Source organism: Nelumbo nucifera, chromosome 2 (genome assembly GCF_055504915.1).
Source record: "Nelumbo nucifera cultivar China Antique chromosome 2, China Antique-T2T, whole genome shotgun sequence".
Classification (NCBI taxonomy): domain Eukaryota; kingdom Viridiplantae; phylum Streptophyta; class Magnoliopsida; order Proteales; family Nelumbonaceae; genus Nelumbo; species Nelumbo nucifera.
Genome location: NC_142650.1, coordinates 66737178 through 66881356, shown reverse-complemented (window position 1 = coordinate 66881356; position 144179 = coordinate 66737178). Strand labels below are relative to the sequence as shown.

Sequence of the window (144179 nt, the reverse complement as noted above, 5' to 3'; positions counted from 1 at the left end):
TCGAAGGGGTGGCCGCCTGAGTGGGCTGGGGCTCGGACACTAGAAGCCCTACCTTGGTATTCCTCGACCAAGTCAATTACGGGAGAATGCTCGAGGACAGTGGTGTCAACGTTGGATGTGGTGGCGACCTCATGGAGACGGACCTTCTTGGAGGCCTTCCTCTTCGTCCCCCTCTTCATGCTTTCAAAGAGCTCGGCAGCAAGGATATCAACCATGGCTCCTACAAAAGGTAACGAACAGATTAGTCGCAAGATTAAGACAAGCTGCGAAGAAGAAGATAAGTGTTTGCACTGATGTGATGACCTACCCGGAGGACTCAGCCCGGCTTTTATAAGCTTTTCTTCGGACAAGAAATCCTTCAGCTACAAGTTAAGATCGACCCAAGATCGGATCATTGCTGAAGTTTCACTATTCAACTGGACTCTGGGTTAGTCATGGTCGTTCTCCAATTCGTCGGGAATGGCCACCCCCCAGCTACGGAGACTACAAAGTACTGCCTTTTCCAAACCGGCACTTTATTCGGGAAGCCATGAAAGACATTGTACCCAGGTTGGGGAGAGATGTAATAGTTGTGCTTCTCATCCTTAAGGACGCAGGTCTAGTTCTTTTTGATGGCACAGAGCGAGCTAAACACATCGAGAGTTAGGGGTCTATTGTACTCAAGGAATAGGGAGATGATGCCAACGATAGATCGGATGGAGTTTCGGGTGAAACTAGCCTATGGTGACATTGAAGAACTTAAGGACATCGACGATAAAAGGGTGAAGTGGAAAACGGAGTCCAGCTACGAGCTGCTCCTCGTGGTCCTCAGGGGTATTGGCCTAAGGGGATGTTGTACATGTGGTCCTCAGGGAACCTATAGAGGGAGGCTAAGGACTGCAGACGTTTAGCCATCATAGTGGAAAGACCGAAGCAACCTAGCTTCCGGCTAAGGCACGAGATGGATGACCCTTGTTTGGACACCCCACAATTTTGCCTCAACGCGTCCGCCATATCCGAAGTCCGGACCCTCAAATGAAGCATTTGCCCTGGTAGGACCGAACTCCTCAGCGGACTCTTCACTCTTGTCAAAAAGACTATCTGCACTAACGCTAGACATATCGAACTAGAGGAAAAAGACAAGAAGTGGAAACAAAGAAAGACGAACTCACCAAGAAGATCGAAGGAAGTGGAATGACCTCAGATGCAAAGGCAACTAACACCGACCTGGAAGACTGAAGTGCGACCTCAATAACTCGAGCACGCAATATGTGGCAAGAAAATTGGGCCCCTCTGGCCCTTATTTATAGCCACTATGACCGGGATTCAACGGTCGAGATCTACACGATCCGATAGCTCCCATGAAAACTGGTTGCATGCCACCCAAGATCGAAATTGGTTGAGCACATGATTTGACGTCTGCGGCGTTTATAAATAGTGTGGCATCTGCACGTACCTAGTACGCGATCTGGGGTAATCCCTGGTCGAGCCAAATGGGTCATGAAGGTCCGACTGAAGAACCGCCCTCCAAACCACCTAGAAGTCATGCCAAATCCACCTAGACTTGCCAGGTCAAGACCCCTAGCACAGGGAGTGAGGGGCATTTGATGAAGGGTGATTTGGCCCAACCTAATAACTAAATGACACAGGGATGCGGCCAACCAACCAAACGACAATTCAGCATGTGGTGCCACGTCAGAAAATCGCGGGACCTCGGGTGCTCAGTCACTTCGGAGCCAAAGCACCTCGGTACCCACCTACACCGAGGTGCCACATAACCGAACCTAGAAAGTCACCAGTTGTCTCCAAACTTATCGGGATCACGCCACGTAACTATAGGCCCTATCCCTGCCCCGCTCGAATCGGAGGGAAACGGTAAGTCTTATTAACTAGTACATTATCCTCCTTCCGAAGTGGAACGGATCCCTACATCATGGGCTAGGGATTCTGGGAGCGTTTCACGAGACCCACGACAGCCCAGCTATATAAGGGCGTCAACCCCCAAGACTTAGTACACGCGATTACTTGCTCACTAGCATTCGAGCATTCAAGCTTTCAGCTCGCAACCAGAATACAATTCTGAATTAAGCATCGGAGCGACCTTGCCAGGTTAGCCACCCCGGATTTTCGGATCCTGTCTTGCAGCTTGGTCCAATTTACTACGCGACTAGTGTCCAGATAATCTTCCAACTAGAAGCTTCCAGATCGCACACTATTAGAACTAGAGAGCTTTTGCGAGACAAACTTTGGCGCAAATGAGCTAGCATTCCTTTCTTCTTGTGATAATAGGATATCTATTCAAGGAAGGTTATGGTACATAGTTTAGGTTAGGTTGCGAGAGAAAAATAGGAATATCAATGTAAAGTGATGATCTTGATACATATGTACAAAAGTTCAAGTATTGGAGTCTAGTCCCAATAATTGTATTCCCTTTCATATTAAGATGACTTGGGTTCCCCTTTAGCATCATCATCAACAATAAGGTTTAGGTTAGTATCAATAGGGAGTTGGTTTTTCATCTTGATCCAATTCACTTGGATCAGTTGAAAGCAAATTGATGGCTTTCATGGTGTCAGCAAAAGAAGTGGGAATACATGGTTGAGCTAATTAATGGTCAAAGTGTCTCTGTGTTATTATAGGAAAAGAGAGCATCCATTAATTCAAAGGAGAATAAAGTATACAATAAGATGATGAAGAAAAGATGGTTCAGAATATAGAGATGCTCATAATAGAACAAGCAAACTTAGAGATTCCGTGAATAATGATGTTGTAATGCCTTCTAGTGCAAGAAGTTACACATCGAAATGGAAGAGATCAAGCTTTTGCAGTCACCAACAATTGTACTAATATCGCCAAGGTGGAGTGGTATTATATTACCCGACCCACTAACAAAGCTTAATAAGAGATAACAGTCGCTCTCCATTAATAGTCCGTTCGGTTAGAATTGGAATGGGAATTGGAATAGTCTATTCCCATAGTTTGGTTGGTTCAGACAAGAATAAGAATGAAAATTGAAATAAGTAAGAATAGGATTTCATTTCCAATAGAAAAATAGGGAATGACCTTTCTCTCGGGGAATGTTATTCCAGCAAGAATGGAAATGAGATTCCTATTCTAACACATCAATTGAGAAGCATGATAAGCAAATAAACTTTCATCAAATACCACGTGCCTAGACTTGTATACACGACCAGTTGAAAGGTAAAGGGCATAGGGAAGAGACAATTTGATAATGCCATTAGGCCCATTACCATCCAACACTACTTTTAGAAATTCGATCTTATAAAACTCTCTCCCTCACCTTCACATTGAAAAACTTTATTTTTTTTCTTCATACCGATTCTCAATCATTTTTTTTTTTATTTTTGAAACAGGAAGAAAAATTCAGATTTCTCTGCTATTACAAAGATACAAGTAAAATGAAAAACAATCATCATCAACAAAATTAACATATATAAGACTTAATTAAATCCCAATAGGAAAGTAATAGAGGCGGGTCCTGACAAGTCACAACTTGGATCCCCACCAAACAGACCTCTGGGAAGAGGATCTCTGTTCACAACCAACTAGCAGGGACCCTTTACAACCACCCTAAGCAAATCAAGAGTGTCACCATAGACTCAACGTTTGAGAGCGGCTTCCGTTACGGTAAACCTGTGCCTACATCATTCCAACAGCTTTTTGCAATCTTGCATTATGAAAACCAGAAAACAAATTAACCCCCCACCCCTAAAGCGTCGCTCATTTCTTTGAATGCAACCCAACACCAAAGGTGCAAGAACATGCCATAAACCCTAACCAACCATTTCATTTATTTGTTAGAAACAAGAACGTTGTCAACAGTTCAAGCTCTGATGGCTACAGCCACCAACCTTGTTTGGATTTGCCAAAGCCACTTAGCCCACAGTTCAAGCTCTGATGGCTCCACGGTCTAACCTTCTAGCAAGCTCTCCAGTGAAACACTCACGAAGCACCACTGGCCATCACACCCTGACCTTCGACGACAATTGTGTTTGAACTTTGAACCCCTAATCCCTAGCGCAACCTGCAGCGCTGTTCCCATTTAATTTGTGTCCTATAAAATTGAGAACATCCTCTATTGCATTTAACTCAACCTGTATGGTTTGTATCACTTCATACATTATGCATTGACTACGTACGGCTACTACAAATATCCTGAGACAAAACTATGCACTTTGGTAAAAATACCCATGTCTATGTTAGGAGACCGGCTTCGGTTAGTGCAAGTCTGTGCTCACACAATTCAAACAGTCTCTTGCAATCTTGCATTGGAAATATCTTCCTATAAAATAAAGTATATAAGTACGGAAATATTCTTAATGCAAGGCTGTTCAAACGATCATTGCACTGACTGAAGCTGAACTTTCATGTTAGTCTCCTCCTGACCTTCTCACACCAAATCCCTTATGCTTTCATGAGCAAAAAGGGGGAATAAGAATTATTAGGAAAACCCTATATGTCACATAAGTAATTAACCGAAACCCAAGGGAGGTATAAGTAGACTGTTCAATTGCACACTCTAGCTAGGCCAGTTGAAGTATAAAGAAAAAAGAAAAGAATGTTTACACATGATGTTCCAAGAAAAGAATGCAAAACCTTTTTAAAGACAGAGGGAGGATGCATGTGAGACCTATTGATCATATCAAGGAGAGCTTGCATATAGGGATGAATATTATAAAGGAGCCTTGATTATTTTTAAGGCTTGTATTGTATATATTCTAAAGTCTAAGTATAATATTTCCTATATAGGGAGAGAGATAATTGAGTAACAAGTGGTGTCTTGATCGAGTATATATACATATAAGATATAACAACTGGTTGCAGAAACTGAATTTTGGATCATCAGAGATTTGGGGCACAAGCAGGAAAAAAAAAATTGTATAACACAGTCAAAAATTTTTAGGGATGGACTGAACTATAAAAAACCCCAAAATTTTATACATTTCTCCCCACTCTATTTTTATTTTTTTTTTCTTTCTCTCTCTCTATATATCTATTTGTGCCACTCAAAAGGGTTGCCTGAATTTGCTTTTGCATATTTTATTCATTAAATATGACATTAATGAAATAAACTGTTAAACGCATGTATTTTATTTTTTTTTTTCAAAATTTTTGAATTGAATTGATGGTTTCCAACCGATCATTTTCATATTAAAAAAATATATATGGAAGGTACGGAATTGAAAATGCCCAAAGCGCACGTCTAATTATGTAAAGGAAGGGCTGAAGGACAAGATCGTATTGTGGGTATTGGTTGTTTGACCAAAAAGAATTTATACTCGTAGACTTGCAAAGTAGTGATTTAGACCAGCTAACAAATTAATGTAGAGTAGTAGGGTAGGGTCAGTGATCAAAAGTGACATAAAAGGTTTATTCCACTAAAGCAACAAGCCATTGCCTAACGTGACAAAAGATTGAATTCCCACTTTATTTGCTTCATTCCTCACCGTTGTGCTCCTCTTAACTATTATTATTTTTGTTTATCTTGAATTGAGTGGGAGCTTTAGCCTTTTGTTTGTCATTTAAAATGTTTTCCTTTGCTTTTTTTTTAACAGAAATAAGATTTGGCGTGTCAAATATTATCAAATTGTCTTTCATCCAAAGGAACATTAGTTTAAAATAATAAGGAATATTGTAGAAAGAGTGATCAAAACTTAGAGGAGGAAATCAAAAGAAAATGCGATGGATAAATTATTTTATACTCATCTCTTTTCCTGAAAAGAATGCATGATGATTTATTGTAAACTTGTAATACGTATCACCTGTCACAAGTGAAAGACGGAGGATGCCTTGGAATTGAATGGGTACCACCTATTACTAGCGGGGGAACGTCAGCCAGGTTAGTTGGGTTGCTTTGGGTCTGGTAGAAGTTCAAGGGGTCAGGGTTATGATTGAAAAGTATTCCCCCTTAGGTTGGGTTGAATTTGAGTCGAGGTGGTGAATGAGTAGCAGATGAATTTGTATAAGATCTGCACACAGAAAGTGAGTTCTGAAAGCAAGTAAGCCAAGAAAAACAGGAGAGTTAGAAACTTAAAATGCCAAAGAGAGTTGAGAATGTAAAGAAAATATTACCTTTACCTTTGGGTGGAGTGCAGTAAAATACTCGTTGGAATTGTGTTGTTCTGATCCTCCCTTGAGGGATACATGTCATAATATCCCAAGGTCATCCTCAAACAAGGTTCCAAGGTCGAGCCTGGCATGGTGGGTGTTCACCGTGTGTCCTCGCCTCATCTGGGAATTGGTCAGATGGTTGAGGAGGTTGAGGACTTCATTCCTTTAGCCAACGTCTAGGTAGATGGTCAGATGGAAGAGGAGGTTGAGGAGGCCTTGGTTTGGATCAAGCCAAATATAGGGATGCCCCATGTTCTTTGTCCAAGACATACATGTCTAAGATTAGGGAATAGTACCTACTCTTTCCAATGTATGAGCTCTAGTGCCCAAGGAAGGGAGAGCGAGCTCTCCTAGGTGGAGTCTATGTGTATCAGGATAGCCTTGGGATTGGCCTTAGGTTTTCCCTAGGTGAGGGGTTAGTTGTCATGTTGAACTACCATAATGTGTTGCCTGCTCAATTCGTTCCCAACTCTTTTTGATATGTGTTTGGGCTATTTGCTTTGTGACCCTCCAAAATCTTCTGATGGTTGTTCTTTCTTTCCATACCCTTATTTTCCTAAAAAGACACAAGCAAAGGAAGTATTACTTTTTCCTGGTCCTTCCAAACTCAAAGGTGATTTATGGAACCCCTCCTCATTACATGGCTAGAAAGGAAGGTTCTTCTTTGTTACTTGTAAGGATGGGTGACCCCTTGAATCTATGCTTGGTGTTTCGAGGACCAAGGTGAAGGTATCAAATGTTAAGTCTTTGTTTGAGGTAGAGAAGTATGCCTTGAAAAAGATGGGTGAGCTCGAGATTGATGTCAAGGAGTATACTTCTAAGGCCTTTCTAATCCGTGTTGAGTGGAAGGTTTGAGAGAACAATGTCGAAGGAGTGACTGAGAAGCTAGATCAAGGCATTTTATCCTTGAGATTGCCATGGAGATGAGTTTGTAGACTTTTGGGGCGACCAAAAATGCGACCATTAAGCTACTCATGCAAGTAAGTTCTTGTCCTTGAATGTGATACCTCACTTCCTTAACTTCCCTTTGGCTCGCTAGGGCCTCCTTGATATCAATGTACTTTTGGGTACGGGAGAGGAGTTCTTGCATGTTGCAAGGAGCTTTCTTCTCCAATGAGAAACTAAAGTCCAAGTGTAGGTAGGTAAGGCACGGTTAGAGAATGGTCTCTTTGAAAGACAGAGAAAGGCCTATGAGTAGGGGAATGTGATCTCTGGATTAAGGATGTAAAAAAAAATGAGGGAATTTGAGAGAGAGAATACTCAGGGGTGCTGGGTGACAAATGCTGAGGATTGGATGATTTTCAATACGGAGAGGACCTTTATTTATGGGAGAGGTCCCGAGATCCTAAAAGGTAGGAGATAAGAATATTTGCAATGTATTGGGAAAGGAAATATTGGATCTACTGTCAATTATTAAGTGTGCTACTGGGGCTTCGCCATGTGTCTCATGAGGATCTTCTTGGGGATCGGCTTTCCTTTAACCCAAAATCCCTCATTACTCACGTGTGCTATTTCCTTTCGTGCACTTTATTTTAATCGTCACATTAACCCTACGTGGTGTCTAGCAACGTCTTTTGCCTTGCCATGGGCTCGGCCCGAGTTTCTCTCGGTTTGGTTTGCCGTGGGTTTATAAGTCGTTGGTTTATCGTAAACTTTGGTGGACATGGGTTTATCATACACACGAGTAGACTTGAGGCCCTTGGACAGGTTCGATCGAGGATTTCTTTGGTTCGGGTGCCGAGTAGGCCCGGTGGACCGTGGGTTTATCGCGATTTTGTAATATGCGTTGTGAGTTCATCGTAGGGTTGATAGTATGTTGCAGGTTCATCGCAGTATGAGGATTGATTGTGGGTCGTTCGCACACAAATTTGCGGTGCTAATCTTGATGTTTGATGTTCTTTGAGGGTTTGAATGAGCACTATGTACCTACACCAAGCTCCTTACTTTGTGCATTAGCACAACTATAGCTATTGATCGGTCCATGTTCTATACCTAGATTGACTTAAAATTAAACTTCAATAAGTATTCTTAGAAGGACTTGCCCTTCCTCTATCTCAGTTGCATAAGGTTGGTAACAATCTTCCAATGACGTCAGTTGCTAACGAATTGTATAGAAATGAGATCTTTAAATTGGCTCCATGTGTTGATGGAGCAAGAGGGTAGTGTGGAATAGCATTGTTATGCAACACCCTCGAGTGTAGAGACGGATACCCTACACATAAGGGTTTCCAAGGCTCCATTCAGCAACATAAGGACTTTGAAGCCCTCAAGGTGGTGAATAAAGTCACTAGTACTATTGTACTTTTCGAATTGCAATGGCTTAAAACCAATAGGAGTGCATCCATGATTGCTATCTTACTTCTCAAATTGTAGTGGCTTGAAACCAAAAGGAGGAGTGCATCTATGATTGCTTTTGTGAATATGGGATCCATAGTGGTATGGTCCCTATTGATTGATGCTTAGCAATCGAGATAACTTTCAAGTTGTCTAGTCATTTGTGTATGTATTTGGCTATCGATGTTCTCTCCCCTCTTGATTTTGGGTAAGAATTGTGCCTATCCCTAACCAAGTTGAATTCCACATGAGACTGGTGTGGCTAATTTAATGTTTTAGACACAAATTTCATGTTTTTTTTTTTATTTATACAAAATATGGAGATAAATTACAAAAAGAACAAATATGTAATAAAGAAAATACATGGGAATTGAACTCTCTTTGATATCTGCTTGATGACATGAGAAACCTCTGATTAAAGGTCGAATTCAGTGAAAACAAGGGTTATTGGCATGTTTTTCATACTTCTTAAAGTGTTGATGTAGATTTCCTTAAGTTTTGTACTTCTGAATAGTTGATGTAGATTTCTAAAAAGGGCATTTTTTTAGTGGCTTGATCTTCTTGGAAAAACTTAAATCCAAGTGTGTTGTAGATAATAAAGAAGCTTTTCCCTTATTTCTTCACTCTTGATCTTGAAGTTGTTGGAGTTTGCAAGAGTTTGTGGTTGCTTAAAATCCTCAAATGTTGGTGTGTGGGAGCTTCTTGCAATTAGGAGTGTCAATTGGACTGGATTTAGTCTAATCTAATGGGACCATACATGCACCATTATGTTGGAGTTAATGGTCTTACCAATGGGACCACCCTATTATAATAGGACATGGGCCATATTGGACTTAGTACACTTAAATACTTGGGCCACTAAGTCATATTTATGTAGACTTGGGCCTTGGGCCCATGGAGGCCCATATTAACTTGTGAAGGCTATCATGTAATTTAAGCCCATTTATTTGACTTAAAAATTCACATGTCTATAGTTGAATGTGGAGTATGGAGTTGTTAGGGCTGAGCCCGGTGTGGCAAACTCTGTTTAGTGTTCACCAAGTGTCCTCACCTTTTCCAAGGTTTACAGTATGCACCATTGTTCGCCTTCACAGTAAGTGGGAATGAGCCATATCGTTGTTCTCCATGTCATCTGAGTTTGGGATGCATGGCAATTCCCAGCCCAGTCATTTTTGTCATTCCTCATCATTAATCCATGTGATGGCTCGACCGGGCCCAATTATGACCTATCTGTATGTATATTTATATATATATATATATATGTGCAGAGAAATGTTTGTGTAATGTATATATGCAATTATGCATCTAGAAAATCATATATCAGTATATATGTACCTACAAATTTTTAAGTTCGAAGGAAAAAAAATTCCAGTATCATATTCTTTTTTTCTGTATTTAGAATGATACTCTTAATGCATCATAATTTTGTCCTCATGACATAATAAAGCTAAAGCCAATTGACTTATACTTTTAATAAACTTAAAGTTTGAGAAATAAGAATAATTTATCAAAATGAAATTAAAAAATTGGGTGAACCGGATCTCAACCCAATCTAAAGTCATCAGATTGAGTTAGGGTTACAGTTGGGGGTTCAACATCTCAGGTTGGGTTAAGGTTAATCTCTATCTGACCTAATCTAGCCCGATTTACACCCTTACCTTAGTATTCCAAATCCTTCCAAGGGCATGATGGCATGTGCATGCAAGAGAGATAGACGAGTAGATGGACTAAATTCTGAAGTATAAACTTGGAAAGAAATGAGTCTTTTATTTTTCCTTTTTCTTTTTCTTGTTCTTCTATATGATCGAAGAAGCATAAACTAATACATAAAAGTAGAATATCCAGGTTTGTACATATATATGAACCTAGCTAGCCTGTGCCTATACACCAGATCTGCTGACACCACCCGTAGTTTTTTTTTGCACTTATTGGCTCTCAGTGCAGTGTTATCCCATTTGATCACATTCTCTACTTGAACTATTTCATGAAGCAAGAGGGAAATTTAAAAAAAAAAAAAAAAGAAAGAAAGAAAGAAAACGATATTCTCATGAGTATCTATTTGCCTTACTAAAAATCAATTATATATGCTAATTAATACCTTTGGAATGCCAAAGTGGTAGCTTCTTTTGAGACTTGAATCCATAACCCAGACAAAATATTCAAAGGATTGAATGTAATAACAAAGACTTATAGATTTTGGTAGGCGAAGTTGATGAAGTAGATTCATTGAATTGAGCTTGGTTACAAGTAGATAAATATGCTAGCAGGTGTTTGTTTGTTGCTGAGCTGCAATTAATTAATGAGAGAGAGAGAATATGATGATGTCTCAACGCTGACCCACTCAATTGGGCTGAGGGTTAGATATATATACCTCTCTCAATTATCCAATAATCCCTTCTAGATAGTCAGAGATTTGGAAAACAAAGAGCCTGTTGACTATAATTTTTTCCTCTATTAGAATAAGTCCATATGGCTGGCGTCAGGTTGTCTCTGTATACACCACAATCCCTAAGATTAATGTCAAAACCAACGCTTTCAATGCATAATTTACTCCATGGAACAGTCGATTACCCTCTCTTTCCATATGTTTCAACCCATCACTTTCATACCAAAAATGACAGTGGCATAATGCCCCAAGCAATTCATTCTATTATTCAATAGATCACACCTCTTTCTTACTCTTAGGGTCCATTTAAAGGGGGCTGAATTGAATGATTTATTTCATTGAATAGACTGTATATCAAGAACAATCTGAAGGAAATGGCTAAATAGGATTCATGTAACCAACCCCAATATTCCTTAATGAGATGATGAATATTGAATACATCAAGGAAGTTGTGAAAATTCCTTAATGACTGAAGTAGTGAAGCTGAAGTTGGGTTAATCGCTATGGTCTTGAATGTTTTATTATTTAATTCTTATATCTACTAAAAGTAACCAAGCAATAAGTCATTCAGTTCAGCCATTTGAGCTGTTACCAAAAGCCCCCATAATTCCATGACGAACTGTCCTCTTTTATGATATGAGAATTATGGTCTAGAGTAGCTCGTGTTAGTGTGAGACACAATTTCTATTGCATTGCTATTCTATGAGGGATCATTTAGGCTCAGTTTGTGTGTAGTGTTAATTTCATTTTCACTGATTTTAAATGCATGGAAGTGTAAATTTTGGTTTAGTTTTGCTTTAAACTTGTCTTTCGTCATATTTATTTGTAAGAAATACAATAGAAGGTAAAATGGCATGCATGGTTCTTAACTTACATGAAATATAATGGAAATTGGAGTTCTTTTATCTTTGAAAGTGAGGTAGGAAGTGAGATGTGGTCCCCACTTTATAAGAGGCAGAATTACAGTAGGAAAAAGGTGGCCCAAATTTTGCATACAATTTTGGGATGCAAATTTACACTGCCAGTAAGTGCAATAAATAAAACTGAAAAATTTTGTATCTATTAAGAGTGCAAAATTGGTTACAAACAAATGGGTGCCAAACTGAACTGAGTGCAAAATATTATGCAGTTTAGATTTGCGTTGCAAACAAATAAAGATTTAGCGTTATTATTGACTTTTCTACATCTATGACGTGTCAACATTTGTGCATCTCTCTTTTTAACTTTGATGGGTTGGCATAATTGATATAGTTTGTTGATGTTGATAATTTTGTGCAAATGTTGTTCTAAGAATCAATTTTTAACATCGCTAATTTATTGATTCGTAATCCTTTACAGAAGAGGTGAAGAACAAATCAAGGTTTTAAAAATCAACCCGAAAATGGAACAGCTTTGACCACTACTTTTTAGGTCAACAGTTTGATTGTCTAGGTCAAATAGTTCAAACATTAAAACAGTATATCTTATATCATATCCTTCGGATTGGAATATTAGGGTAAAATGGATATAAAAATTATGAAAATGAGAATGAGGAGAGGGCTCTGTCCGCTCAAAGAAGAAAAAGAAAGAAGGTTGAGAGAAGGAAAAATGGGAAAAGAACAAGAACAAGAACAAGAAGAAAGGAGGAAAAAGTAGAGGTGTGAGTGACCTATAGCGGTGATAATGACGGCGATGAATCTCTTGATCCGATCTGTCATTTCATCTCTAAGATCTCTCTCTCTCCGATCTGAGAAATCTGAGATCGATCTTGTTTCTCTCTATTTTAAATAAGGTATATTAGACTACAAATCATTGTCCAAGTCGAACAGTTCAGTAGTCAAACCTTTTGGATCAATGGTTTGTTGGACAATTCAATGGTTTTTAGCAAAATAATGGTTCAACACTAAAACAGAACTGATACCTTGAATGTTTTCAGGCCGAACAGTCCGACCATCCGGGTCAATTAAAACCATGGAAACACTCGTAAGAAAACATATGGGAATAATATATAAATAGTATTTGTTTATAATCCTCATTGTTCTCTTTTCATGCCATAGAGTTTGGGTCAATGTGAAGGATTTGCCCCTGCGGCCCTAAACCCAGGGTCAATTGAAGGCACTAAAGTGATCCGATTCTCTCATAAAATTTGTACTTGGGGTATTCTGACACTTTGAATCCACTCATATAGTTTAGTTATATATCAAATCCTACATGAGAAACTTAGGCTCCGTTTGGTTTGTGTGAAGATTTGGGTGGGATGGGAAAAGATGGGATGGGATGGAATGGGAAAGTGTAAAAGTGTACACTTCCATTGTTTGGTTTTATATATGGGAAAACAATGGGAAAAGCATTGTTCATCATCTCCTACCTTCGGACAATGCCGCCAAAGATAGTAGTTCAGACTAACAGGTAGCACTATTCATCATCTCCCTCCATCCTCTTCTCCGATTGTTAGTCCTCTGTCGAACGTCTCTGTTGGCGGCGAGGGAAGAAGTACACCAGAATACCAGAGCCATTGGTGAAACAGCGAGAGAGAGGCTTGAACTAGCTGCAGCAGTTTGTTAGTCCTCTGTTGAACGTCTTTGCCACTACAACTAGCTGCAGTAGCGAGAGAGAGGCTTGAAGTGCGGTCTAAAAAATCCAATCTCACCACCCTCCGTCGGACTCTGTGTTTGCTGCCAAGTTGAAGACAATGAAAACCTCCCTTTAGCACAATCCCTCTTTCTCTCTCTAATCGTCTCTTCTCTCGCCTGAACTGAGAGACCCTAGCCTTACTTGAGAGTCTCTCTCTGCTCCCAGCACAACCTTTCAAAGGGAAACCACCGAAGCCCTCCCCCTCTTATGCTCTCTCTGGACTTTCTCCCTTTCTATCTCAGTCTCTCGATACTCTCTCTCTCTCTCTCTCATATTTTCTCCCTCTCTTTCTCAGTTTTCTCTCTCCTCAGTTCAATGGTAACAGTGCTTTCTTAACCTTTTCCACTAGGGTCACACGGTTTTATTGTGACCCCAAATCCATAATTTTGGGATCTGATATACCACATTTTTCTCATCCCATCCCTCTGATTCCCTCAAACCAAATAAGAGAAAAGGGAATATTTTTAGAATATTCCCTTTTTCTCATCCCCATCCCACAAACCAGAGCCTTATGGTTCAAACCTTTAATAGGTCAGTTTAATGATTTTTTGAATCCGATTTGACTTTTTTTCGTACAGTCTTTTCACTTTATGGCCCAGGTACAATCTGACAAAGTTTAATGGATTTTCAAAGGGAGAATGATGGTTCGGCCTAGGGGAATGTGTAGACCCAAAGTACTGTTGGGGTAGGTGCTAGCTGTTGGTGCTTAGAGTGTGGGTTGTTGACATTTTGAATGCTTATAACTCTGTAGTGGAAATCAGAAATCTGCATTGGGCCTATCTGTACTTTTTTTATTTTCTTCAAATTGATTTGAGCATTGATTTTGTTAGTTAACCATTTAAGAATGATTTTCTTAGTGGTTAACATATAACTGTATATTACATTATTATTTCTTGATTGCCTTTTAGATGTATTTTAAAGCCATTTGTGTAAATCATAATTTTGGATCTCACTAGGGTGTCCATTGACACTAAAACATTGCATTTGGTCACCCTTAGAAGTATAGTTGGACCCTCACTTTGAAAGGCAACCAACTTAGAAAGAAACCTTTGGTATATATACTCCATTGAGATATATGGGAAATCCTACACAATTAATGTTTCCACCATATTTTTAGGTCACATTTTTATGAAAGTATATATATATATATTAGTAAGTGTTCACGTGGTAATTCTAGATGATGATAATGATAGTAACAATGTATCCAAAAAACTCTATAAATGTCTTTTTTCTTGTTTTTATATTTTTTTAATATTAATCGGATGTAGATTGTAAAGTCCAAATTTAATTACATAAACACCTCATCCAAATATGTCATAATTGGATCAAATTGTTATGTTTCAAGTATCATTAACATACCAACCTGCTTAACTAGGTTCTTCTTTTTGTAATGTTTTACCTTTTTGGTGTTTCTATTTTTTTCTGTTTTTTTGTTCATTTACCAAATAAATGTAATATTTAAATAGAGGTAATTGAATGAGGTGAAAAGTAGTAGTTCAATTTACAATTTAAACCTCACAATTAAATAGAGACTAAACTCAAAAATGAATATTTTAGTCAAAATAAAGCTCTACATTCTTATTCATCTTTTTTAAGTAGAATAAATATAGAATTATAGATGTGTTCAATTTTTCTATAATTTTTTTAAATTTATGTTTGTAAAAATAATTTTGATATGTCAAACTTACTTTTTGTTTAATATGATATTATACATGTGACTAAATGTTTTCCTTTGCAAAATTTATGTATTTTTTATTTTTGTATTTTTATCATTTATTTATTTATGACATTAAATGTTAACACATTTGATCCAAAAACTAAATTGATCTTTGCTAAACAGTAAAATAATTTTTATTTTTGGTCAGTTATTATCAATAACTCTCTAATTTTTTTCTACATTTTTGTAATTCTAGGAAGAGTTACACAAGATGGGGGGTAGAAACACCCCACAAATCAAAACAACAAATATAACCTAAAGATCTAAGGAAGAAAGAACCAACAAGAACATTTTTGTGTACAATTTAGCCAGCCAATCTGTAGCTTTATTTCCTTCTTGAAAGGTATGACGATACTCCACTTGCTATTCAATCCTCGATCTCAATGACCTGTAGTCCTCTATGATAGTCTTCAATCTCCATGGAGAATCCACACGGTTGTTTAAGCTATCAATTACAAGTTTTGAGTCACCTTGGATATAATATGTTTGTTGGAAAAGTTGAAGCCACATTGTGGGCTTCCCATGCAGCCCAGGCCTCAACTACATTAATAGAACTAAAACCAATTTTGTATTGCCTTGGCATGCAGGATTTGGCCAAAGTGATCTCTAGCAACACAGGCTACAGTGCTGACTTTTCACCTTAATCTCATTCATGTCCGAGTTGATCCATTTCACAGGAATACTAACTTTATCATTGAGACAATCGAAATTGGAATCCACACGGGATCTAATTTCCAAAAAGGCATTCTCATTGTGGTTTTTCCATAAATGCCACAACAAGGTGAACTTTTCCTTTTTTAGAGGATCACATGTACCTACACCACCCATCTCCACCACTCCACAATCGAGCCATTAGAATTGGTCCGAAGATTTAAACGATCGTTAGTGGTCAGCCAAACCTGTTTTGATAGGGACAGTTTATAAAGGTATGATCAATATCTTCCTCTTTGCCACAAACACCACATTCTAGCCCCATCAATGTTAAAACCCTTAGAAATCAATAGTTTCTTAGAAGGCAATTTCTTGATCAATAGGAAGTACTTGAAGACTTTGTCTATCCCATTCGGGGCCAAAGAATGATCAATGTGCATTAAACTAACTTCATTATAGACTGATTTAATAGAGAAAATCCCCTTAGGATTGGGCCTCCAAATGAGTTTATCCTCTTGATCTCTCGAAGGGATGAAAATGGTCTTAATTTTTTCCCTAGTTGTGGGAGTAACCAAGTTAATAGTATCACCAACCTTGAGCTCAAACTTACTAATCAAACTATTGTCAACTATCTTGCTCAAAGGCTTTTCACCAACCAAATTATCGAGCTAGAAATTGGTTGAGCTTCCATTACCAATCATCCAACCCGCACCTCTTTTGATTAAATCCCTCGTCGACATAATTTCTTTCCAAGCCCAAGAGTGGCCCTTCTTTGAACTAACCTCCCAAAGATTTGAATTTCTTAGATATTTTTTTGTCACAACTTGAACCCAAAGATTATATTTTTCATTCAAAATTTTCCATTCCATCTAGCTTTGCAAGGCAAGCCTCATTTGTCTGCTCGAGATTTTTAATACCAAGAAACCCCCCCCCCCCCCAATGTTTGGGGGAACAAACCCATTTCCAATTGACTAAGTGAATAGATTTTCTCCCTACCATTTGACTGCAAGAACTCCCTCTGTTTCTTGTCAAGATCTTCAACCACCCCTTTCGGGATTTTGAAAAACCTCATTATGTACTAAGGGATCATATTAGTAGATGCCTTAAAGAGAATTCCTCTTCCAGCCCGCAAATTTGTTATCAACACTCTTATTTAAGAATTTTAAAGTTTCCTTGCCAAATTTGTTATTGGAGACTGGGGCTCTCAAGTACATACAACTCTTACTTCCAAAAGGGATCTTAGAATTTTGGCCAAGATTCTCTGGTGCCCCGGGTGTAAATTTTTTGAGAATAAAATATTTGAATTATAAAAATTAGGAGATTGTCCTGATGCTTTGGCGAATTTATCTAGTATGTACTTAATCTTTAAACAAGAAGGAATATTTGTTTTTGCAAAAATAATACAATCGTCTGCAAACTGTAGAATTGGGATGATAGGATCATTTCTAGAAGCCTTACACCCAATCAGACTATTAGGACTAGAGGCTTCTCTAGTTATGTTTTTTATGAGAGCTTCAGCATAGAAAACAAATAAAAAGGGAGAAAGGGGCTCCCTTTTGTCTAATACCCAGGGTTGGGAAAATCTCTCGCGAAGGAATACCATTTACTAGAATTTGAAAGGAAACTGACTTAATGCACTCCATAACCTAGTCCACCCATTTACTATGAAAGCCAAACATGCGTAGGACCTTTTCAATGAAAGCCCATTCAATTCTATCGTAGGCTTTCTCCATATCAATTTTGCAAGCCATAATACTTGAGTTTCCTTTCTTCCTTATAATGTGCATTATCTCTCTCATAAGCAACAAAGACATTATCATTGATTTGTCTTCCTAGCACAAAGGCACTTTGGAATTGAGAAACAATCTCTCCTATGAACGGTTTTATCTTGTTAACTAGAATCTTAGATTTTATTTTATAAATAACATTGCATAAACTAATTGGTCTAAAACTGTATACTGAATCCGGGTTTTGACTCTTGGGAATAAGAGTAAGATACATTTAACTTAGAATTTTGTTCATTCTTCGAGAGTGGAAGAAGACCTTAACCACACACTACAGATGGTATGACTTATCTAGCCAACAGATTAACCATTATAATGCCACAATAGTATATTCATTTGGGATTTGGATTCAAAACCCAAACAAAGATTGAAGTAGATTCATTTAATTAAGCACTAGTCTTGGTTTTTTGATGGACTGCATTGCAATATTGACAATAAAGAAATCAGTTGTAACTGCATGAATACAAAGTCAAGGCGCATGCGTAGTGAGTTTGAGGCACCGCTGATTACAGATTTTTGTCGATTAGTTCATCATTCCAGACAGTCAGGAGGGTTGGAGAACAATCAAGGAAACAAGCCCCCGAACTGAGCATCTTAAATGTGCTTAATGAATGTATTACCTATCTAATCATGAATTGAGGCTCATTTGTATTTTCTAGATAGATGTAGCCAATGGCAAATGGCAGATCTAGGACCTTTGATCAGTGGGGGTACATGTCTGGTCTCACTTCTGAGGCCTTTTAAAACCATGACATGAAAGAAATACCTCATTTAGGAAGTCAAATTTTATTTGGTCCCCTATTATTGAATGTGGACAATTGTATAAAAAGAATATAAATTTCTTCATAAACATAAAGCATTTTCAAATCTCAGTGGAGGCATTTGCTCACACTTACTTCTACATAGATCTGCCACTGGATGCAGTCAGCTTGAAGGCTAAGAATAGAAAATAAGGGGTTGATGTGGATTGAACTTTAAATTTCCCCAGAAATAAACTATAATTTGTTGACCATGTTGATCATAGCTGTTGGAATGTTAGAATAATATGGGCTCACATCGTCAACATCCGCGAATGAGAGAACACCACATCACTAATGCTTAGTTTGGAAGGAGTACAAATAAAATATGTACAATACAAATACATACAGAATAATACAAAATACAAGGTTTTTCACTCTACATATTTGTATTTGTACTCCTTCCAAATTATGCTTAATGAGTTTTAAGACAAACGGAGTCTAAACTTAACAGAATCTGGACTCCAAGGGCTTTAAAATTTGTTAAAAGGTAAAAACATTTTCTCTCTCAACTTGCAGTTCTGGGAGCGGACAAGGAATATGTCAAGTACATTGGGATGATATGCATTGGAGGCTTTAATAGGCTTTTATGGTTATCCGGATAGAAGTCGTAGGAGGGACTCATGGAATCTTCTTCATGCTATCTGTGCTTCTTCTATGTTGCCATGGTGTTGCATTGGAGACTTTAATGACATGCTTTCTCCTGAGGATAAGCGGGGCAGATTGGATTATCCTCAATGGCTTTTGTCTGGGTTTCGTGAGACTATTTCAGATTGTCACCTTCACGAGATTTCTATTATTGGCTCTTGCTTCACATGAGAGAGAGGTAGAGGGACTGAGGCATGGGTCCAGGAAAGAATTGATAAGGCTTTTGCTTCAGGAGAGTGGTTGGGGTTATTTCCGGACGCAAAGCTTCGAAATTTGGTTGCTCCTGTTTCGGACCATAATTCAATCCTATTAGAAACAGTGATTGTTTCTCGTGTTCATCGACAGTTGCGCTTTCGCTTTGAAAATTGGTGGTTACAGGAGCTAGGTACGGTGGAGGATGCGTGGAGTTTGTCAAGGATGGGTGATGTTTCTTCTTGTTTGGATCAGTGTGGCAAAGCTCTTACTAAATGGGGTTCGGGTCTGAATCAGAAATTCACCAGGGATATTGCTCAATGTAAAGCAGTTATTGAGAGGCTCAGAGACAGCAGTATTCCTTCAGATATTGAGACTGTTAAAGAAAAGAAAATTGAACTTTTAAAGCTTTTAGGGCAGGAGGAAGATTATTGGTGTCAGCGTAGCAAGAGTTTTTGGCTTCGCGATGGTGATGCCAATACTAAATATTTTCACACGGCAGCATCCACGAGGAAAATGACCACTAGAATTTCGAGATTGATGGATGATGAGGGTAATTGGCATGATGATCCGAGTAGTCTTTGTCAAGTGGTCCAGGATTATTTTCGTAAGTTATTTTCCTTGTCTCCTAGTCATGCTATTGATGGTTTCGATTTTGTTGATTGTAAAGTTTCAGACTCAGACAATGAGAAGTTTCTATCTCCATTTTCTTTTGAGGAGTTTAAGGAAGCTGTTTTCCAAATGCATTCGGACAAGTCCCCAGGTCTGGATGGCCTAAATCCAGCTTTCTATCAGAAATTCTGGCCCTTAATTGGTAAAGATATTTTTCAAGCTGTTGTGTCTTAGCTTTCCAGAGAAGAGTTTCCAACTTCACTAAATGACACTACTATAGTGCTTATTCCGAAGTGTGAGTCCCCGAAAACTATGAAAGATTTGAGACCTATTTCTCTTTGTAATGTGCTATACAAGATCGTCTCAAAAGTGCTTGCTAATCGTCTTAAGGTTCTTCTTCCTAACATTATTTCGAATGCTCAATCTACTTTCGTGCCTGGGAGAGCCATCACTAATAATGTCTTGGTAGCTTTTGAGCTTATTCATTTTATGAGGAGGAAGCAGAAGGGTAAGGTGGGCGAGGTTGCTCTCAAAATAGACATTAGCAGGGCTTATGACTGGGTGGACTGGCAGTTTCTCAAGCTTATGATGCAAAAATTGGGTTTTTTTGACAAATGGATTAGGTTGATCATGCTTTGTGTCACTACAGTTTCCTATTCTGTGGCTTTTAATGGCATGGAGGTTGGGCCTATTATTCCTGGTAGAGGTCTTCGCCAAGGTGACCCGCTTTCCCCTTATTTATTTATTTTATGTGCTGAAGGCTTATTTGCTTTGATGTATAAAGCTGGAAAAGAGGTATGATTTCTGGCTGTCATATTTTGTCAGGGTGCGCCTAGTGTTTCTCACTTTTTGTTTGCAGATGATAGTTTTTTCTTCTTCAAGGCAGAGGAAAGGGAATGTAATGCCATGAAGAATATCCTAAAAGTCTATGAAGAAGCATCGGGACAAGCAATCAATTTTTAGAAGTCGGGTGTGTTTTTTAGCTCAAATGTGCCTCAGGATGTGAAGGCTAGAGTGACTAGCATGTTTGGGGTTGTTAATCCTATTAACACAGAGAGGTACTTAGGCTTGCCTTCTCTGATAGGTAGGAAGAAGAAGGAAGTCTTCAGATTTATCAGGGGTCGTCTATGGCAGAGATTGCAAGGTTGGAAGAGTAAGCTTTTGCCTCGTACGGGTAAGGAGATTTTAATTAAATTTGTGGCTCAAGCTGTCCCCTTCTACTGCATGAATACCTTTATGATTCCTGTCTCTCTTAGCAAAGAGTTGGAGAGAATGATGAACTCATTTTGGTGGGGTAATTCCAACTCTAATGGCGGGGGCATTAAATGGCTTAGATGGGAGAAGCTTTGTGTAAGGAAAGAAGAGGGTGGTATGGGGTTTAGAGATATGCAAGCTTTCAACTTAGCAATGATTGCGAAGCAAAGTTGGAATATCCTTTCCAACCCATATGCTCTTGTTTGTCGTGTTTTCAAGGCTAAATACTTCCCCAGGGGGGATTTTCTAGTAGCCCAATGTGGGCATAATCCAAGTTATACTTGGAAAAGCATCTGGCATTCTCGCATTGTTTTGGAGAAGGGTTGTAGGTGGAGAATTGGGAATGAGCAGCATATCCGTGTATGGGATGATCCGTGGCTTAAGGAGATGGGCAATTTTAAGGTTGATTCGCGTAGAGTTGAGGGGCTTGAAGATATTGTGGTTTCAGACTTATGGATTCCAGGCCACAAGGAACGGGATGTCGAAATGATTCATGAGCTTTTCGGCCCAAGGGATTCTAGTGCAATTTTGAATATTCCCTTGTCTTATGTCAAGAGGACTGGCTAATTTGGCATTTCTCACCAAATGGGGTATATTCAGTAAAGTCAGGATATATTACAACGAATCTTAATACCACTACCTCTCAAGCTGTTATTTCGGGTGGATGGGATAAGTTGTGGAAGCTTCCTATTCCACCTAAGGTGAAGAGCTCTGTTTGGCGGGTTTGTAGGGAGTGTTTGCCCTGTAAAGACTAGCTTGCTAGGCGTGGCATCCAGTTAGATACTTTCTGTCATCTCTGTAATACTAACGTTGAAAGTCTGAGCCATGTCTTGTTATCATATCCATATGCTCAAGCTTGTTGGTCTAAGGCTGGCATCAGCGTAAATGTGTCAAATCACGCCTTTTTTGTTGATTGTCTTCTTGAGTTTTTAGCAAAAACTGATTATGACAAGTCTGGACGTGCTTGCATGGTTTTGTGGAGCATCTGGTCTCAACGTAACTCCAAACTATGGAGAAATAATTTTAAGTTGTCTGATCATGCTATTGCTGGGAGTTTGCAGTTTCTCCATAATTGGAAGCAAGCTCAAATATAGAAGCGGTTGGGCATGGTTATTAATCTTAACCACCAAGGTGACGGTAATTGGCGTGCTCCCCCTCCTGGTTCCTTCAAGTGAAATGTTGATGCTGCCTCTTTCACAAGCAGTAACCTCACTGGGTTTGGGATAGTTATACGTGATGAGCTTTGTGCTTTCGTGAAAGGTTACACGTCCACAGTTCTTAGCCTATTCATCTCAAAAGAAGGGGAATTAATGGCCCTTATAGCAGCAATTAAATGGGTGACCAGCATGGATATCCAGAATGTGGTATTTGAAACTGATGCCCTAGTGGTATGGAAAGCCCTCCGTGCTCCAGCTTCGGACCTGTCCGAATTTGGCTCCCTCGTTCATGAGTGTTCCTCGTTGTTACAGCAAGGTGTAAATTTCTCGGTGGCTTGTGTCAAAAGGCAAGCTAACACCGTGGCCCATAGCTTAGCTAGGGCTTCTTGTCATTTCGTTAATCCTTGTATCTAGCATAAGCCTCCAGCGTTTGTGGAGGACTTGCTTGTTTGTGATATTTCTGGTTGATTAATGCATTGCAGATTATTCTCAAAAAAAAAAAAACTCTTGTTATCAAATTTAGAAACAGCTAGCACTCGCAGGGCACATAAACCCCGGCCTGTTATTTCTAAATCAAAACCTTGCCATCAAGCCCATATTAAAGGACACTACCCAAAGTTAGATTTGGAGCATAGCCCAGTAACCACACTGTGAAATAAAGATCAAAATCATCATACTTAATAGCCAGATGGGATTCCCAACTCCACATCCAAAATGGAAATTCGGATCACTTTGTAATTAATGTTCAGATCATCTGGAAGGAGAATTTGCCACTTCAACTTAGGGCCCATTTGGTTTGTAGTCAGAATCGGAATCGGAATCAAAATCTTCTAGAATCGGAATCAGAATGATCCATTCCCATAGTTTGTTTGGTCAGACAGGATGGTCATTCCCTCAAATGGTCAAATGGGGTAATGTCATTCCAGAAGGAATGGAAATGGGATTCTGATTCCACCCAACCAAACAGTTGAAATCGGTATAGCCCATTCTAATTCCGATTCCAGACCCTTATTCCTGCAAACCAAACAGACCCTTATTGTTCATTGCCAAGTTATTCTTGCTTTATCCAAACATGTGGCAACACCAGATGGTGTAATTCAAAATTGTAAGTGAGAGGTCATCCTTGAACTGAAATTGATTTTAAAACTTTGCACTAAGACTTTTATTCTCAACAGAATCTTAACTTAGCAGAATTAGTCCAAGGGCCACTGATGGTGACTCTTGAAACCAATTTGAAACTTAGATTTATAAAGGAAAAACCTACATTCGAAAGTTGAACCTGACTATGAAAGAGACAAACCATAATTGAAAACAACCCTCAAATTACAAATCAAAAACACAAGCTCAGTTTGAAATTTGAATTAAATTGGAAAAATGCCAGAGTAAGGTGGGTCACTTATGATCTTTGAATGTATAAGTGGACTACTACTGATGATGCATGATCAGGCAGTTACCTGCTGACTAATGACTTAGATGCCAAGCTGGACAATTCCTCACTGGAAGGTCATTTGGATGTCGAGTTGTATAATGATGAGCTAAAATATAACTCGGATGCCAAGCTAAGTATTGGCAGGCTATGTAGTCTCCTAAGGGCAACCTACAGGGGAACAGTATTAAAGTGTTCGGGTTTCTTTACCCGAGGTGGGCACCCTGATGCTTAAGTCAGTGAGTTAGAAATTTTAGAGAGAGAGAGAGAGCTAGAATGCTAGATAACCAGAGTATTCGCGCGTACCTTCTCTCAAGAAAGTGATGCCTTTATATAGGTGCAAGGAACTGGAAGCCCCTCGTAAAGGATCTGAGATTCCCGGGGAGCCACTCCCGCTAAGTTCGGAGAGTATATCTCAGTCAGTTACTTGATCTACGCAATTGGCTAAGGTCCGTTCGATTAACTCTAATGTGGGCAATGCGAGCAGGTGAGCTTAATGGTCGAGTGTTGTTATCCCAAAGAATTCGGTCTCGATAACAGGTTTAAGGAATAAGTCGGCGAGCATGTCTCGTAGGCCACTACGTGTACCCTAGTTAGCTCGGCAAGTTCCCGAAAGAGGTCGCTCTTTATAACGAGGTCCCTTAGGTCAACCAAGCCAAGGTACTATAGGTCGGCCCTGGATGATAGTCCCTGGATGATGTGTTGTTAACCGCTCTACTGAGGTGATTTAATTACTTGGTGCTAAAATATCGTCTAGCTGTTCATGGATGCCACGTGTCGTGATATCATTCAGAGGACTAAATGACTCCTCATCAACTACAAAAAAATACTCCATAGAAGTTCGGCTCAAAAGACATTATCACATTAAGCAGCTCATAAGCGGCTTTGACCCTACCCAAATGAAGCTCATGAAAAAAAAAAGAGGGAAATCATGGTCTGGCACCTGAATTGAATCTAAATGGCATAATCTGAAAATTGGGTTTGGATTGGTTACACCAACTCTAGCATAATGAATTGCAAAGGATTTAAATGCTCAATGACATAAAATCTGATCCAAAATGATCCTTAGAGTCTCAAAGGTAAAAGCATTCTGAACACAGGGTTCATCCCAAAGCCGAAGGGCTCTAAACATTGGTGCCATGCAGTTAAAATCTTAACTTGAATGACAGAACAAAAGTAAGAGCCTAAGACAAAGCTGAATCGGCAATTAGAGCACGGAGAAGAGAGATCTTTTGTGAGGAAGCAAACTTATACCTGCTTTCCTGGTTTCTTAAGGCGGGAAAGTTCACTCCAACCCAAAGAAGAGAAAAAAAGAAACAGGAGAGAGAGAGAGAGAGAATGTCGGCGAGGCAACCAGTGACAGTGGACGGTGGTGGGTTGTGAGAGGGAGAGCAGAAGCAGGGAGAAAGCAAGAGAAAGAGAGAGGAATAGGATCAAAAAGGGGATTTGGTGGGTTTTACCTTTTAACAAGTTTTGAAGCCTTTGAAGTGAGAGTGGATCTGCTCCTCACACTAACCTTACAGCATGTCCGAGTCCCACATCGGTAACATCTCCCATATTTGTATGTTATTATTCATGGGAAAATGTTCTCATTACACGGTGGAATATGATTGTGAGGTTGGTGTGAAGACTGCTATGTGAAAAGCATATCCCAATTCATCCAAACCCATTTTAGTCAGGACTCCATTAGTCTTAAAACCCATAAGCGCGACGTGGTGTTCTCTCAGCAGACGATGTGATGAGCTCGAACAATATGGTTGCATTGTCTGTCGCTCTCTCAGTGACGGACTCCGGTATGGTTTGGACTACAAATCTGGTGATACATTATTAACGGATCACATCAAATTTTGTAAGGGCCAAATCCCAATTCCCCTGTAAAACCATGCCTCTTTTTTAATATTCTTTATTACCTTAGTATTAGTTGTGCAATTACACAAGTGTTCTGTAATTCACATATTGGTCTTCTAAGTTATATATCTCTGGAATAAAACATTAGTTAAAAAACAAGAACTTTACAAGAAGTAGTGGACAATCAAAAAAGCTTGGTTTATTGTGATAATGGATGTGAAACAAACTGACCATGAAGCTTGGTTTCTATGTATTACAAAATATTGCAAAATACAATACACATTAGAAGAGGATTTATGAGTAATTTCAATTGTCTTTTTATTACATTGGCATTTCTAAATTAAAGCTAATAATATTTTTATTTATTAATTAATTTTCTTTAGCTCTTCTATTTACAACTTTTAAATAGTTTTGTCTCTTTTATTCATTTGTGTTTATGTTACATAAGCACTAGTAATTTCATTTTTTAATAATTCTTACATTTTTCTTATTTGTATCCACATTTATTTCTTTATTACATTTGAGGATAGATGGCACCTCGTCATGTATTGAACAGGCGTCTATGCTTGAATGAAGAGGGTTCGACTATGATATAGAAAATATATGATATCCGAAAAATAATTGAACAATAAATCAGAATTATAAATGTGATAGTGAATATAGTGTTATTTATCAGAATTCATGGGTTGGTTTTGATTGGTCAAAATTCTTTCTATACTATATCTTTTTCGCATCATAGATTATTAGATTTTCCCATTTATATTATTCATGTTCGTCAAAGACTTGAATTAATTTATTGATGTATTATTTTTTCCTTTTCGATTGGGATTTATTCAAGTTTTTTTTTTAACATAACATGTGTATCATGTATTTCAAAACCATACCAGACCGGAAAAACCGGGAACCGGTCACCTGACTGGTTCCGTTTTCCCCCAAAACCGTTGATTTTGGTCAGCAAACCGCTAAACCGACCAGTTAATCGTTCGAACGGTTTTGACCGTTTTTCAATCTTTTTTAATTTTTTTTATTTTTTGTCAGAATGGACCAACCATTCGGATCGAACGGCCGGATCGTTCAAACCGATAATCGGACCCCTGACCGGTTCAATCACCGGTTTAGTTTTAAAAACCATGATGTGTATCTTAATTTTTCAATCACTTTTAAAAGTGTGTTGTGATATACCTCTTAAAATTGTCTCTTCAATACTCCTTTAGTCATTTGGTACTTTTTATCATGGTTTTTAAAAATGAACCGGTCAGGGGTCCAGTTACTGGTCGGACCCGAATGGCCGGCCCATTCTGACAAAAAATTAAAAAAAACTGGAAAATGGTCAAAACAATTCGAATGGTTAGAACGATTAACTAGCCGATTCAACTATTTGCTGACCAAAATCAACAGTTTTGAGAGAAAATAAAACCGGTCAGGTGACCGATTCCCGATTTTTCCGATCCGGTCCGGTTTTGAAAACCATGCTTTTTATGCATAATTTTCTTGATGGGACAGTTGATGACTCTCTCTTTCCACATGTTTGAACTTATCACTTTCACACTTAGGGTGGTGGCATGGTGCCCCTCAATAGATCAAAAGCCTGATTTATTCAACTCATAAGAACTGTTTGATAACACTTGAAGCGGACTTATTTATTTGTTTTTTAGCCAATAGGCTATCAAGAAAATCCATAATGGAATAGCAAAATACCATACATAGTTAGCCAATCCCATATATATATATATATGATGATCTTTGGGTTCAAAACCATTTATTGACAAGCCGTCAGATATGACTTCTTCTAATTATAATGTTGAAGTTGCTGCCCTAAAACCAAGAAATTAAGCTGAAAGCAGCCGTTGCTGCACGAGAAGAATGTCAAAGCGCATGCTAAGGCCAGAGTGAGACTCTGTGCGTCAATCTCTCCCCAATTTCTGGCTGATTGTGACCATCCTTCTTGCAGCCCAAGAATATATAATTCATGGCAAAACCCCCTCACCCAATTAGGCTGTGTTTGCTTTGAAGGAAAATATAAGGAAGATAAACGTAGGAAACTTTTATAAATCTCGTATGGATTTTCCAATGTTTCCTTTACTTTTCTTACTTTTTTTTTTTTCTTCGAATCAAACATCCTTCTTGCTAAAAGCAGGCATTCACATTTGGGATTACAGATAGTCCTGAATTAAGCATCTTAAATGTGTTTAATGAATGTATCATCAAGTTATTGATATGATTAGGGTCAAAGGGCATATGCAATCAGCCGGCTTAAATTTTAGAATTATAGGTTGTATTGTCAATGTTGATTTGATCATAGTAGGGATAAATCGCTGATGAGTCACATCAATCTGAGACCCCACTAAGTAGGTATTTGGCACTGAAGCGTCTCATTTCACAAGCTTGCCACATTAGGAAAAACAAAAATGCTAAATGTTGTGTCTGCCTTAAAGGTAAAGGTAAGGAAAGGAGGTGCTTCTTGAATGTTAAAATTGACAATTCGGAGATATTTTGAATCACTAAGGTGATGTAGCACATTGGAATTTGAAAAGTTGATATCCTTTTTGAGATGTCATATAGTTGTCATTATAAGTATATTTATCATAACTAGCCAAAACACTTCAAACACCTAATCAGTCTGTTTCTCAACCAAATGCGATTTTTGCATTTCTCAAAATTATAAGTGCCAAACACTAAGTGGGTTTTTGGCACCGGTGCCTTTTACAAGCGTTTCATTTCTGCTGATGTGTCATGCACACCATATCAGCAAATAAATGGAATCGGCAAGAAAATCGCATTTGGAAAAGCTGACTACTTTTTTGAGATGTCACAGATTTGTCATTATAAAAGTTAAATCATTTTAAATGTCCAATCAGCTTACATCCCATTTTTATGTTTTTCAAAAAAAACAGGTAAAATGAAACACTTGTGAATCTGAGCCCACTTCTAAAATAGAACACTTATGAAACACACCAGTGCCAAACACCCACTAAGATGGCAAGCCTCCAATCTATTACTTGCTTTGTGTAAAGGGTTACACCAGTGCCAAACACCCACTAAGATAGCATGGGACGGGCTACCCCCATTGTTTAGCCCCTTGAAATGAAAAAAGAAAAAAGAAAAGAATAAAAAAAAAAAATTGAAAGCTTGGTTCATTGTGACAATGGATGTCAAAGAGCCTGCCATCATTTCAAGGCCAAATTAATTTTGCCTTTTTATTGCATCGGTAGTGCGAAAAGGTAATAATATTTTGGGTAAATTACAGATTATTACCGTATACTTTAGGGATAATGATAATTATCCCTCTGAACTTTTATTTGTGACAAAGCCTCCCTCTTTGTTAAGTTGAATGATGGAAAAAAAAATTAAGTTATCAAAATACCCACTCAAAAAAATTTTATAAAATGGAAATTGCAACAAGAAAGCAAGAAATTTCTATGAAAATCTAGAATTGTAACAAACACAATATGCAATTGACTGAGAATTCTTGGAAAAAAGGGGTGTTTGGGGATTAGAAAAGTTTAAACAGCTGCATGAGAATCTTTGTCAAAGTTAACTGATGGAATGCTAATCGAGGGGGTCTTTGTTGCAAATGAAAGTTCACGGGGTAATTGCCACTACCCCAAGTACAAGGTAGTAATCTATATTTACCCTAATATTTTTATTGTTAATTAATTTTCTTTACTTTTTGCATTTACATCTTTTATCTTTTATTTATTTGTGCTTATACCACATAGGCACTAATTTGGTTCATACTTCTTTCTTATATTTACCCACATTTATTTCTCTATGACATTTAAGCATGGAACCTTAAGTAATGAACAGTTGTCTCTGCTTGAATGAAGAACATCGTGATGGTCAGTTCTGAGAAACAATGGATCTCATCCAAGGTGTGTATTTTTTTATCTATGTAGACATTATTTATATTCATCAAAGACTCAAATTTAGTTTATTAATGTACTTTTAGGATTATTCCAAGTTTCTTGGCATAACATGTGTATCTTAATTTTTTTCATTACGTCAATATGTTTATTCTAATACATCTCTTAAAATTGTCTTTTCAATATATGTTCTTCATGTTCCTAATTAATGCAATACAATATTAATTCCAATACGACAATTGATGATTCTTTCTTTCCACATGTTTGAACCCATCACTTCCACACTTTAGAAGGTGGTGGCCTAGAGGAGCACCAACCAACGCATTCTATTACTCAATAGGTCAAAAGCCTAATTTATTCAACTCAGGCGTTGTTGTTATCAAAGGGCCTCATGATCCCTTGACAAAATAGACTGTCTTCTTTTACCAAAACTCAAGCTGAAATTTCGGAATTTTTTTAACATTTCCTTAAAATTTCATGTAATTTGGAAAAGAAGGCTACGTACATATAAAAGGAAAATAAAGTATATTAAGGTTGCATTTGACATTCCTTATTTTAAGGACTTATCTCATTTTTATAGTTAAAATATCCCTATGAACATTGAGTTTTTAACAGAAAAAAATGCAATAAGTCCTTAAAATTAGGAATGCAAATGCACCCTAAGTTATCTTAGATTTCTCCATAAGAATCTTTGGAAAATAGGGTGATCCGCTAACTTCACTGCTCCCCAGTGCAATTCAGCATTATACCCCTCTTATTAGAGCCTTGATGAGATGATAATAATAGTCCGTTGCTGTCAATTTTAAGTATCATCCACGTCTTGCTTTGGTCTCTTTGCTGGTTTTAAAAACTTTTTGTTTTTTCATGCCTAAATGCAATATAACTGTTCAGTCACGGATCTAAGTGAAGGGCTTCAACTAGGGGTGTGTTCTGTAATGTGGATGAGAAATTGGTGGGCATGTGGACTGATCCACACCACACCTTGTATCAGGGACCAATCCTCACCACGCCACACCACAGTCCATAATTGTTCTGAACTATGGATAGATTATGTGGATCAAACCAGTCCACACCCACAGTGGCATTCTATAAATGTGGTTATGTATCTCATATACATTTTATGGGAGATCTACACAGTCGATCATAAATGTCTATTCTTTACATTTTATATGGTAAATAAATTGAAAAAAAAATGCATCAATATGTAAACAACAATTGCATTTTTTAAATAATTAAAAATATTATTTTAAATATTAAAAAATAAAAAATAATATTTTAAATATAAAAAATATTACAAAATTAATATTTAAATAATGAGAAAAGAATTTGGAAGGAGAACCATCGGACTTGTGAAAGAATAACATTAAAATATTATATTATTGATAAAATATTAAAAATTTAAAATTTAAAATTTTAAAATTATTAAAATATTAAATAAAATGAGAGTAATTGGACCAATATAACATAAGTGCATTACACTGAAACCTTCCCACAAACTGTCCACGCCATAGTATGGACTATTTACGAGAAAATACTATAGACAATAAATTGAGGTGTGATTCATCCTTGTCTATGCTATTTTGTGGACGGGGTCATAAAGATCATGAATCTTAAGTGCTTCTAAAAGAACGAGGGCTTTACTTTTAACAGCTAAGGAGGGATTGAGATTTATTGAACGAGCAATTACGAACGATCCATGATGGTCGCTGATAATCAATCCTGCACCCACACCTGATCTAGAAAATGATCCATCAAAGTTGAGTTTCAACCAATTTATATGGGGGTTCATCCACTTATCATTAACAGATTCAAAAGGATGAGTGATGGGTAGTGTCCAATATTGGTTTAGAGCATCAACCATTGCATTTACCCTCCCAATTAAACAGAAATTTCATTAATAATTCGCTTAATATCCAAAACGTCATTATCCAAGACAAGACAACAGGCTTTCCAAAGCATCCACATAATAATGGCACATCGAGCAAAGATAGGAACATGATCTTTGGAACCGGGATCATAAATGTAGCCCAAGAACTAAATTAGAGTATATCAATAACATCATATTGTATAAGGTTAATACACGGAAGGTGTTCAAATATTTTAACCTTTAAACCCTATCAATGAGTTACGAGATTTAAGGAAGTATAAAAAAAAAATGAAATATTTTTTTATCCTTTCATCTTTAATTACAGACATGCATGACACTAATTGATAATAAAGGGCCTATTTTAGACAATTCAATAGGTTATCTAGAAGGAAAAATACCCCCATAAATAAAGGAAAAGGAGTCGCTATTAACTTTTTCTCTCAAATAGATCTGTCAAATAGATTAGGTCTAGGTCCAAAAGAGTCCAACATTACCCACACTCATTATGATATGCCATTCATAGCACTCTCCAAAAACAGCACATGCTGTTTTTTTACAAACAGCCAAAAGTTTTTTCCGGATTACATAATCCTGGATAATACACATTGCAGGTTTAGATGTATTTTTAGATAATACAATTGCAGGCTTAAGTGTATTCAGGGGTGGATTCGAGCTGAGCCGAGTCAAATAGTACGCCGAGCTCGAGCTCGAGTTTGGTTCGAGTCAAAAGTTCAGAAACTCGAGCTTGGCTTGTTTAATAATTGAACCACTGAATGGGGCTCAAGCTCGAGCTTAGCTAAAACCGAGCCCAGCCGAACTCGAGAAGCTCGTGAAAAGCTTAGCTCATTGCCACCCCTAGGTGTATTTTTGGATAATCCTTTTGTGGATCAGTAACAAAATGGCACATAACTTTTTAAATGTGTTAACAGCCCATATATAGATCTGGATCAAATATTTGTCCCTGATATGAAGTAATTTGAAAGAATCTAGGAATTGCTCTAATAAGTGATAAAATAAGAGAAATTGATCTAAAATCTATAGGAAGAAGTTAACTGTCACTCTGTTGAAAATCAAAAGAGACTACAAGGGATGAGACAGACAAAAAAGGACATGAGTTCAAGTAATAAGAAATTATTTAAGCGCTCGTAACTGTAGTTAAAATGGCAGTGAACAAAATAGAATTGTGAAAACCGACCAATCGAGGGATAGCTCGGTGGTATGTTAACTGCTTCGCTCCAGCAATGACGCAAAATCGATTTCCGCAACTACCGTTTGGAGATGGGCAGTTATTAGTGGTGCGTGGCACCAATACCTAAAAAACAGAAATGTGAAAACGTGAATTCGCATAGCTGATCCCATATAATGATGTTGACAATGACGACAACCGGTCTCAGTAAGAGAACCACCATGGTCGTCCTATTGTACATTGGCTGTTTGAATTACTACCGTATCTAAGCTGTGGCACCTCAATTTTCTAACCACATGATGCATTGACCTCCCTGATCAGGCCCAAAAAGTTTCGAGGGATATGCACATAAACCTAGATTTTGCAAACCGATAATAAGACAGGTTCATCTTCAACCAAAGCTTAGACAGATCTTTGCTTATATATAAACAGTTAATGTCTTTACACTATAGAAACAAGAATCCGTCATGAACATGTCGCTTTTCCTTCTTCACTAAAAAGGAAAACAGAAGACAAAAAGACAAAATACAGGTCCAAGAAATTCTGATGGCCAAATACTTGTGCATATGATATAAAATAGATTACAATTTTCATTTTGTTGTCATCGTCTTCTGAGCAGGAACCAGGTTGTGAACACTCTCAAGAAGAAATATTCTCCAGCAACTGAATTACTTTTGCTCGTTCAGTTATGTAATTATAAACCTATAACACAGTACAGCATTGGTTGGTCTTCTTTGCTTGCTTGTAAAACATCTGTTCCAACATTTAACACCCAGAATATTTAGGTTAGCATGGAAGTCTTATACACACTACTAGATCTACAATATGTGCATGGCAATATGCAAAATGCAATATATTTGCTATACAATTCTTTACTATATTAATTAAAAACATTGATCAGTTACTGCCAAAAAAATGCTCGCTTATACAAGTTTATAAACATTGTTAACAGGCATCTCCACCCCAATTGACCACCTTAACCACGCAAGCTTTGCAATTCAAAAATATAAGACATCCTTAAGTGGTTATGTAAGACGATTGATTTGAGACACAGACAAGCATCAATGGTTAAACCATTGATTATCATCCACAGTATCTATAATCAATGCACTCAATGGAGTTGATTGGTAACACGATAGATTGACAGATTGCCAAAGGAAGAGTTATGGAAGAGAATTCAAATTTGATGATGTTTAATATTCCTTTGTCTATTAATCTACATTTCTTCTTCAACTGTTTTCATTTTTCCCAGATCAGGGGGTGGGAGTGGGTACTTGGAGATTGGCCAATTTGGATAACAAGAACCTTATACATTCAAGAAAGCACTCGTAGCTGTCTAGGAAAGGAATTCATAAGAATAGTTTTCTATAAATAGATAATCTAAATTCCAGAGATATTCATAATCTAGCTCCTGAAGATTTTCCTAGTTTTTGGATTTGTTCTTTGCAATGCCGAGTATTAAGTAATTAATTAACGTCAAGTGGAGGATCTTGTATAATCTTCCATTTATTCATCCCACATCAGGAAGGCAAGCATAATCCATGAGTTCAGTTGTGAACTACACTAATTGACACGAGAATACACTAATTGTCAGATGGTGTAAAATTGTGGGTGGTTGGATTGGGGATTACCATATTACCTCAATGACATCAAGGAAATCATGAAAGCCAGAAATGTCCAAATAAGATGAATCCTAATAGGACTGAATCCTACAGCAAGTACACTGCCCAGGTTGGAAATTGAGGGGGCCTTTTGCATGGTAACAACTTCTTACCTGGGTGGTTTTTTAACTGAAGCATTAAAATGGTTGTCCCTGCTATGCACTTACCAGACCAGATATCCTTTTAGGACTAATTCATACTCATTAGAAATTAATGAGTGGCTTATACTACTCAAAATAAATTTATATATATATATGGGCTTAAGATGAAGATTGATTATTGTAGTCTAGAACATATGCCATTATGACTGAAGAAATATCAGTTTAAATTTATAGTGATTTGTAGTCAAGTGCAACAGAAACAGACAAGGATCACCATTTTGAACAACACTATTGTGGATAAAACACCTTCATTTAGCTAATACATTTTATCCTTCTTTTTACGAAATAGAAAAACACATGATAGACCAGTAACGTTGATAATAGTAGCAGCACAACTTTAAATTGGGCGTACTGATTGATATGCCCTTATTGAAACCATGATTTCAATGTTACTGGTGTGGAAATGAGTATCAACTCATTTCTGGGGAATCATGGATCACAGTTTTGAACAACACTATTGTGGACACAACACCTTCACTTAGCTAATGCCCTTTATCATCCTTTGTTTCAAAGAGAGAACACATGATAGACCAGTAAGTCAATAATAGTAGCAGAACAACTTTAAATTGGGTATACCGTATGTACGCATTGATACGCCCTTATTGAAACCATGACTCCAGTATTACTGGTGTTGAAATGAGTATACTAGCAGGCAACCAAAAAAACAAGGAAGTTTCCAATTTTAAAGTTTAAACATTTCCCTGCTTCTGAATTAAAGGAAAAAGAAAGAAATCATGTGACTAAAAACACAAATATATGTAAATGTGGGCAGGGATAGGCTTCAATGTGTATATATACATAAAACATAAATGTATTAACAAATGTATGGTGGTGGAACACATAACTAGATAAATGCAATCTAAGTGGTACCTGTGATGCTGCACTCAGATCTGAACTCTTCTCAACTAAACTGTCCAGCCTTTCACCTCGTTCAAGCACACTGTCAATGGTTTTATGCTGTATCAACAGAAAAAAGATAAGATCAATAAAATATGAGGAAAGACATACCAGCAGAAGAATCATATATTAACTGTTGCATCAAAAGAAAATCCAAACAAAATATATCTTATCAATTTTGTTTTAAAATATTGGCTAGAGAGAAGATTTGACCTGGAGGAAATAAAGGAAGCAGTGTTTTCAATGGATAGAGTCAAAGCACCAGGTCCAAATGGGTTTACAATGGCTTTTTATTGATGTTGGGAATTGGGACATTCTAAAAGAAGATATACCAAGGATTTTTAATGAATTTTTTGGGAGAGGGACAATAATTCCAGGAGTGAATTCCACTTTCATTGCTTTGGTCCCAAAATAATTGGATGCAAATCACCCAAGAAAGTTTAGACCCATCAACTTCGATAACAACTTGTATAAAATTATTGCAAAAGTGCTTGCTCGGAGTATTAGATCTATGCTTCCTTCTATTATCTCCCCAAATCAAGGGGCATATGTTAAGAATAGGCAATTGATAATATTTTAATCGCTAATGAGAATGTGGAAGAGCAAAATAACTGGAAAAAAAGGATCTAGCATGTAAGCTTGATCTAGAGAAGGCCTATGACTTGGTTGATGGGACATTCTTAATGGAAATGATGAGAAACTATGGGTTTGGAGATAAGTGGTGCAAATGGGTTTGAGGATGTATTAGAACTTCCCACTACTCAATTTTAGTGAACGGGGTCGTAGTGGATTACTTTCCAGCTATCAGAGGAATTACACAAGAAGACCCTCTCTCCCCTTTACTTTAGTGCTGATGTCTTAGGGATATAAATCCATACAGCAGATTCGAGAGGGCTGGCAAGAGGATGGAGAGTGGGAAGGGATGGAGTGTCTATTAACCATCTTAGTTTGCTGATGATACAATCTTATCCTGTGAGGGAGATGACCCCAGATGGGTGAGAAATCTGAAGTTGGTGGTTCAACTCTTTGAGCAAATGTCAAGTTTAAAAATTAATTTAATAAGAGTTGTATAGTGGGGGTCAACATGGATGAAAGGGTCAACTTGTGTAACTATTTTGGGATGTGAAGTTTCCCAATGGCCAATGAATTACTTGGGCCTTCCCTTGGGAGATAGCCCGAGAAATGAAAGTTATTGTAACCCTGTAGTGACAGATTTACAAAGAGATTAGCTTATTGCAAGAGGAATTATTTATCTTTGGGTGGCAGAATTACATTAATCAAGTCAACTTTGGCCAACCTGCCTGTTCACCTTTTATCGGTGTAAATTCCGACAGGGGTTTGCAGAAGCTTGAAGAAACTAATTAGAGATTCTTTTGTGGGAATTAGGGGAGGAAAGAAAGGTTCATAGGGTTAGTTGGAAGTTGTGGTAAAAGTAGGAGTTTTGGTGGCTTAGGAATATGGCTCTGTAAGGGAAATGGTTGTGGAGACTTCCAGTGGAGAGGGATAAACTATGGGCTAAGGTGATTTTAAGCATTCCAGCTGAGAGCTGGGATGCGGAAATATTGGCTCAAGCTACTAGTGCTTCTCCTAGGAAGTCTATACATTCCATTCTACATTCATTCCCTCCCTTTTCCAGGTATAATCTTTGCTTTGGAAGTCTAGCAAAGCTCTGGGAACATGTTTGCGTGGGGAGTTCGCCACTAAAAGACCAATTCCCTTCTCTATGCTTGTTTTTTTCAAAGCCTTAGCTCAACCTTCTGATAGTCTTGGGCAACCCTTTCCGAATTTGGGGTAAACCGATTCCTCCAAGGACTAAGGCTTTCTATTGGGAAGGATTAACACCTGTGATATACTTGAAAGAAAAAAGCATTTTGGTGCTTATCCCCTAATTGGTGCATTCTTTGTAAAGCTGATGTTGAGTCTTGCTATCATTTACTAATCTCCTACCCCTTTGTTTCTTCTATTTGGGATTGATTTCTCTCTTTGTTTGGTTGTAGGTGAACTCCACCAATTGTGCAAAGCCTTTTTTGACTCTTTTGATCATAGCTGGACAAAGAAGTGGGGAAGAGTGTTATGGAGATGCACAAGAGCTGTGATTTGTTGGACAGTATGAGAGGAAAGGAAACATATGGCTTCCTTTGCTGGGTGAAACCGATGGCTTTATTTGAAGATATTCCTACAACGGATTTGCTATATAACTGGAAGGAAGTGGCATCCTCAGCCCCTAGTAAAAATGTTCCCCATCCTTTGTGGCATCCTCAGCCCCTAGTAAAAGTATTGGAGGAGTTTTTAAGAATGAGGAAGCTCAGGTTATTGCTATATTTTCAGGCCAAATTGGGGAAGGGGAACTCACTCAAGCTAAAATTATGGCTGTTTTAAAAGGTGCAAAAAGGGATAAGTAGCTAAACATTAATAGATTGGTCATTGAAGGAGATTCAAAATTGGTAATAGGTAGGTAGGCTAGAAAAGGAGGATGATGGCATGTGGAGTTACATTAGTAGTCGTACAAGACTACAAATATCTCTTAGGTTTTGAACAGAAAATAAAGAAAGGAAAAGAGAAGAGGAGAAGAAAAAGAAGAGAGATGAAGAGGGAGAACTCATGGAGAGGTTTTAGAAAGAAGAGAGTGGTTGGTGTTGCTGAAACAGCCGCCCCACTCCTTAATTTATATACATAGTTTCCTAATTGTAAAATAACTCAATGCTTACATGGCAAGATAAGATAAGATTAAAATTAAAACTAATCCAAGATAAGATAGAATAAAAAGAAACTAATCCTACTAGGAAAGCTGATTAAATCTAAGTACATCCAAGGTGTCACACATATACTAATGTGGGGTCCACAGTTTCCTATACTCCCCCTCAAGTTGGGAGTAGATATTTGTCATTCCCAACTTGCATAGGTCTTCTTCTAATTTCTTTCTTGAGACAACCTTGGTGAGAAGGCCTGCAAGCTGGCATGTCAGAGGCAATGTAGGGAAGGCATACTTCTTGAGATGTAACCCTTTCTCTGATAAAATGCCGATCCACTTCAATATGCTTAGTTCTGTCGTGTTGTACTGGATTATGTGCTATATTAATGGCAGCTTGATTATTACAGTACAACATTAGGGGTTTCTCATAAACAATACCCAATTCCTCAAGTAATGATCTCAACCATAGAATCTCAGCCACACCATTTGCCATGGATCTATATTCAGCTTTAGCACTGGAACGAGGAACAACACTTTGTTTCTTACTCTTCCAAGAGACCAAATTACCTCCTACAAAGGCGCAATATCCAGAGGTAGATCTTCGATCATCAACACACCCAGCCCAATCAGCATCTGTGTAGACTTCTATCTTCATGTGGCCATTTTTCTTGAACAAAAAGCCTCTGCTTGGAAACCTCTTCAAATATGCTAATATCCTTTCAACCGCAAGGAGGTGAGTAGTTCTAGGAGAGTGCATATACTGACTAACTACATTGACTGCATAACTAATGTCAGGTCGTGTGAGGCAAAGATAGAGAAGTTTTCCAAATAACTGCTAGAACATAGCTTTATCTTCAATAGGCTCTCCACCTTCTACACTAATCCTGTGATTCTGCTCAATAGGTGTGCCTGCAGGCTTAACTCCCAACTTTCTTGTTTCTTCTAGCAAATCAAGGACATACTTTCGTTGAGAGACAAAAATCCCATGCTTGGATCTAGCTACCTCAATGCCCAAGAAGTATCGTAATTCCCCCAAATCTTTTACTTCAAATTCTTGATGGAGGAGTTGCTTAAGAGACTCAGTTTCACTAGTATCACTCCCCGTTACTACAATATCATCCACATACATAGCAAGCAAGGTTACGGAAGAATCCATTCTCTTAATAAACAAGGTGTGGTTTAACTGGGTCTCCACATATCTGAACCTATCAAGGGCTCGTCTGAATCTGTCAAACCAAGCTCTAGGGACTGTTTTAGTCCATATAAAGCTTTGTTCAATCGACAAACCTTTCCTGTCTCCGTGCTATACTATCCTGGAGGCAACAACATGTAAACTTCTTCCTGCAAATCTCCATTGAGAAAGGCATTTTTGACATCCATCTGATACAATGGCCAAGAGTAATTAGCTACAAGAGATAATAGGACTCTGATAGTGGTCATCTTTGCTACTAGTGCAAAAGTCTCTAAGTAGTCAATACCATATGTCTGAGTGAATCCTTTTGCAACTAATCGGGCTTTATACCTTTCAATAGAACCATCAGCATTATGTTTCACAGTGAATACCCATACATCCAACTGGTTTCTTTCCTTTGGGCTGATCAACTATCTCCCAGGAATTGTTTCTGACGAGGGCATCCATTTCTACTTTTATTGCATCTTTCCATTCTGGTATCTCCAATGCTTCCTGTATTGTTCTAGGAATGGGAATATCAACAATGGATGCGAAAAAAGACTCGTAGGAGGGAGACAAATGACCATAGGATAAAAACTAAGAAATGCAATGAGCTATGGTGCAACAGTGTTTGCCTTTTCGGACTGCTAAGGGGAGATCAAGGTCACCAAATGAAGGTGAAGGTTCCATGGTTGGATGTCTCTCAACTGTGGTACCTGGATTTGGATCTGTAGGAGGAACTGGGGCTACTGATACCTGGATCTGGATCTACAGGAGGAACTGGGGCTACTGTGGTACCTAGATCTGGTTCTACAGAGGGGACTGGGACTGGCCTGCATTGCTGATGTCCGAAATCAACCTATCTCCAACGTTTGTGATAGACTCTCACATCCTTGCACCTTTGACATCCTTCCCCATTACATCCTTCTTCACTTAATGGGATTGGTAAAGGAACTTCTGATGAGCTACTCCTACCTTCACTATTCTCTCCCTGAGGAGAAACCCTTGGATAATAGGGTTTATCCTCAAAGAAAGTGACATCCATTAAGACAAATCTTTTTCTAGAAGTGGGTTCATAACAACAATATCCCTTTTGAATTTGGGCATATCCAAGGAAAATGCATTTGGAGGCCTTAGGATCAAATTTGGAACGATGAGGGCCAAGGATTTGAACGAAGCAAGTGCACCCAAAGGTTTTGAGGGGAATGGTAAACAATTCTTTATCAGGGTATAAAAGGGTGAATGGAGTTTTCATGTCAAGAACCCGTAAGGGAATCCGGTTGATAAGATAAACTGCTATAAGAATGGCATCCCCTCAGAAACATATAAGCACATTTGAGGTAAACATAATGCCTCTGGCTACCTCCAATATGTGTCTATTCTTTCTTTCAGTAACCCCATTCTATTGTGGTGTATGTGGGCAGGTACTCTAATGGATAATCCCATGATCAAGCATGTAGGAGGCTAATGGGTTTGAAAAATATTCTTTTACATTATCATATCTAAAAATTTTAATTTTGACCCCAAATTGGGTTAAAATCATTTGATGAAAGATCCAGGTTAATGTTGGAACCTCATCTCAAGAACGTATAAGGTAAACCCAAGAAAATCGAGTATAATCATCAACAAATAATAGGAAATATCTATACCCCCCCATGGCAGTGGTATAATAGGGTCCCCAAACATCAGTACGCACGATTTCAAAAGGAATACTGATTTTGTTTTTACTTAATGAATAGGTAGTCCTGCTTGCAAGCTCACAACTTTCACATTTCAAACTTGTCATCTGAACAGATTCGAATATACTAGGAAACAAACTTTTCAAAGCCTGAAAGGATAAATGGCCCATCCTATTATGCCAAAGCATCACCTGATCAACAGACTGAGAAACAAAGGATTTCTTAGTTTCGCTATGCTCCTGATGAGCACTTCCTCCAAGTAAGTAGATTCCATTTGTCTCACTGCCAGTCCCAATCACCTTTTTTGTTTCCAAATCCTTAAAAACACATCAATCAGGAAAAAAAGGTTACTAAACAATTCTGTTCTTTTGTAATGCTACTAACTGAGAGCAAGTTAGTATTAAGCTTAGGAACATTCAGGACGGAGGATAGGGAAATTGCATCAGACAACTTGATGTCTCCTTTGCCAGAAATAGGAACAAGGGATCCATCAACAATGGATACTTTGCCTTTACTAGAAGATAAATGACAGGTAGAGAAAAATGATGGCAAGCCAATCATATGGTCAGATGGTCCTGAATCTATTATCCAAGAATGTTCTGTATTACCTAGAGCTGAAGCATGCTAAGCTGGGGCCCGATTACCAGATTGAGAAAATGATGAGGTTGAAGGAGCTGATGATGGTTGAGGAGATGATACTGAGTAACTGACTTCGCTTTTCAATTGTGTTAGAGCAACTCGAACAGCAGATAGGGTGTCTAGAGAAGTGCCTCTTTAGGCCGTTGAGGCTGCACTATCAGTGTTGACAGCAATATTCGCATTCCCCTTTTTGTTTCTAAGTTTTGCTGGAACTAGATGTGGATGCAGCTTCCAACAAGTGTCTTTAGTGTGTTTAGGTTTTTGCAATGTTCACAAACTAGGTCCTTTTTAGCCTCTTTCTTCAAATCCCTTTCCTTTTCTCCCCAGGGCTTGGATTTAACTACTACCAGGGCAGATTCGAAAGGTTGTTGTTGTAACATAACCTTTCTCCTAGTTTCTTCACTTTGCACTAGGGAATAGGCTTGAGACAGAGTCACACTTTCTCTTGTCAATAGTTGTCGTCTTACAATATCATACTCAGAATTTAGGCCAGCTAGGAACTCAAATACTCTATTAGTTTCAACTTGCTTTCTATAAGTCTGTGCATCTTTCTAACTCTCCCATTCAATTGTCTCAAGGTGGTCAATCTCATGCCACAGAGATTTTAGGGTTGAAAAATAAACTGAGACCTGTTTCTCTCCTTGTTTGAGATTTTTAACCTCACATTTCAGCTCATAAGCCCTAGCAACATTAAGGGGTTGAGAGTAGGTTTTTTCACAACATCCCATATTTCTTTAGTTATTTTTGCCCATAAGTAATTTTGGCTGATGTGTGGCTGCATGGAGTTGCACAGCCATGTCATCACCAAATAATTTTCCTGAATCCACTTAGCATAAGTCGGATCCTCCTTAGTTGGTTCCTTCACATCTCCCAACAAATAGTTCTGCTTTCCTCTTCCCCCAATGGCCATCATGACTGATTGGGCCCACTCTAAGTAGTTTGAACCATCAAACTTTACAGTTGTAATCTGTAAGGTATTTTCAGTCATGCCACCTGAACCATTCCCAAAAACACCCTCTCCTTGGCTCTTAAACTCCATTCTTAGAAGTTAATTAAAGGGCACTTCCTAATTACTGTACCAATCAGCCTACTAGGTCTGTAACTAGTAGTGGGACTAGATGAAGAATTCTGATTCAGTAAAAGAAACCTCTCTAATTACTGTAACAGTCAACCTACTGGGTCTTGAGACTGATAACAGTAAAAAAAAAAACTGATTCAGCTGTAACGGTCCTGTTGAAACAGCTCTACTGGGTCTTCCAGAGAGTAAAGAATAACTTTAAATCGAGGGAGACAAATCTGATTACCTCCCTGAAATAATAGCAGTCCTGAATCTCAAGGGTTTTCTCTTAAACCCCAAAAGAAATTTAGAAAGGAGAAAATTTTCTAACCGTACCTCTTAGATCAAGTCATTCTTGCTGCCGATCTTAAGAAATATTGAAATCTCACTAAAGAATTCTGAAACACTGTTTTTTTATCAAAGAACTTCTGAAATTCTGATCGTCTCTTCTAGTCTTGAAAGGCTGATCTCGAACCAAAATTCCTCTGAAATTCTGATAGCCGCCTCCTGTCTTGATCAAAGAACTGATCTTGATCCTCTTATCTTTCTCTGATTCTTCCTGGTTATCAAGGATCGATCCAATCTTTGGACTGCTGCTGTAGATAACCTCCAAGAATCAGCTGAAGAACTGATCTTTCTATTCTTCCAGCCCTAGGAAATTCTCATGTGGTCGGCTGGATCAAACTCACATGAGAAGCCCCAGATCTGGCTCTGATACCAAGTAGTCGTACAAGACTACAAACATCTCTTAGATTTTGAACAGAAAATAAAGAAAGGAAGAGAGAAGAGAAGAGAAGAAGAAAAAGAAGAGAGATGAAGAGGGAGAACTCATGGAGAGGTTTTAGAAAGAAGAGAGCGGTTGGTGTTGTTGAAACAGCCGCCCCACTCCTTAATTTGTATACATAGTTTCCTGATTGTAAAATAACTCAATGCTTACATGGCAAGATAAGATTAGATTAAAATTAAAACTAATCATAGATAAGATAGAATAAAAAGAAACTAATCCTACTAGGAAAGCTGATTAAATCTAAGTACATCCCAGGGTGTCACACGAATAGTAATGTGGGGTCCACAGTTTCCTACAACATTAATGAAAGAATAATTGTCACGTGGATGATTCACGTTATGGAAATGAGACTGCAGTGGATCAAAAGGTGTGCCAACTCCTTTACAGTGGATGATGACATGTGGAGTTACATTAATGTAAGAAGGATTGTTAAGTGGATGACTCAGGGTATGGAAGTGAGACTGCAGCGGGTCAAAAGGTGTGTTAACTCCTTTACAGATGCACTTGCCAAACAAGGGGAGGGAAGGAATCAAATGTTATCAAATGTTTGGGCTTTGTTGTAATTTTATTGCCTTTTTGGGGAGAGCTAAGAGATTTTGCCTCCCCCCACTTCTGTACCTGTTTCTTCTTTCTTTTTCTTAATAAATTGGTTCTGTTACTTATCAAAAAACAAGTTGCCTTTCAATATTAATTATAGTTCATGCAAAGTACACATGCAATCTTCTATTGTTTGCAAATATCTACAATGCTTAGAGGGTGATTCCCATATTCACAGCACATGATTTTTTTATAGGATAAAAAGGAAATTTCATTAAACTGAAAAAAGCACGTTTCAAAATGCTAGTTGTCTAGTTGACAAACCAACTACATATCAGAAATTACACTGTAAAAGAATCAGAATTATAAGGATTCTGTTCCAAAGTGCTCCAAAAATTCTCTAACAGAACAGCCATATTCACTTGGTTGAACTATGGAAGACTGAGGACCCAAGCTGATATTGTGTTGCCCACTCCTGCAATCAAATTTTCAATATTCTTTGCCTTATCTTCAAATACCCTTCTATTTCTCTCTTTCCAGATGGTCCAGCAAACTGCAAATGGAATACAGCTCCACAGGATTTTGGGTTTCTAGCTTCCTCTGATTTTCGGCCACTTGGAAAATAGCTCTGCCGGGGCCAAGGGTTGATAAGCAATCTCTCCAAACAGATATAAGAAAATTTTCCACATAAAGTTTGATACATTACATGAGAAGAATAAATGGACAGTTTCTTCTTCCTGACTACACATATAGCAGCAATTTGCTAGCTGAAAGCCTCTGGATTTCAAGTGATCACAAGTTACAATGCTGTCATGTGCCACCAGCCAAGCAAAAGCTTCTACCCTTGGGGGCACTGGGTTGCCCCATATTCCTTTTATCTTGTCTGAATCTCCACCATCTCTCAGTAAAGCCATGTAAAAGGATTTAACTGAGAATCATCCTTCTCTACAGTCTTTCCACCACAGCCCATCTGCTGTAGCTCTGGAAATATTTGCCTCTTCCAACTTTTTCCAATAAAAGAATACACTCTTCCACTTCTTGGTCCAATAAAGGTCTTCTGAACTTCAGATTCCAAATCACTATCTCTCCCCTCCACTCATAGCACTTCTCAATAGACACCTCTTGGTCTGTCAGATTGTAGAGTCTAGGACACACCTCACAAAGTTTTCCCACCCCCAGCCATCTCTGCCCTCCACTCATAGCACTGCTCAATAGACATCTGTTGGTCTGTCAGATTGTAGAGCCTAGGACACACCTCACAAAGGTTTCCCACCCCCAGCTACTCATCTTCCCAAAACCTTACCCTAAGACCTTCCCCCACTTTAAACATAACTTCTGAAATCTTGATTGAATCTCATAATTCCTTGCCACACACTCCATAGGAACTTCTTACCTCTCTTGACTCCCACCCAAACCTCACCACACCATATTTTCCAGCCACCACCCTCCTCCATAATGCCTCCCTCTCTCCCTCTTTCCCAAATCCCCATAACCATTTCACTAAAAGTGATTTGTTAATTAGTCTTACCCTTCTCAGTCCTAATCCTCCCCCCCCCCTGATCTACATACATTCTCCTACTTGACCAGGTGAAACTTTTCGTCCCCACCCCACCCCCTCCTATAGGAAGTCCCTCTGAATTTTATCAACTGCAGAAGCCACTTCTTTGGGAACTTTTAAAAAGGAAAGATAGTATGATGGTGGACTAGACAGAGCACTCTTCATGAGTGCGATTCTTCCACCCAACGACAGATACTTGGCTTTCCATCTATCTAGCCTCCTCTCCACCCTTTCTATTAAAGGCCTCCATATGTTAATTGGTGTTGTCTTTGATCCCACCGGTAGCCCAAAATATGTGAAGGTAGCTCCCCTACCTTAAATTCCAGCACCTCTGCTAACTGTCTCACTTCCTCGACACTTGTGTCCCCAACTCCCATCAGTGAACTCTTTTCAAAATTCACCTTTAGACCAGTTAGCATCTCGAAGTTGACTAAAATAGCTCTAAGGTTCAGAACTTGATTTGCTGAAGCATCTAGGAAAATTAGTGTATCATCAGCATATTGTAGGTGAGAGATACACGGGCCTTCATTTCCAACTTTGAAGCCTTCTATTCACCCCCTCTGCACACCTTTTCTTCATGATCAGGTTTGGTGCTTCCAAGACTAAGACAAACAATAGAGGGGAAAGAGGGTCCCCTTGCCTCAGCCCTCTAGATGCTTGGAAAAATTCTGATGATACTCCATTGATTAACAAAGAGAAGGAGGCTGATGAAATGGACCCATATACCCAGCCCCTCCAAACCTCCCCAAACCCCATCAACCTTTTTACAAACCAAACCTGGTCTTCCACTTCTTAACCTTGAATCTATACATTCACTAACCACCAACACCCCATCCAGGATTTGTCTTCCTTGACTTCCTTCTACAAACACCATCTGTGTCTCCGCTATCACCTACTGAACCACTCTCCTCAGCCTTCCTGCCAACACGTTTGCCAAAAGCTTGTAAGGGCTGTGCTTATCAGATTAATTGGTATGAAGTCTTTTATGTTCACTGCCCCACTTTTCTTCTATATTAGTGAGATGAAAGTAGCATTTTCCCTCCTATCTAGAGTTCTGAATTCCAAAAACTCCTTGAACATCTGCATAAAGTCCTCTTGTAAGAAATACCAGCAGCTTTTAATGAAATTAAAGTTAAAACCATCAGGCCCTAGTGCTTCGTCACCATTGATTTTTTTCAAAACCTCCTTTACCTCTCCAACTTCAAGATCCCATTCTAGCCAAACTACTTCACTGTTACTTAACCTATTTGGTTCCAATTCTCCCAGAGACGCCCAGCTCCAATCTCTCCCCGTGTACAGCTGCTTGTAATGAGAAACCACTTCATCTTGAATCCCCCCCATGTGTCTATCACCTCCTCCTCCACTTGGATCCTTGTGATCAGATTTCTCCTTCTCCCATTTGCAAAAGCATGGAAGAAAGAGGTATTCTTGTCTCCCTCTTTCAGCCATATGGCCCTAGATTTTTGTCTCCACCTGACTTCCTCCCTCAACATTAGGTCCTCTAGCTCGGAATCCAACACCACCATCTCATTTTGTGTCTCTCTCTTGAATTCTCCTTCCTTTCTTACCCTTTCTAACCTGGCCAGCTTCTCCTAAATCTCTTTTTCTCTACCCTCTTCCCCTCCAAATGCTTCTTTCCTTCTCCCCCTCAACTCTTGCTTAATGGCTTGCAATTTTTTCATCACTTTTAAATCTGCTGGTCTTTCCACTTACTTTCTACCCATTCCACTAAGTTTGGTTGGAGTAGCCATACATTCTTGAATCTGAAAGATTCAAGGCTTATAACAGCAGCAAACTTTCGCAGAAGGATTGCTTTATGGTCTGATAACTGTATTGTCATTGGTTCTTCGACCACTTCCCCTACATAGTCTGAATCTCCTGAAAACAAGAATCTGTCCAGCCTTCTGAGGATGGCTGGAATTTGGCCATTCGACCAGGTAAACTTCCCACCTACCATTGGTGGATCTATCAACTCATTACTAGTTATAAAATCTTCAAACCTCCTCATGCCTACAGAAACTCTTCTATCCCTCCCCCCCCCCCCCCATTTCATTTCTTCTTCTTAGTACATTGAAATCCCCACCCACACACCAATGTCCATCCCACTTCTGTCTCAACCCTCATAGTTCCTCCCAAAACTCCTCCCTCTCCCCCTCCTCATTTAGCCCACAAACGTTTGTTAAACCCCATCTCCAATCACCATTTACTTCTTGTAAGCACACGGAGACTGAGAACACTCCAATGTTCTCCTCAACCTTTTTGAAGACCCCTGGATTCCATATAATTACAGCTCCCCCTGACAGCCCCAAAGCTTTAAGCTCCACCCAGTCTCCTTCCTCTTCACCCCAAATTTCATTTTATAAACAACAAGCAGTTGCTCAGAGAAGTTTTAGGTCAGGCCCACACTTTCTGAGTTAGGGGTTGTTGCATTCATGTCATATGGTGATGATAACTGAGTTGATCATCATCATCATCTAAGCCTTGTCCCAAGTCCCAACTATATCGGGTTGGCTACATGAATTCTATTTCACCATACTGTTCTGTTCAGTGTCATATCCAATATGGGTGCTTAAATCATTTCTTATTACTTCCACCCAAGTCTTTTTCCAGCCTGCCCCTAGCTTTTCCAGCCCCTTCAACTTGTAATAAATCACTTTTTCTAACAGGGGTTGTAGATGGTCATCTATGCATGCGACCAAACCATTTCAATCTACTTTCTCTCATTTTATCACTTATTGGAGATACTCTTAGGTTCTTTTGTATGACTTCATTTCTAACTCTGTCCTTTCTAATTTTGTTAAAATTTTGTAACGAAAAACATGTAGATTAGATGTACTGATAAAAAATATCAATTTTAGATGTAAAAATTAACTAAATAATTTATTTAGCACACCAATAGATTTGTAGCTTGATGGTATATTGTCTTGGCTTTCAAAGGGATAACATAGATTCAAAACTTCATGTTGGGTTTTTGTTACTAAAAAAAATCCACATTTGATTTGTTAGAGTTCAGACAGTTTACTAAAAATGACCAGATTTTACCATACCACCTGGGTCAAAAGCAATTTATCCAACTATTCAGAAATACAAAAACTATGGTTTCCAGAACCCAGAAAACCTTTTGGGTTGCATTCCTAACAGAGATCACTATCCAATCCAATCTTGATCTGACAATATTGGTACTAAATACAACCTATAGTAGTGGGTAGAACTAGGTCAGATGGTCAATCTGACAAGATTGGAAAGCCCCAAGATACTGATGGGGATTATCTTCTAGTTCGGATTTTTAAAAATTCAGGCAAACTGTTCTCAAACAAATAATGAAAAATATATGAAAATAGTTGTATGCATATCAATATGTGAAAAAAAGCTTATAAGGCATACTTGGTAATAAAATGATGAAACAGATTTGGCATATTGTTTACCATCAAATCCATAATTAAAAACTCACAAGAATGATCTTAGTTTCATCCAACTCCCTCTGGATTTTCAGCAATTTATCAGCTTCTGCAGGGTCCTGAAGAAAATAATAAAACACATCCAGGTTATTTTCAGTGAAAAACTTCAAAATCATATGGTACATAAGCTTCACCCACAACAGAGTAGAATGTTAAAAGAGGAAATGGACAATGGCATTCTATCTTCTAATTTAATTATGAATCAGGATGCAGAGGGGTACCTGAAATTTGGTTAGAGCTTCATTCAAATAGGACCATGGTTGGGTGGAATCTGACTGTACAGTCCTCCAAGATTCTCCAAAGTTCTTCTGGTATTCATCCACTACCTGGGTACCATTAATTTTAGTTTAATTCTTTATTTACCCTTCCAAGCAAAGAAGCAGATATTAAATTTTATGCACCATCTCATATCAGCACCTTAGGAAGAATATACACTTTACATGTACCAACTCTTTAAGCACAAGGTATCATGAAAAATTGACAGACTCATAGTAAGTCAGTAGGCTACAATAAATCACCTCTTAAGTTATGCAAAAATGATATCCTCAATACAATGAAGTGATAAGAAGCATAGGTAAAGTCCTACTAAAATAGAATAGAACCCACCCAGCCAATTCATGAGATTTAGCCTTCAAATTTATCCCAATGAAAACAAGACAAAAGACAGAAAATTCAAAACTACATGCATTACATGCATTTGAGAGGATGTAAATGTTCAAGTGGGATCTCAGGGGCAATTTACAGTTAGAAACTTGATATTAGAGCTGGAAACAGGCTTCCATTGCTTCAAAGCTTTTGGGGCTCTCTAGCTCCATTCAACGGGGGCTTCTTCTTTTGAAGGTTGATACAGTGATTTATTATATATCACCTTGCATGGTGGCAGAAGAATAAAAATGGTTGCCCTATGTTAAGGGATGTAAAGAAAATAGTTATCACCTACTCATTCATTGCAGGACTGCATATTATAGAATAATTTCTTTTTGGATATGTAGGATCCCACCCTCAAACACAGGAGATCTTGGTAGTATGGCAAGTTACTTCTATCACATCCTTCTGTATGTCTTCCATCACTTGAAGAACTAGATATATTGTGAAATAGAAGGCATTGGTTGAGAGTGTAGAAAGTCAGATTTGAAATCAAAATGGTAGGTGGTCCCAGTTGCTAAGGCTCAGTTTGGGAGGAGTACAAATACAAATATTTACAGTGCAAAACCTTGTTTATTGTATTTGTAAACCTTGTTTTGCACAGTACATATTTGTATTTGTAGTCTTCCCAAACTGAGCCTAAAGAAATATTTCCATGTCTCAGTCTCAAACCATGACAAAAACAGGCCAGCCACAATCTGTTTTCTTTTTCTTCTTAATTGTTCACTTCAGTGCCATCAATATGGCAACTAATGATGAAGTTTAGCATCTCCTCTCCTTATTAAGAACAATAATTTTCCACTCCTCTGAAGAGACCTAAACATTGCAAGGCTTGGCCATCAGGAAAATCAAAGTGACCAATGGCTAGAAATGTTAATATGCTGTGTGAGTCATAGAAGCACCATTGAGAAAGCAGATAATTGGCTTATCAAAAGGAAAAACAGAATGAAGACAATTAGAAAATTGAAGTGCTAAGAGACCCTTCTTTTGCACAATGAAGGCAAATTTAATCTTCTCCTTGCAATGTAAAGTTGTAAACACCAATCATCAAAAGGAACAGCTCCAAAGGTTGCCAGCCAATATCAGAGTCAAGCATCTCCAACGAAAACCAAACTTCATGAGAGCAAATGAGCAAAGTATATGGCTATTTCTGCCTTGGCTTCTTTGTGCAAAACTTTAACAGCTCAAGATCTAGCAGACTAGTAGTTGCAAAAGACGGCTGAAGTTGAACTCACAAAACATAATAGATAACACAGATGAACATGTATAGAAAACTTCTCTATGATTTTAGTACGCAAAACTAAGCAAACAACCCCAAATAAATTTACCAATGTAGAAAAGATACCATTCCTGCTCATACCTCTTCCATTGAATCCTTTATCAAACTCCTCAAACATGAGCAAAACCAAGGAGTGCATCTCAAATGACATCTGCAATAAATTTAACCTTGGAAGTTCCTATGGATATGAAAATCGAATGGCTGGATGCAGTACCAGATATGATATTTACACTATTGAAGTATCTGACATGATATGGCACCTTTGTACATGCATCCAGTTATCATAGGGAAGTTCCCAATATAGAATTCGCATTGTTCATGTCTCACAAAATTCAAAGGACTCATCTCTTTTGGGTTTTTTTTTTTGATAAACGACTCTTCTCTTTTGTTTCTCATACTAAGTCCAACAATAACATTCAGAAACACCATATCATTAATCCACCAATATTAAGACTACAAGAGCAATAGTCTTTCCTCCTTCAGGCCATTCTATATAAGCATCTTTCTTTTCCTTTATTTTGCTTCTTTAAATTAGTGATAATTCTGTATAAGCCTATGGACTGGGTTTAGATTGCTCCCCATATTGTGGTCTCATTTTATAGTCCTGTTAAAACACCATATAATCCCCCACAAGAAACTTATTCAAGTTGCATCCTCTTGGCAAGTTTGACACGTTATGGTAAGAGGGAGGACATATTAAAGGACCTGCTCTATTTTTACTATTTGCAGCTTATGGAAAGAGTGCAGCTAAGTATCACTCAGAGGAGAAATAGCCATTGGAATCGGTAATCTGCAAAATGAGCAAAATAGAGAGCTAATTGGTTTTCTAGAGTTTCCACTATAGAATATTGCTAGAGTTTCGATTTTTATCACTTCAGGAAACAGATGCTGCTTCTTATGCTTGACTTTCTATTCTGAGTGGTCTATAAATAGCCATTGGGGCTTCTATGCTTGACTTTCTACTGATCTATGAAGAGTTGGACATGTATGTACTGCACATGGTGTTATCAAAGTGTCAACTAGTCAATCAACTAGCCAGTTGAGAACCATATTGACTGCATCACTAACTAGTCAATGAATAACCATGATGCAACCACCGAGGAAGACCTATCAACTAAGTCAACTAATAGCCAGTTTGCCAAGTTGACCACAAACTTATTTTAAAGTTTTCTTTCATCATGCATCATCAAACATGATTGGGTACAATATATAAAATTGAAACAAGAAATAAAATAAAAGAGAAATAGTGAAGGATTTCTTTTAGGCCTTCCTCCAATTGGTAGTATTATGGTAGACAGCTGCCATAAACTATAGGACCACATTAGATGGTCAATGTTGTTTTTGATCTCAGACCATCCAACTTTCCTTTTTATATTTGCAAAGCAGAGGCTTCCATGTGGTCCCACCTATCTGAAGTATTGCATACTTCCAGTCTTTATTAACTAATATCTGATATTGTACCATTCTATCAAATTTAGACATATCACTTTGTGCCACATTGACAACACTGAATGTGTGTTGTTTTCTATCATTAACCATGAAAAGATACACACAGGAAGTCATTGCCTTATTTTTCATTTGGCAACATGTAAGCTCATAATGCATTGCTGGTCCTAGCTATCAGGGGTCTTGGGACAGGTCGACTAGATACAACCTAACATTTGGAAATTATGGTAAGTAACCACTCTCAGACTCAATCCCACATTCTCGTTCTTGTATTAACTTGTAATCACCCACTCATTTAAACAAGAAAAAGAAATGCTTCCATAGAACAATTTCCCCTAGATTCCTCATATTTAGCCAATTGATGAAGTCACTGGTATCACTCTCCTTTTTTTTCAAACAATAATCACTCTCCTTTAGTATTGCATAGATTTACAAATCATCATTAATGCCAGTTAAAATACCACATTGGTACTATGGTACCACTGCCGAATAAATACTTAAGCCAACAAGCAATAGCACCAAAATCTACGAGTAACTCTGACTGAAAATATGGGGAACCATTTGAAGAGAACAATTCTATTGGGATAAACCACCCATGCCTATATTCAGAGTAAGGGAAACCCTAAAAGGTTGCCCAGATTCCTAATGGGAGCACAGCCATGAAGGGACCGGACCAAAAAGAAGGGGTGGTCTCCCAAGCATAGCTCTTTTTTATAGTAAATATAAAATAAATTTATTAAAGGGAAAAATCCAGGTGTATACAAACTCAACTGATAAGGCATCACCGAGAGAAATCATGCTATCCACTTCACTCCACTTACTAACAACACCCTAATACCCAGTTACCCACAACCAAAAATAAGTGACCTATCTTTCCTATGACCTAAGTCCTTCCCCAATCTACCAACAGAAATTTCATAACAACACCCCAAGCTGGATTGCTCATCAACCCATCTTTTTGTCAGATAATGTTATCTTCCAATAGCACCAAGATAAATGAACAAATGCACCTAAGCACCCCTATCCTCTCTTGGTTCTCCTCTGTCTTCAGCTGGTGATGATTTTTTTTATATTTTATTTAAAAAGAGAAGGGATTACATCGAGATTTATAATACAATCCATCCCAATAGGGACGCAAGGTGCGATCCCAACCTACAACAACCTAAATTACAACTGAGCCAAAAAGAGTTCAGACTTATGCACCTCCCAAAGGAAGTCTCTCATCAACTTTTCTAATTTTTGAACTTCCTTCCTAGGAATCCTAAAAACCGACAAGTAGTAGACTGGCAAATTTGCTAGAGTGGACTTTAACAAAGTAATTCTACCTCCTAAAGAAATATAATTTCTCTTCCAAGCTGCCAATCTCTTGGTACACCTCTCCACTGCTGGGTTCCAGAACCTAGTTTCTATTGGATTATCTCCTAAAGGCAAACCAAGATACTTCAAAGGCCAGCACTCAATAGCACAACCTAGAGACTATACTACTGCATTCAGTTCCTTCTACCTCAAGTTTATCCCCACCGACGGCCCTTCTCAAAATTAATCTTCAGCTTGGAGATATATTCAAACAACTTTATCACCTCCATTAAGTGTTTTGCTTTCATAGGATCATGATCACCACCCTCACAGAAAATGATTGTATCATCCACAAATTGTGAGTCACTACCGTGTTATTCCAACCAACAGAAAATGATTCCATTGCCTGGAAAAACCCTCCTTGCTAACACTCCCAACCAATGTTTCAGATTTAGACCATCATGGACCCGGATGGTCAGGCCATTCAACCTGGAAACCAGGCAAAAGCCTAGTTCTATTTACCCTGCAACCCCTTATTTTAAGGAAAATGTGTAATTGGTCAGTAAACAATCAACCCGATCATTTGAACCGAACAACAGATTACAAGCTAATGGTAAAAACATATATTTAAATTAAATTATAGCAAAATAAAAATGAAAGTTGAACTTATGTCCCATAAAACCATTACCCAATGTCGATCACAACAATCTAGGGTCTTGGGGAGTGATATAGGACAGGGTAGGGGTCCTACTAATTTAGGATCTATGGAGTAAATGAGGATTGTGGGTGATTAGAGATGAAGAATATGAATGGAAAAGTAGAATGCTTGCTATCAGGGTAAACAGCAATGAGATAGGTCATTTAGAAGAAGAAATAGATGAAAGAGACGGGAAAAAAGAAAACTCTTCTATCATTCATCAAAAAAAAATAGAAAACTCTTCTGGCAACAACCAGAATTCACTGAACCAATCTCCATTTCTTCAAATCAACCCTCCTCTTTTTGCAATTACAATGACTCTTTTTATAGGCTTAATACATGAGCTCAGATGACCCTTTACAGACTCCAATTTGGATAGGAAACAGACCCAAAACAACTTCTAATTGTTTTAGAGTCAAGACAAATCAATAGATGACCCGTAACACTCAAATGAGGGCTCTAATTACTAAAATAACTCTGATAACACTTTCCAAATCCTATTTTGACTAACTAAATTTAAAGACACCAGAAATTATTAAAAATAGTAATTCGTGAGTTTACTAAAAATAGAAATTACAAGAATTACTATATCTAGCAAGTCCAAGAGTTACCATAAATAATAATTTCAAAATAAAAATCTAAAAAAAAAACAGAACCATGTTCTGAAGACACCAACATCTAGAAAATAAATAAATAAAATGAAACAATACCAATATCCTATAGCCCAAAAATTCTGAAGTTGGTATAGGAATTGGAAAATTGGTTTGTTTCCCCATGAATTCTTTGCTTGCTTTTTCATTTGCATCATTCTGATTCTTCCCTGGTTCAAAAAAACTTGTCCTTGTGTTTTGAAGTGGCAGAGGATCAATATTTGTTCTAAGTCACGAATTAGATATTGGGAACAAAAGGGATAAAAAAAATCAGCAACACCAAAACTTGGATCCTTATCTTCAAAAATTACCATCTGAGCATGCTGAATCTTTTCTTCGAACACATTGTGAACATCATTGGCATCTTCTTGTTAAACATCCAAATTTAGCTCTTGATCTACAATAAGCTTTTTCCCTATACCTAGTTGTCCTTTCCCATCAACATTTTCCTGAGTAGCAGTCTTTGAAGTAGGAATATCAAGAGCAATTTCGAGTTGAAACTGTTGTTGCATAGTCGGTGTAAATTGTAATAGAGGGCAGAATGGGAACAATGAACTGAGAGTTCGATGCCAAAGAAATAGGCTGATATACTCCATTAGATGTAGCATTTGAAAAAAAACATTAACCAATAATAATACCTTTTTCCAATCAAAAAAATAATAATACTCTTTTTTATCAATGCCAACAATAATAATACCCTTTTTTTAAAGTCAACTCGATCACGAAGCTGATCCTTCTCTTCTTCATAGTTATGAATCCAAATCATTAAGTTTGGCATTAACTTCTTCCATTGTAGGGTCCATCATGTTTACCTCTAAATATGGCTTTGAACCTGTTGATATGGATCTAATATCTTGGGATTTGGCTCTGATACCAAACTGATGTAGGATGGGGTAGGGATCCTATGATTTAGGATCTAGTGTTGTGGGCCCTATGGAGTGGAGGCTCACGGGTGATTAGAAATGAAGAATATGAATGGAGAAGCAAGTATAATGCTTGCTGTTGGGGTAAACAGCAATGAGATAGGTCACTTAGAAGAAGAAACAGACAAGAGAAGGGGGGATCATAAAGACACTCCAAATTGGACTAGCAAACTGACCCAAAACAACTTCTAATTGTTTGAGAACTAAGATAAATTAATAGATGACCCATAAAGACCCTCCAACGAGGACTCTAATTACTAAAACAACTCTAATAACATTTTCTTAATCATCATCACTCATGCCTTATCCCAACTATGGGGTTGGCTACATTAATCATGTTTCACCGATCTTCTCTATTTAAAATCATATCCATGGTTAAATTATTAGTTCTTAAATCACTTCTTACTACTTCTACTCATATCCTTTTTTGGTCTACCCCTAGCTCTTCTAGCCCCTTCCACTTGTAACAAATCACTTCTTCTAATTGGAGTTGTTGGTGGTCTTCTATGCATGTAACCAAACCATCTTAGCCTACTCTCTCTCTCTCTCATTTTATCACTTATTAGAGCTACCCCTAGACTTCTATGGATGGCTTCATTCCTATCCTATCCTTTCTAGTTTTCCACTCATCCATCTTAACATTCACATGTCTGCCACACCCATTTTCTGAACATGTTGTTTCTTAAATGCCCAACACTTCGCTCCATACATCATAGCTGGCCTTACAATTGTTTCATAGAATTTTCCTTCTAATCTAAGTAATATTCTCCTTATCATACAAAAGTCCAAATGCACCCCTTCATTTTGCCCAACCTGCTCTAATTCTTTGGGTGACATCTTCCTCAGTCTCTCCCTTGTTATGAATTATTGAACCAAGGTGCCAGAAATGGACACACTGAGTTATCTCTTGGTTTCCAATCCTAAGTGTAACCTGATTTACACTCCAATTATTACTAAATTTGCATGTCATAAACTCTGTTTTGATCTTATTTTAAATCCTTTTGTTTCAAACACAACTGTCCATAAGCTCAATTTTGCATTTAATCCTTCATTAATTTCATCAATTAAAATAATGTTATCCGCGTACAACACACACCATTGAACTTCTTCTTGAATATGTTTAGTCAATTCATCTGTGATCAGTGCAAATAGATAAGGGTTAAGTGCTGAACCTTGGTGAAGACTCATCATAATTGTAAAATCTTAAGTCTTTCTCACTGATGTTCTAATAGTGGTTGTTGCACCCTCATACATATCCTTAATTAGGTCTATATACCTATTTTGAACCCCTTTCTTTTCCAAGATCCACCATATTATCTCTCTAGGAAATCTATCATAAGCCTTTTCTAGAGCAATGAACACCATATGAAAATCCTTCTTCTTCTCTCTAAACTTTTCTATCAATCATCTCAAAAGAAATATAACTCCCATGGTTAATCTCCCTGACATAAAGCCAAATTGGTTCTTTAATACACTTGTTTCAAGTCGCAATCTTTGTTCAATTATTCTCTCCTAGAGTTTCATAGCGTGGCTCATGAGTTTAATCCCTCAATAGTTATTACAACTTTGTATATCACCTTTGTTCTTAAATATAGACACCCTCTTTTTCTTTTACTATCTTATTAAATACCTTAGTTAGCCATAACAAGCCTACCTTTCCACACTTCTACTGGAATCCCATCAAGTCCTAATGCTTTTCCCTTCATCTTATTAGTGCCTATTTTACTTCAGTAGGTCTAACTCTAAGAAGGTATGTATTATTTTTAACACTATTAGTATTGCTAGCTCCTCCTCCATTAGCACCCTCTCCCTATTGTTCATTTAATAGTTTTTCAAAATAGTTTTCCATCTTTATTTGATTTTCTCATCTTTTATCAAGACTCTTTGATATTCATCTTTAATGCACCTAACATGGTTTAAATCTCTGTCACTCCTTCCTCTCAACTTTTGCTAGTTTATACTTTTCTTTTTCTCCCTCTTTAGTGTGTAATTTATGGTACCTACTAACTTAATTTAAAGACACCAGAAATTACTAAAAATGGTAATCCATGAGTTTACTAAAAATTGTAATTGTGAGAATTACCATAAATAGTAAGTCCAAGAGTTACCATAAATAGTAATTTTGAAATAAAAATCTAAAAAAAAGAACCATGTCCTTAAGACACCAACAACTAGAAAATAATAAAAAAAACAAAACAATACTAATATCCTATTCCCATAACCTAAAGATTATGAAGATGGTATAAGAATTTGAAATTGGTACGTTTAACCATGAATTCTTTACTTGCTTTTGCATCTGCATCAAAGGGGTATATTGGGTACAGTCCTAACCTTTGGCATTTGTACACTAAGTGGCCACCCTCAAACTCGAGCCCATGTTCTCATGCTCAAAATTCTGAGATTTTACCATTACACAAAGTAATGGCCCCTTATCCCTAAAAGCAATAAACATTTTATCCATCAAGAGTTTGAATCTTCATTGAGTGACTAGGTCTTCCTCTTCGAGAATGATCATGAAGACTGCACAACAAGTCTTGATCAGAACATCGGCTTGTCCTTCGAGTTTAATAATGTCAAATTGGAAACAAGAAACCTTCTTTGAGTCTTCTTCTTGTGGGATTTAATGGTGACCAAAGACTTCACGACAACCAAAAACAATAAACCTTAGTTTTGTCCTTCAAGTCTTCTTCTTGTGGGCTTTAACAGCAACCAAAGACTTCATACCAAAAATAATAAACACTGGTGGCTTTAATGGCAACCAACGACTTCACGGCCGCCAAGATTTCCTCCCCTTCTCTGGTGCCATTTGAGTTAAGTTCAATTTGGGAATTAAGTTTTTTTCAAGATCAAACTAAGTAATAAAGGATTGTTTGTTTGTTTACATTGATGCTGTTTGAATTAAGTCTCTTCTCTAATACCATTCGAGTTCACAAATAGGAATTAAAGTTGTTTGATTGTTCTCTCTGATTAATGTTATTGAGAATTGATTTGTCTACTCACAATCTACTTCTGTAGTTCTATTGCTCAGCTCTCTATAAGATATCTTCTTCTCTAGTTCCTCTTCAATTATCTGTGTACTAGTTCTCACTTTCTAGATTCCAGTTACATTAAGTTTCTTCGACCCATGACATTGCTCCCAACTCTAAAAACTCAGCTACCTCCTTTATGAAACCAACCTTGCCAAATGTTTGATTCCCCTGTAAAGTTGTTCCTTCCCTTGTTTCATCCTTGCCTTCAAAGTCCCTATCCTCTATGCTTTCAATCTCTCTTTCTATTACTGTCTCCCTCAGTTTCCTACAGTCAGACCTGTCAATTGCACCGCTGTTCATTGTGCCTTCATTGCCATATCTGGGCATTCCTTAACAGTTGAGCATCTTTTCTTCCTCACCTCTGTTCTTGTTATTTTGTAATTTGTAATGACCCATATCCATTCTCTTGTATTTCCTCCTTTGATTCAATCTTTATCTACCTAAGTGTCAAATTGGCACCATCAAACACCTCTAAACTCATGCTTTATCCTTCTCAGTCCCCAAGATAATGTAGTGATCACCAACTACCATCCCTTCTTCTTTGACCTAGTAGTAGTTAGGGCAAAATGTTTTCTGGCTCTTGTATTTTTACTTCACCCTAATCTCTCTTTCTTCCTATGACTTTTAAAGTTTGTCCTTTTACCCCTGCTTCTTAAAACCTTCAACATTCAAGTCCCTTGCCCTGCCTTTAAAGGAATCTTGCTTGTATCTTCCATCTCAACCAGTGTTCCAAGACTCAGACTGAACAGTTAGACTGAAAGACCTGGGAACTAGAGGTCATTGTGATTATTTAATACCCCAGATTTCCAGATTTCTCAAAAGCGGTCAAATTTATCAAAACCCAGTGGAACCGTTGAAAACCAGCTAGGTTTCAATGGCCTTACGACCCAGTTGGTTTTCATAACCCGCTTGGGTCACTCAAACACTATAAACTTTAAAAATGTCAATAGGAAGATTTGAATTTGAGACCTCTTAGTTATGTGTGTCATATGCTATCATTAATCCATCATGTTTTTGTGTTCATTTTGGTTTTCATAACCCTGGTCACTTGTATGAGTTGTATCAAAAAACAACAACTTAACCATCTATGCACCACTTATAGATGTGATATAAATTAGAAAATCTATTATATATGTTATTTATTTGACTCGGCAGTCAAACTGTTTAACTGTGACCCGGCAAGAATTCCGGTGTGTGTGGTCCAAGTCTTATAACACTGGTCTCAACTAAAATTCTTGCCATATCCACCTTATCCGGTTATCCCACATCCTATTTCTACCATTAAACTTCAAAAATTTGCCATAACAATTACCAATTGCTGTGAAAGTTGCAGGCACCAAGCATGAAGTGGGTGCCATCTGCTAAGACTCTCATTCCCCGTTGGCTCTTTAGTGCCCCTGCTAATGGGTGTCATCTTCTAAGGCTCAACTCAATTCCAGCATGCTCTCCTGCTCTCTTAGGATGCTGGTTTCTCATGAAACATAAAGAAAAACAATATCCATTTAATTTTCACACCCCTAACAACTTTTTTTCTGATCAATAATCCCCAACAACTTTCCTTTAGCCCACTAACGTGCTGCCCAAATCTCCATAATTTCAGTGTTGGAGTTTGCTCCCACAAATCTACCCACTAGACTAGCATCCAGCAGGTTCAGCCTTTCAACATCTCTCATTGTAAAATGCTTTCTACCTTAAATAAGTTTTCTCTTTATGCAATAAACTACATATTAATAGTAACACTATGGCTAATTATTTGACATTCAATCACAATGCACCTATGCACAGAAGAATTATTTATCTGAGAGCAAGATCTATATGCCACAAATGATAATACAAAAGAAGCGCAGAGCCACATTATCCTATTCCATGTGAGCTAGAGAATTTCAGAGAAATTATCATTTAGCATGCACTCTTTCTTAAACTCCACTCTACGCAATCTCAAGCATGCACAATTTTGGCATAAGGAATTGCAGAAGTTTTTAAAAACAAAGAAAAATTAAAGCTATAGGAATGCTTATGGTTTACAGAACCAAGCATTCAAGACCCCAGGTTATATATCAATAAGTTTACAAGCTAAATTAGCAGGCACTTTGAAGATCTGAAAACCAATACAGCACACATGAATGAATGGCTAGAAGAAAGACTCACAAATGATTATATTGACATAAAAGAGAAAAATGAAGGATTTGTTCAAAAAGACAAATTTTTCTCAAAGAAAATGTCAAGGTTTTATTAGCAATGGAAGAGGAGCATGGGTTTACCTTGTTAAGAACAGAGAACGCACTGCGCACGGGATAGTGGTCATCCATAAAACCCACTGCACAGAGACCATTCCTGTTGTATGCATGCACCTTGTATTCTAAAAACACAAACACATAGAAAGAATATAATTTCTCAGAACAGTTTCCACCCTCCAAATCTTCCCTACTAGAAAATACAAATTGCGCCAAAAAAAGCGCAACAAATATCAATTGTCCAGCGTACAGGTCAAAAAACCTAACGCTAGATTTCGATTTTGCAATAACCAACTCGGTTTTCTTGGCATAGAAAAACATTCATGAACAGAACAATAACAATATTTAAAAAAGCTCAATTTATGCTTTCGCAAATATAAGCAAGGCAAAAGAAATCAATACATTCAATTTTCCGCCTTCAGGAAACCTTTTTCTCAACATCCAACAGGTCATCCATAGAAGATGCAATTAGACAAAAACTGAGATTAAAATCTAAAAACAGAAAACAAAAACGGAAATGACCGATAAGATAAAAGGGGACCTTCGTGCTGAACAGATTGGCGTTGGCCCGGCGGGGTACGTTTGGCGACGGTGCGACCGACAAAGACGATGAATTCTTTGACTGACGACCTCTGAAAGTACCCGAACTGGCTGACGTCAGAGGCATTGGCGAGGATAACCGGATCTGATTCTTCAGAGCTGCATTTCAGAACCAGAAGAGACGTGATCTTCATTTTTCTTCCCTACAAATCGGAATTCGTTCGTGGTTCCTCCAAAACTGGAAAAAGCTTCTCCGGTCGTTTCTTGATCGCTTCGCGGGTCGCTGAGCAGCCGAAAAAGGAAACAATTGGAAGCCCCGCCGATCACATACTTATTGGGTTAGGGAACTACGGTAGGCCCATGTCATAATGTAGCCTCATATCAAACGGATCTCAACCGTCCAATTTCAGGGCCCGGACCCATAATCTCAGAGTCAGTGGTAGACCCTCCTCTCTCCCTTCGGGGCGCCAAGCCCTTGAAAAGTTGAAATATGTTGAGCCTTTGACAGAATGTTTTATCCGTTTCCGTTCCCAACTTCCCATCGCTTGACGGCATTGGCGGGGACGGAAGCGGATCGGGTTTTAAACCAGACCCAGAAAATAGCGTCCATGTTAAGCAGGTTCATTTCACCGACACACGTACAGAGATTCTGCTCTTCAATCAGCGCACGTCACAACTACATCTCGCGTATTTATCACCGGGGTGGCCACGAGCTCAGTCTAAACCAAGTTTCGAGTCGAATTGAAGCCTAATATATGGGTTTGTTTGCTAATCGAGTCGAGCTCGAGCTTAATACAGTTCGGTTCGTGAGGCTCGTGAACCCAGTCAAATATATGTATATAGGGTGTCACCTCAGCTCGTCTATTGAAGGAGACTTCGACTTGACACCTCGACTACTGAGAGAGACCTTAGTTTGGCACATCAGCAATTAAGGAAAACTTTGATTACTAGAGAGGCCTACAATTAGAGGCAGTTGAGCTCGAACTTCCAAGATTTTGACTCGAACCGAGCTTGAGCTCAAGTCTCTAGTTCGAATCGAGCTCAAGCCTAATAATTTATGACCGAACGGAACTCAAATAACCAGATATTCCACTTGTCTCCGCTTCGCTTGAATCCACCCCTATTTGTTATATTATTCATGAGAAATGTTACCAACATGGTTTCCCAAAATCGGATTTTTCATAAAAATCGTTGATTTTGGTCAACAAACCGCTAACCCAAGCAGTTAATCATTCGAACTGTTTGAAGGGTTTTGCCCAATTTTCATTTTTAAAACATTTTTTGTGAGAACAGGCCGATCATTCGATTCAAACAGTTGAACCATTCAACCCAGTAATCAGACCCCTAACCGGTTCGATCTCCAAATTGATTTTAAAAACCTTGGTTCCCATTACAGGCGATGTGCCTATGAGATTGCTGTGAGGTGCGCTGAGTGGGGAGCTTGTACAAAGGTTCTGGGCCGATTTTGATTGACCGTGGGTCCATTGCCAACAAAAAATCATCTCCCCATTGGATTTTTTTTTTTTTTTGGGGGGGGGGGTAATAAATCCCCACATGGGATCTATAACTTAATTCCTTATGGACAATTAATTTCAACCATCCAAATAACTTAAACTTATTAAGATTTAATGACCTTCTTAAACTCTCACTTCGAAAGAGATTTTCATTCAATTTTTTAACTTTCTAAATTATCTTTTTCTTATTTAGTTTAACAGAGTATGATTCAAAATATTAAAGTCCTTTTTTAATTGCTCTAATAGATCCTTGCAGATTTTTTGGTTGTATTCAATATTCATATAAAATGGTTGAGGTTTCTTTTGATAGATATAAATTTAAGGTTTTGTTTGGTTTTTCTTGGCTTATTGGAACAAGTGGATAATTTTTATATTTTAAGATGAAGAGAGGTATTTATGTCAATTAAATAAAACAATAATTTAAATAAACTTTTTTTTCTATGTTAGTGAAGTGATTCTTGTTATTTTAGTTAGTTTTCCTTTGGAGAAAATAGATGTATTTTTTGACCAATTAGGGTTTAAGAGAAAAGGATGAGGAAGTCATCTAACTTAACAGCCAAGGGGGTATTTGTCTCGATGTAAGTTCAGGGAGCTCTTTATCATAAATGAAAGTTCAAGGAGTAATTGCCACTAACCCCATAATACAAGGAGTTTGTGATTTACTCTTTTTATATTATAGATTACAAAGGATATTAAGGGCCCGTTTGGAATGGCTTCTGCATTTTAGAGGAGTTGCAAAGAAAAAGCTGCCTAGGTTGAGCAAGCATGGTCCGATCATTGTTTTAAAAGGCTTAAGCCATTGAGGCATGAGGTGTATGCCTTGAGGCAAGGCACACAGATTTTGCCTCGAGGCTTAAGCCTCATAATTTGGTTTGAGGCTTACGCCTCAAGCTTCAAGGTGAGGCATAACACGAGGCATAAAAAGGTGTAAGCCTCAAGTATCAACATTTGTATAGTTCAAACTTCAAAATATATGGAAGAAACACTTCAATATTTCTAGGCCGAATAAAAATAGTCAAAATTAAATGAAAAAACCAATAGGGTAAATCAAGTTCTATTAAGGGTTAATGCAAATAAGGGGTTAATCAAATTATTAGCTTCTCTTGGATAGTGGGATCTTTTTTTCTTATCATTCTAATCTAACATCCCAAGATTGTTGTTTTTCTCAAATTTCTCCCAATGGATTTACTTTCTCTTTATTGAAATTTTTATGCATAATTTAAGGCCATGCTTGGTTCACTGCTCTAGGCCTAATTCTTTTAATTCTTGTTCATTCTAGGCAATAATGAATAACATTAGAGTGTTCAGCTACAAAATTCTTGCCATGGGCCACATTCTTTTTAGAATGAAAAATCAACCCCATAGCACAAAAATTTAGTAGTTTGCAACATGAAAAATAATCATGCCCCATCTTGCTCATTTTCATTCTTTGTGGAAACTCTACCTACAAAACTGTTTCCATAGATGTTTATTTTTGTGAAAGCACTTTTACAAAAGTACTTTTATGACCACTTTAATAAAAACACTTACGAAAAGCACTTTTATAAAACTACTTTACTAAAGCACTTTTATAAAAGCATTTTATAGAGTACTTTTACGAAAGTATTTTTACAAAACATCTATGCCAACTAGTAAACATTGATTGTTGGAGACCTAGCTAGGCTAGCGGCTTATGAATACCGACACAATTTTTTTTTGAAGTATGAAAATGAGCAACATAGGACACTTGTTAGTCTGAAAATAATTCATTTTTAGGAAAAAAGTATTTGGTTCATAGCAGTATTTTTTATTTTTTCATTCTACCTATTTTTACCCATTCTTGTCCATTTTAGAATTTCATCTTAGGTAGGAGCGAGAAAGAATGAGAATTTAACCAAACATGGCCTAAATATAAGTTATTTATTTTTCTTCCAACTATTAGATGACCATAAATCTAATATCCATTATAAGGATGTTTCTTCATATGAATAATTTCATAAGATTGCATTTTGAAACATGAAGTGTAAAATGTTTATAATTGTTAGCTGATTAATTATTATTTTATTTAATAAACAAAAATTAAAAACTTATTGCTTATAAACATCTAATAGCAGGGAAGCCCTTACTTCGCAGGGGCAAAATTTAAAAATGCCATTTGGAGATGCAATTTTTGTATGCCTATTTGGAGATACAATAATAAATTAAGTTATATTTTTTAAAATAAAATAACTATAACTACATTATTATGAATAATAAACAACCAGGTAGAACCAATCTTAAACCAATTATTTAATTGGGATCAAATCATATACCTAATTATATTGAAAACAATAGTCAAAATAATACTAATTTATTTTTATGTTAATAAGTTAGACATTTTTAACTAATATTATCTTATTTATTATTTATCAAATTCACTATTTCAACCATGAAACATGATAAAAAAATACAACAAATATAAAAAATTATATATTTCATAAAATGTTTGGTTCCAGACCTAAATCAATTATAGACAAGTAAGATTTAAATCAATCCAATAATTAATCAAGACAAAATCATGGAACTAAAAATTTTTATAATTATGTTCAGTCAATTTAGCTCCATCAGGATAGACTCAACCCTTCAGCCCTATTTTTCTTAAATAAAATAAATAATAAATAAAAGTTTATTGGGATGGAACTGGTATAGGCTATCTCAAACCCGATCCGACTCGTTGACAACACTAAATAATGGGCTCAAGGGGAGAGAATAATTTGTTAGTAAATTATTTATAATTAGTAAAATAAATGAATAAATGTTTATTGAAATCTATCTCTTAATGTCACATCTCTTTTATTCTACCAATTTATTTTATTAAAATAAATAATTTATTTAATTTTATTAATTAAATAAATGCTTAGATGATGATAATAATAATAATAATAATAATAATAATAATAATAATAATAATAATAATAATAATAAATGAATAAATAAATAAAAGTTGAGATAGAGAATAAGAGAGAGAGAGTTGAGAAAAAAGAGGAATGGCATTTTATTAATAGAATGTCATAATCGTAAATAATTGTATGGGCCATTACAAGAAAATTGACCTTTGGCAAATGGCACTTCATTACAGTTGAAAATGATTGTTGCCAATGGATAAAATTCAATTGGCAGCAAACCTTAATTTGCTAATTGAATATCCAACTGTTACTATATCATTGAATTGGTAATTACAATGAATCACTTGTTTGTAATTCTTGCTTTTAAACGTTGCTATTTACTAATATCATCGAATCTTTAGCTACAACCATTGAAGGTTGTAGTCACAAACATATTTAATACATCAACAAATAGAATGAAGAACAAAAATTCATTTTAATGAAATTAAATCAATTCTATGATAACCTACTGTAAGAGGATGTGAGTGACTGATAACCTACTCTGAGAAAAGTCCACCACACCGATGATGCCGATGCTGACAATCAATGCTGGTGATTAGCAATTGGACGCCAGTAAGCCTTAGTTCCAATGTTGGTGATAGGTCCAATTGATTAATTGTTGACATAGTCAGTAAGCCCGAACTAAGACCAAAAGGGTATTTTCAACCATAAAAGGATAGTTTGGGAATTATGGAAAAAGTATCAATCATGTGGCGTCACATGCAAACGGGACCCGACAGTTGAGTAACGATAGAGGAGGAGTTGAACAATTGTCAGAAAACTTAAAGGTATCACAAGATAATAGCTAAATAGTAGGGGTACCGCATGTCATTAGGCCAAACAGTGGGGGTGTTTAAGAGATTTACCCTAAATTAAATCTTGATATTTTTCTTAAAAAACATAATTAGAACTCTCCTTTTCCCGCCACTAGGCCACCACATTTTATACTTTTCCCTCCAATGAAACTCATGCGCTAATCCCAAGTTCCCAATTCTCCCTCCATCTCTCTTTCGACTCTTCATCTTCGACTTAGAATTAGAACACCATCACCGAGTTCGACTTTGCGGTGGAACACCGTCTTCGACTGAAGTTATTCATTAGAAGTCAGCATAGGTTAGAACTCTCTCACTCTCAGAGTTCGTTTCCGATTCCATAGATTTAGGTTGTAAATGTCTCAATTTGTCACCATTAGAATTTTTGTTCTCTTATTCTCTGAATGATAGGTCGAGTAAGATAAGGGCGTTGTGGTCGAACAAGTCAAATAGGGTGAAAAGATTAAGGTAAAATTTGTATATCCATATCTTTCTCTCTTGCTATATTTAACATTGTAGATGTTTTTTTTTTTTCTTTTTTTTTCTTTTCAGAAAGACAGGATCGGACTTGGACGTTCTTCAGGCTATAAGCTTTGAGTGGCAGAATATATGATCACAAAAGATATTCAATCTTAGGTTAGTCTATGTATTTGAAGTTCGTAGAAGTTAGAAATCCCTCATCGTGGTTTCCCCCTTTTCTCTGGTTTTCTAAACAAAATTTAATTCTTGTGAAAAAAAGAAAAAATCTAGCTTCTTTGAGTAGATCATGTTTGACTTTAATCATCACATTTTCTTTTATGAATCGTTACTTTAATCATCACATTTTCTTTTATGAATCGTTACTTTAATCATCACATTTTCTTTTATGAATCGTTACTTTAATCATCACTTGATTATTTCTTTTACACAAAAATCTTACATTGTTGCACAGTAACCTTCAAATCAGGATATCTTTTATGAGTTTAAACAAAACCTTACAATGGATTGTTGAGTTAGATTGAAATATGAATTCAATAAATAGAAAACCTAGGTTATAACTTGGTAAAATTGCTTGGAATTTCGACCGTTTTGTTTTTGCATGTAGTGCAATTAAAAATCTAAAATATAAGCTATTAAATTCCAAAATTCATAAAGCTAAATAAACGAAATTAAATTTATCCACCTGGATTTCACTGTCAAGTATGAGTTCTACTTCAGCGCTAGAACGACTATCACTCCCTTGTTTCTCCGAAAAGCCCAAAAGAAAAATATAAACAAGCATGCTTTTCAAAGTTTTATTTTGGTTAATGATAACAAATTAAGAGACCAAAAATTCAGTACCTTATGCTCAGAAGAGCAATTTATGGCTCCCATTTCTGAAAATGCATCTTTGAAATCCCTGAAATTTATCATCAAATTAAATCGGCATTCCCATTGACAAAATGGGAATTCAATTCATTTTCAGTTGAAATCTGATCAGATTGAGTGTATGATCCCGAAATAGAACCATTCTTAGTAAACATACTATCCCCAAGCAGAAGTCCATTGTCAAAATCAGCTGCCATCAAGCATCATTCAGAAAAAGGTAATAAATCAGAGAAGGTTCACAACCTTCACTTCTCCTTTCCTTAGCAAGTCCAATGCTAGAACAAATAGAAAACCTCATCAATAAATAAGACTCCTAGGACAAGCTCTGCCACTCCTTCATCAATATAGCGGTTCACAACCTGCCATAAAGCATCAACAACTCCTCAACTAAGCTTAATCCATATGAATTTGGGAATCTCCAAATTACTTTATCTTGAAATTAAAAAGAATAGACAATGGTCAGTCATTAGATAAAAGGTCATAAGACAAAACCTTGTTTATCTCTTGTCATAGTTTATCAGTTATCTCAGTCTTCCTAGGTTTCATCATCTGGGCCATTAGGGATAGTATATCTTGTCCTCCTTGTGGTCGAGCATTTGCAGCATCCAAATCATGTAATGTTACATCCTGATATGGGGAATTTTTTCTTTTCCCAACTCAGTTAGATATAACCACCCCAACTTAGTAATTGGTTGTTCTAGCTATGGTTCTATGCAACTTAATATTATCGGCATTTTAAGGAATAATATCTGTATTCTTTAAAAATGTATTTGCATTTAAGGAGGAAAGTAGGTTTTTCACTACCCTTGGATATGCAGGTAATTATGTGTCCTAAAATATTTTCTTCAAGGAAGTTTATCTTGTTTGTGTGTTCTCTTTTGTAGGCTAATTCACATTACTTTTAGGGTAGGACCTAATTCCAGGGCACATAGTCATCTGGAATAGTCTTCTTTTGGAGGCAGGGGTAGGACCTAATTCCAGGGTCTTGTTAAAACTGTACTATACAATTGTATCATTCTTTCTTTGTATGATCAACACAGAGTTATTTTGTTGCTGATAAAATCATAAAATGAGGTTGCCAAATACCTTTTTTATAATGAATAAAATTCATGGTGGCCACTCCACCACCGAGAGTAAGTTTTGGGGTTTATAAGAAAAAGGTTGCCAAATACCCAAATCTCATAGCAAGTGGGAAAACAATGTAGTTTTTCTCATGCACATACCATCTAACATGCTATATGTGCTTGACATGATCTAAATATAATAGTTAGAAATTATTGTGATTAAATTGCTTAATATTTTTTCAATATTTTTTTTTTGTGATATATAGCTTCACTTAAACCTTCTTCTTTGTGTGCACACATGCAGTGCAATGAGACTTTTCCATATTAAATTCTTTTTGGTTTAGGTTTTATGGAACTTTTATTTTGACCTTGGTTAATTATTGGCTGATTGTGTTCTTTAATATCTATACTGTAGGAGCTTTGAGCGTACCAAGCTGATATTGCAACAGTCTTGAGAAATGGTGAGTGGACATTTTCACAATTTTTTTCTGTGCATAATATGATTATTTAATACATGAAGATTATTATGATTATGTTTTATTTTCCCCCAACTGGTAACAGATCAGCAAGAAATTTTTTTAGATAGGAAAATAATGTCTAACATAAACCTCTTTCTCAAGGGATAAAAAAATGAGCCAATAAGCCCTTCTGACCAATATCCCAATGTCTTGCCAGTGGGTCTACCTTGTCAATTGCTGATATTCTAACTGAAGGTAAAAGATCTGTTTAGTGAATCTCAAATATTTACGACTTGGGGTTCTCAAGCTACCCTTAGATGTCATTAAGCTATATGCAGCATTAAGAGTCTCTCACACCACTGGTTATGCATTAACTTCAACAGAAACCTTGAAACCTTTCTAGTAGTTCCATTCTCCAATTGTGGAGGCCACTAGAGGTCCCCCATAATGACACTTAAACACTAATAGGTGGAACTTGACAGTTGACACATAGTAGGTTCTAAGAAAAGCCAATTTCAATATACAACCATGAAAATATGTTTTTTTCATAAGGAACATTGACTTGAATATTATTAAATATGAATATATATACATATTATATATATATATATTCGATTGGTTATAACCATGAAAATGTTTCCTACCATTTTTAAAACTTCAAGCTCTGATGCAGAAGTAAGAAAGGAATGAACCTACAGGATCTGGTTTCTCATTTGAACCTTGTCCACACTCTGACTTCCTTTCAGTGGAGATCCATTCTTCTTTTAGGGGATACCAATGAAGCAACAATAACTACTACTCATAAGTATCTCTCTCCTTCGCTGACTTAATTGGCCTTCACAGTATTTCCATATTATCAGTCACAACTTAAAAAGTGAAAAGCGTTGTCATCAATGAGAAATAAATCTGTCAATGATCACTTGTATCTAATTATACATTGTTTTTTGTTTTTTTGTTTTTTATAAGTAAAAGGAAAACGAAAATTACAAACTGAGAAAGTGTTAAGGAGACACCAAGAATCAACTCAAATGTCAGCAAAAACAAAAAGAAAACTAATCATCACCAATATTGTCCAAATTACAACTTTGTTATCTAACAGTTACCATAGACTGGCCCCAAGGTCTTCTTTCTTGACTTGTACAAATTCAGGCATCACCAAAACCCAAACTGCAACAGATTTACTAACAGTTGCCCACCAACCTATCCAATCTCCATTCCTTTTCTTCAAAGAGTTCTATTTCTCTCCTACCAAATATTCCGGAATATGGTAAACGGTAGGTAGCTCCAAAATACCTTTGGCATTTAATAACCTCAGAGACTTGGCCATGTAGAGAAAATCTCTGTTGGTGACCTTGGCTGGAAATTCCTGACCACAACAATCTTTAGTTCAGATTGACATGAGCTATAAGCTGATCAGTAGAAGCCAAAAGTTGGATTCACTCATCCACTCAATGCATTTCACTCCCTAGTGATAAGCCCAGATTGAAGTGGGCGCTTTAAGTCTGAAATATGCCACAGATTTGAACAGTAGTAATTGAACTAGTTCAATATCTCTATTATTGTTCTAAGCTTGAAATCTGGTGCATCATGAACAGTAGGGCATTCACATGGGCTGATAGAAATTTGTGTTTATGTGCATTAATTCTCCATGCATATACATTAAGTAGAAGTAGTTGAATTCATAGAAGCACTCCATGTACGCAAGTATATGCCTAGTGTCTTTCATTTAACCAAGGTTTTGTTTTTTCTATAATTCGATCGCTTTGTAGTTGTTGCAGTTGCTAACCTGGGTCTAAGAGGAGTTGCAATGCTTAAATCAAGAGCTACAGTTGATACATGCTTCTCAAGGGTATAAGAAATGCTTGCTTGAGGGACCCAACTATCAGTGTGCACATCGTCTGGTGAGCAAGAGACTATTCGTGTTTCTGTGTGTGTGTGTGTGTTTGAATGAGAGAGAGAGAGAAGGTTCTTAGTTGTTGATAATTTCTATGAATTCCATGTAGGGCGTACACAATTTAGGTTGGTGTGCATCTACATAAAGAACAATAAGCTCATCCTTAGACTGGAAAAGAAATGCCTAGGAGGATTTCTAACAACTTCTAAGGAGTGTAAGATCTCTTCACCTTTATAGCATGTTTATATGTACGTAATTTGTGTCTCATAGAATGCAATTTACTGTAGAATTGGTGTCTTCTTTTAGGTTAATTTATTATTTGATTTGTTTAGTTTTCTGCTCCATCCAATGTTGTTCTTATTATTCAACTCAATTCTACTTGGGTTTTCACAATCATTTACTTAATTTTCTCAGACAAGATTATCAATGTGATTGAAGAAAGAAAGGAAGTTCAAGGTTTCTACTAGCTAAGACTTAACACCAAGTGGAGGTAATATCGATCTGTTGTTCGAAGATGAGTAGCAATGTAATGTTTGGCAATCAACTACCTTGCACCTGTTGCATAACCAACAATGCCATTCGTGATCAATCCCATCAAAGAATGAGATCTGTCTTTTCACTGTTATATATAAATAACATAGATTTGATTTGCATTGGAGAAGTAAAGACCCTTCCTCACAAAATGTGAGTTATGAATAGAAGTGCATGTATGTAAGATATGAAGATGAAGACATCTATGGACATATATATGATTATAAAAGTATTCAACTGATTAAAACATTTCAGATTGAGAGGGCAATACAGGGAGAGAACTGTAGACTTTATGCAATGAATGCATTGCCTTGCTTTTACTAGTCTTCTCTTGGATACTTGGGTGGATACATTAGACCAAATTTCTATGTGTTAATTGTATTATTTATGATAGCAATTTGGAAGTTGTAATATATTTTTAACATATTTGTGTATAAATACAGTTGGGATGTTATTCAATAACAATTTACAAATATTTATGAGAAACATTTATTCAATTGTGGTCACTTTACAATTGGCAAAAATTGACTTGATTGCTGTGTATGGAACCTAAGGTAACAAGTGCTTGATTGTTGTTAATTCAACCACAATTCATAAAAATTGTTGCCATAAATATTTATAAGAAACAATTGTTTAGTTGTTGCTAATGTACAATTGGCAACAATTAACTTAATCCTTGTATAAGGAACTTGGGGCAACAATTGTTTGATTGTTGCCCATTCAGCAACAATTTATACAAGTTGTCTAAGATGATTGTTAGATACAATTATTCAACTGTTACAAATTTACAATTAGCAACAGCTAACATAATTATTAGGGATGGTACCATTAGGCAACAAGTAATCGGTTGTTGTTAAAAAATTATATAAGTAACAATTGTTATAGATTGTTGCTAAAACAATTTGTTTGACGACAATTTCAAATGGTTGTTGCAAAACATTATTTTTGCCAGCAATTGGATCGATTGTTGTAAAAAAACATATTTCACAACACTTGGTTGTTGCAAAACACTTTTAACAACGACTTCACTAGCAATAGTTCGTTCAATTGTAAGTAAAACATTTGGCAACAATTTTTTCTATATTGGAAACAATATTTGGATCATTGCCAAAGGTCAATTTTCTTTTAGAAGGTAACAATTAAATCCTTAGCTATAATTATGAACCAAATTATTGTTGTCCCATAGATGGCATGTAAGCACCATCTACATATAGCAAATATTCAAGAGGCATTTTAGGAAATTTGCTTTGTATGGATGGTTTCAGAGGGGGTCTTGTAGGGGTTATAATGAATGTATTTTTTCAATTAGCTAAATTGGGTAAAGGAGAGACTAGCTGATGTGGATGCGTTTGTTGGGAGGAAATATCGCCGCTGGCAGCAGCACTAGTTTGGTGCTCCCTTCTTATCCAATCGGTAGCAGCAGTAAATTGGGATTTTTATCTTATCTAATTCTAGCTAGTTACATCTCATTTTATCTTATTTGTTCTCAGTAAGGATTAGTAGTGTTAAGATGTGTCGAATAGGGGTAGTTTAGTCTTCTTCTGTTTATTAAGTATCTTGCTTATGTGACTGTGTTATTAGAGTTACTCTGCCCCACACTTAAGTAAGGGCATTTCTGTCTTTGTAAACATGATTAGAAGCTAATATAGATTAAGGGGGTCGATTGAATGGGTTAACCATCAGATTTTCAACTGACCCCTCTTCTTCTCTTCCTCTTCTTCTTCTTCTTCTTCTTCTTCTCCTCTTCCTGTTCGGACTCCTGTAGCAGTAGTCGAAATATGGTATCAAAGCAAGGTTCCTGATCTAAGTTAGTTGGTAAAGCACCTCAGTGTTGTTCGTGACTCTTCACTTTCGTTTCTGGTCAGTCGATGGAGAGGACTGGTTCGCCCTAGGTCAGAAACATTACAGCTTGTCTCTCTGCTGCGCATAACTCTCTTCAACAAGGAAAGTAACTTCAGCAGTGAATGGTTGATTGATATTCTCAAAGGAAGGTCGGTTCTCTCTTCTTCTAGTGTTACTTATATTTCTGGGTAGAAACCCTACAAGAAGCTGTTAGTATTGAGTAGAACCTAGAGAACTAGGTTCATTGTTGCCCTAGGTAGGGCTGTGTGTGCAGTAGCCGAATGGTGTAGGGCTGCTGTGAGTTGTTGAGTGGCTGTGTGTGCAGTAGCCGAATGGTGTAGGGCTGCTGTAAGTTGTTGAATAGCTGTGTGTGCAGTAGCCGAATGGTGTTAGGGCTGCTGTAAGTGGCTGAGTGGTGTAAGGTAGAATGCAGTGAACTTGCCGAACTCCTTGTGGTTGTGTAATGCCCTCTTAAGTGTGTTGAACAAGTCTGAACTGGGTGTAGTCGATTTGGCTGTGTTGTGGTGCTTGAGTGGTTGTAAGAGGGCCTCTACTTGTGATTAATGAATGGTAAACTGATTCTTATGTGGGACGTAAGTGTGTGAAGTCAGCAATAGTGTGAATAAGAACAAGTGTGTGCTTCCACTGTGGTGTTTAGAGACTGCAATAGGTGCTGAAATATCAAACTGTGAACAACATCAATCAGCTTGTAGCTGAGAAGTAAAGTTAGAGACAACTGTGAAAGAGTACAATGGCAGCAATAGGAGATGGCTACAATGATCAGAAACCTAGTGTAGTAATTTCCTCTGACTACTTAGGGGTACAAATGACCTCAATTAAGCTAAATGGAGAGAACTATGTTCCATGGGCTAAATCAGTGGAAGTTTTTCTCAAGGCAAAGAAGAAAGTAAAGCATGTAAGAGATGAGAAGCCATCGGTTGACTCTCCAGGATTTGATGATCGGGAACAAGAAGATGCTCAAATCATGACTTGGTTGTGGAATAGTATGGAACCCAAAATCAGTGCCAACTTCATGTTCCTTGATACGGCTAAGGATATATGGGAGCATGCTAAGAAGCTATATTCTGGACAAGACAACACAACAAGAGTATATCAGCTGTATCAGGAGTACTTTGATCTACAATAAGGAACCAAAACACTAGAAGAGTACTATGCCTGCATGAAGAATATAAGGAATGAACTCAATGTCTATCATCCCCTTACTTCAGATATTCAAGTTCAGCAATAGCAAAAGGAGCAATTTGATGTTACAAGATTTTTAGTGGGACTGAAGTCAGAATATGAACCAATTAGAGCTCAAATATTGGGGGGCTCTACCCTTCCCTCACTTGAGGAAGTATTCTCAAGACTTCGTAGAATTTCTTTGGGCCAGACAGAGAACCCCACACAGTATGATAGATCAGCACTTGTGACAGCTAGAGGTGGTGGACATAGTACAAGAGGGGGAGGTCATTCCAGAGGGGGCCGTGGCAATTCCATGATTGGTCAGGGTGGCCGTGATTCAGGGGGAGGCCGTGGTAGAGGAAAAAATAATTCTACAAGGAAATGTATTCATTGTGGTAGGGATGGACACACAGTGAATTTCTGTTATGACCTACATGACCCTCCCTCTAAATGGGCTAATCATGCTGTAGCAGGCGAGGTTGTTATTAGTGACAGTAAACTGGCAGACCGAACACCTCCCACATCTACATCTACTTCTGGGAGGGAGATGGTGAGTGTTCCGCGTGATGAGTATGAACGGTTCCTTCAAACTACTTCACAACATACCACTGCCACATATGCCCAATCAGGTATTGCTTGCATGTCATCTAAAACTCCTTCCTAGATTATTGACTCTGGAGCCTCAGATCATATGACCGGGACTCCAGGTGTGTTCTCTTATCTTTCTGAAACCTCCACATCACAAACTGTTACACTTGCCAATGGGTCATCATCTCCCATTTGTGGTATTGGTAATGTTGACTTGGTTTCTGTCCCCTTATCATCTGTTTTATATGTACCTAAGTTTTCATTTAATCTTATGTCTGTTAGTAAAATAACCAAAGCTCTTAACTGTTCTGTTGCCTTCTTTCCTTCCACTTGTGTTTTTCAGGATCTCAAGACGGGGAAGAAGATTGGTGGGGGGCATGAAGCTGGTGGATTGTATTACCTTGACGGCGGTGGATCTTCAATTGCACTTCAGACCTCCCTTACTCCTCTACAATGGCATTGTCGACTGGGACATCCATCTCTCAAGGTTCTCAAGATGTTGGTTCCATCATTGAGTCAGTTGTCAGTTTTACAATGTGAGTCATGTCAGTTTGGTAAACACCGTCGTGTGTCCTTTAGTCCGAGAGTTGAGAGTCGCATGTTGAGTCCTTTTTCTTTGGTTCATTCAGATGTTTGGGGTCCAATCAAAATTGAGTCTTACAATGGGTACAAGTATTTTGTCTCCTTTATTGATGATTGTTCAAGAATGACATGGATTTACTTAATGACAGAAAAAGTGAATTATTTTCCATTTTTCAAAAATTTCATGCTGAAATACGTACACAATTTGGTGTTTCAATCAAAGTTCTCCGTTCAGATAATGGTCGTGAATATTTTCTTACTGCATTTCAACAGTATTTAGAACAGCATGGCATTATTCATCAGACATCATGTGCTTTCACCCCTCAACAAAATGGGGTGGCTGAACGGAAGAATCGTCATCTTCTTGAAATTGCTCGGTCTATGCTTCACCACATGAATGTTCCTAAACGGTTTTGGAGTGATGCTGTACTCACTGCATGTTTTCTCATTAATCGGATACCCTCTTTTATTCTTCATGGTCGGTCACCCTTCTCCATCTTGTTTCCCACTTTATCTCCGTTTCCATTAACTCCTCGTGTCTTTGGTTGTGTGTGCTTTGTTCATAATCTGAGTCCTGGAATAGACAAGCTAGATGCACGCTCAATTAAATGTGTCTTCCTTGGCTACTCTTGGACTCAAAAAGGGTACAAGTGTTATAATCCCATTGCCCGAAAGTGCTATGTCTGCCCTGATGTCACCTTTTTTGAGTCTGTTCCCTTCTTCTCCCGTCCTGAAGCACCCTTGTCCTCACCCTTACCTCCTCTTCCTCTTCCTGTCAGTGATTCAGTTCCAGAGGCTGTTGTTGGAGTAGACTCATCTCCTCATCCAGTGCAGGTCACCACTGAACGACCACCGATTCGACAAGTGTATACACGTCGAACGACACCGGCCCCTCCTACTTCTACCTCGTCTGCGGATCCTCTCATGGCTCCTATTGCTGAACATTCAGATCTTGACCTACCCATTGCCTTAAGGAAAGGTAGACGTAGTTCTACACTCCATCCCATTTCCAATTTTGTTTCATTATCTCGTCTTTCTACCTCACATCGCCAGTTTGTTTCACTTTTGTCTTCTATTTCCATACCTAACAATGTTCAAGAAGCTCTTAGTTCACCTGGATGGCGGCGGGCAATGGAGGAGGAACTTTCTGCTCTTCAACATACTCAAACGTGGGAACTCACTACTCTCCCACTTGGGAAGCATGCTGTGGGCTGTAAATGGGTGTATACTGTGAAATACTTGCCAGATGGTAGTGTGGAGCGTCTGAAGGCCAGACTTGTTGCTAAAGGTTACTCACAGTCGTATGGTGTGGACTATATGGAGACATTCTCTCCGGTGGCTAAAATTGGTTCCGTTCGTGTTCTAATTTCTTTGGCAGTTATGTATGATTGGCCTCTCCTTCAACTTGACATAAAGAATGCCTTCCTTCATGGTGATCTAGAGGAGGAGGTATATATGGAGCAACCACCTGGGTTTGTTGCTCAGGGGGAGGGTGGTAAGGTGTGCAAGCTGAAGAAAGCAATTTATGGGTTGAAGCAATCTCCACGTGCTTGGTTTGGGAAGTTCAGTGAAGTGGTGAAGAGTTTTGGAATGAAGCAATGCCAGGTTGATCACTCCGTGTTCAGCTATGACTCAGAAGCTGGGAAGATTTTATTAGTGGTGTATGTGGATGATATTGTCATCACTGGTAGTGATAAATTGGGGATTGGCAAACTAAAGGCATTTCTGCAAAATCATTTTCAAACAAAGGACCTTGGAACATTAAAGTATTTCTTGGGAATTGAGGTTGCCAGGTTAAAACAAGGTGTGAATCTGTGTCAAAGGAAATACGTCCTTGATCTATTGGAAGAAACAGGACTGTTAGGTGCAAAACCGGCTGAGACCCCTATGGAACCAAATGTTAAGTTGAGCAGTGATACAGGAGAAGTATTTGCAGATCCTGGAAGGTATAGACAACTAGTGGGAAAGCTGAACTATCTGACTATCACGAGACCCGACATCTCCTTTGCAGTCAGTGTGGTGAGCCAATTCATGCAGAAACCTCGTATACCTCACTGGGATGCAGTCCTTAGAATTGTGAGGTATCTGAAAGGAGCTCCAGGCCGTGGGCTATTGTATAAACCAGGAGGAAAACTTGAAGTAGTTGGGTATACAGATGCAGACTGGGCAGGCTCAGTGAGTGACAGAAGATCTACTACAGGCTATTGCACATTTCTGGGAGGAAACCTTGTGACATGGAAGAGTAAAAAGCAGACGGTTGTAGCCAGAAGCAGTGCTGAAACCGAATATAGGGCCATGGCTCACACTACCTGTGAATTAGTGTGGCTGAGGAATCTTCTACAAGAAATTGGGTTTCACATGGATAAACCTATGAAATTGTACTGTGACAACCAAGCTGCACTCCATATCTCTTCCAATCCTGTCTTTCATGAGAGAACAAAGCACATAGAGGTTGATTGCCACTTTGTGAGAGAGAAGGTTCTTGCCGGAGAGATAAATACAGAACATGTGAGTTCCAATGACCAGTGGGCAGACTTGTTTACAAAAGCTCTAAGCTCAGGGAAAGTGAACTATCTATGTAACAAGCTGGGATTATATGACATATATTCTCCAGCTTGAGGGGGAGTGTTAAGATGTGTCGAATATGGGTAGTTTAGTCTTCTTCTGTTTATTAAGTAACTTGCTTATGTGGCTGTGTTATTAGAGTTACTCTGCCCCACACTTAAGTAAGGGCATTTCTGTCTTTGTAAACATGATTAGAAGTTAATATAGATTAAGGGGGTCGACTGAATGGGTTAACCATCAGATTTTCAACTGACCCCTCTTCTTCTCTTCCTCTTCTTCTTCTTCTTCTTCTTCTTCTTCTTCTTCTTCTTCTTCTTCTCCTCTTCCTGTTCGGACTACTGTAGCAGCAGTCGAAATAAGTAGGAAGTCTGATCTATCTTAGGGAGTCTTATCTATCTTAAGTAGGGAGTCTTATCTAGGGAATCTTATCTATCTTATCTGTAAGTGGTATAGATTAGCAGGGATTCTTCCTACAAGGAAGACTCTTATCTCTTGTAATCTCCTATTTAAGGAGCTGAGAATATTGAATAAGGCATCGAAAATTTCAGTCAAGAAAAGAGTGAGGAGAGTTGGTGATTTCTTGAACAAATCACCATTAAGGCGCCAAAATAGGTTCCTCAAGAAAAAGGAGGAACAAGGGAAAACAGGAAGTTTTCCCCGTGGGCCGACCCGTGACGAGATCCTATTCTCGGGCTCTTAACACTAGCCATGTAATTTTGCATTTCTCATGTTCCAAATAAGTCTAAATAGGATATGGAATTTTGTAATGTAGAGTTGCTTTCTTTCCTTGGGAAGGGACTTTAACTTTAACCTCATCCAATTAGAGATAAACTAGTAGAGCTACAAATTTAGTACACCATCTAGGTTAATTTCTATTTGTGCTATGAGCGGAACTGCTTTTGCATAATGGCATGAAAAGAATAGATGTTGCCACGACTCTAGCTTTAAAATAGAAAATGCAAAGTTGGTCTTGTTGTTGCAAAAAGACCATTTTATCTTTTGTTTTTATATCACTCCACCACCTTTCCAAATGAAAATTTGGAATCTTAGTGGAACTTTGGCTCTCCATATGGTGCTCCATGACATTGGCCCAGAAGATTATGGTAAATGACTAAATTAGGTTGACTTTGTAAATTTTGCCACTCTATAGAGTTGGGATCCAGGGGTTTAATATATGCACCATTCTTCCATTTTATTTGCTAGAAAAAGTTTTCTTTGATCTATTTCACTAAGTCCACAACTTTTTTCCACCAAGAAAAGTCACTTGGTTTTTTCTTCAAATTAAATAAGGGTACTTCTTTCACATATTTTTCTTTGATTACTTGACCCTAAAGGCCATTTGCAGAGGTCATTAATCTCCGCGTTTAAATCATAAACAAAGCTATTGTACGCATATTTTGTCCCAAGCTATTGTACGCATGGATGTTTTGTGGTTGGAACCTTCCCACAAGGAATTAATGTTTTTCAAGTTTTTTCTATCTAGTCCACTATTTTTTCTACAGAGAATTAAGGTTGACATGATGTATGTGGTTAGGGCCTATAACACTAATTTCACTAGTGTGATTCTTCCAACATGGGATATAAATTTTGCCTTCCATGTGGGCAATTTAAAATTTATTATGTTTACTTGGTGATGAAGATTTGTTCTTCCTTGAAAGCATAATTTTGCACACAGTTATCTCTCGTGAGACTTCATTTATTTTATTTGTAACATATGAAACAACTTTCTTTTCTTTTATGAACACCACAACTGGGCTCCAAACTTTGCTAAGTTTATTTTTTCATCTTTAAACTTTTTGAAGATTTGTCAATCTGCAAATAGTAAATGTGTGATTGGGGTTCCCTCCCTACATATCTTAAAACCTTGTATCTCTTTATTCTATTCAGCAATAGAGAATAGGCTAGAGAGGGCTTGCATTCCAATGATAAACAAACAAATATGAAGATCACCTTGTCTAAGTCCATTTTGTAGTTGGAAGTAATTTTTCCGAGTCTCGTTTATTTTTATGCAAAATGTTGGTGTATTTAGTAAAATTCAACCATTTGACACCACTTGTCAAGGAAACCATCTCTTTTAACATTTAGATGTCAAAATCTCTTTTCATTTCATAGGCATTGGACACATCAATCTTTAGTAACACCCATTTTTTCTTTTTTTTTTCCCCTTATTTCCTCATTTTGTGGTCTATTTCTTTTACCACCAAGATGTTATCCACCCTTGTCTTCCTTTTATAAAAGTTGATTGGTTGTGTGCAATCAATTTATCCATTATCTTCTCTATCCTAAGAACCAAACATTTGGATATTATTTTGTACAACACACTACAAACACTAACGGGTCTATATTGTTGGATCCTTCAAGGATTTTTGGTTTTAGGGTTGTAAGCTAAGCATGTGGAGTTCAGGTTGGGGGAAATTGGATTGGTTGTGTACAATCCAAGTATAGAGTAGGCTCTCATGGATTTTACTACTACTTTAATCTCCTCATTGAGGGGTGAGATTATTAGGTCTGCTACTTTAGTATTTGCTAGCTTAATCTATATCAGATCCTAAATTTGTATTGCATCTTCATTTCTAGGTCCATGAATTTGGGTAGCATAGTTTTTAAAGGCTTCAACTACATCCTCTAGGCTTATATTAACCTCCTTTTCATTTTTTTTTCCAGAAAATCTAGTGTATTTCTTCTTCTATTAAATTTTGTGAGTTGATGGAAATACTTTGTATTTCTTTCTCCTTCTTTTAACCACAATTCCCTCAATTTCATCCTCCATGACTGCTCCATAACTCCAACCTTTCTTGGCTACCACTTGAAATCCCTATCTTGTCTAACATCAACAACTTTTCTTCTATGTGTTTCAATTTTGTCTCAATAAACCCGAATATTTCCTTGTTCCATTTTTTCAACTCCATTTTTGCGTTCCTTAAACTTTGGGAATAGTGTCTAGAAGTAGTAGGGTGTAATCTAAAAATATATTTCTAGATTCAGGGAATAACTCATGCCACCAGGGAGTAGTTAGGCCCTTGTCTAATGCATTGGGCACCCATTTTCCCATTTGACCAAGTAAAGGCGTAAAGCTAGATCCCTTAGATTTGATTTCCATTAAGGCATGGTTTTGTATTAGCTGATATAGATGCTTAGACATTTTGCTTGGGCAGTGACGATTAGTCGATTAACCTTGTAATGACTCAATTCAAGTGTATCATTCAAGTCATTGGCTGTTATCCAATTTGGTTTGTTACCAATGAGCTCACTAAATTCTTCCCAAAAGTTTGTTCTTTGGGATCTACTTATGTTACCATAAACTAAGCCTAATCACTATGGAGGGTTTGAAGGGCCATCCTTTATGTTTAAAACAATGATCTTATCCGACATGAAAATTTTATCAATAAACATTTAATTTTTCCGACAACAAAAAGACCTCAGTATAAACCCCTTGTAGGCACTCCACTTCATTGCTTATAACCTAGTTTGGTTCCCAAATTTTTCCATTTTTTGGGCATCAAATTTTGTTCTAGACATGAAGAGAATGTTTGGATTTTTTCTTTGATTTGCTTTTTTAGGATCAGACTTTATGAGGGTCATTACACCCCCTTCTGTTCCAGATTACAAATTTCATTTGAAATCTTAAAGCTGCGAGGCAAGTGATGATGAATGGAGATAAGATAAAATTAAAATGGGTAACGAGATGTAGGGGTGGCAATTGGATGGTTTGGGCTAAGCTTCAATCCAATCCGTCTAACCCATCAATCCATTAATAACCCATGTAGTGCAAATTAAATGGGTTGGATTCAACCCAGACCCACCTTGACCCAATCTAACCCATCCAACCCATTAAATTTTTGTAAATTATTAAAACACAAAAATACAAAAATTATATACTAACACAAAAAATACAGAAAAACAGAAATTACATAAAAAGCAAAAATTATAAAAACATAAAAAATGAAGATAAATAGCAGAAATTACAGAAAAAATCATAGAAACTGTGCAAAAGCTAACAAAAAACATGGAAGATGAAAAAACAATACAAATTTCAGAATATATATATATATATATATATATATATATATATATCAAGAAACTAACATAAAATACAACAAAAGAAATGCATAGACCGTTCACCCATTCAACAAGAGGTTTTGATTTGAGACTTCCCATGGAGAGCGCGATTTTTCTTTGTTCAGATCTAAGAGAAGCTTTCGTTCTCCATAGTAAAAAAATTCATTTATCTCAACCTTAAATACTAGATCGATGCCTTCTTGAAGCAATTCATAGCGAGATCATATTTATTGAAATCACACCAGATCAAACCTGTTTTGTAGAAGGAAGAGGTGGATTTGAATCAGTCAGATCTGATGAAGATAACAAATCAGTTGAGATCTTACAAAGCTTCGCCAGGTCTTTACTGACCTCCACTTGAGTTGTTGAAAATATCGTATTCCTATGGCATTTGAGAGATCAAACCAGGTGTTCCACATACGGTAGTTTAGCTTCCATCTTTGAAGCTTACTGGAATTAGACAACAGAGTGACAATGCTTAATTGAGAGACCATACTTTGATCAAAACTTTTTTTCTTTGAGTATTTACTATTGAGATTCATTAACTACCAAGCCTAATCTTTGTTGGGACTAAAATCATCATTTGATGTAAATTTGGAATTGATAGATTATTTATTTCATTTAGTTATAAAATGTTAATTTTAAATACTATTTCTTTTAATTTTTAGTTGGAATTGCTAATTATATATATGTATTGATTGTTTTGATGAATGCAAAAATTAATAAAATCTATTTTATTTCATTAAATAACACAAAATGTGAGATGACTTGGTGGTTTAAGAGATTTGGTGCTAATCTGGGTTTAAGTCACATTATAAGTATTAAGAATCTTTTTTTTAGTAGAAAACATTTGGTCAAGGGGTTTAATGGGTGGGACGGGTTTGGGAAATTGAAATGAAAAGTTAGATGATTTTGGAACGGGTTTAGAATAAGAATACACGGGTTCGGGAATGGATAGGGCAATTTGCATGGGAAGCCGTTGCCATTCCTATTCACTAGGCTCCCAAAACAGCCCAGCTTTACAAATAGCTAAGGCTCCGTTTGTTTGCGATACAAACGACAAATTGGGGTCGCGTTTGCGAACATTTGTTTGAAACCTAAAAAAATAATGATTATCAGAATAAAATGTATTTTCTGACACTTTTGTACTTTAAGAAAAGAGCATCATTGTACCTATTTTTTGGATATAATTTTGTATTTTTTTGATAATTAACTTTTTGACCAAAGTTAACACAATGGAGTATAAGATAGTTAGAGCATTTAATGATGAACCCACATTTTTGCACCGATTCCAAACAAACAAGATGAACATGAAAACGATTTAAAATATAAATCATGTTTACATTCATGAATTGAAAAATGGATAAATCATGTTTAAATCATGTTTACATTCATTCATAAATATGTGATGTACATATTTGCATTTACATTGCAACCAAACGCAGCCCAAAGTTTTTTCCTCGCAAGCAAAGGGGAAGCCATTTGCAAAGTTAGAAGCCGTTGCATTAAAGCCCTCCCCAACGGGGGCAATTCAACTCAGGCTTAAGCCCTTGCAAACGGGGTTGCAACCGCAGCAGGGAAGCTTTGCGGTTTGCAGTGTAAGAACCAGAATCTGAAACCACCGAGCACACACGGATCATTACCACCAACTGCTCTAACTTCCTGATTCCAGGTTCTAGTGCTTAGGACCTCAAAAAGAGTAGTCGTTAAGGGCTGTTTGAAAGTCACCCCAGCTTTTGATTCCTTAATAATTTCCATTCATGGCTTCTCCTGCTTCTTCATCGTCCAGTCGCATTGACGTGTTCTGGCATGAAGGGATGCTAAAGCATGATACTGGAGTCGGCGTCTTCGACACCGCGATGGACCCAGGTTTCCTCGATGTCTTGGAAAAGCACCCGGAGAACCCAGATAGAGTGAAAAACATGGTCTCTATCCTCAAAAGGGGTCCTATCTCTCCCTATATATCTTGGCATACCGGAAGACCTGCAGATATCTCTGATTTGCTCTCGTTCCATACACCAGGTGCTTCAATTTCCAGAGCTTTCCATCTTTTCTTTCCTTTTGCTTTTTTAAATTCAATCTGTTCGATTTTACCAATTCTGAATCATTGAACCCTACTGATTCATGATTGTCTGAACAAAACAAATAAGAGAATGGCAAATTTCTTTATTAAGACCTGTGTTTAATCTTCAGGGTACTTCATTTTCCTCGTTTCTGTTCTGTGGGATGATGAGAAACGAATTCTCATCTGCATGCTTGAATTAATGGGGCAAGAGCCTAATGTTGTTTGACACACTAACATCTCAGAGTACATAAAAGAGCTTGTTCAAGCGGATGAAGCTGGGGGGAAGATGATCTGTGAAGGGACTATCTTGAACCCTGGCTCTTGGGATGCTTCCCTTCTTGCTGCTGGTACTACACTAATGGCTATGAAGCACATACTGGATGGCCACGGGAAGATTGCTTATGCATTAGTTCGGCCTCCTGGTCACCATGCTCAGCCTGCTCAAGCCGATGGATACTGCTTCCTTAACAATGCTGGCATTGCAGTTCAATTGGCTTTAGATTCTGGTTGTGGAAAAGTTGCCGCCATTGACATTGATGTCCATTATGGCAATGGAACTGCAGAGGGGTTCTATCGCTCAGATAATGTTCTTACAATCTCTCTTCATATGAATCATGGTTCCTGGGGTCCATCCCATCCACAGCAAGGAACTGTTTATGAGCTCGGTGAAGATAAAGGATTTGGGTTTAATTTGAATATACCTCTGCCAAATGGGACTGGTGATAGGGGCTACGAGTATGCCATGAATAAATTGGTTGTCCCTGCTATTCAGAAGTTTAAGCCTGCTATTATGGTTATGGTTATCGGCCAAGATTCTAGTGCTGTAAGTTAAATCTATATTCTTATTACCCATTGATATTGTCGTCTTAATAAGTGATTTTATTGAAGGCACATCTTGATTTCAAATATTTGTGCATATAGATGGCTTTAGGAAAAACCCAACTTTGGGTAATTCAAGGATAAAACATTTCTTCATCTAGAGAAGGAATAGATAGATGCACCAGAAATGAATAAGAGGTAATTTATGAAGCCAAACTTATCCACGTGTATGTGATTTTTAAAGTTGAGTATGTGTGCTACTGTGCTTAAGCCATGCTACGGTACATGACAAAGACATGACATGAACAAGGTGTTGGCCAAGGAATTTACAATAAAACTTAAGTTTTCAACTATCGACACTGACATGGCACATGCTTAGAAATGTTCATCTGATTTAGTGCTTGAGGTGTATGCTTAAACTGTGCATAACAGAAACACGACATGGACAAGATGTTGGACAAATTTTTTCAACAATCAACATGGACATGGCAACTATTTAGTAATGTCCATCTAACTTAGTGCATTGTGATTGGGGGGCTCTAAAAATAAATGAACAAATCCAATGGAACCGCATTGGATTTGCACCAGTGGTGATCATGTTATTTTTTCGGTGTTTGAATTTTGATTAATTAGAGTTTTTAAGAGTCATTTTCTAGTTTGTTAGCTTTGTATGGATTGGGTTAGTCGTCTTACAAGGTCATGATAGGTAGAAGTGTATTTTTAGAGAGTTCTTAGAATTTTGGACAGGTGAAGCTGTAATCACATCACTTTCTGTAAGCCTATACTTTAGGGGTCATAAACTAACAACTTTCTATTTCACTTGATCTTGGTATCATTAGATAGGTTATTAGTGATGCACCCAATGAGACTAATATGTTGTAAGTATGATGTGTTTTGAAAGGATTATGACTGTTAATGGTCAAGTGTCAGTTGGCGACCAGGACAGGGTCTTTCTTTTTTTTTTTTTTTGAGTTGCAATAGATGTTATTTATTTATTTTTGATCAATAACAATCAGGTTTTAATACTATAGGTGATGGAAACCATATACATACAGAGGTCTTTTTAGAGATAAGGAGTCTTATCTCTACCCTCTTAATTTTCTTTTAATTTTACAACTGTGCCCAAAACATTTGTTCCCTCTCCACACCTTTCTTAGCTAGAGCATCTGCCAAGCTGTTGGCGGCTACATTTGGAACACATCGAATCCTTACCTCCATTATCTCTACTAGTCATCCACTTAAGCTTCTTTACCTCATTACTGTAGCACTATAAATCAGCCTCCATCTACCACCAATTTCAAATCTCCTTCAAGAATCAGCTTTTTCACATTCATTTCCTTTTTCCTTTGCACACCTTCCATTACCACCAAAACTTCAGCCCTTAGTGAACCACCTTCTCCATCCGGGCCTGAGAACAAAGCAACAATATTACCTTCCTCATCTCTAAAAACTCCTCCCACTCCTTAAGTGTCCGGGTTCCCCCTACTACTTCCATCAAAGTTGAGTTTTAAGAATCATCTGTTTGGTGGCATCCATCTCCTTCCGGGCCTGAGAACAAAGCAACAATATTAACTTCCTCATCTCTAAAAACTCCTCCCACTCCTTAAGTGCCCGGGTTCCCCCTACTACTTCCATCAAAGTTGAGTTTTAAGAATCATCTGTTTGGTGGCATCCATCTCTTGTGGACTGTAGTCTTTTTGGAGGAAGTGCTTGCCGCTTCTCTCCATTTTCTAGCGATATCATCTGTAGAGAAGGAAGAGAAAATCTCCATAGTCTTTACTCAATGAGCCACCCTAGTAGTAATGCACTCAATTATTGCTTCCTGACTCCTTTCTTTATCCTTGAAGATTCTTGTGTTTCTCTCTTCCCAAACTATCCAGATGACTGCAGCTTTTATGCTTCTCAATAAGATTCTTCCCCTCTTTTTATGCTTTTATTTGGTTTGTTTGATATTGGTTTAATGCCTTTTGAGCTTATAAATGTTTTTTTTTTTATCAGTGAGCTTACAAATGTTTTTGAAATAGATCTTTTTGAAGCTGGGTGAAGAGGAGTGCCAACTCATTTGCGGATGGGTTGGCCAAGCAAGGAGTGAATAGGGAGTGTTTTTTGGGCTAGCTTTTAATCTTTTCTCTTTGCACTCCCTTTGTTTTCTGTTTTTGGGGAGCCAAGATATTTTATCTTCCCTTTTGTATCCATATTGTTATTGATAAAAAAAAAAGATCTTTTTGAAACTCCTTGACTTTCTTTTGAAAGGACTGACTTGTCTACATGAAAATACCCTTTTTTGACACTAAATTTCCTTGAAACCTTTGTCCCACATTTCTTAATAAGAGAACCTTTTCATGGTAATGAATTGGTTCACTTTAGTTTTGCTCGTGCTTGTTTGAATATGTGGCATCTCTAGCAAGCTCTTTTGCAACAAGAGATCTCGCTGCAAGAGCACTTGTTAGTGCTATCAAGAAATGCGCAGAACCAGTTCTAAACAAGACCCTACAGGGCATGTAATAGCAGATCCAGAACCAACCCAATTATTAATTGGGACTATAGGGTTTGACCCAATAATATCCATTATAACTGACAACTATACTTTTAATTTGTAATTGGACAATAGTGCTACTAATTTCTTGAATGAACACATTTGGGTTTATATGGTTTAGGTTTTAATTGGTTTGGAACAACCAAAACTGATTCCCACCCAATTATAACAAGGAAATTATATCAAAACCCAGAACCCCCAATTATAATTGGGACACATAATACGGATCCAGATCCTATATAATTGGGTTGGTTCTGTTGGGTCTGCCTAATCCATTGATAGGTGTTATGATTCGGCCTGCCTTGGAGTTCTGTTTGTCTGAGATCAGTCACGTAGAAAGAGGTAGAAAGGTGGAAGAAAGAGAGAGAGAGAGTAAAGGAGAAAAGTCTGGTTCGAACTGGAAGTCAAAAAACCTACTCCCATTCGGCCAGACATGTGCTTTTATTATTAAAAATAGTGGAAAAGACATATGTGCCCTTATTTAAGTAAGGAGCACTGGTTCTAACATAACATTACAGATCAATAACCTTAATATAAGTATAAAGACAGAAATACCCTTACACTAACACTCCCCCTCAAGCTGGTGAGTATATATCATACAATCCCAGCTTGTTACATATGTAGTCCACTCTTCCCCGACTCAACCCTTTTGTAAATAAGTTTGCCCACTGGTTTCCTGTATTGACGTATGCAGTGTCTAGCACTCCATTCAGCACTTTCTCCCTCACAAAGTGACAGTCAACCTCAATGTGCTTGGTTCTTTCATGAAACACCGGATTAGAAGAAATATGAACTGCAGCCTGATTGTCACAATAAAGCTTCATTGGAGTATTGATGTTGTACCCTACCTCCTGTAGAAGGTTCCTTAGCCACATTAATTCACAAGCAATATGTGCCATAGTTCTATATTCTGCTTTTGCACTATTTCTTGCCACGACTGTCTGCTTCTTACTTTTCCATGTCACCAGGTTACTCCTAGAAAAGTGCAATAGCCTGTGGTAGATCGCCTATCAGACATAGAACCGGCCCAGTCAGCATCAGAATACCCTTCTATTTCAAGTTTTCCGCCACTTCTGTATATCAAACCACGACCCGGGGCCCCTTTCCAATACCTCACAATTCTCAGAACTGCATTCCAATGAGGAACCAGAGGTTTCTGCATGAACTGACTTACCACACTAACCACAAATGAAATGTCTGGCTGAGTAATGGTTAGGTAGTTCAGTTTACCTACAAGTCGCCGGTATCTGCCAGGGTCTTCAAACACTTCACTCATATCACTACTTAGCCTAGTATTTGTTTCCATAGGTGTTTCAGTTGGTTTAGCACCCAACAAGCCTGTTTCTTCCAGCAAATCAAGCACATATTTCCTCTGGCACAAATTAATACCATACTTAGATCTTGCTACCTCTATCCCCAAGAAATATTTCAGTTTACCAAGATCCTTTGTCTGGAAATGATCCTGTAGATAAGTCTTCAGCTTGTCAATGCCCATGTTATCATTCCCGGTAATAACAATATCATCTACATACACCACCAACAGTATTTTTCCTCCCGGAGAGTCATGACTGAATACGGAATGATCAACTTGGCACTATTTCATACCAAACTTCTTTACCACCTCACTGGACCTACCAAACCATGCTCGAGGAGACTGTTTAAGCCCATATATAGCCTTCTTTAGTCTGCATACCTTACCATCCTCCCCCTGAGCAACAAACCCGGGAGGTTGCTCCATGTAGACTTCCTTGAGTAAGTCACCATGCAAAAAGGCATTCTTGATATCAAGTTGATATAGCGGCCAATCAAACATAGCTACAAGAGAGATCACAACACGAACTGACCCTATCTTAGCAACTGGTGAGAAGGTCTCTATGTAGTCAATACCATAGGTTTGGGAGTACCCTTTTGCAACCAATCGCGCTTTCAGGCATTCAACACTACCATCAGGTAAATACTTAACTGTATAAACCCATCTACAACCGACAGCCTGCTTCCCAGGAGGAAGAACGGTGAGGTCCCAAGTATGATTATGATGAAGGGTTGAAAGTTCTTCTTCCATCGCATGGCACCACCCTGGAGAGGCAAGGGCTTCCTGGACATCCTTAGATACAACAACTGATGATAACAAAGTGACAAACTGGCGATGGGAGGCGGAAATGTGAGTAAGTGAAACATGATGAGAAATAGGATGAAGGGTGCAAGTGCATTTACCTTTCTGCAAGGCAATGGGAAGATCAAGATCAGATACTGAGTTCGGGTCTGGAGCCGGATTTGTCGACGGTGATGTAGCCGGAGTAGTAGCCAGTACACGTGGCCGATGTGTATACATTTGACGGATAGGTGGGCGTTCAGCAAGTGGTGGCACTGGAGGCAAGGACTTGGTCACGACTGGAACAAGAGGAAGGGGATCGGCAACTGGAAGTGGAAGAGGAGGAAGAAGCATCACCGGACCCCAAAAAGAATGGAGTAGACTCAAAGAAGGTGACATCAGCACACACAAAGGACTGTCGAGAACTAGGATGGTAACACATACCCTTTCTGGGTCCGAGAATAGCCAAGGAAGATGCACTTAAGAGAACGGGTGTCGAACTTGGGCCCAGATTATGGACGAAGCAGACACACCCAAATACCCGAGGAGAAAGAGGAAACAGAGACAAGGTGGGAAACAAGATCGTAAATGGAGAATGACCATCAAGGATGGATGTGGGCATCCGATTAATCAGAAAGCAAGAGGTAAACACCGCATCACTCTAAAAGGGTTTGGGAACATTCATGTGATGCATGAGGGATCGTGCTGTTTCCAAGAGATGGCGATTCTTTCTCTCAGCCACCCCATTTTGTTGTGGGGTGTAGGTACATGAGGTCTGATGTATAATGCCATGTTGATCCAAGTATTCTTGAAATGATGAAGATAAATATTCACGACCATTATTAGAACGAAAAATTTTAATGTGAATACCAAACTAATTACGAATCTCAGCATAAAATTTCTGAAAGATGGTAAACAATTCATTTCTTTCTTTCATTAGATAGAGCCACATCATCATTGAAAAATCATCTACAAAAATGACAAAATATCTATATCCATTATACGACATCACTTTATAAGGACCCCAAACATCGGAGTGAATCAAAGAAAAAGGACTCGACACACGGTTATCAACCCTAGGACTAAAGGGAACACGATGGTGTTTCCCAAACTGACACGACTCACAGTCCAAAACAGAAAGTTGACTCAAAGACGGAACCAAAGACTTCCAAACTTTCAGCGACGGACGACCAAATCGACAATGCCACTGGAGTGGAGAAAGAGATGACTGGAGAGCTGTTGAAGTTCTTCCACCACCGTCAAGGTAATACAGTCCACCAGCTTCATGCCCTCCACCAATTTTCATCCCCGTCTTGAGATCCTGAAAAACACACATAGAAGGATAAAAGGTAATGGAACAATTAAGTGACTTGGTCAGCTTACTAACAGACATAAGGTTAAAAGGCAATTTAGGAACATACAAAATTGAGGATAGGGATACAGGGTCTAGGTCAACATTACCAACACCACAAATTGAGGATGTGGAACCATTAGCAAGGGTGACAGATTGTGATGTTGAGCAATGAGAGAGGGAAGAAAACACACCTGGAGTTCCAGTCATGTGATCGGAGGCTCCAGAGTCAATGATCCAGGGATTGGGTGTGGATGCCAAACAAGCCATACCTGAGTATGCAAAAGTAGCTGTGTTCTGCTGTGACGTGGACTGGATAAACCTCTCATACTCATCACGAGGAACACTCACCATCTCCTTCACGGGACCATTTGTGGGTGTAGGAGGTATCTGATCAGATGAACGATTCTCCCGTCTAAAACTAGAACTGGTGTCACTAGTCACGACATGATTGGCCCAGGTTGAGGGTGGACCATGTAGATCATAAAAATAGTTAATGTCCATCCATACCACAATGAGTACACCTCTTTGGACCCAAGCCACGTCCTCTACCACGGGCTCCCCCTGAATCTCTACCTCCAGTACGACCACCACCACGGTTATAAGTAGGCCCACCACCGCCACTTCGACCATACACCGGACCACTACTACCACCACGACCACCACCACGATTCTCCCCAAGCTCCACCTCTAGCACCACGGCCTCTCGACACAGCAAAGGCTGATCTATCTGAGATATTAGAGTTCTAAGTAGATCCAATAGAAGTCCTCCGGAGTCGAGCAAATACCTTTTCTAAAGAAGGGAGAGCTGACCCTCCTAGTATCTGAGCCCGTACTGGTCAATATTCAGATTTCAGTCCCACCAAAAATCGAGTCACATCAAGCTGTTCTCTCTGTTGTTGCTGAATTTTGACATCAGAAGTGAGAGGGTGATAAACATTCAACTCATTACAGATGTTTCTCATATTGGCATAGTACTCCTCAAGACTCTGATTGCCCTGTTGCAGATTAAAGTATTCCTGATACAACTAATACACTCTGGTTGTATTGTCCTGACCCGAATACAATTTTTTAGCATGGTCCCACACATCTTTGGCAGTGTCAAGAAACATGAAATTTACACTAATCCTGGGTTCCATACTATTCCATAACCACGTGATAATCTGTGCATCCTCTTGCTCCCAGTCTTCATATTCGTGAGAGTCAGTGGAGGGTTTCTCCTCTCTTATGTGTTTTACCTTCTTCTTTGCCTTCAGAAAGACTTCGACAGATTTAGCCCAAGGCACATAATTCTCTCCATTCAGTTTAATGGAGGTCATTTGAACGTTCAGGTAGTCAGTAGGCACCATCACATTAGGTTTACTATCACTGTTATCTCCCATTCTGTTATCACCGATTCTGCACACTTGCTGAATTCTGTTATCACTGAATTCTGCACACTGCACTCGACTAGATCACAGTAGTCACATTGATTTCAGCACCTTTTTTTTTTTATTGCTGAGAATTGTACTCTTTACACCACAGACCCTACCCCTACGGCTACCTGAAATCTCACCACTATATGATCACAACTCTTCCTTCGAATCACCCAAAAACAGCATAAACCCTAGCACGCTACTGTCTGAAATCCCAGCATATGATCTGAAACGTACTTCCTATTTGATCCATAACAGAAAACATGCATAGAAATCTCTTACCTTATCACTGGAAGAACAACCACACGAGCAGAAAATCAGTCCCCACAAGACAGCCACTGCACCACACAAATCGGCCCTCTTCTCTTCATCGATTAGGGGAGGGCTTCTTAGAAACCACAGCAACCGACCACACAAGACACAACTGGAGGCATAGAAACCTCCAAGGGAAGAGGGCGATCACTCCTTTTCAGCCCTTTCCCTTATCTTCACTTGATAACAGGAAAATCAAGAGAAAACCCTAGATTGGGTGTGCAGAGAACAGAAATCTAGGCAGATTCGAGTTGCTTAGTTTGGCTCTGATACCATGTTATGATTCGGCCTGCCTTGGAGTTCTGTTTGTCTGAGATCAGTTACGTAGAAAGAGGTAGAAAGGTGGAAGAAAGAGAGAGAGAAAAGGAGAAAAGTCTGGTTCGAACTGGAAGCCACTACTCCCATTCGGCCAGACATGTGCTTTTATTATTAAAAATAGTGGAAAAGACATATGTGCCCTTATTTAAGTAAGGAGCACTGGTTCTAACATAACATTACAGATCAGCAACCTTAATATAAGTATAAAGACAGAAATACCCCTACACTAACAATAGGCAATGAAGACCACACACATACACACACATACCTGGATATAGCTTTTGGTTATGATTCTACAGCATCCCTGTCAACCCATTCTATGGGCTTGGAATTTTGAGTACCTCATGGAAAGTGTAGAACAATATATCATTTGAAGACAAGTCCGACAACTTTCTTTGGCATTCAAGAAGTGGAACTTCTCTTGTTCAATCTGCAATTTCTAGCATAAAATAATCAAGTCTATTTAGCTGGAATAGGGTCTTAGCTACATACTTGGCATTAATCTTTGGCAGGCTTCAACTATCTTCAAGAAATTAATGAAAGCATTTTCTTGGAAGACTCAAATACTCAATTTAATCAAGTCAGAAATTGATTATTTTTTGGAGTTGGTTAAAAACACTTGTTTTCCAACATTCCAACCATTCCAACTATGATTTGTTTTGCTGACCTTGAATGGGTGGAAGTATGGAATAGGGCTTTCATGGAAGTTATTTGGAATACTAGTAATAGGGGTTTTGGAATTTCGGAGTTTTTACATTCAAAAACTATAATGCAAGGTGAATGGCATATATGACACTTTTATATTGGAAAATGGCAAGAGTCCAACTGAATCATGTGAGTGGGAGAAATTAAATCAGAAAAGCTGTTGGCAGATCTAGGGTCCATCTGAATGATCAGTTCATGTTGGTTCTCAATGCTTAACTTCCCTTATCAAGTGCCTTACGAGTCAGGGGCCTTCTGCCCTTGAGGGTAATCATCTAACAACCTGTCAATCTACTTCGACAATCAAGTTAGTCCAATACAATGAGTAGGCCAATTTTAATCTCTTTAGGAGGGCAAGCACTTCAGCCCCCAAAAAGGCCCCATCACCTGCTGTACCTGAATAACTAAGCATGACACTTCCTGCCTAATTTATAAAACACTTCCAACTGCTATTGTGAAGAGAAAATTTCTTCATAATGCCATGATAATTGTGGTGGTAAAAATTTTTTATCCATGAAAAGTTAGTGCAGGCTGGGCTGCTTTCTTTACTCCAGGGATTGAGGTATGCAGTTTCATTGAGGTGTTGGAGATTGAAGGAGACTCTAAGGTAGGGTGGAAGAGGGAAGAGATATCTAGCCCTTGGATGTTCATTCATTCTATTAGAGAGGTGCGAGTTTTGACTTGCAGCATAACCACCTTATTTAGATGGGTCCAAGGACTGGAAACTCTTTTACGAGAGACATTTAATAGAGGGGGAGATAACAGGTAATATTGTATTATCAGTGTTGCATGGACTCTCCTAGATGGATGAAGTATCCATGTTGGAAAACCACCAGACTCGAACACTCCATGGATTTTTAAGGAACACTTCAATTTGTCATTTTTTCTCTCTCCTTTTAGACACAAACGAACAGTTAATTTACACATTGAATGTTGGTGAGATGTTTCCTATTATTAGTTGCTGTTTTATGTTTCTTTTATTTGTTCTGTTAGTGTCTTATAGCTTCTGTGTAGTGCTCTATTTTTATTTCATATTCGGAACAGGTGTAGAATGGTCTTTGTACAGCATCATTATTTTAATATAAATAGATGAACAGGGGGCAGGAGTACACTCTTTTGCTTCCCTCTCATTATTTTTCTCATTCTTCTCTCCTCTTCTTCACTCTCTTTTTCCTACTTTTTTTCTTTTGATTTGTTGACTTAGAAATATTGTTTTGAGCTGGTAATACTTGACAAGTAATGTCATGAATCCTTCTTGTATGAGTGGAGAGATAATATGGAGGTGTACTAGAGTGGCAGTGTTTTGAACCATATGGGAAGAGAATGCTCAGATCTTCAAGGAAAAGGAATGGAGCAAGGAAGCAATAAAAGAAAATGTAACAACAAAAGTAGTACATTGGATGAAGACCATGCACATGTTTCCCTCTTTTTCATTGATGACATCATAAGGGGATGGAAATGGGTGGCAAATTTTTCAACAAGGTCTGTCATTAAAGCTGAATGGAGGCATGCAAGACTGAATCAAGAATTTTGGTGGGTGTAGTATGGGAAACCCATGATTATCAGGGGTTGGAGTAACAAGAAATGTGCAAGGTGATATTCTAGCCATTTGTTCAGGGCTGATTGGAGTTGGACAAGGAGACTTAGATGGATGCCAAGATCAGCAAACTCATTGGCTGGTCCTTTGTCAAAACAAGGAGTAAACATGGATCAATTTTTCTGGGATTAGATGTAAATAAAGATGATTTGGTGGCAGAATGCCAGACTAATCATGGGTTGTATACTTTGTATGTACACTTAACCTTTTATTACCTTAACAAAAGTCACTGTTTTCTATAAAAAATGTATACATAGAGTGCCATTTTCCTACAGATGTTATTAACAAAGATAATCTCTTAAAAAATTTTGCTACAAAATGTTAAAGTTCAACAACGTATGGAGTATATTAATAATTTGTACTTGTTAATTGACATGTCTGTGAATCCTCATTTTTTTGTTCCTCCAAGTCAGACTCTCAGGCACATATTGGGTTCTGATTTCATGTCCATGTAACAATGGCTTTTATGCAAAATTCTTTAGTACCCATAGACAAGTGAGACAATATAGGAGACAGAATTAAAGTGAGATAGCAAGAGAATGACTGGTTCCATAATTTGCATTTTGTAAAGAGTTCATTTATTTCTATGCATTTTTCTGTTTTTGCAGGGAAGGTAGCAGCCAAGTTTGAGTGCCAATGTTTGGAAGAAATCCCAATGATTTTTCATTCAACTGAATATTTTATCATATATCTTTAAAGAAAAGTTTAGGGGGGGGGGGTAGATGGGGGGATTTTCACATTATTCTTCCTTTCCTAGGAAGAGCATACTCCCTCACAAAAGTGATTTTGGTGGAACCCCAACTCCAGGGTTTTTTAGTCATGATGGCAGTTAGATGTAGCAAAAATGTTGTCTCAGACATGAGGAAAACCATAGTTGATTTTTATGGAAATTCATTGGTTGGATGACAAATGAAAGAGTTCATTTGATAACAGCTGAAGTTGCTGAATTGAATGGCTTATTGGTTTGCGTTTTAGTGGATAAAATAATTAAATCATAAAACATTCAAGGGTACAGTACACTAGTCAACTTCAGCTTCAGCCACTAAGGAAAAAGTAATAAGCTTTTCAGTTTAGCTATTTCGGCTGTTATCAAACGGCCCCTAAGGGCTGTGATTGTGCTGAAGGATTGAGCCACATAATGTGAATATGTAATAGGTACCCATGTTTCATCTAATCCTTGGCTGAAGCCTTTCTAGCCTTCAAGAATGCTCCTGTAGGCCTGTAATGCCAGTGAATACCCCCTTTATCATTAGGAGATAAATATGTCCTTGAGAAACTTAGCTTGGCCATATGTTTCAGAAGACTTGCTTGTTGAAGTTGAGTTAGCCATGAAGCTAGATTTTTCATATCGACTTTGTTGACCATAGTCAAGTGTCTTAATTCTCATCTAATTATCATGCAGAGCGCTAATCAGCCAATGTCCAGCCAGCCAAGTATAATTATCTTCCTTTTCTTCATATCCTGTTTGTCCACTTAGACCTCAGTTTCCCTCATTTAATGGAGATATGCAGATCTAACTTGAATCATTTTTTTTTTTTTTTATGTTATGTTAGTAGAAATTGTGGCAAAAAGTAAATTTCTTTGCTTCTCAAGACCTCTAGTTTTCTTCCCTTTCCAGCTTCTTGGTAAAACCTTCCAATTCCACGAAAGTAGAGCCTATCTTATACTTGATCTTTGAAACCCTTCTTGGATGTTCTCTATAATTATGCTCCATTTCTCTTTCATTAAGTTCATTTATTATCACTGATGTTGAAGGCAAAGGATGCTCATGCACTATCTTAGAGTTACTCTAGTAATTTCTTTTTTTCAGTTTGATCCCAATGGAAGGCAGTGCTTGACAATGACAGGCTATCGAGAAATGGGAAGGAAAGTGCGAAAACTAGCTGATGAGCATTGTGATGGGCGCCTCCTGATTGTGCAGGAAGGTGGATACCATGTTACATACTCCGCATACTGTCTTCATGCAACCCTTGAAGGTGTTCTTAACATCCCATCTCCTTTATTGTTGGATCCCATTGCTTATTATCCAGAAGATGAAGCCCTGGCTGTCAAAGTTGTTGACTCCATCAAGCGATACTGGAAGGACTCTGTACCACTCTTTGGAGAAGAGTCATGAAGATGTAGGAGGTACTTCACTCTCAAATTGGTAGTTTTCTTAATATGATTGTTTATAACTGTTCTTCAAATTGTAAAGGGTATGGGCAAGGGCTTAAATATTATATTTTATGTTGGTTATATTGTAGTTCAACGTTGAATATAGACACAAAAGGAGATGCACGTGTATGTAGATCAGGACGTGTGATGGGATTTGTCAAGGAGATCTTATTCATTATTTTATTATACTAAATGATGCAACCATCCAATCTAAAGTTGGACTATTGTCTAATTCATTCCACCACCCAAGAGACTAATCGATTTGGAATCAACTCATAATTAGTGCAAAAGATGGTTTAGTTTGAGCAAATCTTCTTGACCGAGTCTAGCTAATAGTTTATTGATCATACAATAGTCAGAAATGAAAAATATTACTAGTCGCTATTTCAGGGCGTGTTTGCCAAGATACTACAATTTTGTGTATTGGGAACATCTTCCCATGAATGACAACAAACAAGTATGGGAGAATTTCTCGATGTGTGGCTGCCTTGTGGGTAGGTCGTAGCAGATCCAACTGTGTTTGCCAATGTGTGTGATTTTGTTTTGGAAAACAAAAAACTGTTAAATCAGCAAAATCATACGCATCTATGGCAGTTGAAATTGGGCCTTGATGGGGTGAGTGCTATGTTGGGCTGATCTGGGGCAAGATGTGGTGATTTGTACAGAATGTCTTTAAGCACCCAGAGGAGATTTGAGAGGTGAATGAGACATTATGCTAATTCCAAAGAAAGGTGATGTTAAACATGTAAATAATTTCTGGTCTATTGATCTTAGCAATGTACTCAAGAAGTAGTTGCTAAGATTCTCACCAATAGATTGAATAAGTTGCTTCCCTGACTAATCTCACCTTATTGATCGGCATTTACACCGGGTCATCAAATCCTTAACAACAAGGTGATTGCTTCCAAGGTGGCTCATTCTCTACGGAAGAAGAGAGGTAACTTTGGTAATTTTATTTTAAAAGTCGATAATATGGAATAGGAGTTTTTGCAGATTTTGCAACTACATGGTTTCTCTTCTTTTTGTCACCTAATTGACCAATGTTTTGTTCACTGTATCTTTCTCCATTTTGTCCTTCAAAAGGACCAAAACAAGGGTGTTTCTAGGTATTGATGTATTATCTAAGATACCCTCAAAGCTCTCTGATGGCAATTAAATTGGGGAGGATTGTTATTGTCTTTTTTTTTTCTGTTTGTTTTTTAAAGAAGATAACAAATTTCGTTCAAAAAAAGAGGAAGGGATGTACAAGACCTTCCCAACAAAAAAACAAATGACAAAAGCCCACTAGTTACTTGGCATTATATTAACACTATACAAACAGTCCCTTCCCAACCCAGATTTTTCTAGAAAGTCAGTTGGTTTATCTCTCAGGGTATCCATCTGAAGCTACAGCGCAAGCAAGAGGAAATCTCACAAATTTCTGCCAAAAGATGAGTGAACTTCAAGGTCCAAAAGCCTGTCTAGAGACCCAAGTTATGACATTCCTTCAATCCCCTTCCACTGCAATTAAGCTAAGGTGCTGCTTATTGGCAATTCGAAGGCCTTCAAGAAGAATCTCTTCTTCGGCAGCATCATCTGCCTCGGAGGGACCACTATGCACCCAAACTAAGTCCTAATTTTGTTAAGTTTAAGAAATGGTTAGTCTTAATCATCTACTTTTATTGATGATATTTGTCTTTGGTAGAAGTTCACATGAAGAACTTTCTATCATTGGGGACTCTTGCTACATTTTTCTTGTGATCGGGGCAAAATATTGTGGGAACTGGGAAGTCTTCTAATGTTCAACCCAACACCCATCAAAGAATCCGGAAGTTGCTAACTAATTTGTGAGTATGAGGAAGAAAACGGAAAGATGGTTGGGGTCTGGTTTCACCTCAAATAAGATCTTGTAAGGAAGAATGGGACAATACAGTAGAAAAAATGAAGCATATGTTGGGGGCTGGAAGAGAATGAACATCTCTCACATGCCCCGGAAAGTCCTCTTAAAAGGTACACTTGAACCTATTCCTTCATTCTACGTGGCTACTAATACCCCCCCCGTTATACACAGCTTAGAGAGCAGTAGACATGGGGTCGCCAATGAGAAGGGTGGATAGGATTTTTGGGCTGTGTAGCTTAAGAATTTGTCACTTATTATGAAGTTATTGTAGCCTTTTGTTATGGTCTCCATCAGACCATCACAACTCTGCACTGAGGTTTTACATTCTGAGTACCTAAAGATAAAGTCCTGCCACAACCCGGACAAGCTGAGCTGGGAGGACGAGGTGATGCATCAAGCGGGACCTGTAATAAGATAAAGTCAGAGGTCCCAAAATAATTCCTCAAAGAATGTACTTAGAAGGTTGAGCTTGTTCCTGGGGCGTGTGATCAGTGATGTTTTGTCGAAGAGGCCGAGATCCGAAGTCTTTGAATGCGTCTGTGTTCCTCAGCACGGGATGGTTGTCAAGAGCGCGTGGGGTGCTGCGTGCTCCACTCTCCACTCTCATTTGGAGTCTTTGCTGGACAGTGCGATCACCAATTCTGACATGGCGCTCCTTGTCACTGATGTGGCTAAAGACATCAGACCACGTATCAGTTCCCGTGTGGTCAGTAGGAGAGGCTGGGGTACGGCCCTAACATATACCTTTGCCATGGCCCATGGAGGATTTGCTGGTTCAGAGTCTTAGGATTGAAACGCCACATGGATATATCATTACTAACTTGGCCTATAAAGACAATTTTGGCGGTTTAAGCATTTTTCATCCTAAAGTTAAATATTTTATTTGGCAATGCATCAAGGTATCACGGTAAAATACCAAATGCAGATTTTTGAATTTCACTATAGATCTATAAACATTCAAAATGTCAAAAATCCCACTCTATACACCTTGATATCAATACATACCTACCCCAACTGTATTTTAGGCTTCTTGGGCGGTTGAACCATCATTCTTCCTTATCATTATACCTACTACAGAATGTTAGCTCATCATCACCATTGACCTAGTGGTAGATTGTGCCTAGGAATGGCCTCATCTCCCATCACAGGTGACGTGGCCTCATCTCCCATCACATATAACTCTATGATATACAGAAAATAAAGATTGTGGTTTTAACCGTTAAATCCATCCTAAAAATCTTAGGGCTTGAATAAATTCTGACCGTGGATTGATGAACATACCATATCTGCACCCAATTCATTCTTTTCCGGTGTCATAATGCACTCTCTGACTACGTAGTAATTGCTCATCCTATAAATTAATCATTTTTAATTTCTTTCACTTTTAAACCAACACTCTAGAAGTCTGAATTACATACAGTTCAGATTGTTTTTCGCTTCTTCCCTTGCAGAAACCATAACCAAAGCACCCATGGCTTCAACCCATGATGATGCAAAATCCATTAATGTCCAAGACAAAGAGGAAGAAAATTTTGCCTTCGCCATGCGATTGGCCAGAGCTTCTGTGCTTCCCATGGTGTTGAAAGCAGCAATAGAGCTCGACGTGCTCGAGATCATATCTTCAGCTGGCCCTGATGCATATCTCTCGCCTTCAGAGATCGCATCACAACTGCAGACATACAACCCAGATGCGTCAACCATGATCGACCGTATGCTGCGTCTCCTTGCTTCTTGTTCTGTTCTGAACTGCTCTCTTGTCAAACGTGAGAATGGTCAAGTAGAAAGGTGCTATGGCTTGGCACCCGTCTGCAAATTCCTCACCCGGAACCAGGATGGAGTCTCGATTGCCCCTTTGCTTCTACTGCTTCAGGACAAAGTCTTTATGGATAGTTGGTATGAAATCCATCCTAGCTTTATGTTTGGTTTGATAGAATATAAGATGCTCTGAACTTTTTGGTTGATCATTGATGTCTTTGTTTGGATTGGGGTGTGTAGCCTATATTACATATTATGTTTCCAGAAGACGTTTAACCATCTCATTTGATTTTGTGCTTGAAATTCTCAGTGCACGTACAATTGTCATTTACTTGCACTTGCTACATAAAAAGCCAAACCTTTTTTCAATTCAACTGAGTTTCACTTCGCAGTACACAATTTTCTAAACATAGCCTCAAAGACGAGTTCGGATCTGCTGAAAATATTATATATAAACACCAACCCAACTATTATTCTACCACATACACATCTTATTTCCAGCAGATCGGGAATCCTCAAAAGCCCACTACTGATATGTTTTTCATATGGAGTGTTGATGGTGTGTGATCTCTGGAAGTTTCTAGTTGGAGGGCAGTTTGGACGTCAGTCTGCTTTGCTGGTTAGTCCAACTGCAAGAGAATGGATGCTCAAAGGACCTTACCCAGTGTGGTCGCTCTGATTTTTAAATCAATATATCATAGTGCGAGCTGAATGCTTGTATGCTAGTGAGTTAGAGAGCAAATAATCGCACGTACCTTGTGTCATTGGGATAGATGCCCTTATATAGGTGAATTGCCGTAGGTCTCACGAAACATCTCCGAGATTCTCGGCCTGTACTGTTAGGAAACCATTCCGCACCAAGAGGTGGACTTCGTGATAGCCGATAAGGCTTATCGAGTCCATCCGATCCGGGTGGGGTATGGATAAGATCTACAGACGTGTGGCGTGATCCCAAAGAGCTTGGAAACAACTTGATAGCTTCTAGAAGATGGCTATGTGTCACCTTAGTAGGTAGGGCCATCACGAGTTGCTCGGACCTCGGTCCTGGCCGAGGTACCCGAGGTGACCTGGCTTGTTGAGGTGACAAAAAGTGCTGAGTCAATGTCTAGTCAGCTGGTCGCGTCCATATGTCTGCTCATTAGTAGGTCGAGCCAAATCACCCCTCATCAAGTGTTTTAGTCTGCATTTGCTTGCGATGCAAATTTTGATCGGGTGTAAATTTTGTATCTAAATTTATTTTGGTTTGTTTGTAATTATGATTTGCATTCTTATCAGTTGATACAAAGTTTTTTGTCTCTTTTGCGTTGATGTAAAATTTACACCACCATCCTCCTATCTCAAGTCTTTTCATATAACCTTGCATAATATCTTACCTTCCTTCCTTCCCCTAGAGGGGAAACACGCCCCACAAAGTCACCAAAACAAATAAAAGCTAAATTTTTAGGAAGAAAACAAAGATTAAGAAAAAGAACACCATTAGAATGAGCCTTGTTCACCAGCCAATCCGCCTCTTGGTTCGCCTCCCGATACACATGTTTGTCTGTAGCAAATTCTACCTTCCAGCTTCTCCTTCATCTGCAAGCAGCCTGAGATAATGTTCCTTAGATTCCTTCACCTGCAAGCAAATTCTGTCTTCATTGTCTTTCATTTAAAGTGAAGGTCACTTTCTTTTACTTCCTATTTTATTTCTCACAAATAAATAAGACAAAATCAATACCTGAAGCAAAAAAGAAATCCAAAATTTATACTTAGCCCTTTTGCATTCCCATGCATTTTACACCACTCCAAATGAAATTTATACTTATGCTCTATTTTTGTGGCCCAAAATTTCTTATTTTTGCTATATAAATTGCGTCAGGGGCTCAATAACAGTTAATGTTTTTGTAGGTATCATTTGAGAGATACTGTTATTCAAGGTGGGATTCCTTTTAATAAAGCCCATGGGATGTCTGCTTTTGAATACCCTAGAATAGATTCTCGGTTCAACAAAGTTTTCAATAAGGCAATGTCAGATGCCACAGTTATAGTCACGAACAAGATTCTTGAAACATACAAGGGATTTGAAGGTCTCAAAGTGGTGGTTGATGTTGGAGGTGGAATTGGAGTTGCACTTAACTTAATCACATCTAAGTATCCTCAAATTAAGGGTATTAATTTCGATTTGCCTCATGTTGTGGCAGGTGCATCATCTTATCCTGGTATGATTTATCTTTTTTTTTTTGCATTATTATTATTATTATTATTATTTGCATCCATGTTTTTGGTATTTTTTGTAAAAAATTATGATTATTTGGCAGGTGTGGAACATGTTGGAGGGGATATGTTTGAAAGTGTCCCACAGGGAGATGCCATTTTTATGAAGGTAGGTTCTTTTTTCCATCAAATAATTCCTTATAAGCATTTTTGGACTGAAGCATCATATCAATTTTACTTGAACTATAAATGATGAATCAGTTTTTAGAAAACCAAGTTAAGAGTTTCAAAAAGAACAAAAATACAAGTTTCTAATTCATTTCACATGAATTTATATTTAGAATGGGATAATTTAAAAACTAAGGGTCCATTTGGTTTGTAATCAGAATAGTCTATTCCCATAGCCTGTTTGGTTTAGACAGGAATGGGAATGAGAATTGAAATCAGCAAGAATGGAATTTCATTCCCAAGAGAGGGGCAAGGAATGGTCATTCCCTCAAATGGAGGAATATCATTCCAGGAGAAATGGAAATGGGATTCTAATTCTGCCCAACCAAACAGTCAGAATTGGAATGGCTCATTCCGATTCCAATTCCCAATCCCTACTCATGCGAACCAAACGGGGCCTAAAATTTACATGCCTGTATGCTATAATTCACAAGTTAATTTCCAATGACTCAAGTTGTTCTATTACAATTTATAATTTGGTTTAGTACAATCAGGAAGCATTTTTAATTGAGTTATTGTTCATATACCAAAATAAATTTGGCTAGTAAACTGGTTATTTTCAATTGTAATCAAAGGGTATGATTTGAATTATTCAATTGGTTAAAGGGTTTCTTTTCCTTTCTTAAACATTTGTAGCTCATACTTCATGATTGGAGTGATGAACATTGTTTGAAGCTATTAAAGAACTGTTGGAAAGCTCTTCCAAAGTCTGGAAAGATTATCATTGTGGAATTGATTCTTCCAGATCCAGAGGCTCCTGATGAGATTAAAATGTTCTCTGACACTACCTTCACAGATTTAATAATGTTAGCTCAAAATCCCGGAGGAAAAGAGAGGTCATACAAAGAATTTGAGGCTCTGGCAATGAGCTCTGCATTTTCAAGTTGTGAAATGGTTTGTAGGGCTTATAATTATCGTGTTTTAGAGTTCTGCAAATGATAAGATTGTTTGTTTTGCAAAAGCTTGTGTTTGTGTGTCATGGAATCCAAATTTTACAACTGAATTCGGATTTAAGGGATGTTAAAGGAATCCAAATATTAGAGAACTGAATCGATTCAGATAAAGGGATGTCCGAACTGAATTTAATGTGCTTTCAACTTTATTCCTAGAGTAATTTCTTAAATTATTGGTGCTTAAATCATTCTTACTACTTGTACCCATCTATTTTGGTGTACCTCTAGTTTTTTTAGTCCTCTAAATTGCAACAAATCATTTCTTCTAAGTGTTGTTGATGGTCTTCTGTAACCAAGCCATTGCTCTACTTCCTTTTATTTTATCACCTATTGAGCTCCTCAAATCCTATACTTTCCATTTTTCTCTACTCATCCATCTCAGACCAGTGTTTCTACAAATGTTTTTGAAAGGTAAAAATACTCAATTGTCTGAGTTCAAATTCAAAAATCCATTGCGACTAAACTGAATTTTATCTATAAATCTAGTTTTTTATATAATTAGATTCAATCTAAGTCCACTTAAACTTGATCTATCTAAGATTCATGGGATAAAAATATTATGCATATGCATATACTATCAAATTTGTTAGAGAATAAAAACCTATTTAGAGATCTCATCTAACAACTTAAGCTTTTAGATTGAATGGTTCTTTAACATGGTGTGACAATACCGACTGAACCTTTCAAGGGAGCATTATGTCGCAGCTCTTAACATGTTTCCCCCATTGTAGGTTTGTCAAAGCTCCATTGTGTCTTGGTTTGTCCCCATTGCAACACTACAACCTCGCCTCACACTCATGTTCTAGCCATGCAAACCTCATCACACGATCCTAACTCAATACTTAGGCATTTCAAAGATGACTTCTAGAAGGGGGAGTAGCGGTACTTGTGCTCACATACAAACTCTAGGAAGAAGTGAGAACTTTAGTACCTATGTAATCGTATGGGCACTTGGAAAAACTCTAACGCACTTGGTAGTTTTGGATAGGGATGCAAATGAATCGGATCAGATTTGAATAAAGGTATATCCGAATCCGATCCAACATTGTTCATGGTGGATCTGATCTGACCTGATATGAAGATCCGATTGGATCTGATAGGCCTCAATCTGAATTCGAATCCTATTGGTAAGATGGATCTAAAAGTTTGATCCGATCCAATTTGTTTTCTTTAAAAATTAATAAATTATTAAAAGAAAAATAAAATATACCAATTTAAATAAAGAAAAAACAAAAAATAAGTTTTTTTTAATAATTTTCATCATATGTATACATGTTTTTTATAAGAATAAATAATATAACAAATTTATAAAAATACAATATAAATAAATAAATAATATATATGTATTATATATATTTATATAAATAAATATATAACATATATTGGATCGGATCTTCTCGGATTGGATAGGGGTGATTCAAATCTAATATGATTTCTGATCAAATCTTATTATCTGATCCAAAAATCCGAATAAGGGTGATCCAAATTCCACCAAATAGGATCAGATTGGATCATGATCAATCCATTTGCACCCCTAGTTTCAGATCCAACAAACCAGAGGTAACTTCCCCAAAGCAAAAAAGTTCCCCCCCTTTCCCTAAGGCAATCTCTATAAATAGGGGATCTTTGAGAATCCCCACATGAAACTCTACCTTAAACTTTGTATATGTTTGGCATCGATGTTCCAAAGAAAGCGGTGTTGTATATAGGTGGGTTGGAAGCTCCATTTTCTGAGAAAATGATGTCTTTCTTTTTTTTTTTTTGAAATGTTGTTGCTAGATAGGATGTTTCCTGGAGCAACACCACCTTTTGTTTGGTACTAGTACTGTTCCATATCTGTTTTCAGCATTGATACCCATTATAGGAAGTCTACGTCAGTGTTACATCATGTCCTCATTGGCAGCAATTGGCTCCAAATTGAGAAAATGTCGAATTCAGTATTACTCCAAACAATGCCTTCTCGATTTCTAAGGTGTCTTGGAGTACCATTTTTTATAGACAAACAGTTTCAAACATGTTACCATTTTTTGGAGCACCAATTTTTCTAACGTGACACTGATGTGTCACTGTTTTTTGGAGCAACGACATCGATGCCAAACACCGCCTTTGTATAAAGTGTAAACTCTGCTAGTTTGATACCTTAGTTCTCTTATTCTTGTTCTCAGCCTCTTAGAGACATCATAATTGCCATCTACCGTCCCTCAAGTAGATATCCCTAGCCATCCATGCTTCCCGCGAATGGACAAGAAATCTATTTGTAATCTTGAATCACTTGCAGATGTACATAAATAGAATGGTTGTAAGTCCAGATTTCCTATTCCCTTTTCCTATCCACTCTCTACCTGCAGTGAATTGGAGTAACACATCTCTCGATTCATAATAGAGATCTGTGGCTCCAACTCACGTTGGGTAGAAAATAGATAGAAAAAGTGAGTAGAAAATCCCGAATGAATGGCTGTAGATGTATGAGTTTTTCTTGTTTGCATTGGGATCGAACGGTTGATGAATAGTATCATCCATTTAGTGTTACAGTATCCAAAATCACAATAAGCAGTAAACCATCCCTCACTCCAAAATATCAATTTGCTAGTAACCGAAAATGCAAAGAAAGTACAAAATAAATGTGACAAGATGCTTCTAATCAATTCCTTCCCTAATCATGTTTTCTCCACCGCCTTTATTAAGAAGCCAACTTGAAGGCTTACCTACCATTCATAGTGATCCTAAGCGGCCATTTAATGCTTACCCAATTAATAAGCCATCTTGATGGCACTTAATCACTTCATTATATTAATGGCTACTTTTCAATTTTAATGTTGTTAATTAATCAAAATATTTAATGAATTTATATTATATATCAAAGTGTAGATGCAAAGATTTTTTTGAACTAAAATTATTCTCTATTTTGTTGTTTGAAAAATGGTATAAAAGTTATTTTATTACAGTTTAAATAGCTAATAAAATGGCCATATTTGTATATTTAATCCATCTCTAATTGTAAGGGTTAAAAATGTAACTTCAATTATTATTTTCCACCTCATTTAATCCCCTCTCATCAAATTTTACACTTAAGGTATTAAATCCCCTTTTTTATTATTAAATCATGTATTTTTTAAGTTATTTTTGGCTAATAAATACTACTAATTAGATTTATGTCAATATTTTTAACAATATAAACTCATATGTTTTAAAACTATCTCAAAAACAAAACCATTCTTTATCCAAGTGGTGGCGAAGCAATTCAACCATCAGAATCAAATTTATCAACTTATGAAATCATAACTAGGTAATACAATTTTTGAAATATAAATAAATATAAAAATTTTAAAAGTGCAAAAAAAATTAGACACATTTATGATATTTTTATTGATCAAATTAAAAAAATAAGTGTAATAAACAATAATTTTTTATTAATAATGAAAATGAAATACATATTTTAGAATTGACCAAAAATGAAATATAAAAATTAATAATAAATAGTTCGACTTTTGGGTTAAATCTATTAACCTTTAATGTCATAAACAAATAGTAAAAATTAATAAAATGTAAAAATACAAAAATGAATAAAATACATAAAATTTGCAAAAAAAAGCATTTAGACACATGTATAATATCATATATTTATCATATTAAACAAAAATTAAGTATGACATACCAAAATTATTTTTACATGCAAAAATACAAAAAAAAATTATAGAAAAAATTGAATACATATATAGTTCTATATTTACACTACTAATAAAAATATGAATAAGATTGTGGAACTTTTTTTGACTAAAATCAAGGTTTTATAAACTGTCCCGAATATGAAACCACTTTGGCTTCAGGTTTCCAGGTCAGTGGTTCAACTATCTCCAGTTTGAGTGGGTCAAACTAGTAAGATGTTAAATATATTGTAACTTTTTATTTTGATTGTTAGATTATGATTAGATTAAAATTTATCGTATATATACATTATTATGAGAGGGGAGTGTGAGACTTTGAAAAGGAGGCAGCTGGTTAAAGCTGAGAAGTAAGAAAAAAAGAAAGAGAAGAAGAATAAGAAGAAAGAATTGCTTTCGACGGCTATCTCCATGTTCATCATTATCGCTGCTACAACATCGTTTGCCCTCTTCTTACATCTTTCTCATCTCTCTAAACCTCTCTTAGATCCTAGATCATTTGCTTCATTGGTGTATCTCAAATTTCTAATATAAATTTGGTGTTTAATCTCTCATCTCTTGCATCATTTTTTTGATTTTTTTTTCATTGGAGTTGCAATTCTTTTGCTTTTATAAATTAAAAAGAATTACATAAATGAAAAAACTAAAATCAAAATGGAAAAATAAAAAGTCCTAACTAATTTTGGCCATTGGGAATAACTGAACAAGATTATGAGATATGAAATTTTCTTTTTACAAATTTTTATTTTAAAATAAAAAAATTTGGAATTAGTTTGAAAGCAACCCATGAACTATTAATCGGGTCGAACATTTTAATGGTGAAACCATTCGGGTTAGCGGTTCTCTAACCATTTCAACATTTTTTTATAAAAAAACAGTTCAGGGCCAAAGTAGAATCAGTGACCTGACCAATTTCCAAGCCAAATGGTTCAACCATCCAATTTGGTCCAATTTTTAAACAGTGACTAAAATACTCATTTTTGAATTTAGCCCTTATTTAATTGAAAAGTTTAAATTATAAATTGAATCATTGCTTTTCACCTTATTCAATTCCCTTTATTTAAATCTTACATTTTTTAATAAATGAACAAAAGAAAAACGATACACCAAAAAGATAAAACAATACAAAAAGAAGAGTCTAACCAAGCGGGTAGACCTATTAATGATACTTGAAACTTCACAATTTGATTTGATTATCACATATTTGGATGAGGTGTTTATGTAATCAGATTTGGATTTTGCAATCTATTGATTGATAGTAAAAAACAAAAAATAAAAAACACATAAAGTTTATAGAAAATTTTGGATATATTATTATCATAATTATCATCAGCTAGAATTGACATGTGCACACTTACTACTAATGTCAAACATTGTATCAAAATATTTGTGACCCTCAGAATTAGAGGGCTTCCCATTGCACACTTGACCTAGTCAATACCTCATCCACATCATAACCAAGATACTTTCTTACTAACAAAAATACTTCTATCAATAAGCAAGGGGGATACATTAAGATAGACAAACAACAAAATAACCAGACCCAAAAACCTTTGCTTAAAAATAGAAATACTTATGTCTCTAAGTCAGGGGGGCTAATGTAAGTACATGGAAATAGACATTGCATTATCCATGATGAGTGACCTATCATGACCCTGTACATGCAACCAATGCATAAGTAACAGTGGTGTGACAAGACATTAATGTAGCAGCACTAAGTTTCTAGCTCAAGTTGCCCCCCAAAAATATGCTTACCATCCTTTTCATATTTCATTGCAAAAGAACACCACGATGGACTGATGGAGCATTATGTCACAGCCTCCTATTGCATACTCTTGACATGTTTCCCCCATCGTAGGTTCATTGAAGCTCGTCCCCATTGCAATTCTACCCTAAACTCTACGTAAGCTTTGCTAGTTGTAGGTACATGTTGTTCACCACGGTTGCAATAGCACAGAAGGTGCTAAACCAATGTTACAAAAACACCTACGACGAGTTCACAACTTGGTACAGATTTGCGATAAGCATAGAGCCTATGCAAATTTGCGATGAACTCAAAGCCATAGCATCGACGACGAAGTTGAAGTCGCCATGGACCTGCGATGAGCTCAGAGCCATTGTGAACTTGCGATGAGCTCAAAACCATCGCAAATTGGCGACGGTCGAAGAATATAATGACTAGACCAATGTCACTGGTGACAGGACGCCCAATAGGATTAAGGGAGACACGTAAGACTAACGTTGGCATCATCCATGCCATGTTAGTATACGAGACCCACAAAAGGAAGTAGCATACTTGTATTATGAAAATTCTCGGATGAAAGGAAATCTCATCCTAGAGAGATCACATAAGACACGTAGCAAACCCTATAGAGGTGCAAGTTGGGCCTGGTGGAATACATATATACATATATGCATACATATAAATAGATACATAAATAAATAAATACATTTACGGATATATAAATGCATATATACATACATACCATATGCATACATACATATATATAAGCAAGGTTCAAAATTCTGTCACATATCGGCCGATGCGTATTGTATCAGAGCCTTCCCAATATGCCCCTATAAGGGGTGTTTCAGGTCTGCGAGTGCTTTAGAGGGTAGACCGGCCTTAAACCAGCCCCTCTGAACCAGTTTCGAAAAAAAAACACTTAAAAACAGTACCAATACGCCCTATCATCGTATCGCCCTGTATCGATATTTTGGACCTTGTATATAAGTACTTATATAAATAAACATTTACAAAAAATTTTTACGTACAAATATAAAGCTAAATCAGGTTTGGGTTGGCCAAGGCATCAACCCTAACCCAACCCAACCCAAAATTTGATCAAATTCAGACTTTTCAACTCCCAACCCTAACTCTAACTCGAACTTCAACCCGACTTTTTGGTTGGACTTGGACAAACCCAACCAAAGTTGCGGCCTTAATTCCTTACATATTTTAGGGATCGAGCTTGGGTTGAACTTGACCAAATTCGAGTCAGGCTTAGGTTGGGCTTGACTGATCTTGGGTTGGGTTTGGGCTACCCAAAGCCCAAACCTAATCCGACTTTGGGTCAGGCCCAAAATCTTTTTTCAAGCTCTGTCTTAAAATTCAGGCCCAAACCATGTAAAAGCTATGGTTGAATGAGACCGCATACTTATAAGTTATTATTCACGGGAGATGTTCCCAATATAGGGCCCACTATGCACGATTCGATCAATAGGATGCATGCATTGGTATTTTCAAGCTTTTATAGGATAAAAAATTAAAGTGGATACGGATAATATATTCCTAAGAAAGAATCTTATGCCATCTTGTTTATTCTAATTTATAAATATAATATATTTTAATTAATATTAATCTAATCAAACTTAGTGAATAATTAAGTACTTCATTATATAAAATAAAATCGCAGCACCAACTAATTACACATCAGGACCCCACAAATGAGATCTCATAGTCATAGCCCTAAATTTAGCCATTCATTTTTGGATTCTCCTGGTCAAACAACTCTAACCCACATTATTAACGGCTGAGATAATCTCGTTGACTTGATCGTGTGGATAAGAGAGAGATGTCAACGTGGGCCCATAGTACTTGCTCACCATCCATAGACTCCTTTATTTTGTTCTCACTCCATGGTGGCAGCGGTGCTTTCTGCTTTGCTTGCTTTTTTGCTTTCTGTGAAGTCTTTTGGAATTTATTCGCGCGGCAAAATTTAAGGCGGGTTACTTTCCGTTACTGGGTCTCGCTCTTTTCATTTGCAGACGAAGAAGAAATAGAAGAAAAAAGGAGGGAAGGAGGGGGAGAAACACAGAAAGAGGGGAAGATCATATGGGGCTGCTCTCTAACAGGTATTGGAAATGGAAATTCTATTCTATTTATATTTTCTGATTTTTTTATTTTTTAAATTTCTCCGAACATATTAAACAGGATTGATAGAAGGAGCCTAAAACCAGGGGATCACATTTATTCATGGAGGACAGCCTATGTCTACACACACCACGGTTCTCTCTCTCTCTCTCTCTCTCTCTCTCTCTCTCTCTCTCTTTCTCTCTCTACTTTCTTGATTTTTTTTTTCTTCCTTCTATTATTTGTTATAGAGTTTGAACATGATATCGGAAAAAGCTTGTTTTTTATATTGTTTTTTTTCTCTGAATACATGTAGTGTTCTCATGAATTTAGTAGGTTTTTAAGTAAATTCCCCTTCTTTACTAAAACAAGCTCATTTGGAATTACCTTTTAGTGATTAATGATGCAAACCTCCTTGCTTAACTCTCATTTCCTCACCTTTAATTTGGTGTTTCTATGGTAGCACAAAGTGAATAGGTTTCTAGTGTTGAGGGAGCAGCCATAAAGTTTTATGCCACCTTATACACCATAGACCTGGTTTGTCTGCAATGCAATTTTATTTGCACTGGTGCAAAACTATGGGTGTGCAAATGAGTTGAATGCAAATAATGGTATATTTTTGTTTTAAATTTCACTTTGTTTTGTTTGTTTGCTTTGTAAATGGACTACATGAAACCCAAAGCAAAGGCCAATCAAGAATTTACACTTTTTTAATTTTTACTTCCATGCACTTTTACTGATGCAAATGAAATTACAATGAAAACAAGTTAAGGCGTTGAACCTGGATTTTTCCAGTCCAGGTGTAAAGAATTGAAAGAGGCATGGGCGTAGCTAACTTGCAACTAGAATAAAATTTTACCTATAGGCACACCGATGTAAACAAATCCAGAATAAAAACACGAGAATATGGAGATTGATGTTGTTTAACCTTTCACCTACTTCTACAAGAGAGATGTCTCTCTTTTTTGCTACGAAAAAGATGAAAGATTAGTACATGATTAGATTCCTTGTGATTTACAATACAACCCGCTCTGACAATCCCTCTTTCTTCAAGAGTATTCTTCTTTCTGTCAATCTCTCACACTCATACGAAGGAACAACACCTTTGTAAGCAAACCACACTCGTTATTATACAAGGAATGTCCTCCTTAAGGATCCCACATCCACTACTAAATCTCTACCTAATCCAATGGCTGGTGTAAAATCAAAACAAATTTAAACTCGTATCATTACACTTAGACTCAATTTGAAGAGCTATAAATGCATTGTGTCGTGATATAAGCATAGTGGGGCATGAGTAAAGGTGAAGATTATGGACTGGCGCTTTGCATTTTTCCATTCCATACATCAAATTCATTGCTTTTGTATGCTTGCCTGTTTTTTTTTGATGCGCAAGACTTGTAATTGTTAGTTAAGTTGTTCTGATCAAAGCAATCTAATTAAACAACAAAAATGGGTAAGAAGGGTGGGAATGGATCATTCACAACTTGTTATGTGGTGTTGTGGATTCTATTCATCATGGGGAATAGGATTCCCTTAATGAGGTCAACCAGCTCATTCTTTCCTATAGAAGGCGGGCAAAGGAGAGTTCAGTGTAAGGTCATAGCTCAGGTCAATTGCAGTAGTTCCCAAAGTGTTTTCAGAAAAAAAAAAAAAATCCAACTAATAAAGATGAGTGGCTAGGCATATTTGGCAAATAGTTATGGATTATGTGGTGATTGAACTATAATCCTGTTTTAATCATTTGGGGTTGCTGCGTTGCAAAGGGAAAAACTTCTAGATACTTGGCAAGAAAGGATTTTAGTATTATTTTTTAATCTTTTGGAGTTGAATTGCAATTTTATTAACTGAGATATCTTAATTTTAGAGAGTTGCCTGGAAGTTTTTACAAGCTTAGATAGCACTTGGGAATTGGATTTGGAGTTGTTGTTGTGTTAGTCTAAACTTAGATAATCAAAACCTAAAGGAATTGGAACTTGGTAGGATTCCACAGCCTCCACTAATTTGGATGCTTCATTATCTTGTCCTTGGTCAGTCCCCTAGGTCTTGAATATGGTTCCATATGTGCTTAGTTTAATTAACTGACACTGTTCTTCTGTTTTTGCTGTATATCTTAGCCAGAAAACATTCTCATTTAGTTCATCCTAATGAACACAGGCATCTACATTGGGGATGATAAGGTCATCCATTTCACCCCAGGGCGAGGTCGAGAGGTGGGAAGCGGAACAATGCTGGATCTCCTACTTGTAAGCTCTGGACCAGCCCAATCTCAAATAACTTGCTCCATCTGCAACCAACAAAATCAAGGCCATGGGGTCATATCCTCTTGCCTCAACTGTTTCCTTGCCGGTGGAGTCCTATATCGTTTTGAGTACTCGGTGAATCCTGCTATCTTCCTCGCAAAAGCACGCGGTGGAACATGCACACTTGCAGCATCAGACCCAGCTGAGGTCGTGATCCATCGTGCCACCTACTTGCTCAATAATGGCTTTGGGTGCTATAGTCTCTTCAAGAACAACTGTGAGGACTTCGCCATCTACTGCAAGACTGGGCTGCTGGTTATTGAGCAAGGAACAATTGGGCAGAGCGGCCAGGCAGTGTCGATCATTGGTGGGCCGCTTGCAGCCGTGCTGTCGACGCCATTGCGCCTTGTGACGACTAATGTGTATGGGATGGCAGCAACTGCAGTTGGTGTCTACTGCGCCAGCAGGTACGCGGCTGATATTGGCATGAGGAGGGACGTGGTGAAGATAGCAGTAGAGGATCTCACAGCTAGGCTAGCAACAGGCAGGCTTCGGGTGGTTGACACAGGCGGTGCAGTGCCACCAGCTCCAGCTCCAGCTCGGTAGCGACTATTTTCTTCCTTACAAGACTATGGTGCGGTGCCTACTGCCTACCCTGTTTCGAATCTGGTGATTTGGTACTTAATACTTCGCTGCTCCCAACTCTCATTTTTCATACAGGGGGCTGGCAGCTGGCTTTATAAAACATACTATTGAATTCATCAACGATCGATCATGTTGATGGAATGAATAACTTGTGGGTTCCTTGGTACTCAACAAACAATGTTCCCTCTCCCTTGAACTTTTATAAGACAATGAGACATAATTTACTATATTAAACTTCCTCAATTGGTGGCGATGCTATACTATAACGCAGGAATTCTGAACTTTTTCTGTACGGACCTGGAGATTGGGTGAGTCGCAGTCCTTTTGTGGATTTTGGTGGTATTTGCTGTACGCTAGAACTAGTTAGTGGGATTAGTAAGAGAATGCACGAGCCCACTGGAACGTGGAAACTGGAAACTGAAACCCCCCGTCGGGACTTTCATTAGAAACAACCAGGTTTTAAAATATTGACATGCACGATACAGAATAAAAGCGATATCTGTTTTCTTTTTTAAACTTATTTTTCAGTTTGATATTATCGATGGGTTTTTGTTTGGACTTGGATGGATATTGACAGTTGAAACTTAAAACCAAGGTTCAAAGTATGTATTGGTATAGAAACCATGCATTTATATCTATCTATCTATGGATGGATATTGTTTTTTATATTTTTCTTATTAAAAAGAAGGGGAACCCAATTGAAATTTTGATCCTTCTTAAAACCATTAAAATATGCCTCGTATCTTGAGCTTTAGTGACTCTTTAATGCGCACAACACGGTGTGATACGTATCATGCTTCAAACCTTAATTAGAAGATTTATTTCATGTGAAATTGCTTAAACAGTTGAACCGCATTGAGGATGAGGGCAACGTATAATGATGGGGAGCCTTAACATTGACGTCTTTGACGAGTGCTTGTGTTTGTCAAATAGAGAAAATTCACATAAATAAGATAGATTCTCCGCAAAGCAACTCTGTAATAAGAGAAGAAATACAACACAACCAACTACTGCAAAACCATGGTTTATGGTAGATCCCGAACAAAATTGGACTGCATTTAGTGGGACTTAACACCTTCCCACATGATCAGAACAAATTAGTACCGCAAATAGTTGCAAAGCCTCTTAGACAAGCAGAACAGCATTTATACAACCATCATTCTCCGGGTTATTTGTAACTTGAGCATATTTCCCTACATGGCCATCAAGAAAAGAAATGAGCAAGGAGAAACAAACCAAGTAAAGAAAAAAATACATTCATCAAGTCATTATCAAGAAGTATTCCTCACCCCACACAACTTTTCCTGCTGGAGTAACCAGACCAAGTTCACTGACATTCACCTGTAATTCATAATGAAGAAAATTAGCTCAACAAAGATGGGCAATCAAAATGGCATTGAAGTATAAAAATGATATCCTCAAAAAAATCAAGGCTATATAATTACCTCAATAATCGTTCCCTTGGTCATAACACCCAGGGAAGTGTACATCTGACCATTGGGATTTTTCTTCACTCCAATGATTTCAAGATTGAAAGTGCATTTCAACTCGGGATGTGTCACATGGGCTTTTGTGAACCGCAATCCGGTTGGACGAATGAAACGCTCATACTTGGGGGGTTTTCTCGTAAAACCCGGTCCCACAAATGTGGCCTTCGTGACCATTCTCTTCCATTGCTTTGCTGAAATTAATTTAGAAAAAATCATTTATGCTTCTCAGGAATCATAAAGCTAACAAGAAAGAAAAAAGGTTCATTTTTTTTATGAAAAAAAATAGAAAAAAGGTTCATTATGCAATTCCAAAAATGATCTGGTTTCTTTTGTTTTGTTTTGTTTTGTTTTTCTTTGATCAATAACAGAAACTTTTTTTTATCAATATCAATAACAGAAACTTACTTAAGAAGGAACAACAATTACAGCATCCAAGAGGAAAGGTAAACTCTCTTAGCCCTCCCCAGTGTTTTAAAAGCACAAGATACAAGGCAAGGCAAAGTGTGCGGCTTTTCAAAGCAAGGTGCAAAAATACAAAAAAAAGGCAAAAAATTCAAAACATCTTGCATTAATTCAAATAACTAATGTGATGTAAAACATCTTGCATTCTTGATTCTACGAGCTGCTTTTATACCAAGCCCCCCAAGGCGAGTGAAATTAAATTTCTAGTCTTTCCACAAAAATAAATGATTTTATAATGTTAATTGTCTTTCAAGAAGATATCTTACTAGGATGAATGGATGAACATTAGCAAATAGGGGGCTCTCAGAGCTTCAGTGAGCCAGCAAAATTAAAAAATGAGCAAAAATTAAAAAGGCATATAACTAGGCACACTAGGTGCGTGCCTTTCAAAAGTGCTGCACCTAGGACCTAGGTGAGGCACATACCTTAAAATGCACCTTGTCTGAGCACCTAGGCGTGACTTCTAAATCCTTGGCCCTCCCCCAAGGATAGCAAGAGCACAAAAGATTACAAACAAGCCCAATAGATTGAACCCTTCCTATCCCCTGTTTGACTAAGACATCCTCCACAAAGGAGTTAGCACTCCTTTTGACCCACTGAAATCTCACTTCCATGCCTCTGCAAAACCATTTGAATTTCTTCCTTTCATTAGAAAATTCCCTTGTCCATTCTCTTCTTTTTCTAATCAGTCGATAGCTAACTTGAATCACCAGCAATGATTAATTTGTGAATATTTAATTCTCGTGCACTTTTTAAACCTTCCAAAGCAGCCAAAATTTTAGCTCTAAGAGAATCTCCTACACCAATTGACTCAGAGAATAGATCCAAGACCTGTCCTTCCTCGTTCCTGAATACACCTGCAATACCTGAAGGCCCGGTGTTGCCTTCACTTCTTCCATCAAAGTTTAATTTTATGAACCCTTCCGCTGGTGGAGGCCACATTGGATTAGTGACAGCTTTCCTTGGTGCTGATTTGGCCACTTCCAGTTATTAAGCAGCAACCCTGTTGGAATATACTCAACATTTTCAAGGATTTCACCCACTGAATCACTCTAGTTGTGACAACCTCCACATTGCACTTATACTCCTTATCAAGGAAAATCCTTTGATTCCTTTCTTCCCACTATCCGGCAACAAGCAGCTCTGATGCAGCTCCAAAGAGCTTTACCTCTCCTCCTTTTCATCCCACTAACAACCAAGAAGACAAAAAATCTTAGTAAGTCCAGGGGAGGAGTCCACCTACAACCAAACAAAGGAACAAAGCAATTCCAAATAGAAAGAACAAACGGACAAGAAAATAACAAGTGGTGACAGTTCTCACCATTGGCCTTGCGCAGAATGCACCAATTAGGAGACAAACACCAAGATGGTCTTTTTCTTTGAAGTAAAGCACAAGTATTGAACTATTGATCTTCCCCAGAAAAGCTTCCCAACAGAAGGCCTCGATTCTTGGAGGAATTGGCTTTCCCCGCACTTCAACAGGAAAAGGCAACCCGAGATTTGATAGAAGGTTGGGTCAAGGCTCTAAAGAAAGAGGCACAAGAAAAAGATCCAGAGGGAACTAGAGCCCACACTCTACTATCCAGTTTAGTAGGGTCCAAGAAAACTCCTTGTAGAAGGTGGAGCAAACCCAAAACAGTGTCCAATTCTGAATCTCTAAGACCTCTCCTAAGCCCAAATCCCAATCAAACCCTGATGCTGAGTCAGAAGGAATCAAGAAATAAGAAACTGGCTCATCCTTAAAATTTGAAATAGAGAAAAGAGAAGGAAACTGAACTTTTAATGGTGACTTGCCCACCCAAACATGTTCCCAAAATTTAACAAGGTCCCCTGAGCATAAATTGTACCTGATGAAGGATAGGAAAAGAGGTAGAACAGCATGTATAGACCACCTCCAAGGAGAAGAATGTTGTGGAAGGCAATGGGGATGCGAAATGCAGTGGTATTTGGGATCCAAATACCACTGATCAAAAACAAATTTGTAGCCCAAACCAGCACTCCAACATCCCAACCTTCAGCCGACAACCCATGAATGCTAAGAATCATCTTAACCCACAATTTATCCTTGTCCAATGGCAGCCTCCACAACCACTTCCCCAGGATCTAGTCTTCTTCCTACACCCACTGGGGTTTTAAAAACAGATAGGAAATACACAGGAAAATCTCTTGCATCTGCTCTAGTGATTAACTTCCCAAGCACCTCTGCAACAAGGGTAAAACAAGAAGGGGGTCACCTTGTCTGATTTCTCTGATGGCAGGAAAGTGATCCACTACTGTTCCATTCACCAAGACTGAATAATGGCAAGTCTTTAGACAACCCTTAATCCATTTACAAATCCACCAACTCATACGCCTTTTCCACATCAAGCTTGCATACTACGCCTTTTTTTCCATTTCTAAAACCCTCCAAGCTTTCATTGGCAATAAGAATCTGATTGATGATTTGTCTATTCCCTACAAACACCCCTTGATTAAGAGCAATTATAAGGAAGCACTATTCTCCAAACCCAAGAATGATTTGGTTCAAGAACGCAAACATGTGTCCTTAAGATGCAACTAATACTGTTTAGTTCATCACTTTTGCAATCATATGTCATTTGATGAAAACACAATTTACTCCATCCATCTAAAATGCTTATTTTGCAGTGTCCCACAAAGAACTAGGACTGAGCTACTCAAGCAGGGATGAAAGGCTTGAGAAACACCAAGACTGATGCTAATATGGTTTCTTTTTGAGTGCCAATTTCGTATTCTATAGTTCTGTAAATACACTCTTGGGGGTGTATGGGGGCATATCACAAAGTGGAAGATGGAAATGCAGGGACTAGACGAAATAGTAGAGAAACATAAAATGTCAGTGAAAATGAGAATTAAAGATAATGATATGGAATCAGTAATAACAAATATATATGGATAAATTTCTTATAAAGAAAGGAGAGATCTCTGAGATGAGCTTATCTGATATTAGGGGGCTGTGAGAGAATGAGATGAGAGGGTCCTTGGTGTTTAGGGGAAACTTTAATGTGATAAAGTTAGGGGAAGACACAAACAATAGGAGTCAAGGTATCACAATTAGCCTGAGAAATTTTAATTGTTTCATTAAGTGAGAACTAGTTGACCCTCTTCTCCTTCAAGCTTCCTATACGTGGACCAATTTTCAAACTATACATACATTTAATGAGTTTGTTTCCTCTTCAAGGCAACTAGTGAAACCAACAATCATTTGTTAATCTCATGTTAAACAGTTACATGCATTTGAGAGCATTTCTTTCTTTTAATTGAGTCTAGATGGTCACCCCTCATGTTTTGGCCAGTGTTTTAAAACACAGAGATGTAACAACAGGTGTCCCACTACCTGGAGGCGTCAAACAGTTCAGAACGTAGAAGGCTAAGCATCCTTAAGAGGAGGAGGTGCAGGGGCAGAGCTCCAGCCCAAACTTCCTTCCTCTTCCCTTTCCTTTGCTTTTCTTTCTTTTATCTTTTTTTTTTCTTCTCTTTCTTTCTTTCTTTCTTTCCCTTCCCTTGCTTTTTTCCTTTCCTTTTATATTTCTATCTTTTTGTATGAGGTGCACGCCTCTAGCACACCTCATGCAAAAGGCATATAAGGCACATGCCTCATGCACCTGAAACATAAGCCTTAGAGGCATTAATGCCTCTAGCATACACCTCAGGGCATTTTGGGGGCGCCTCACCTGGAGGCATATGCCTCCCATGCCTTTTAAAGCATTTGATTATGAAAGGTTGAACCTCAGGCATGCCTAGGCACACAAGTGAGGCACATTTCAAGGTCAGCCCAATTGTATACTGTTACAAGCTAAGTGGCTGGGCCAGAAGCTTTGCCGATGGACACCCAACCAACCCTCTTGAGGTAAGCCCAAACAAGTTGATGTTACCATGCCAGGGGTCCTAAATTCTTGGAACGTATATAAAGAAATTGGTTTTGTAATTTTAGTTGTAGTTCTTTATTTTTTAGGATTAGGAATCAAATGTTGATGAAGAATGTCTTGCATTAAGAAGGATGAGAGAAAACAATTTATCAAAAAAAAAAAAGGAATGAGAGAACAACATGAGCAACACAGAGTAAAAGGAGCCCCACTCAAGTGTTGCTTGTAGCAGAGAAATGATTTGCATTATCATATGACAAGGAACTCCTAGAGAGTTCAATAGATTGAAGAAGCATTTGAATATGAAAAAAAAAAAACAGCATCATTAAATAAATTTACAATTTAGCAGAAAATTGGCTATGTATATTTGATGCTCTTTTAATAAAATCTTCAGTTATCTCTTCAGAAGAAAAAGACGAAATTAGCAGAGAAGACATTAATCACTTACTTTTTCTTTTACCGGACCTGATTACTCTAAACATCTCATCTTCAGCAACAGGTCTCACCTGAAGGAGAAAGAATTACACTGTCACTGAAATACGCATTTCACAGCAGAGGGAAATATAGGAAAAGTAAAATCTTAAACACACTTTAGGAATAACACAAGACCAAAGCTGCATCTCATGGAGTGACAGTGAATCCACTAGCATAGGAGCCTTGACACTTATTTGTGAGCCAATTACTCATTTATGGCATATAGAGTTATAGCCACGTTTGATTTCACATTTTTGTCAAGTTGCTGCTCTTGAATCTTGATAAAAAAACAAGTAATGCAGTTTTTGTTTTTTAGCAGAATTTTGTCATTAATCTATAAATTAGTACCTTGTGTTTCAAATGTTATTGAACATCAAAATAAAATTTCAGTTGATGTTATAGACAACCCCCTTTTTCAATGAATAGCCAACCCCAAATATTTGGGATTAATGCTGAGTTAAGTTGACGCATAAATGAACTTTTTCCATCAAACAATTCTGCAGTTTGTATTACATTATTTGCTAAGAACCATTAGTAAGCAGGAAGAATTACAGGGAACCTTCTAAAATAATAAAATCTAAATAAAGTTACCTTGGGTAGAGGAACCTCCCATTTACCAGCTTTCTCTTTCCTTTTCTGCTTGATAGTGTTGCTAAGAACCTGCATAAAGAACAAGTTTAGTTCACCTGAAAGTCTGCAGCAAGAGTGGTTATGTACCATCAATAATCACCAAAGCACAAAACAATAGCATGAAATACCAGTCAAACAGAACTACGAAGAACAAACCTTTGCTCTTGTTGTTGTTTCACGATCCAACAGATAAGCAGGAACAGCTCCTTCATGAACCTCATCATCAACCTTGCGTCTAGTTGATGATTCCTCATGCATAGCCAGTCTGTTGAGACAGCAAAAGAAAAGATAAGACAGAAAAATTTTTGCACACAAATTGAAGGAGAAAAATAACTGTGAACAGATAAGTGTATAGGATTGACAAACAATACTTGGCTCCAAAAGTAAAAATAATAACAAAAACAATAATAATAATAAATAATAAAAATTGTGGGAAGCCGTTTGATAACAAACAATGTAAGAAAGCCAAATAAAAGGGGCAAACCACTCTTGGATTTACAAGTTTGGAGAAGACTACACCAAATGAATGGGTGATGAATTTTAATGAGATGTGGGCCAAGCGGTTACATGGAAAGAAATGAGATGTGGGAAGAACTAGGTGCCATTAGAGGGTTATGGGAGGGGCTTTGTGTATTGGGAATGAATTCTATTGTGATTAAATTCACAAAGGAGACTAATAATCCTACGCAAAGGATAACAACTAGCATGAGGAAATTCAACAATTTTATCAATCATTTTGGGATGAAAGATGTGCCCCTCCATCATAGTGTCACTCGGTCCAACCTCCAACTCAACCCAATTTGCTCTAGGCTCAATAGATTCTTTTTTCAATGGATCGGGAGGAACATTGAGGTGGTTTAGTATCGAAGGACTCTACCAAAGGTAACTTCTGATCAATGGACAATCACACTCTATAAAGAGTTGAGAGGATCAAGCCCTGCGCATTTTAGGTTCAAAAAAATGTGGCTTTGCCACCCTAGTTTTATCCAAAAAGTCAAAGAATGGTGAGAGGAAAGCAAACCAATGATGAAATGGAAAGAAATGTTGTTCCATCAGAAATTACAATTGTTGAAGACAAGAATCAAGGAGTGAAATAAAGATTGTTTTGGATGATTAGAAGAAAGGAAACGGGTCTTTGACGAAATTGAAGGCCTGTATGAGAAAGAATCTTCAGGTACCTTTGAGGAGGGAGATAGAGAATTAAGGTGGTCGCTAAAGATGTAGTTGGAGGATATTTTGATCAGGAAGAGATCAGTTGGAGGCAAAAATCAAGGAGTAAGTGGATTAAAGAGGGAGACAAGAACACAAAATACTTTCATGCCTTGGCTAATGGCAGAAAGAAGAACTTGGTGTCCGATTTGGAAATAGATGGTGAGGTAATTACCCAACCTAGGGAGATTGCTAAGGTCTTTGTGGAACATTTTAAATCAATCTTTAAAAGGCCTCTAGGCAAAAGTTTTGGGCTTGAAGGTTTGGACTGGCTTTGTCTCTCTGAGGATTCTAAAGTCTGGCTAGAAAGGACCTTTTGAAAAGGAAGAAATCAAGGAAGTTGTGTCCTTAATGGATAGGTCCAAAGCGCCAGGGTTGGATGGTTTCACCATGGCATTCTATTAGGACTGTTGGGGTATTATTGAGGGTGATTTGTTGGAGGTATTTAAGGAGTTCTTTGAAAGGGGAATTATTAATCCTAGACTGAAGGACACTTTTCTTGCCTTGATCCCAAAAAAAGGTGGAGCTAATCACCCCAAGCATTTCAGACAAATAAACCTGGTGAACAGCCTTTACAAGATAATTGGTAAAGTCTTGTCTTTAAGAATCCGGTGAGTACTTCCTTCCTTAGTCCCTACAAATTAGGGAGCTTTTGTGCAAGACAAACAAATTCTAGAACAAGGAATTGATTGCCAAGGCAATCCGGGAGAGGTTTTATTAAACTGATTCGTTGGCTGCTGCACATGGAATTCAGATTGCCAACCAACTTGGGATAGAGAAATTACTGATTGAAGGGGAGTCTAAGGTGATTGTTTGTTGGCTGTCCTGATTCAGTTACTTGGAGATATAGGGATCTTATGAAAAAAAAATGCATGGTCAACAAGACACATGCTGATTAGAGTCCAATGGGCGGGTAGATCGGCAAATGCTTTTGTTGACTTTCTTGCCAAACAAGGGGTATCTAGGGAAGAGCTATTTTGGGCAAGTTTGTAATTTTTCTCACTTTTTTCTTGTATCAATGTAACGCCTAGGAGAGGTTGCACCTCATGCCTCTCCAAGGGATGCTTGTAACAGCTTATCTTGTTGTTTAATGAAATTATCTTTCAATTATCAAAAAATGAGTGTGGAAGAATGAAGAGATCAAGGAAAAGTGATGTAATATGAAAGTTGGATATGGAGAAAGCCTATGACTTGGTTGATTGGCAGTTTCTAATTGAGGTGTTAAGACAATATGGGTTTGGAGAAAGGTGGTGCAAATGGATTTGGGAATGTTTAAGGACTTGTCACTACTTGGTGATAGTAAATGGCACAATTGAGGATTTCTTCTCTACCAGGCATGAAATTAGACAAGGAGATCCCCTTTCCTTTTCTGTTCACAGTAGTCGCAGATTTTTTAAGTAGACTCATCTTAAAAGCTGATTTGAGGTGTCTAGTGCAGGGATAGAGATTGGGGAGAGATTGTGTGCCAATTACTCATTTACAATTTGCAAATGCCCTTCGAGTGTCATCTAATTTTCTTTATCAACCATCCAAACATTGACAAAAAAATTAACAGTTTCAAATCCTTGCCTCTTCTATTTAAGAAAGTTGGGGTCACTAGAATGCCCACTCAAACGTGACCCCAACTTTTTTGAATGGAAGATGCAAGGATTTGAGATTTGAAGGACATTTGTGTCTTTTTCAAATGTCACTTAATGGCAGGTTAACATCTGATTAACGGTAGGTACTGGATTGTCACGTTTTGAAAGTTCAGGTAGTGAATTGTCGCATTTTAAAGTTCGGGGACCAAAGTGGCACTAGGCCCAAAGTACAGGGTACTAAAATCGGGAATTTTCCCTAAAGTTAACTTTGAAAAGAATTGCATAGTTGGGATAAATATGGAAGATGGGGAGATTAAAGAGTGTGTTGACATCTTAAGGTGCAATGTTGCCCAATGCCGTTGACTTACTTAGGATTACCTCTAGGAGCTAATCCAAAAGAAGCATTGTTCTAGAATCTAGTAGTATAAAGATTTTCTAAAGGACTGGCCAGTTGGAAGAAAGGGTACCTTTCTCCAGGGTGGAAGAACAACGTTAATCAATTTGACCCTTTCCAACCTATTGGATTATTATTTGTCCATCTTCAAGATCCCGGTAGGTGTAAGCAGAAGGCTAGAGAAGTTAATTAGGGGCATTTTATGGGAAACAGGGGAAAGGAAGAAGGACCATAGGATTAGTTAGGAGGTGATGAGTAGAGAAAAAAGATGAAAGAGGTTTGGGAATAGGTAATATACCTAGGAGGAACACAGCTCTATTGGGGGAAATGGCTCTGGAGAGTGCTTCAAGACAAGGATAAATTGTGGGCATAGGTGATAATGAGCATTCATGGGCTTTTGGACAATGGTTGGGAATGTTGGAACTTTGACTAGGGAAAATCATGCTTCTCCTTGGAAAGTCATCAATGTGGTACTACCACTCTTTACTCCTTTTATTAGATACAATCTTTGTAGTGGTAACAAGATCAAATTTTGGGAACATATTTGGTTGGAATCCACCTCATTGAAGGAACAGTTGCCATCATTATTTGCACTTCCTTGTTCCAAAAAATGAGGACCATTTCTAAATTCCCGGCTCCTTCAAACTCAAAAAAAAATGGCTTCAATTGGGATTTGGGCTTTCAAAGGGGTATAAGAGATACTTTACTCCAAAATATGCTCACCTTACTCCAATGATTGGAAGAAGTATTCTTTCATCCCTCTAAGCCAGATAATCGAATTTAGACTTGCACCCCTTCAGGCTCCTCTTGTTCCTCCTTCAAAGCTTTGCCCCAACCTTCCTCTAGCTTTTTGCTTCTTTTTCCAAATAAGGAGGTATGGTGTAAGCCTATCCCCCCTAGAATTGGTGCTTTTTATTGGGAAGTTGTTCATGAAAAGATTAATACTTGTAACTTAAGCCAAAGAAAATGACCAAATTGGTGATTATCCCCTCATTGGTGTATTTTGTGCAAGGCTAATGGTGAAGCTGCTACCACTTACTTATCTCTTGTTCGTTCACTACTTTTATTTGGGAATAGTCTCTTTCCTTGTTTTGGTGAAGGTGGACTGTGGATCCCTCCAGCAGAAGTTCAAAGCTTAATTGCTCCCTCTTTCTTTCTATGGCTAAAGAAAAGGAGAAGAATCATGCGGAGATGCTTAAGAACGGCAGATTTGTTGACAATTTGGGAAGAAAGGGACTCTAGAATCTTTCTAGAGGAGAAAAGAAAGGAAGATGTGTTGGAAATAATCATAATCAGTGTGGTACATTGGCTGAAGTCCTTGGACACATTTTCCTCTTTAGAAAGTGGAAGTGGCTGAATCCTGCTCAACTAAGTCCATCTAATTACCATTGGTCCCCTCTGGAAAGAGGGTTCGTTGAACTTAATTCTGATGGCAGCAGCATGGGAAATCCATGTACTTCTGGTATTGGACTATTGGTGGGCTTTTCAGAGATGAGAAGAGCAAGATTTTAGCTTTGTTCTCAGGACCAGCCAGAGAAGGGGACTCTCTTAGAGAAGAAGTGTCAGCTCTGTTGGAGGGTGTTCAAAGAGCAAAAGATCTGAACATTAGGAAGCTGGTCATTGAGACCGATTCCAAACTGGTAGTCAGCTGGTTACAAGGAGTGGATCAGTGGATTCAAAGTTTTGGATATACAGTAATGAAAAGAAGAAACTCAGGTGGAGGGAGATGGAAATTTACTTCAATTGGGTTAAACATTGTGCTAGCTCGTTAGCTGATGTTTTAGCCAAACAAGGGGTGGGGGAGAGAATCTATATTCTGGGCACTCTTGTAATTAAGGGGGATAGTTGGAGGAGAGATAAGATCTTTTATCTCTCATTGACTGACATTTACTTCTGTATTCCTTATTTTGTACACTTATTTCTATTTCTTTAATGAAATGAAATTATGCTGTTACTGATAAAAAAATAACAATGACGCTACTTAAACGATGTCAGCCAAAGAAAGGCTTCCCAATGATCATCAAACCACAGAAATTCAGGCTGAAAAAAGAAAAAGAGAGGACACAAGCCCTGTATTAGGGTTCACCTATGGTCTCAAATATGGAATTATGACCTGGATTGAATCCCAATTTCATTAGGGTTAAGGGCAGCTTTGTGGAGGGCTACACAATTGGCCTAGAAAAATAAATAAATAAATATGAAAAAATAAAACAGATATACCTAAGGTATGAAAACATGGCATTGCTCGAGTATTTAAAAAATTAAGTAAAGGGTTTAAGGAAAACCTAAATGATAATGGTAATGAACTAAAAAAAAAATAACTTAAATGATAACGATGATAACAGCATTTAACAAAAACAAATGATAATGTTAACAAGCAAATAAAGGACTTGAATGCTAAAACACTTGCAAACACCTTCAGTCCAATAACTTCAAAAACTATTAGTGAAGTTTGCCCTTTCTGGAAATAGTCCAAATCCAAGTTAAAATGAACTCAAAACTCAACGTAATTGTGTTAGAGAATCCAAAAGCCTATTTCTCAGTTCCCTCTTTCACTTGCTATATCGATTACCCACTGAAAAATCTAAAGCCAGTGAAGCTTCTAAAATCCTACGTCCTTTAATCCTTTTTTGTCCCAAACATCAAATTCCTTCCTAGAATACATAATAAGCAGGTAAGAACAACAACTTTCAGAATCAAGTAAATAATTTACATAAAAATGAACAACATTTGCTTTATGGAGCTCGGGAAATGAAAGTAAACTCACGTTTTCTTCATCAACGCCTTCTCAGCATACCGTTTCTTGGCAAACATCTTACCCTTAATACCCAACGCCTGTTACCGGGAAACAAAAGAAAATTGAATAGGAAACAGCATGAGACTTGAAATACCCAAACAATACAAAAATAAAAACCAGTTGCAGGGAAAGTAGAGTGCGACGGGAAATCTACCTTCTGAGCGAAAGCCGAACGCTTGTGGACTTCACGAGCCTCCTTCTTTCGCTTCCTCTCAAAGTGATCATGGCGGTAGCCATGTCGCTTGCGGTGAAGCTCGATATAATCTCCTTGCGGCTAAAAACCGGAAGGAACAAGAACTAGTGAATAGACAGAGAAGAAAATACGAGCACAAGCTAAAGCAGAAACTAACAAGATTTTGGAAAACAATAAAAAGAAAACCCTAGAATTCCACAGAAATTAGAAAAAGTACCATGGCGAAGGAGATGGAGTCTCCTCAGAAGGAAGACGGGGGTTTGCTTTGTTGCAGGGTTTTTGCTCCGAGCTGGAAGAAAAAGGGTTTTTCGTCAACGATAGCTATAGGTTTTGAAGGGGGAGCGCGGAAGAAGCCCAGCCCTAACTCAACTTCGCACCTATATTTTGGGGCATTTTGGCCCAGGCCAAGACGGTGGCCGTGCCGGTTCAAACCGATCCACCGCTATTCCGCCTAGGGGTGGCAACCGGCAAATTGGTGGGTTGGGTTGGGTTGGGTGTGGTGGGTTGAGTACCAACGCACGCATATTTACCCGCTAACCCATTTGCCACCCATATTAGTGGGTCAAGATTCGACACAATCAAATAGAATTCGGATAATTTGAATTGGATATTCGGTCGAATTCAACTATTAATTTCTTACCGATTAAATTATTGAATCGAATTCGGATATGTATTGATCTGATCCGATAAATATCCGAACTGATATATATATATATATATATATATATATATATATATATATATATATACACACCAATGTAATAAATAAAATCTCTTAGGGGTAAATGAAGAAATCTGTTCCTCAAACCCCCAGTCAACCGGCCCTAAACCCTAAATCACTCGACATTTTCTTCTCTCTTCCATCTCCTTGTAAATCCTAACCCTAATCCTCCCTTTGCCACTGTTGTCGCTGCCGCTGTCGCCCAAGCAACCACACTGGCCACACCAGCAACTCGACGCCACTATCACCTATCTATTCTATCTTCTCCTCTATCTCTTCTCTTTCAAGTTTCAAATCTTGATTCATTATCGCAGCCGCTCGAGCAACCACCATCACCAACAGGCAAGAGGCAATAACAACATCAGTGATAGCGGTCAAGTGACGGCAGTCTCGACAGCAACCATCATCACTGACGACAACCATTATCTTCTCTATCTCTCCTTCGTCGTACTGCCATCGTCAGTGATAGTAGTCTCGACGACAACCACCATCATTGACGAAAACCATCATCTTCTCTATCTCTCCTTCTCCGTTGCTGCACTGCCATCACCACTCACCGGCCACCACTACCATCAGTCGAATTCAAATCAAATCGAATATTCGATTTGATAATCGAAATTGAATTCGAACTCAAAGATTTGATATTTGTCGGATATCGAATTGAATTCGAATAAGTGTTCATAATCAGTTTCGAATTTGAATGTAGCCTGATTCGATTCGAATTCGATCCGTTTATAGGCTTAGTCATAACCCTTACTGAAAACATACAAATAATAAAATTTTTCAAAAAATATATTTTCATCCAAAAAACATCACAAATTGCAGAATAATAAATTAAATATAAAATCCAAAAAAGTGTATATTTCAACTAAAAACAATAATCACAAAAATACAGAAAATGATAATAAAAATTTCCAAAAATTATACATTTCAGGTAAAAATAGAAAAAATTACATAAAAATGATGAAATTTTTTATATATATTTCAACCAAAAAATAGAATAAAAGAAAAATTACAGAAAATAATCACAAAAAATGATTAAATAATAATCATCCAATCCTCATTATATATTTCAACTAAAATGATTTATCAAAAAAAAAACAAAATACATAAACTATACAAAATAATAAAAATATCAAAAAAATTGGTCGCGATGGTGCCTCTAGATCAGATGGTCCTATCGCACTCGTCGGCATCATCTTGCTCGCCCCTATTCTCCTCCTTCCTCCGTTCAATTGCCCCTATTTCTCCTCCTTCCTTCATTCAATCGTTGACATCATCTTGCTCACCCCTGTTGCTCCTTCCTCCATTCAATCATCGGTGTCGATCTTCTCCTCTGTTCCTTTGTCAGCATCAATATATTGGAAGAAGGAAACATCAATGTTGTTGATTCAAAACTCGGGGAGAAGGAATGCCGACAATAAGCTTGAAACAACGTTTCGAAACCTTCATTTTTCCAATGATTCTAGATCATGGTGCAATGGTTCAATAGATTGATGTTGTTGCTGGTGGAGGCAAGAATGACGGCAACGATTAAAGCAAGAAACAATGCACTTGAGCGAGCCCTAAATAGTGAGAACGGTGGCAGCAGGAGTGATCGTTGGTGGTTTTGCAAAGTCCTAACTGAGAAGAAAAGAGAAGAAAAACCTAACTGAGAAGAAGAAGAAAATTGTTGAAGCCTTTAAGTTTAGTCTTTAAGTGGAGGGTTAATGGGTAACCCTCGACCCAACCCCGCCATGACCCTTTTCCAAGACCACCACCACCACCACCACCATCATCATCATCATTGTAAGAGATTTGTAATGAGTTTGGGTTAGGTCTGCTTAAGTATATAGGGACTAGGGAATGATGCAAGATTACAAACGAACAAAGGGTGGAGAATCACTACAAGTATCAAGATGGTCAGAATTCAAAGCCAAGTTTCACCGGAGAGTCTTGGCTTACATCGTCAATTGGACACAAGAGGTGAATGCTATATCCAAGGATAGGACCCCAATACTACAGTTTGCAACCATCAAGTTGAAAGGGTGGGCTAAGAAGTTGTATGAGGTGAACGATAGTTAAAATTGGCCACACAAATAAGATGGATTGACTTCAATTCTCCAACTAGATACAAGATGATTTGGCAAGATTAGCGAGGAAGTAGTTCAGTACAGTGATAGGAAGGGATATTGAATGGACATAGAAGGTGACAAAGGTAGGCAAAGGATTTACATTAATTGAATTTGTGCATATTGCATATTTTTTTTTCAATTTTTTTATTATTTATTAATTCCCTTACTTCTCCATTTTAGGACGAGGAGGACTGATGACCAATGGGGAGAAAATATTCTAAAAGGTTTAGGATTAGAAAATATTCTTAAGAGGTTCAATCAAGATGATCTCATTTGCTATAAAAGCATTGAATTATGGAAACAAAGTTTTGATTTTGTTTTTTGGCTGATAGATAAATGTTGGTTACCATTAAGATTAAATTCTTTTCTTGTAATTTGTAAAGGAAAAGGATACTCCGATAGAGCCAGTGAGTGACTAGTTATAATGCTAAATTTTTTTTTTGAGGTTATTTTAGTAAAAATCCATATAAAATTAATAATATACAAGGTGGAACGAGTATTTTAAATAAACTAATGCATTAGGCGACTATTTTCTATGTAGGGAAATGATAGGAGGGAGGTAAGTGGAAATTTTCCCGAAAATGCAGGGGAGATTTTTAGGAGAGATTACTATGATTGTTAGAAATCTCAGGGGAGGTTTTTATATTTTACCCCTGAGTTGAGTCCATATCGATTGTCAATCAACCATTTAACTTCAGCCTAGCTGAAATGGTGCCCGATTGGGATTGGGAGAGCCTACCCAAAAGTCAATTTTTGGACTCACTTAAGCCTATTTTTGACTTTGTAGATTTTTTACTAAACAAAGCTTCATGACTTTCCAGGTTTATTGGCTCATACAACGCCAGAAGCTGCTCTGTGAATGCCCTCCCAAACGGGCGCTCAACTAATTGCCCAGATGCTTTGAGGAACCTGAATAAGACATTCCAATAAATGATTGGTTGAAGGAAAAGGGTAGGAAAACTTTACAAACTTTGTATAGGTTTTCTTACCTTTTTCTTCAAACCAAACACAGCCTTAACCTCTAACCCTAGTGTCAATTTGGACTCTTCAGATTTTTCATCAAATATAACTTAAAGGCTGTCCATATAAGGCCCACCTAGAAAAGCCAAAAGCTGTTGCACTTCAGTCCTCCCAATTAAATAGGCTTTAGGAGTCCGTTTGGGAATGCTGAGTTGAAGATTCAGCTAAGTTAGTTTAACTGTTGATATATTATCCAAAAAGCTGAAGCAGACAAACCCTTCAATGGTCAACAACCAATTTGGCTCTTTTGGTTTTTTATCAAACATATCCTATAGGTTATTCATGTAAAGCTCACCTTGGACAGCCATAAGTTATAGGGTTATCATCAGGTCGGACTCGGATTGGATTCAACAAAACCTGCACCCAATTCGACTTTTGAAAACCTACATCTGAATCTGATTGGATTTGAAGACATCATATTATTACTTTTTATTTTGTTTAAATACCAAAAAAACTAAAAATGTAATTACTTTTCAATTTTTATATATAATAAATTAATGTAAATATAATATACTAAATCCTTCATAATATATATAAATTCATATGTGATATAATATATAAAATATATTCTTTATAATTTTATATATAATTATATAAAATTTATATATATGAAAATCAATAAATATTATAATATAATTAGATTCGGATTTTAATCAGATCAAATGGGGCTAAATCCAAATCTGATTCAATTATTTAATTGGATGTAATTTACAATATTCGAATCTGATCCGATTACATAATTACATTATCCAAATCTGAGATAATTGGATCAAATGTTGTATCGGGCCTCAGATTTTTAAGTATCATTAAAATGCCTAATAAGTTATTGTACTTCAGCCCTCCCAAATAGGAACTAGCTTACCTAGAGTGTTTCAAAGTAACTGAACCAACATGGCTAAATCTTCAACTAGCCCTCCCAAAAGGTAGCATGTGTAAGCCCTTATATCATACTAGTTGGGCCCCATGCAATGCACATTGTTAAAAGAAATTGTCATAGGAGAATTTATCACAAAATCAATTAGACCAAGTGGTAAGTCCAACCCAAACTATTTGTGGGTTACATGTTATTAGATAAATTTGTGTTAACTTTTATATTTATCTTAATTTTTACTATTTTTAGTACATATTATTAGTTTTATTACTCTTAAATGTGATGCACAGGTTTTGTTAAGTGACATTTAGACAAGAGTCTTAAGACATTTGTAATTGGACAAAGTTGAACCCTATGCATCTTAGCATTATTCTCGGGTTATGTATTGTCTAACAGATCACAATAAACCCAAAAATCTAGAAGGGATTAGGGAGAGGGAGTTACTAAGTTAAATTTCAAAAATATATTTTATTTTAATTTAATAATTTTTTATTAATTTTTATAAATTTTAACTAATAAAACAGTTTTTACTATGTTTTTAACAATTTTTTATCATTTTTATTAATAATTTTAATTTTTAAATTTTGTGTAAAATTAATTTTACTAATTCAAGAGTAAGTTAATAAAACTAAGTTATTTAATTTATTTTAATTAATAAGTTACTTAATAAGTTAATCACCTAAAGTAAGTTGATGATTTTTAATTTTCCCCTGTTTTTATTTTCATTTACTTTCTGATTTTTAATATTTTCGTGATAAATATTACTTTTAATATGTTAAAATATTTATGTTATTTTTAGTGAAAGTTTCTTTTATTTTATCGGTTAATTAAAAATTAAGTTTTTAAACTTTTATTGTTATTTTTTATTTTTTAAAAATCTTTATTTTATCATTTTTTGTTTATTAACAAAATTGCTGTTAATATTTTTCTGTTATTTTCCATTAGTTATTCTAAATTTTTATTATTTTATAATTAATAAAATTACTTTTTTAGTGAAAATTTCCCTTATTTTCTCCTTTTGTTTTTAAAATTGCATAACTGAGTCGAACCGATCAAACTAGATTGGTCTAGTTCGGTATGAACTAGTAATTAAAGCTAGTGGGTGGACAGTTTTCACGTATTCAAATTACCCAACCTTGCACTTTTTTGTTTTGCAAATTGGATAATCAAGTCAAAACGATCAAACTAGAAAGGTCTAGTTCTATATGAATTGGTAATTAAAGCTAGAAGGTTGGATGGTTTTCAAGTATTCAAATAACTAAACCCATGATCTTCATCTTCTTGTTGCATAGTAGTTTTTAGGCCCCTAGTTCATTTCTTCTTATGCTTTCTTCTTCTCCTAGAAAACTAACAAAGTTGGGGAAATGTCTTGATCCATTATGATCTACCACTTAATTCTTCAAAAAATTAAGATTATTGTAATGGAGCTATAAGACAAAAAAGAAGACAATTAATTTTCACAAAAAAAAAACTTTTAGAAAATTCGTAGAGCAATTTTCATATAATTATAGAAAAAAATTAGAGATTTTTAGTAAAACACCCCTTAAGAAAAAAAAATTATAGAAAAAACTTACTAATATGGTATAAACCAGTCTATACACACCAATTTCTCATCCATGTTACATAACACCCCTTAAAGGGAATTTGGTATAATGGATAAAATTGTGAAAGGCTCATTTCAGTCTATGCCACACTCTTATTAGGATTTGTTTGACACTTTACCTTGAATCTATGCAAATTATTTAGTGGATTAATCGAGCTACACTATTTAGTAATTAGGTTAGTAGTGCATTTACTTACATAAATAACTTATCCAACAACAATCAAGGCCTAAGAGGTAGATTAGGTGATTCCATTTTTAGCTTTTTCCATCAATATATGATTTTTTGCTTAACAACTCTGTTATTTATAAATAAAAGGGAGATCTCTATTTTCTAGGTTGTAAAGGAATATATTATTCTTTATTAAGAATATATTTATTTTGCTACACTCCTTATACTGCAAGTACGTTAGGATACTTTTCCTTATTGGCTTCTTAAATATGGTAAATTTTTTTAAAATCTTTAACTCACTTTAGTCATTTGGTAACTTTAAATTTATCTTTATAGGAAGAAGGCCCACCACAACAACTTACTATTAGAGTTTTATCGGATGATCTATGCGTTGTACCCACTTTTTAAAGATTTTCAAAAAAAAAAAAAAATCTTTTGCCTTGTTTAACCTTCTCCCACATTTTTTAGGAGATAGATTAAACAATACCAAAGCAATCATCTTCATTGTTTTATGTAGAGATATATTTGAAACTTTTTAGTATTGGATTTTTTTCCTCAATTAATATAATGGTTGTCATTATCAACTATCAAACTTCTCTAGGTAAAAGATTTGAAAACCATTATTGGACTTGGTTTTTATAAAAGTTATATATTTTCTTAATGATCTCTTACTTAGTGACTTTGATTCGAATTATGCTTTGGTATTGAAATCCTTATATCATTTTTCTTTAGCAGCTTCTTTAAACATGATTTATTCTTTTAATGACTTTATGCCACCTTAGTCGAGTTCACATCGTCTGCATCGAGGTTACAGAAAAAAACTCTGCAACCACCAATGCAATTTTACCACATCATTGGCTCGTAACGGATGTGAAAGGCTGAAACTAACAGCCGTTTTTATTTTATTTTATTATTTTTATTAAGTTTTGAAAAAACTTGCCAGTCTTTTTCTTTCTTTCGACGCTTCCTCTCTGCCCCCTCTTCCTTTCTCTTGCCCTCTCTCCTGCTTAGGAGTTCACAACATTCCTTTCTCTCACCCTTCCTGTTCCACACTGACCACCGGCGACAGTTGCACCATTGTACACCAACCACCAGTGACGATTATTCCTCTCTCTCTCTCTTACACACACACTTCCGCTCCCAATTTTCTTGTTTCCTCTTCTTCCATCTTCCTCCAAATCGGCAACCTAGTACTTTGTCCAGTTCGTCACTACAATTATCGACACTGCTACAAGCATCAGACAAAGCATGAACAACAGGTTAAACTGTTAACCTCTAATATTTTGAACCCTAAAATCCTAACCTCTAATATTTTGAACTCTAAAATCCTAACCTCTAATATTTTGAACCCTAAAACCCTAGCTATTGTTTATTGTGTCCGGCGTTAGTTATTTTATTGCAAATGATTTTCTAATAGTATTTTGCTTCTCCAAATTTAACCATTATACGTAAACTATATCTATTTTTTGCTTTAGATTTTTGCTTCACTATATGCATACCTAATTTTAGTTGTTCAATGTTCATCCCAATTGTCTTCCCACTGATATGCTACATCAAACCCTTATTCCTTCTCATCCCACTTAACCCATAAGTAACAGTAAAGTGGTTCCTCCCATAAATTAATGTCCATTTCTCTTTCACTTCAAACAATCCTTTCAACCATGCATTTTCTTTCATATCATATTTACAAAGCATTTTTTCCCGTCTATAAGAAATCCACCTTCATCTTTAAAATCATATATCAAGTTACTAAAACCTTTTTCAAAAGTCTTAAAACCACAAAAAAATATGAGACATTGAACCCAATATATGTACAAAAAAGAATAGTTGAGGCCTTAAAAAATGCCATGGGTACCAAAGGGGGTAAATGGAGCATAATTCTTGGTATCGGCCTTGATGAAACTTGCACTTTGCTGAAAAAATGATGATAACACATATAATTAAGGCAATGTAGTTGAGTTTGGATACAACCTTAGTACTGCACTAAAGACAACAAGTATGCAAATGAGTGCAATGACACCAATAGAAATAAGTATGCAAATGAGTGCAATGAAACCAATAGAAATAGGATCCAAGTAGCCACAATCTTCACCAAGCTCGTGAATATATATGCAGAAATCATTAAGGTCATGGGTGTAGAGGTCGTGAAGTAAACATTTCCACAAATGGGTAGTTGCAAACCCACCAATGATGTACTCAAAAAGAACGTCATTAGTGGAAAGAGTTTTAGATATTTTGATAATTTTTTCAAGACTAAATTATTTTTATTACCATTTATGTTAATAAAAACGCTTTTTATAATTAGATAAACTCATATTTTATAAATGTATCCTCTAATATTTAACATACGTGATAAATATATTTTTCATATTCAACATCTCACAAGTTGTATGTGAGATGCATGGAATCAAAAGGTATGGTATGGATCCATCCTCACAGAATGTCCCTTTAAGTGTGGATTATTTTTATCCATACATTTTATCTACCATTCAAAATAGTTGTAGATAGTGGTGTGGTGTGGACTAATCTGCACACACTAATTTCTGATCCACATTACAGAACACCCCCCCTTAAAGGGAGTTTGATACAATGGATGAAACCGTAAAAGGCTTAGTTCAATCTATGCCATACCCTTATTAGGATTCGTTTGACACCATAACTTGAACCAATCCACATTATGTAGTGGATTAAACTACACTATCTCATAATTTATTATCCACGGTTGAAGCTTGTTCATTAGCCCATACCACACCACTATTTAGCGAATGAATCCACAAATAGAACGCCCCCTTAAAGGGAGTTTGATACAATGGATTAAACTATAAAAGGCTTAATTTGGTCTATGCCATACCCTTATTAGGCTTAGTTCGGTTAGTGGGGTTTTGGTTGCCATTGATGTGGGGACTAGGGAAAGAATCCCATGTTCATTTTTCAAATTAATGTGGGGACTAGGGAAAGTTCCCATCTCCTAAGTGGGTAAACAATTTTCCCACCTAGGAAGAAAGTTGCTAACACTTGAATGGAACAAAAATGCCCCTATTAATAATGGATTTTTATGACTAAAATGGTCATTACCTTATTTACCTAAGAAAAAAAGAACATGAGTAAATGCACTTATCTAGGTAATGAAAAACTTACCCAGGTTATTGCACTTACCCTGGTAAGTAACTTACTGAAAAGCGAATGGGGCCAAAATATAAAAAATAAGCCATTTAGTAGGTCTCATCCATGAGATAAACCGTTGATTGAGATTTTGGGGTTTAGACAAGATTGGTCCATGTTATATTGTGGATTGATGCACACCACTTACAATTGACACTTTCATCTTGGTGCACATCACTTGCAATTAAACACTACTTTCATCTTGTGGAAAGGGCTGAAATGGTCATCCATGATATGAAATTGAAACCAAACACAACCTCATTCATTCTTATAAAGTTTTGCAATAAATAATTAAATTTTTTATTGAAAACTTTGTTAACAATACATTTACATTCTTCTATACCATACTATTGAATGCATTATAAATGGGGTTTCAATCACATCACAAGGGGGTCCATTGGACCCAAAAGTATGGGATATATATATATATATATATATAATTTTTTAAAATGAATTATACTATTCATATATGCATAAATTAATAAATCATATATACATATAAAATATGTAGCAATTTTCTTTCTAAATTATTGAAATGAAACCGTTTAAAATACGAATACATATCTAACAAATATTATGAACATATATAAACCATACCATATTTAGGTTGCATATACACTATGGTTGAACAAATTACATATTTAACACAACATTTTTATCCTAAGTTTTTTAAGTTAAAATGCATAAAATACCATTTTCATAAGATTTTCAATCAACACATAAATGTAGGACCACACATATCATAATCACACAAGTACATGACTCTCTCTTTATATATATATATATATATGAAATCAATATAGAATCTTTCATGATGTCCATACATATACTACAAAACACCCTTACATAGTGATGAGGGCGGATTTGACCCTCTAGTGAAATTGTGACACCTGGCACCTCATGCCAACTAAGTGCAGCTTCTTGACAACTAGACAACTCGAGCTAGCTAAAGGCAGCTCGGCATAGCTCACCACAGGCAACTCGCCACTTACAGGCAGCTTGGCATAGCTCGCCACAGGCAGCTCGCCGCAAGCAGCTCACCACTTACAGCCAGCTCGGCATTGCTCGCCACAAGTAGCTTGGCATAGCTCGCCACAGGCAGCTCGGCATAGCTCGCCATAGGTAGCTAGCCACTTACAGGCAGCTCGACATAGATTGCCACAGGCAACTCGACACTTATAGGCAGCTCGGCATAGCTTGCCATTGGCAGTTGGCCACTTACAGGCAGCCCGACATCTTACGAAGAGCTCGCCTCCTAGTAGGTCATGAAGACCTGCCTCGGGTAGAAGCACCTCGGCACATTACCGACAACTTGGTGAAAAGTAGCTCGGTGCAAGGTAGCTCGTTGTAGAGCAGCTCGGCGTATCGCAAGAAGATTTCCTACCTGACAACCGTACCTGCCAGATCTGGAGACTGCACTTACGTCTCTGGCCAGGCGGCGTCGTGCCCGCCAACTCTGACAACGCCTCATGTCTGACAGGGCCGTACCCTACAACGGTTACCTGTGCCCACCAGTTCAGCCCTGGCAAGTAACGACTGTGGTAGAGAGTTAGAGGCGGTTACGCCAGATCTATTAGGACACCACTATATAAGAGCTCTGACCCCCCAGAGGGGAGGGGGGATGAAAAATGGAGGTAACCCCTACTCTCTAGCTCTCTCATTTCTCTAATATGATCTTCAAGCTCTCTACTATCAGAGTGCTAAGTTAGCCATCGGAGTGGCCCCGCTGGGTAAACACCCCCAGGTGCTCTGATTCAGTTCTCGCAGGTTCCTCGGCTCCCACCGTCTACAAAGAGGAGCAGATAATCTTATGCAAAGGGAAATAGGGTTGCACTACACTAGGAGGTTCGCCACCAAGGCATCGCACTCAACAACTCATCAAGGTAGACTACCAGGGAGCTTGCCACCAAGGCAGCGCACTCAGCAGCTCATCAAGGTGGCTCGCTACCAAGTACCTCACCACCTGGGAGCTCGTCACCAAGTAGCTCACCACCAGGGAGCTCGTCACTAGGTAGCTCACCGCCAGGAAGCTCATCACCAAGTAGCTCACCACCAGGGAGTTCGCCACCAAGTAACTCACCACTAGGTAGTTCGCCACCAGGGAGCTCCATCATCCTCTGAGTCACTGGCCACCTGGGATCAGGTTAAATGACGAGGTACTTAGCCAAAAAATAAAAAAAAATTGGTACGTGACAAGAAACGGTTACATCAATTAGCGCCGTCTGTGGGAATACGTTACAAAAAGTTAAGTTCTCATCCTACAAAAGCTAAGTTCTCGTCCTACAAAAGCTAAGTTCTTGTCCTACAAAGCTAAGTTCTCATCCTACAAAAGCTAAGTCCTCTCCTCCCAAAAGGCTAAATCCTCACTTTTTAGAAAATGAAGCTCTCGCTTTATAGTTTCCATTTTGTATGAACTCAAAGACTATGCAGGGAGCTAACAAGCTAAGCAACTCTATCAGCTTTACTTTCAATTCAAATAAAACCTCATCACTCCTCTTCGTGAGGTCCCCTCTACTCAGATGAGCTCTTCGTGGCTTCCGTGGGAGTTGGCGGCCAACAGACTGCACAGGCGCCCTTGCTGGTCGAGCCTTCCAAGGCTCCTGTGTGAGCTGGCGACCTAAAGTTAGTAGTGCTGCCCCTGAAGGTCGAGCTCCTAGTAGCTTCTTGTAGGAGTGGGTGACCACCATTACGAGGCTGATGCAGCGCAATCATAGCTCTAAGGCACCCACCTGGTAAGCTCGGCACCTCACAGGTAGATCGGCACCTCACAAGTAGCTCGACACCTCACAGGCAGCTCGGCACCTCACAGGTAGCTCGGCACCTGGTCAGCTCGGCACCTCACAGGCAGCTCGGCACCCGGTCAGCTCGACCCCTCACAGGTAGCTCGGCACTTGGTCAGCTCGGCACCTCACAAGCAGAGACCTTGGCACCACATAAGTCCCAGTCGCCTCTTTGTCCTACGCAAAGTCAAGAAGAGTGGACTACAAGTCGCTCCCAAAGCCTACAGGCCACATTACTGCTTAAAACCCAGTCGCTTCTTCAGCATGGGCAAAATCAGCAAAAGTGGAATATAAGTTGTCCCCTGAGCCTAAGGGCTACAATACTGAACTGGCGGAGACCTCCTCATCTTACAAGCAGCTCCTAAAGCCTAAGGAATTGGATTAGCACTTACTAGCTCGTTGACTTGCAGGCCAAAAGGAGAAATATACTCCCTTCGTCGAGTTACTCTCAGCTCGGCAGTGGGGGGCAAATGATGAGGACGGATTTGGCCCTCTAGTGACATTGTGACACCTAGCACCTCATGCCAATTAAGTGCAGCCTCTAGACAACTAGACAACTCGAGCTAGCTACAGGCAGTTCGGCATAGCTCGCCACAAGTAGCTTGGCATAGCTCACCACAGGTAGCTCGGCATAGCTCGCCACAGGTAGCTTGGCATAGCTCGCCACAGGTAGCTCGACATAGCTCACCATAGGCAGCTCGCCACTTACAGGCAACTCGGCATAGCTCGCCACAGGCAGCTGACCACTTATAGGCAGCTCGCCACTTACAGGTAGCTCGACATAGCTCGCCACAAGTAGCTCGGCAGCTCACCACAGGTAGCTCGGCATAGCTCACCACAGGCAGCTTGCCACTTACAGGCAGCTCGGCATAGCTCGCCACTTACAGGCAGCTCGGCATAGCTCGCCACAAGCAGCTAGCCACTTACAGGCAGCTCCCCACAGGCAGCCCGATATCTTACGAAGAGCTCGCCTCCTAGTAGGGCACGAAGACCTACCTCGGGTAGAAGCACTTCAACACATCACCGACAGCTCGGTGAAAAGTAGCTCGATAAAAACTAGTTCGGTGCAAGGTAGCTCGTTGCAGAGCAGCTCGGCGTATCATAAGAAGATTTCCTACCTAACAACCGTACCTGCCAGATCTGGAGACTTCACCTACATCTCTGGCCAGGCGGTGTCGTGCCTGCCAAATCTGACAACGCCTCATGTCTGACAGGGCCGTACCCTGCAACGGTTACCTACGCCCACTAGTTCAGCCCTGGCAAGTAACGGCTGCGGCAGAGAGTTAGAGGCGATTATGCCTGATCTGTCAGGACACCGCTATATAAGAGCTCAGACCCCCCAAAGGGGAGGGGGATGAAAAATGGAGGTAACCCCTGCTCTCTAGCTCTCTCATTTCTCTAATATGATCTTCAAGCTCTCTACTATTGGAGTGCTCACTTAGCCATCGGAGTGGCCCCGCCGGGTAAACACCCCCGGGTACTCTGATTCAGTTCTCGCAGGTTCCTCGGCTCCCACCGTCTACAAAGAGGAGTAGATCATCTCATGCAGAGGGCAATAGGGTTGCACTACACTAGGAGGCTCGCCACCAAAGCAGCGCACTTAGCAACTCATCAAGGTAGCTCACTACCAGGGAGCTCGCCACCAAGGCAGCGCACTCAGCAGCTCATCAAGGTGGCTCACCACCAGGGAGCTCGCCATCAAGTAGCACACCAATTGGGAGCTCATCACCAAGTAGCTCACCACCAGGGAGCTCGTCGCCAGGTAGCTCACCACCAGGGAGCTCGTCACCAAGTAGCTCACCACCAGGGAGTTCACCACCAAGTAGCTCACCACCAGGGAGCTCCATCATCCTCTGAGTCACAAGCCACCTGGGAGCAGGTCAAATGATGAGGTACTTAGCCAAAAATTTAAAAAAATTGGTACGTGACAAGAAACGGTTACATCAATTGGCGCTGTCTGTGGGAATACGCTACAAAAAGCTAAGTTCTCATCCTACAAAAACTAAGTTCTCGTCCTATAAAGGCTAAGTTCTCATCCTACAAAAAGCTAAGTCCTCTCCTTCCAAAAGGCTAAATCCTCACTTTTTATAAACTGAAGCTCTCGCTTTATAGTTTCCATTTTGTATGAACTCAAAGACTATGCAGGGAGCTAACAGGCTAAGCAGCTCTACCAACTTTACTTTCAATTCAGATAAAACCTCATCACTCCTCTTCGTGAGGTCCCCTCTACTAAGATGAGCTCTTCGTGGCTTCCGCGGGAGTTGACAGCCAACAGACCGCACGGGCGCCCTTGCTGGTCGAGCCTTCCAAGGCTCCCATGTGAGCTGGCGACCTAAAGTTAGTAGTGCTACCCCCGAAGGTCGAGCTACTAGTAGCTTCTTGTAGGAGTGGGTGACCGGCATTACGAGGATGATGCAGCGCAATCATAGCTCTAAGGCACCCACCTGGTCAGCTTGGCACCTCATAGGTAGCTCGACACCCGGTCAGCCTGACACCTCCCAAGCAGCTCGGCACCTCACAGGTAGCTCGACACCTGGTCAGCTCGGCACCCGGTCAGCCCGACACCTCACAAGTAGCTCGGCACCTCACAGGCAGCTCGACACCTCACAGGAAGAGACCTCAGCACCACATAAGTCCCAGTCGGCTATTCGGCATGGGCAAAGTCAAGAAGAGTGGACTACGAGTCACTCCCAAAGCCTACGGGCCACATTACTGCTGAAAAACCCAGTCGCCTCTATGGCATGGGCAACACAACTGCTTAAGACCCAGTCGCCTCCTCGGCATGGGCAAAGTCAAGAAGAGTGGACTACGAGTCGCTCCCAAAGAGAATATTGGGGGTATACATAAGAAAAGAGTTATTTGCTTAGGAGTGAGGTAGGAAACAAGATGCCATGGTTCCTACTTTATATGAGAAAGAATTGAGGTAGGAGCAAGGTGGTGCATGGCATGCCAAATTTTCGCTGGCTATATAGTGCAAATGAGACAGAAAGTACAGATTTTGTCATATAAGAGTGCTAACCATAATTAC

At 37.8% G+C, this 144179-nt stretch overlaps 6 protein-coding genes and 1 long non-coding RNA gene across 9 annotated transcripts; 5 read left to right on the top strand and 2 right to left on the bottom strand.

Annotated features, from left to right (window-relative positions):
* Positions 1–6810: 6810 nt before the first annotated feature.
* LOC148802300 (uncharacterized) lies at positions 6811–20079 on the top strand. Its single transcript, XM_088897862.1, has 2 exons — positions 6811–6960; positions 19387–20079. The coding sequence occupies exons 1-2, from the start codon at positions 6811–6813 to the stop codon at positions 20077–20079; spliced, it is 843 nt and encodes a 280-aa protein (XP_088753988.1).
* Positions 20080–32836: 12757 nt separating this feature from the next.
* Positions 32837–61798, bottom strand: LOC104601402 (VAMP-like protein YKT61). Its single transcript, XM_010264705.2, has 6 exons — positions 61484–61798; positions 60970–61067; positions 48965–49069; positions 48737–48802; positions 35139–35225; positions 32837–33199 (listed from the first exon to the last, which is right to left on the bottom strand). The coding sequence occupies exons 1-6, from the start codon at positions 61674–61676 to the stop codon at positions 33149–33151; spliced, it is 600 nt and encodes a 199-aa protein (XP_010263007.1). The 5' UTR covers positions 61677–61798; the 3' UTR covers positions 32837–33148.
* Positions 61799–66832: 5034 nt separating this feature from the next.
* On the top strand, positions 66833–72254 carry LOC104601401 (uncharacterized). The gene is made up of 7 exons (XR_735869.3): positions 66833–67012; positions 67123–67179; positions 67264–67347; positions 69538–69583; positions 71350–71481; positions 71584–71688; positions 71889–72254. It is a non-coding gene; the product is annotated as an uncharacterized LOC104601401 (long non-coding RNA).
* A 12029-nt stretch (positions 72255–84283) lies between these two features.
* On the top strand, positions 84284–98402 carry HDA08 (histone deacetylase 8). Of its 2 annotated transcripts, XM_010264704.3 has the most exons (4): positions 84284–84848; positions 85134–85714; positions 97844–98160; positions 98277–98402. In XM_010264704.3, the coding sequence occupies exons 1-3, from the start codon at positions 84587–84589 to the stop codon at positions 98147–98149; spliced, it is 1149 nt and encodes a 382-aa protein (XP_010263006.1). In that variant the 5' UTR covers positions 84284–84586; the 3' UTR covers positions 98150–98160; positions 98277–98402. The 2 variants fall into 2 exon arrangements, with proteins under 2 accessions (XP_010263006.1, XP_010263005.1); XM_010264703.3 differs by having other exon boundaries at positions 84286–84848; positions 97844–98402.
* A 2961-nt stretch (positions 98403–101363) lies between these two features.
* Positions 101364–105306, top strand: LOC104601399 (caffeic acid 3-O-methyltransferase-like). 2 transcript variants are annotated; one of them, XM_088896938.1, is made up of 4 exons: positions 101364–101959; positions 103709–104001; positions 104119–104183; positions 104879–105306. In XM_088896938.1, exons 1-4 carry the CDS (start codon positions 101538–101540, stop codon positions 105179–105181), a joined length of 1083 nt encoding a protein of 360 aa, XP_088753064.1. In that variant the 5' UTR covers positions 101364–101537; the 3' UTR covers positions 105182–105306. The 2 variants fall into 2 exon arrangements, with proteins under 2 accessions (XP_088753064.1, XP_010263004.1); XM_010264702.2 differs by having other exon boundaries at positions 101368–101959; positions 103709–104019.
* A 7249-nt stretch (positions 105307–112555) lies between these two features.
* Positions 112556–115841, top strand: LOC104601398 (NC domain-containing protein-like protein). The gene is made up of 3 exons (XM_010264701.3): positions 112556–112712; positions 112792–112865; positions 114868–115841. Exons 1-3 carry the CDS (start codon positions 112693–112695, stop codon positions 115557–115559), a joined length of 786 nt encoding a protein of 261 aa, XP_010263003.1. The 5' UTR covers positions 112556–112692; the 3' UTR covers positions 115560–115841.
* Positions 115842–116514: 673 nt separating this feature from the next.
* LOC104601397 (Ribosomal protein S8e family protein) lies at positions 116515–129072 on the bottom strand. Its single transcript, XM_010264700.3, has 9 exons — positions 128929–129072; positions 128673–128792; positions 128489–128556; positions 122695–122803; positions 122500–122568; positions 121883–121940; positions 117044–117279; positions 116888–116939; positions 116515–116791 (listed from the first exon to the last, which is right to left on the bottom strand). Exons 1-9 carry the CDS (start codon positions 128929–128931, stop codon positions 116724–116726), a joined length of 783 nt encoding a protein of 260 aa, XP_010263002.1. The 5' UTR covers positions 128932–129072; the 3' UTR covers positions 116515–116723.
* Positions 129073–144179: the final 15107 nt, after the last annotated feature.

What these genes read in the sequence shown, in the direction of transcription:
- LOC148802300 (XM_088897862.1), top strand. Translation starts at nt 6,811, where the DNA reads ATGCTTGGTGTTTCGAGGACCAAGGTGAAGGTATCAAATGTTAAGTCT. An exon ending in TAATCCGTGTTGAGTGGAAG is followed by an intron (nt 6,961 to 19,386) that starts GTTTGAGAGAAC and finishes GTTCATCGACAG; the next exon opens with TTGCGCTTTCGCTTTGAAAA.
- LOC104601402 (XM_010264705.2), bottom strand. Translation starts at nt 61,676, where the DNA reads ATGAAGATCACGTCTCTTCTGGTTCTGAAATGCAGCTCTGAAGAATCA. An exon ending in CCAATCTGTTCAGCACGAAG is followed by an intron (nt 61,068 to 61,483) that starts GTCCCCTTTTAT and finishes TTGTGTTTTTAG; the next exon opens with AATACAAGGTGCATGCATAC. An exon ending in ATCTGAGTGCAGCATCACAG is followed by an intron (nt 33,200 to 35,138) that starts GTACCACTTAGA and finishes ATGTTGGAACAG; the next exon opens with ATGTTTTACAAGCAAGCAAA.
- HDA08 (XM_010264704.3), top strand. Translation starts at nt 84,587, where the DNA reads ATGGCTTCTCCTGCTTCTTCATCGTCCAGTCGCATTGACGTGTTCTGG. An exon ending in GCTCTCGTTCCATACACCAG is followed by an intron (nt 84,849 to 85,133) that starts GTGCTTCAATTT and finishes CTAACATCTCAG; the next exon opens with AGTACATAAAAGAGCTTGTT. An exon ending in TCGGCCAAGATTCTAGTGCT is followed by an intron (nt 85,715 to 97,843) that starts GTAAGTTAAATC and finishes TCTTTTTTTCAG; the next exon opens with TTTGATCCCAATGGAAGGCA.
- LOC104601399 (XM_010264702.2), top strand. Translation starts at nt 101,538, where the DNA reads ATGGCTTCAACCCATGATGATGCAAAATCCATTAATGTCCAAGACAAA. An exon ending in AAAGTCTTTATGGATAGTTG is followed by an intron (nt 101,960 to 103,708) that starts GTATGAAATCCA and finishes ATGTTTTTGTAG; the next exon opens with GTATCATTTGAGAGATACTG. An exon ending in GAGATGCCATTTTTATGAAG is followed by an intron (nt 104,184 to 104,878) that starts GTAGGTTCTTTT and finishes AAACATTTGTAG; the next exon opens with CTCATACTTCATGATTGGAG.
- LOC104601398 (XM_010264701.3), top strand. Translation starts at nt 112,693, where the DNA reads ATGGGGCTGCTCTCTAACAG. An exon ending in ATGGGGCTGCTCTCTAACAG is followed by an intron (nt 112,713 to 112,791) that starts GTATTGGAAATG and finishes CATATTAAACAG; the next exon opens with GATTGATAGAAGGAGCCTAA. An exon ending in CTATGTCTACACACACCACG is followed by an intron (nt 112,866 to 114,867) that starts GTTCTCTCTCTC and finishes TAATGAACACAG; the next exon opens with GCATCTACATTGGGGATGAT.
- LOC104601397 (XM_010264700.3), bottom strand. An exon ending in AAACAACAACAAGAGCAAAG is followed by an intron (nt 122,569 to 122,694) that starts GTTTGTTCTTCG and finishes TTCTTTATGCAG; the next exon opens with GTTCTTAGCAACACTATCAA. An exon ending in CCAAGGGAACGATTATTGAG is followed by an intron (nt 116,940 to 117,043) that starts GTAATTATATAG and finishes TATGAATTACAG; the next exon opens with GTGAATGTCAGTGAACTTGG.